Here is a 119,650-nt window from a genome sequence, read left to right as displayed (position 1 = left end):
GCAGCTACCATTTAATGGGACTGCTGCCAAGACCCTGCCTGACAGGGTGTTGAGTTGTACTCTGACTTTGTCAGGGTTTGGAGTTTGTTTCTTTGTAGTACAGTAATTTCACGATTACAAGCTGCAATGAATATAAGCCGCATCTCCGGGTGTTGGCAAACATTTCGTTCTTTGTCCATACATAAGCCGCACCCAATTACAAGCCGCTCTGCCTTTCGCAGCGAGGACCTGCATGCTACAAAGCTGCCAAATAGTAACAGAATCGCGGGATGGCGGGGTTTACTGGCTCGGCTCGGGCCGTGAGGGTTTGGGGCTGCCGACAGGGCCAGGTGGCCCAGCTTGGCGTTGCCACTCGGCGGGGCTGCTCAGGGCCGGCCATCACCGCCACTGGGCTCACTCACCCCGGCCCAGCACTGCAACGTGGTGGCAGGGGGGCACCGAGCCTGTCAGCACCCGCGGCAGTGGTGGGAGGCGGGGATGGAGCCCGCTGGCACCACGGCGGCAGCGGCAGTGGGAGGGGACGGGAGCTCCCCGCCTCCCCCCAGGCTGCAGGGCCAGCAGGAGAGAACCCCCTCTCCTCTCCCCACCAGCGCTGCCTGCATAGAGCCCGGCTCCACCCGCCGTGCAACAGGGTAACCAATTTGTTACAATTGCGTAAAGCCAGGTTTTACTGGCAGATGCTCGACTCGGCACCTCGGGTTGCACTTCCAGGGTTGGAAATGTCAGAAAATCATTCACATATTAGCCGCTCCTGAGTGTAAGCCGCATTTCCGGTGTGGGAACAAAATTTTAGTCAAAACGGTGCGGCTTGTAATCGTAAAATTACTGTTCTGTATTTCTATTTTAATTTCCCTAGAAAAGAACTGTTATTCCTAATTCCCATATTTTTGCCTGAAAGCCCCTTGACTTCAAAATTATAATAATTTGGAGGGAGGGGGTTTACATTCTCCATTTCAAAGAGAAGCTCCTGCCTTTTTCAGCAGACACCTGTCCTCCAAACTAAAACAGCAACTTTTTGTTCTTTGTCCATATATAAGCTGCATCTGATTATAAGCTGCACTTTGGGTTCGGATCAAAATTTTAGTCCAAATGGTGTGGCTTATAATCGTGAAATTACTGTAACTATATCTAGTAAACTCTGATACATATTGTGTTTAATGGAAGGAAATAGAGCAGAGATATTGGAATATTGATTCTATTTATAAGAAATCATATAATCAGAAAGAATTATTTACCTGACAATGTGCTTTTATGTATCGGAAATCACATTCTCTGGTTTATAACTCAACAGAGCTTTTGCTGTACAGATAAAATCTGGAAAGACTATTTCTTCTGGCTAAGAATGAATTACTTATAATAAATATCTATATGTGGTCAATGCAATTTTTTTTAGTATAACTTACAGGCACTTTGGCCTCTTTTGCTAGCAAGTTCTGTTTCAAATGAGAAGAGATTAAAATCTCAGTCTCTTAGTCTCTCTTAGGTTTAAGAGACTAGATTTACTGTTTCATGACTATTACCTAGGGAAGAGCTGTGAAGGTCACCTACCTTAGGAAATCACCTTGGAATTAGTTCAACCTTAACAGAAGCAATTTTTTAAATAGCATTGAGTGAAATTTTTTACATACTTGGTTTCATCTCATTATGTTTAGCTGTTGGGCCCTGAAATAATGAGATAATTACCACTGTGGATCAGTCTTCTATCATGAACATTTGATTTTGGTTATGTGGGAAATTCTACTTCATTTATTTATTTTTATTAGAAATAACTTGACAACCACTCCATTAAGAAAAATCTTCATCCGTCTTTACTATTACTTTTATTTACCTATGATCCCTGCTCTTTAGGGTGTCATTTAGGTTCCATCCAGCTTAAAAATATTAATTAATTCATAAATAAATGTACAGAAAATGGATTAGAATTTGCAGCAAAACTGTTAGTTAAGTTTAGTAAAATAGCAGCTAGAACCTTGGTGATACTCAATAATTTAGAAATCAAAAAAAGTAAGATACTAGTTGTTGAATCAGGTACTTCTTATGGGCTCTGACATGGGATAGTTTATTGATACTTTCAAATTATTTTTAAGTTTTGTAGATCTTGCAAATTCTGCAGATATGTACTACATAACATATATCTTCCCTGTGTTATTGTCTATAAAACTGTGGATTTACTGATTCAAGCACAAAAAGATGGTAGATCTGATTTGCCTGAAGTTTCATAATTAAGTACCTTCTTTCTCTGAAGACTGTGAATTGATAACACTAGATAATTTTTATAGTAAACATGAGGTTTATCTTTCAACATCTCTAAGATATATAATGCCTTATACAATACTGACTCTTCCTGAACTTTTCCCTCATGCTGATTCCATACTACATACCTTAGAAATGAGGATCAAGACTGCTGTAGTGTTATTCAAACTTTCATGTGCCAGTTATGGGAGGAAATAATATGACTGTGTATACAGTATCTAACTCTAGACATGCTTAAGAAATTTGGAATTTCTGAAATTTCTTTATATTTAGCACTTCAGATAGTGTAAATTTACTTTTTGAAGGTGAACTGTTAATAGGTTCTTAAATAATACATGAAGTAGCGGGTTTTTTTTAAATATATCAGTGATTATCAACAGACAGCTATGTTTGTTAGATTAATATTATTAACTTTATGTAAAATATGATTATTAAATTAAGCTTTTATTTTCAAAAATGTAATAAACCAAGAATTTTCAAGCATAAGGTCTCTACAAGAATTAATCCTTTTAAATAAAAATTAATAACTTGGACATTATTCCAAGATGAACTTAATATTCACTTGCAGCATTGTTTTAGGCAGTAATTTAATGTTAATGAAATTTTCTTAAAAATTAGATATTCCAGAAACATTTTTGAATTTCATTGAAACTTCATTGTTAATATCTTATTTTGAAAATATATTAAAATATTTAATATTTGGAATGTTAAAATAAATCAATGTTATTTATGTTGCCCTTCTATTTTATCTCTACATAAAAAAAACCCACATTATAAATTTCTTAAAAATTCAATTTTGCAATCATTATTCAGCCTGTCAAATATAAAATCCAGCAGGCTATATTTGAGAAGAATGATGAAAATCTCCAGAAGGCAACTAAACATTAATCAGACAGTGGCTACAAAATGAGAATTTGGCTTTAAAGGTTACTAATAATATTTGGGAAAAGCCTAAATAAATAGCTCTCAAAAGTATGTACTTGTCTATTCTTTGATAAGGTGGTACTTTTTAATCTCAAAACCTGGTAGATTATTTCCATGCAGGAATGAAGGAACTGCTATTGCACCTCTTCTGCTTATTTAACCCAAGTTAAATAATATATTTATAGAATCATAGAAAGTCTTGGATAGAAGGAACATTAAGCTCTTCTGGTTGCTACCAACCTCACTAGACCAGGTTGCTCGTCCAACCTGGCCGTATAGACTTCCAGGGATGAGACAGTCACAACTTCTACAATTTCTCTGGACAAAATACTTCAGTGCCTCACTACACTCTTACTTTAAAAAATAAAATAAAAAAAAATTATAACATCTAATCTATTTATATAGAAGGTGTGGTGTAAATGACATCAACCCAAACACTTTTAAAGTTTAGAGTAAAATCATGGAGACTGGAACTGTCTCCAAAAATGTAACCTATATAAAAGGAATCATAACAACTGAATAATTAAAAATCATTGAAAAGAGATGAGGACATTATTTCAGATGGGTTCTAATACTTCATCTTTGTGTTCAGATCTCAGGACATGCATTTATCTTCCTTAATTTTATGACAGGCATAGGAAAGCATTTTGAAAATATAAATAACATTTCTAATCTGACTGCATATACACAATTAATGTAACTTTTTTTTATCAGGTAAAGAATGTTCTGTTTTAACAAATAGATTTAGAAATATCCACTTTTAAAGCAGATATGTTTCTCAGTAAGTTAAGTTAAAAATAACAAACAAAATTTATGGCAGCAAATGACCAAGTTTTGGGATTTTATTACGCAGGACTTCCAGATTCTCCTGTTTATTATTATGCTTCAGATGCAACTAAAAAGTTCTGAAATAGTTTTTGGACTTAATAGAATATAAAAATTTTAAAAAACAAAATAAATTTTTAGATTCTTTTTAATTGAAAGCTGGAAATTAATGAGTGCCTTGCATACTGCTTGTCATGTTCGTTCTTTCTTTTTCCCTTTTTTTTCTTTTCTTATAGGCTTCTAATCACAATTTGGAACCTCTTATTGGTAGAAGTTTTTTGTTTTGGTATTTTTTTATGTTTGGCTGGGCTTGTTGTTTTGTTTTGGGTTTTGTTTGGTTGGTTGGTTTTGGCTTTTCTTGGTTTTGTTTTGTTTGGGTTTTGTTTGTTTGTTTTTTCTTAAATTCTGTACTAGCAACCTTCTGTCTTTGCACAGTTTCCCAATTTGCTTCTCTAATACCCCAGTATCTTTCACTTCACTCCTAATCATTGACTATCAGTGCACTATGAAATAACAGCCTACAGTTTAAAAAAAATTTGTGTGCCTTTTGTCCCATTTCAAGATTTTTTTCCCCATTCCTCTGCTTTCTGTTTTTATCATATTCTGGCAGACTTTCAGGTGTCTAAACATACCCTTTCAGAAATTCTGGGGTATCTGAGTTATCTACATGAGACTGGCAGATAAAATGAAGGATCTACAGGAGACATACCCTTCTGAAATCATAGCTGAACACCAAGTGCATCTGAATAGAACTTCATAGTATCTACAGCAGCAATAGACTCTTCAGATATCTCTATCATTCCTTCTGTGTTCTAACTAAGGCTTATCTTTCTGTAATCTTGCTTTACTTGTCAATTACAGGTAAAGAAAATATATAGACTATTCCTATGTTTTATTTCAATCTCCACAGACTTGGACCAATTGGTGCAGGACACTTCAAGGCTGTTCTTCCAGCTTTGGGCTGGAAATGGAGTCAGTCATTTTAAAAGAAGTCCCATGTGGTTTAGTGATTTTCTTTGTTAAGCTCTGAAAAGCATCTGCTGAGCATGAAGGGTTTATATGCTGATCGAATTCATAGGTTTTTTCAAAGGGATGTGAAGATACATGTTTCTCACAGGAATATGTGGGTATGTTTGAGAAATGTCCCAAATTCCAGGGTCCTGTTGCAAAGCAGAATTTTATAGCTGTGGTCAGAAAAGATTTTCCGTTTATTTTACACATACATGCTCCCATCCATGTATTTCCTTGAATTTTTTCTCATATAGTATTTAAATGTGTAAATATTATTTATTTAAACATTTTAGTATTTAAATTTTTATAATAGATCTGCTTGAGATACATGAAGACTTCACCCTAAGTCTAAACTTAGTTTTCAGCAAATGGTAACAAAATCTCCAATGTAAAATACCTTAAATATTCATAAGAGATAGTGTTATTGAACCATCTATTTTAAAACTTTTCAATTTGGTCTGAAAATGACAAATTTGAAATAGTAGTTTTAAAAGTTTATTTAAAAAATCAAGTTTCTTTAATTTTTTTTATCCTTACATGCATGTTTTCTAATAAAAATTATTTTGTGTTTCTGATAGATGACTCCATTATTTATCTTCTAGCAAAAAAGATATGTTTAAAAAAATACAGTCTGAGGAAGTGTTTTAGTTTAAGTGTTTTGTGGGTTTTTTTTAAATTGGTGTAGTTTGGTGCTTTGGTTGTTTGTTTTTTTTTTCTCCATTCTACCATTTCTTTTGCAGGGATAGTTTTAGAAATAATGGTAAGTTATATATTCGGTTTGTTAAATATTTTGAAATTAATAATCTATATATGCATCTATTATCTATGATAATGGTAATCAATATCTGAATCACTCTTGAAATGGTTTTCTTTATCCCATTACATCGCACATTTATGTGTATCATTAGAAATACCCCAGGATTTTCATTCCAAGATTTTGATAACTTCTCAGAAGATTGAAAACTACATCATTGACACTAAAGGTAGTCTCATACTTGACCAAAATGAGTCTTTTCTATTTTTCATACATTTTTACTTGGATTGGTTTCTGTTACTCCATGTATATTTGAAAGTATGGAACTTCCGTATAGGAAGTAGCATATTATATTTAATTGAAAGATGTCTGTATAAAATAATGGTTGGGGCACATGAGTCCCTCTCTGCATAACTTGCACCACTGCTTCCAAGGAATGTCCAGGCTCCATGTGCCAACAGAATCCAATCCCACCAGTCTTAAGTACACTGAAAAAAACAAGGACATTCTTTCATGGAATGCATACATTTAGCACTGTGGCAAGATGGTAGCCAACCATCTAAAGCAGAACAGTCACATTTCTATATCTATACTTCTGGGAATCCAATTTGCCTTATATTGTGAACAGTCATCTCAGAGAAACTATATAGATAAAACTAAGGCATCCTATATAAATGTATCTGGACAGGTAATCAGTGAAGAATAAAAAGCACTCAACTCCCAGGACAGGAAGTTTCTCAGAAGATAGCTCACTGTCCAATCTCTTGGTCCCGTTTCTCAAACCCAAAACCTTTTACAAAAATAAACTTTGAAATAAAATTTCATAGCTCAATTGATTACCAATCCCCAAAACTTCAGTGAAGATAATGGTTTTGTCACACATTGTCATAGTCCTCAACAAGTTGAGGACTCATTAATCTCTTTGTGTTCCACAGTTTATGAGCTACTTCTCTCTTCCCCCTAAGAGATAACTACTTATCAGGTCTCCATATTCTTCTCTCTCTATCTGTCTCTTCCATTCTCCTCCAGTCCTTTTTCTTACAGTCATAAATATATCAAGTTTATATTGTTTCAGAGATGATGACCTAAAGAACACACACTTGGTATCTAGTCTCAAAATCTGAATCTGTTTTAGAACTGAAGAAAAATTAAGGTTCCTGAAAAGTTGTCTGATTTTTCTGATTATATTTTCTGGTTTAAATAAGGTATTACCTCTGTCCTAATACCTCGTCCTTTTTTGTTTTTCCAGACTTTCTGTAAAAAAACATAGGAAGTAGTGATCAGAGAAAGATTGTCAAGTGTTGTAACCCACTACCCTACAGTTTTAAGAATGGTATGTCCCTTTAACCCTGTAACCCCTGCAAGACCAATGGACTGACCCCTGCGATGGGATTGGCCTGAAGCCAAGGCTGACCCCTCCCCTTTCCTGACCCTTAAAAACCTGTGCCCGGGTTTGGAACTTCCTCTTTATCCTGCTCTCCCGCTCGGACCACATGGAAGCCTAAGAATAAAACAGGATACCAACCCTGGGATAAAGAGCCTCTAATATCTTTCTGTTCTACATGAAACAGCATCCCAGGCCAGCTCTGCAAGGTAATTGGGGAGCAGGTGAGGCACAGGGTGCTGTTTCAGTTGACGCCCGGAACGTGGTGCTTTTTAAATTAAAACCCACGTGAGAGGCTGTGACCCTTGAAGGGTTAGGAAGCCGACGGGAAGTCAACCGCCCTGTGGGCGAAACTTGCTTTCTAGCAGGTCTAGGTTACAGGGGGGGAATCTACAACTCATCCAGCCCAAGGGTGAGCAGATTTCGGAACAGATTACAAAGTACAGTTTTTCAGCTCCTTGGTACTTTGCAGAGATTGGTAAGTATAAATTTTCCTCCGTGGGGAGGGGGATTTTGAGGTGCTTTCTCTGTAGCATTGAGGTGCCGGGAGCTGGGCTGCACAGCATCTGCCCTGGGGGTTTTGGAGCTGTGTATAGCCGGAGACGCTGGTGGGGGTAGCAAGGCCGCCTTGAAACAGTTTCTGCCATGTGTACAGTATCACGCCAGACAGCTGATTTCAAAGAGAGGCGCCGTTTTTGCTGCAGCCAGTGATTCTCTGTGGGGGGAGGTGCCAGTTTAGCTGGCAACTAGCAGCCTTCTCTTACTGTGTTTTAACTGTGCATTGTAGTGAGATATTAGAGTAACTTGCTGTGGAAATATGGGCTCCCAGCATTCTAATTTGAAAAAGAGCGTGGCTTCACAAATTAGAGAACTTTTAAAGATTGCAAATGTGAATATTACTAACAGAAAACTAGAACGCTTTGCTAAGTGGCTGTCTGTAGAAAGATCTGATCTTAATTTGGAAGATATGAATTCGGTTTTGTTTTGGAATGAAATTGGAGATTTGTTAACTTTAAAAGTCGAAAATGGGGATAAAAAAAGCCTTAATGTTCATCCCAATATTTTTGCAAATTAGAAAACTGTTACTTCAAACAGGAAATAACAGGCAGCCACAGCAAACTGCTTCAGAGACAACCAGTTCTTGTATCTGTCCCTCTGCATGTGTTATCCCCTCTTCACCTAAGATATCTGACTCCTCTGTCTCTCTAACTCATGCTGACAGCCACGTGTCTTTTACTACTGAGGCTGAAGGCAAACCCAAAATGGCTCCAGCCACATGGCATTAAACTCTTCTTCTTCCCATAATACTCCTTCTCCCTTGCTAACACCCTCAGACCTCTCTCCAAACTCATCCTCGCCTCTGGGTATTCAGGACTGTTCTCCCTCTACCCGAGCTTTGCCATCCCCTCCCCCAAGCTATCAGGCTAGCACAGAGGGGGGTGGGGGTGGGGGTGGGTGTGGAAGAACTGGTTCTACAGGTTTTACACAACCTCCCTCTGAGATAAGGCCCTCGGCACCGCCCATCGCTCAGGACACTGTCTCTGTGGAGGCACATAACCAACAGATAACACAGCCCAGAGCAGAGGGAGGAATACAGCCCATCCCTAAAACCCCGATTCTGGAAACTCAGATACCGTCTGTGGCTCCTGTCATTTATATGGGTAAGAGAAATGGCAGGAGAACATATCAGCCACTACCATACCAAGATAAAAAGGAAATTTGTAAGGTTCAAAGAGAATTTGGCAGACACAGTGAAATGTTTAAAGGATTTTTAAGAGCAACATTTAGTTCTCATGAGATGGTACCTAATGATATTAAGGATTTATTCAGATGTTTGTTATCCCCTTCTGAATTTGATTTATGGGAAAGTATTTGGAAAAGATCTTTAAGAGTGCTTTTGCAGGAACTACAACAAAGCCCAGAAAGTGCAAAAGATGAGGATAATAATGATATTACACAGGAACACCTAACAGGAGAGGGACAATTTGAAACCCCTGATAAACAGGCACGTTTATTAACTAAATTTGTTTTGGATAAGATCTCTCTAGCAGCAGAAAAAGCTTTCCATCAATTACCTACTGCTGAAGTTACAGGTAGTTATGTTAATATTAAACAGTTTCCTTCAGAAAGTTTCTTGCAGTTTCTGGATCGCCTCCGTGCACAGGTGGAGAGACAAGTCTCGGACCCAAAGGTGCAGGCAGAGCTACTAAAGGAGATGGCTCAGAAAAACGCTAATGAATCATGTCGCAGGGTCATACTTAGTCTTCCCCTCGACCCACCACCTAGCTTAGCACAGGTGATAGAAGCCTGCACCAGAAAAGCAGAACTGTTCAGTGCACCAGAGAGGAATCCAGGACCAGCACAATCAAGGTCTGCAGCAGCGATGACACCAGGACCAAGGAAGCAACCGGTACCACCACAGCAGCTGCAGCACATCACCTGCTTCCAGTGCAAGAAAACAGGACACTATGCAAGGGACTGCCCACACAGCCAGAAACAGAAGAAGACCATCAAACAAAAAAACTAGGTGTACAGGGCGTACCCGCCATAAATACCATAACGCGCAAAGATATAAATACTGCGGGTTCCACACGGGAAAAAACCTCTCTCTTTAAAACTAAGGGGGAGGACGGGACAAATGGTGTGGGGGTTAATGATAGCATTAATGTTAAATATTCAATTAGCAAGGGTTGGACGCCTTTTGGTCGTCTCAATCTTAAGACCACTAAAGGTGTTTGTTTTATGTCAACAGAGTGGACAGCAATTACAGTGGACCTGTCTAGCACTTCACTGGACCTGACGCTGTTGCATTTGGAACTGCGCTGTGAGTATTTAGTTATGGGGGACACAGCACACACACCCTTGGAGATGGAATTACTTCCATTATCCAAGAAGGAAAATGTCTCAGGTTTCGTTCTCTTAGCACACTGCTCACAACCACCTTATTACCTGAACGAGGGGCAAATCCTCGCCCAGGCCATTCCTGTTCCAAAGGAAATCACAGCAGAAGGGAAATCACCTGAAGTCTATTGGGCAGAGGTGGTGGGTGAGGAAAAACCCTCTGTGGCACGCAATCTGACCCATGGTTCAGACCATCTCTGTGTGGAGGGGGTGCTGGACACAGGGGCAGATGTGACGATCATACCCGAAAGGATGTGGCCGTCACAATGGGAATTACAACCTGTGGCAGGCAAAATCCAAGGTATAGGGGGAATCAAATTGGCTAAAATATCAAAAAGCATCGTGCAAATTGAGGGGCCGGATGGAAAAATAGCTAGTGTCCGTCCATTTGTTACAGACTATAAGTGCCCCCTGTGGGGAAGAGATACCATGTCTCAGTGGGGAATGAAAATGGTAATTCCCAAAAATTCTCAGGATTTTTAAAGGCGGCCACTGAGGAGCGCCCTGCCCACAAATTAACATGGTTAGATGATTCTCCAATCTGGACAGCTCAGTGGTCGATGAGTAAAGAAAAACTTAAGGCGCTGGAGGAGCTTGTAGCAGAACAATTGGCAAAAGGACACATAGAAGAAACTACAAGTCCTTGGAATTCCCCGGTATTTGTAATTAAGAAACCAGGGAAGGACAAATGGAGATTGTTACATGATCTCCGGGAAATAAACAAAATTATAGCAGACATGGGATCACTTCAACCAGGGATGCCCTCTCCAACGATGCTCCCTCAAAATTGGAAATTGGCGGTTTTAGATATTAAAGACTGTTTCTTTCAAATCCCTTTACACCCAGCAGATGCTCCACGGTTTGCGTTCTCTGTTCCTACCATCAACAGAGAAGCCCCAATGAAGCGCTACCACTGGAAAGTGCTCCCTCAAGGGATGAAGTGTAGTCCTTTCATATGCCAGTGGTATGTGGCCTCATTGCTGTCTCCAGTGCGTGCTCAGAGAAAGGAAGCTATCATCCTACATTATGTAGATGACTTGCTTGTGTGTGCCCCCGATGACTCTATACTCCAACACACGCTTGACCTAGTGGTTAAGGTTTTAACCTCTGCTGGATTTCAATTGCAGAAGGATAAAGTCCAAAGGATGCCACCTTGGAAGTACCTGGGCCTGGAAATCACTGCAAGGACCATTGTTCCTCAGAAATTGGACATTAATTGTAACCCAAAGACCTTAGCAGATCTCCATTCCTTGTGTGGGTCTTTAAATTGGGTTAGGCCCTGGCTAGGCCTCACTAATGAGGACCTAGAGCCCCTTTTCAATTTATTGAAGGGGGAGAGAGAGCTGATTTCTCCCAGGGAACTGACTCCAGAGGCAAAAACTGCAATCGAAAAGGTACAGAAAGCTCTAGCAGAGAGGCAGGCTCATCGCTACAAGCCTGAACTGCCCTTCAAATTCATAATTCTGGGAAAACTACCACATTTACACGGTTTGATATTCCAGTGGATCGAGGGGCAGAGAGATTCGCTCTTAATCATAGAGTGGGTCTTCCTCTCCCACCAAAGATCCAAAACCATCACAAAGCCACAAGAACTCATAGCTCAGCTGATTCGTAAGGCAAGGATGAGACTGTATGAGCTGGCAGGTTGTGACTTCACATGTATTCACCTTCCAGTCAAACTCTCCGAGGAGGGAAGGAACTCTCCTGAGAGGCTGACAAAGAAGATGTTCGAGCACTTGCTCCAGAGCAATGCCAGTCTCCAGTTGTCTCTGGAAAGCTACAGTGGACAAATATCAGTCCATGCCCTGTCTCACAAGCTGTTCAATGAGGAATTCCACCTCATTCCTCGTGAGAAAAGGAGTCGGAGACCACTCAAAGCTCTCACAGTGTTCACAGACGCTTCTGGGGCTTCCCACAAGTCGGTGATGACTTGGAGAAATCCTCAGACTCAGCATTGGGAAGCTGATGTTGAGTTTGTGGAGGGTTCGCCTCAGGTAGCTGAACTGGCTGCAGTGGTAAGAGCTTTTGAGAAGTTCTCAGAGCCAATCAACTTGGTAACAGACTCAGCTTATGTAGCGGGAGTAGTGTCCAGGGCGGAGCAGGCAGTGCTCAAAGAGGTTGACAATGAGCAGCTTTTCAGGTTGCTGTCAAAATTAATCTATCTAATTTCTCATAGAGAACATCCGTTCTATGTGATGCATGTGAGGTCACACACCGATTTGCCAGGTGAGATTGCAGAAGGGAATCGTCAGGCAGACTCCCTTGCCACCCCAGCAGAACAAGCACGCCTCCCAGACATCTTCCAACAGGCAAAGGTGAGCCACCAGCAATACCATCAGAATGTGCCAGGTCTGATCCGTCAGTTCAAGCTAACACGGAGTCAGGCTCGAGCCATTGTGGCCACCTGTCCCAGCTGCCAGCTCCAGGCCATGCCATCGCTAGGTGCAGGGGTTAACCCCTGAGGCCTTGGCAGCTGTGAGGTGTGGCAGACAGACATCACACACATTCCCAGTTTTGGTCGCCTCAAATATGTTCATGTAAGCATTGACACATATTCAGGTGCGGTTTATGCCTCTGCCCATGCAGGAGAAAGAGCTGTGCATGCCAAACAACACCTAGTGCAAACCTTTTCAGTATTGGGGATCCCTAAGGAAATCAAAACAGATAATGGCCCAGCGTATGTGTCCAAGGAGTTCCTGGAATTTGTCCAGCAGTGGGGAGTGGAACATAAGACAGGCATCCCCCATTCCCCCACAGGCCAAGCTGTGATTGAGCGTGCACATCAGACGCTCAAGCATGTTCTGGCTAGACAGAGCAATTCAACTGTGTGGATGTCTCCACAGCAGAAGCTGTGCAAAGCCCTGTTCACTATCAATTTCTTGAACTGCTCATTTGAAAACATGAATCCTCCTGTGGTTCGTCATTTTAACAGTGGCAAACAGTTCAAGCTGTCTGAGCATCCACCAGTTTTGATTAGGGATCCAGAAACCTGGGAAACCAAAGGTCCCTATGAGCTTGTTACCTGGGGACGTGGTTATGCGTGCGTATCCACTCCCTCAGGCCCTCGGTGGATTCCCCAGAAATGGGTGAAGCCTTTTGTCCCCAAACAGCCAGCTCAAGCTGAAGAGGAAGAGAAGCAAGTCGCAGTTGCTTCGAAAAGAAGATGCCACCGGAGAGGAGAGAGAACTGACACGGAAGACAACCTTCCAGCAGACTCAGAGACTTTTAACATGTTTTAAAATGTTTGTTTTCCTTTTAACAACCTAATACCCTTCTCTCTTCTTTTAAACAAAATAAGGGTGAGATGTTGTAACCCACTACCCTACTGTTTTAAGAATGGTATGTCCCTTTAACCCTATAACCCCTGCAAGACCAATGGACTGACCCCTGCGATGGGATTGGCCTGAAGCCAAGGCTGACCCCTCCCCTTTCCTGACCCTTAAAAACCTGTGCCCGGGTTTGGAACTTCCTCTTTATCCTGCTCTCCCGCTCGGACCACGTGGAAGCCTAAGAATAAAACAGGATACCAACCCTGGGATAAAGAGCCTCTAATATCTTTCTGTTCTACATGAAACAGCATCCCAGGCCAGCTCTGCAAGGTAACTGGGGAGCAGGCGAGGCCCACAGGGTGCTGTTTCAGTCAAGGTAGATATATAGTTGAAAAAGATAGATAGATGGATAGATAGCTAGATAGATAGCTAGCTAGCTAGATAGATAGATAGATAGATAGACGTATATACTCTGAAGCAACTAGAAGCTTTGTCTGTGTGTGACAAAGCTAATGACAGCTCGCTGCAAGAAGGACCTGCCACTGGCCAAAGCCAAGCCCATCAGTGACAGTGGAAGCACCTCTGGGATAACATCATTAAGAATGGATAAAAAACCTGCACAATGGCATCCTGAGAGAGGAGCGAGAATATGTTAAGAAAAGCAGCTCTACAGACACCAAGGTCAGTGTAGAAGGAGGGGGAGGACACGCTCCAGGGGTTAGAGCAGATTGCCCTGCAGCCCTTGGTGAAGACCATGATGAGGCAGTTGTGCTCCTGCAGCCCATGAGGGTCCATGGTGGTGCAATGGATGTCAAAAGGAGGCTGTCAGCCCATGGGAAGCCTGGCCTCCCAGGGAGGGGAGCCCACACTGGAGCAGGTTTGCTGTTAGGACCTATGACCTCATGTGGGATCCACTTTGGAGCAACCTCCTTGAAGGACTGCAGGTCATGGAACAGACCCATACTGAAACAGTTTGTGAAGAACTGAAGCCTGTGAGAAGGACCCATGCTGGAGAAGTTTGTGGAAGACTGTCTCCCATGGGAGGGACCCCACACTGGAGCAGGGGAAGAGTGAGGAGTCCTCTCCCTGCAGATGAAGTACCAGCAAAGACAAGGTGTGATGAATGCACCACTGCAAGGAGATGGGAGGTAGTGAATTCATGAGTGAAATTAAGCCTGGGAAGAAGAGAGGGGAGGGCGGAAAATGTTTTAAGATTTAGTCTATATTTCTCATTATCCTACTCTGATGTGGTTTATAATAAATTAAACTAATTTTGCTAAGTTAAATCTATTTTGCCCATGATGATAATTGCTAAATGATCTCTCCCTGTCCTTATTTTGACCCATGAGTTCATAATTATATTTTCTCTCCCCTGCCCAGCTGAAGTGACAAAGCAATTTCAGTGGGCACCTCTCATCCAGCCAGGGTTAATCCATCACAGAGTGGCAGGAAGACTGCAAGGAGATGAATTTATCATGAAACATTTCAGTAAATTCAGAATTCTTATTAATGTTTTAAAATAATGAAAATTGATATTACATGGTTTGAGAGAGTATTTTTGTTATGTTGTTTGGGTTTTCTTCGTTTTTTAAAAAAGTCTCTTATTTTTCATTCATGTGCTAGATCAAATGTTCTTTTAGGTTTGTGAACCTTATAAAACCTGGCACAGTTTTGGAGATAATAAATTTTCACAGGCATGTTTTTGTTCCTTGTCTATGTTATGGATTTGCATAATTGCAGTTTTAAAAAAGAGACAATTTGCTGTAATTTTCCTTGCAATACATGCATCAGTATTTATGGAACAGATTTTAAGCATTGGGCTGCATTTCACACTGGATAAGAGATCCTATATGTTAGGTCTGTGGCTGGGTTAGCAAAGATTTCCAGAGCTTAAAGTTTTTAATAGTTTTTTAATAACTTGTGCTGAACCTCATAGCATTAGAACTGGCTTATTTTGAAATAATTCTCTCCAATTTACTGATTTAAGTGGTTCAAGGCAATCAATTGATACTTGCCGAGTATAAGACTTTTCAAGAACAAAACCTACCAGGTAATATCCCGCTCCTTATTATGAGCACATATTCAAACTTTTAAGCGGATAATAAGAAGGTAGATTGCCTAGCTTTGTGTGAAGTAAATAAAATATCAGCTGTCTGGTGCTGAGTTCTGTCTTGACTGCTAAGTCTGATTTCTCAGGTTGTAAAAGAGGAGGTGGGGTAAAGAAATAATAAGAGTGCTAGGTTATAATATCTTTGGGTTTACTAATGGTCTTTTATGGAAGGGAAAATGAAGCAGATGATGACTATTTGGGATTAGTGCTCTTCAGCTACTGGGATGTATTAAAGTCTTTTATGGAGATCCATTTCCCAAATAGTCAGATGTAAAAGCATCTTATTCAACCCTGTAATAAAATCTTTCATGATACTGAATATCTTCTCTAGGTTATTAAGATATATAAACTGTAGGATTAGATTAGAAATAAATACTATTGTCTTCAAAATAATTTGAAAACTTTGAGGATCAGTATTAAAACTGGAATTGCTATTCTTTGTAAGAATACACCTTTCTCACACTAAGGCTTGTAAGAACCTAAGAAGCCAAAACTATCTCACACTAGCAGCATTAAACAAACAAACAAACACAAAACAAATAAGTAAGGAGAGCTTGTTAACACAAAAATCAGGTCATAAATAATTTAAACTGAATCATTTTCTTATGTAAAAATTGGGCAATTGCTAAGCTTAGAATGGATCTGTGGCTATTTACCCTATTTTATGTATAATAAAATGTTATTTTAATAGTTAGCATACTCACATCATGCAGACTCCCATTTTTACTGTTGAATTTACATATTCAAAGATGGTTTGGTGTGAACTCAAGAAATTTAAAGTAGGACAGACGTATTATAGGATGGGTATAACAATGAAGCAAATAATTAATTTCCCTAATATCATTAGCAAAAGGATTTAAACTGTGAAAAGAAGAAAAGAAGTTTTGTGCCTTCTAATGAAGCCTTGAAAAAAAGGTTCCTGTATATCTCCTGAAGTCCAGTAATTTTATTGGGTCTCTGGCTTATATCCCCCAGGACCTTAAACTCTTGTCCCATGTTTGTAATATCCAAGCCTGTCCTTGACTTTATCCAGTGCTTTTTCATTTTTTGTGATCAGCAGGTCCAACAGAGCACCTTCTGTAATCAGTAGATTGATCACCTGTGTAAAAAATTGACTTCAATATATTCTGGAATTCTCACAGATTGTTTGCACTAGTTTTAGCTCCCTTACAGCAGATATTAGGAAGATTTAAGCCTACCATGAGTACCAGGGCCTGTGATTGTAAGGTTTGCTCCAGCCATCTAAAGCAGGCCTCATCCACTTCCTCTTGATCCAGTGGTCTTAGCAGAGATCTGTTACATCACCTGTGCTAGTCTGTCTTCTGATCCTTATCTCCTACTCACTAGTTTTCTACTGCTTTCTCTCTGATTCCCAGGCAGCTTTGTGCATTTGAACCACTCCTTGATGTGAAACACAACCTCGTCCTTGCCTTCCCACCTTAATCCATCCGCTGCAATGCTCCACTACAGAGAGATATCACATCTTGTCTTTATAATCCCAGTGACATTCTAGCTCTGCATCTTTGCTTAGACTTCTTACTCATTATGCTTCTTCTTTATACTACATCCATTTTTATGTAGGTATTTGACTTGGGCCCCAAGTCATATCCCATGTCTCTCCAGGTGGAAGAACATCCCCTGCAATGTTGCTGCTGAGATACATTTATTTTGCCCCTTGTGCCCTCAATTCAATTTAGGAGAACACTACCCTACATATATACTTTAAAGTACTTCTCGCAACATGAGCAAGTTTGTTGGCAAAGACATTCCTGCCTCACCACCAGACATCCCATCCCTACACAGTAGTGCTTATTGTTCACAAAGCAATGTGATCACAGAAGCCAAAGCATTGCTTCTAACATCAGGCCTGTGCTGCCTTCTGAAGGAGTGACCTGTTGGAGTCTTTCCCCTCTTTACTGGAAAGGCACTCATCACCTGCCTGCCTTACCTTTCACTTCATCCCTTGGGCTCTGAAGAACCCTTGGTGCATTTTGGGTTATCCTTATATCACTCTGGAAAACAAACCAGGAGGTTAGTCCAGGGGCTAAGAAGCCTTGACTTTTCTTTTGCAATATCTCAGATCTGAGGTACTGGTAAACAAGAAAAATCCTGAAAAAATCAGACCATGTTGACAGACAGCTGCTTTCACCCCCTTAGGAAGGGGTTTCTTATAACCACCAGATGCCTTTTGAAACCTGTTTGGGCTCAGCTTGCTCTGAAAGAGCCCTCAGTGGGTCTGGTTCATTTTTAACCAACACCCAGAGCACTAGATGTATGCTCAAGTTGCAGATTTGCCGATGGAGCAGGAGGTGTTCCTGCCAGAAGTCACAACCTATTCTGTCTGAAATCTTTCTTCTTCACCTGTTTGAACCTGATTACCAGCTGCTGCTGCACTCTCCTTGCACTGTATAGATCAGCCTTTGCAGCCTTCCTGAAAATAATGTTTCAATACTTTCTTCAAACTCCCTGATGCTGGGCAGTCTCTCAGCTCTCCCCATGGCTCTTTCATCCAGCAGTTCAGTGCCTTGGTCAGAACACACCTCCCATGGAAGAGGCCCCAGGCCATACCTGCAGCATGAAATCCAAGCAGTGGCCAGAGTCTTCTCTGTGTCAGAGCAATTAGCATCAGCCAGCACTGGGACTTGTGTCTTGTGGCAAGCTCAAACCATCACTGCAGTGTCTCCCTGTGGTCCTGCACAATCCTGAGCAGCAATGCACTCCCCTGTGTACCTCTCCTCACTAACAGCATTCTCAATAGCTGTGTCTATCCACTGTCTCTCAGCTCTAGTTTCAGCCTATAGTTCCCAGCAGCAGCCTGCACATTAGGCAAAGCCCAGGAGAACTGGCAGCAGAGCCTGCAGTTTCTATCCAAACTGAGAGCAGCAACCACAAGCAGCAGCAGCCTCAAAGGCACCCTGGCTAGTTCTGCCAGCTGACCAGCACCTTGTCACCATGCTCCCAAAGCTACACAGCAAACAGCATGACCCACTCCTACTGGCCCATTCCTGCCACACTGCTTCTTTGCAAGCCCACCAGAGCCTCCCCACAGCCCTCGACCCTGCTCGTGGCTGCTGCTGTAAGTGCTGCCCTCAATGTTACAGCCTGAAGAGCTTCTCAGGGTTTAGTCTGAGACGCAGCTGTGATATCACAAATAAAAAAAACCAATCATTTATCAGTCTGTAACAAGAGGAGTCATGTTGACACGAAATGTGCAAGGTAACAGGTAGGTTTTTCAAGTTTACTGAATACTAAATTTCAATTCAGTATAACCACAAAAGCAATTTACCAGTTTATTCTTTTACAATAAAAATATTAATTCTAAGTTTTTATTATTATAAATGAAGGTGAAATTTTTTCCTGTAGACAGTTTAAAACTTTTAAATGTTGTCTACTGTTGAATCAATCCAAATATTACTGCAAGCATAAATTATAAGCATTGTAGGGTTTTGAGGACAGCTTCTTATTTAGTATGTGTGTGCATGCTCTTTTTCTCTAAATACAAGAACAATGCAATCTCTGTACATTTTTATGCATGCTGGGAAAGTTCTTTCTCTACCTTTTGTACTCACTGGAGATGCTCAACACTTTTCAACAGTGCCAAGATCTTAGAAATAGCTCTTTAATATTTTGTTAAATTGTAAAGCTGAGTAAAGGAAAAATTGCTGCTTGAGGACATGGCATTAAGAGATGAAAAAGAATCCACAAAAATTAACACCATGCTCTTTTACAAAGACTTAACCTGGGGAAGAGCTTCATTCATAGCTGAGGCCTTTCTGAGACACACAAGTTCTAGAGAGAACTAGAAACTGTTGATCTAGAGTGGCAACTAGTCTGTCTCCTCAGAATGACCGGTCCTGAGCATCTCATATTTTATCCAGGTTATATATCCTTATGTGGGCATAGTTAGAAAAAGTTATAACTTTGTGCATTACCATTTAGAACAGGGAGTAGTGAAGTAATTTGCAGCACTTGCTAATGGATAGGCCACTTAAATATTTAAATAAATGCAGCGTATCAAGACAGTAGTACTAAAACAAATGTTATTATACTGGTTTCATTTACCTAGCATATACTGGCACATTTATTGAAAAGGCCATATACCTGGATTTTGTCATCAATACACTGCTACTTACTGGATAAAATTCAACATATTTTTCAGATCAAGACCTTATTTTAGCCATGCAAAATAGTATTCCATTTCTCCTATTTAGCTAGAAATTATAAAAAGCAAAGACAAAAAGTAAATGGGAAGAGTGAAGTTTTGCTAGAGCAGGATAAACCCAGTTATCATTTAAAAAAGTAGAGCCCACCTGCAGACTGTTTGATTGAGCAGTGGAAATCATGGAAACATGCTAAAGCTTTTTGGTTTTAGGTTTTTTTAATGATTCCAGTGTAATCTCTCCTAATTCCAGATGCTGCTCTCTCCAATTCCCCTACCTCTTTTAGTCTTTCTAGTAAACAAATCAGTTCTCTCTCAGCTGGCTTTTTGCTTGATTCCTCCCTTGCCTAGATTGCACAACTAAATTGTAGAATAAATCTTAACTGGCTAGCCAGCTTACCTCTTCCTGGCAGGTTGCTGCTGTCCTTCCCCTGAACCTCAGCCTCTGACTCAGACTCATTTTCAGGCTGTCCCTCACAGTGCTCTTGACTAACTCAAGCCCTCAGCAATTCTCCTGACGAATGTGGTTTTTAAAGATGGTTCTGTTTCCACTGCCAAACTGCTTGTTATATTCCTGCTGCCTGAATACAGATTTCCCACAACACCACAGGCAAATATATGGAAAAATATGGCTCATGTCCTGCATAATCAACAATCAGATAATCCCCCTGGGACAGTATAAAGAGACAGATATCCACTCTGCAAGCAGACCTGCAGAACTGCTTCTTTGTCTGGGGTTAGTAATATTGCCAATAGATACATCAGCTATACAACTGGCCAATTCAAAAAGACATACTGGTTGGTACAACTCTGGTTTTCACTCTGTGCAACTTCTAGCAACTAACAAAAGTATTAGGTAGCTATCATTTAGTCAACCCTTTCCTATTTGTGGTATTGAAATAAAATACAAAATGAACTCACAAAACTTGTTTCGTTGTGTCTGATGTGATACAAACGTCATCAGCATTTGTTTAAAAAACAGCCAAATGAAATAGTTATAAATTTGTGCCTAAGAAGTGCAATTAAATGAATAGATATAGATATATGGCCAAGGAAAAGAGTGATAGTCTTTTAAGAATGAGAAATTATGAAGAAAAAAAAAGGTCTCATGCTGTTTCTTAGCTTAATACAGACCTTTTCCAGGAATTTATTGAATAATTCTGACTATTTTGTTGAATATAATAGCTGAAACAAATTTCCAAACCATATATGCTGGTTTCAACTGGGATAGAGTTAATTTTCTTCATAGCTGAATATGGTGCTGTGTTTTCAGTTTATGCTGAAGGCAGTGTTGATAACACAGGGATCTTCCTTTATTGCAGAGCAGGGCCTTTTCTGCCTCTCACAGCACCCCATCTGTGAGGAGGCTGGGGGTGCACAAGGGGCTGGGAGAAGAAGAAGGAAATGGGGATATCTGAAGTGATGGTGTTTTTCTCTCCCATGTAAACTGCGCATCATGGACCCCTGCTTTCTTGGAGGTGTCTGAACACCTGTCTGCCCATGGGAAGTGGTGAATGAATTCTGAGTTTTGCTTTGCTTATATATGTGCATTTTTAATTTGTTTTCTTCATCAAAGTGTCCTTATCTCAACTCACAAGTTTTCTCACTTTTACTCCTCTCTCTCTCCCTCGTCCCACTGGGAGGAAGAGAGCGAGTGCCTGTGTGGGGTGCTAGCTGAACTTAAGCCATGACAGTCCTTTTCAGTGCCTAATATGGGGCTTGAAGAGTTTGTGATAATAACATATTGACCAGAGTGTACTGGAAGGTCTCTTTATCTATTAATAATTGCAGGTCACAATATTGATTCATCTGTTCTCAATACTAGTTTATCTGATCCATGCCAAACTCTTTTTTCTTGTCATAAGAGTTAAAGACTACTGTTGGCTTTTGCATTTTTCTGTGATTACCGATATTTTACCTTGGAGGTTTGTTATAATCCTGAGCTACAACTTAAAATCAGCACACAATGTTCTCCAAATACTACACATACAAAAGCACAGAATAATTTCTCATTAAAATCCAATATAAAATTAGCCTAATTTGTGATTTACCACATAGTTGAAACTACATGATTGGTGATATTTTTATATAAATGTATTTTCATTCTGTCAACTGTAGTGCAAAAGTTGACTTTTCAGGGAGGCGAAATTCTGGCAGCATTTGAAAGAGATCTAAGCTTTTCATATCATAGGATATCATATTACAATACGTATGTTTAAAATCATATGTCAGTGGTGATATTTTCATATGACCACATCCCAAGATCATATGTACCCATTTGCACCCAGAATTTTTTACCATATTAATGAAACACACACAGGTTACACGATTTTTGTAACTTCTGGCCCATATACTAATATTTTGCATGATAATTGGAATGAAGATTTTCTTAGTTGCCCACGTGACCTTAAAATTTAAAAATGTTCCTTGGTCATACAAACATGTATACTTTGCAGATGTGTGCTCAAACACACCACATATACATTCTGTGTATATTGGAATAAATGTGTGCATCCTTCAGCCCACACCATTCCAGTCCATTCCATCCCAATCCCATTCCAATTCATATGCATACCATTTATTGTAATGATCATCCAAACTCTATCCATTGCTTTATCTAGACTAGCAAAGACATAAGAGTTGCTTTGTGCAGGATAGACAGCACTTAGGGTAGCCATGCAGATTGCCTATCTAAAGTTCTCTTAGGCTGGCACTGGAGCTCCTGTGACAATGGCATGCTGAGTTGCAATAAGGCTTTCTGCCTGCTTCACAGATGGCTCTGAACGTAAGCAGCCAAGGCACAAAATACTGTGCATTTGTACAAGCCAAAATTCCCACATGGTCTATTTGGAGTTGCTGTTTAGGCAGCTTGGATTTTGATCTGTTTTGTGTTATCAAAGCCATAGTGTCTGCAGCCATCCGTAGCATGGCTGAGGTTTTTTGTTACATTATTATTAACCTACACAGCCTTGATGGAATTTTCATTTATTACTTTCTGCATTAAAAAAATTCAAAAAATGTGGACCAATCACCTTGCATCAGCAAAGTGTTTTTTACAAATAGACTGGCTGTCTTCTCCCTTTTCTACATCCAGCTGTTTTGTTAGCAAGTTCCTGTGTAATGATAATCTTTCCTGATTTATTCAATGGCAACTCTTGAAGCTGTACTTGGATTTGTTGGTGTAATTACCCAGGTCTTTATAAGGGGTAACAGGAATGGATCAGAATCCTGGAATATATAGCTTGCATTCAAACTTTCTGATAATTTTTGTATGAAATTTTGAAAACTAAGCTTTTTTAAATGACCTGAAAAAAATACCTAAGAGGTAATTTCATGCTGTCTCCAGTTCGCTGTGGGTGGTAGATATCCGCTGTCAAATATTGAAAGACTTTTATTGTAACCTTCTGCTTTTGACTGTCATGTTCCTCATTTTATTCAGGAACAAAATACCCTAATATTGGAAAATTATTTTACAGAGAACTCTTTCAAAGTTATTTTACATATTTTTAAATATTTTACAGGGAACTTGAAGCCTGTAATTCCTATCACATTTGAAGAGAATGTTGGTACAACATTCCAAGAGAACGGCCCTAAACCCAGTGCATGTAGCTTAGTACCAACTACTAATAATTTAGGTTTAGCAAGATCTGGAAAGATTTGTCTTTGATACTGAAGAATACAATTAGTTTCTGTCAACTGATAGAAATTAGAGAATTGGAATTCAGTGACAAGATAATTTGATGTCTATGGTAGAATGGTGATTAGAGCTGATAAGACATTTGTGAGGAGCTGTTAGATCCCAGAAGGAGCTATTTCAATTAAAATAAAGTTTTAAATCATTTTCAGGTAATTTTCATCTTCAAGATACAGTAAATGTGGATTTGACAGAGCTGTTTCAGTCAGTAGACAAAGGTGCTTTAAATGTGTTATGGGATAAGTATAAAATAATTATGTAAATGTGATGATTAAATTTAAAGAGGGTTTTCAAAGTTGGCTTAATTGTTAAGCCCATTTACAAATAGTTTCTCTGCCAGCCTTGGTGTTAGAAAAGTTTGCCTTTTTAACAGTGCTTCCTTAATTACAGAAATGAAAAATGTCAATTTTTTGTCTTTTTCTTCTGCTGAAACAATTTTCTAGTTATCAATTTGACATGATTGATTTGAAGTAATGCTAGAGGGAAAGATATGATTATTATTGGTATCTGATAACCCCAATGTAGCCTGAGAGCCAACACAAAATTAGTAGTTCTTACAGGGACTTCTACTGGCATCAAAGCTCAGAAGGAATAATGACACTTCAGGTGGTGGTGTTGCAGTGTTTCAGGAGAAACTGCTCATGGATTTTGAGGAATATTAGTACTTTTTTTTTTTTAACCCCAGTTAATAAAGCTCCATAAACCTGATAAATCTCAGCTTATCAGTTTTATTATTATTTTTCTCTAAAGTCCACAGGACCAAAGGATTTTCCCAGTTAAAAACTCCCCCCATTGTTTCCTATCTACCTACCTCTAGACAAGTTTTCAGATTTATGTTTCCAAACAGAATATAAAATATGCGGCTTATACTCTGGTGCGGTTTATTTATGGAAAAAAACCGAAATGTTTGCCAACACCCGGCGATGCGGCTTATACTCAGTGTGGCTTGTATTCATGAATTTACTGTATGTGCCACACAAATATTATCCCTAGTACAGTAATTTCACAACTATAAGGTGCACCCTTTTGACTAAAATTTTCCCCCTAACCCGGAAGTGCGCCTTAGAGTCCGGTGCACCTTATATGATGTACAAAGTTGAAACATTTGCCACCCCAGAAAGTGTGAACTGCAATGGAGGGACGGTGCTGTGGGAGCACCGAGTCCCAAGGTGAGGGGGGACGGGAGTGGGCAGCCACGGCCAGTAGGCGCTGCGCGGGGAGGGAGGGAACCAGCGCTGGCCCCGGCCACTGTGGGGGGAGAGAGGGAGGGGGCACCCATCCCGGATGCGGCACAGGGAGAGAAAGAGGCGGCGCCAGTCCCGCACGAACCGCTTATGGAGAGAGGGAGGCAGCGCTGGTCCCATACAAGCCGTGCAGGTAGAGAGTGGACGGCCGCTGCACTGGCCCCGTGTGTGCCGCGCGGGTAGAAAGCGGTGCTGCCCCGGCCCCATATGTGCTGCACAGGTAGAGAGCAGCACTGCCCCAGCCCCGTACGAGCCATGCAGGGAGAGAACGGAGTGGTGCCGGCCCCGACCGCCACGCGGGGAGAGAGGGAAGCGCCAACGCTGGCCTGGCGCAAGCCACACTGGTAAAACGGGAGCAGGCAGCCACAGAAGCCGTGAGTCGCGGTCACCCTGAGCCAACCCAGACCACGGGCAGTCCCAAGCCACCCCGGACCACCATGAGCTGCGACCGCCCCAAGCCCCGCCTCGCCAACTGGCGCTGCGGGCAGGTGGGAGTGCCGAGGTTCACGGCACGGGTAGGGTGCCTGGGATTGCATTTAAAGGCTATGCCAATCTGTGAAAATTGTTTGCAAATTGAGCACATGCCAGTAAACCTGCGACGGCGTGATTCTGTTACTAATTTGTTACTTTGTTGCACGCCTCACGGTTCCTCGCTGAAAAAAAAAGTGCGCCTTATAGTCTGGTGCGCCTTATATGATCTACAAAGTTGTGAAATTCGCCGACTCCCGGGGGGTGCGCCTTATAGTCCAGTGCACCTTATGGTCGTGAAATTACTGTACATTATGACAACATTTTAAAATCTTGGTGATTAAGAGTCAAAAAATCATCTTGTAGCATGTCTGTTTGTTTTTAATTGATAGTTGCTATCAGTATGTGAATAACATTGCAACTGCACTTCTTGTGATCAAGTCCTATAGGTCATCAGTATAGGTTCAAATGGAGTAGCAACCAGCAGCTGATAGCACAATGTAAGAGTCCATTTATAAATCTGCAATTCTGTTAGACCCCCAGAACCACAGCATGTTTGCAAATGAGTGTTTATTTCTACATTTTAAATTAATGCACAACATCTGTTTGGGCTTCACAAACTCTCGTCAGATAATTATGAATTTGGATGTTATGGATTACATCATGAATTCCTGTAATAAAGTGAAGAATGACCAGATGCTAAAACTCTATGACACCACACAGTGGACTAAAACATAAAGTTTGGTATTAGGATTTTACAGTTGCAATATCATGTCTTACTAATTTATAATTCAATGACATTTAGTTGTTTCACACTTGTTTTTAATTTATCTACACCTATTCTACACATACTGCCTCATACAGCCCAGCTTAAAAAAGGCAAAGACTTTGGGTTCATGGTTTGATGTTTGTTGCTGGTGGATGGGAAATTTAGGTTACGGGGATGGATATCCCATACCTAATACCACATTATAAGTATTTATTTTCTTGCCCTTCTATCTTTCTGTTCTCCTGGTGCAATAATTCTCTCTCACACACATTTTGTTTCCCTGGTCATACACAAAATAGCTAATAAAGTCACCAGAACAGAGAACAGTTATGCTTCAAAGCAAGCAGAGACCTCTAAAAATGACCTTTTCAGTCAGTGCTCTGCATAGAAATCTTTAAAAGTACATGGCTCCTCTGCAGTTGTAAGAAAGATTCTTTTCATCATAAAACCATCCAGATTCTAATCTCATTTTTGCATGTCTAATAAAGACCTTTTTTATATTTTGCAATTGCAAACAGCTAGATGAGACAGCTGGTGCATAATGGCATACACATCCTTTTTTTGTATTGAACTGGCACTTTGCATTGGAATACAAATGTCTTGGAATTGCAGAAATAGTTTTTCATATAGGGCCAGTTATATTTTAAATTTACAGGCTGTAAAGACCAAATACCATATAAGGCACTTGATGTGTGATGGCAGCCTGTGCAGAATATGAGCATTTCATGGGTCCCAGGAGGCAACTGGTTAATAACACAGATTTCAATGTATTTGGCAATTTTTTCTTCAAGGGACACTACAAGAATATTAAGCTCAAAGATATTTTATTCATAATTTCTTTAACCTTCATTTGATGCAGTCTGATATATATTGTTAGGTATAGCTTGCTGCCTCATTAGTATTTCACTGGTTTGAGCACACTGAAAGGAAATGGGTGATATTCACGAAATTCTCAATAATGCACATAGATTCAAGGTCTCCTGTTAGTTTTGAATGGAAGAATGTAAGAATGAAGGCAAAATTACAAGCAAAAAAGCAGGCTATTTTTGTAGAGTAGATTATCTATGATGAATGTATGGTAAATTTATTTTTATTTATTTTATGGCAAAAAAATAATAATCTTCTCCACATTCAGCTTACAAATTAAATAACAACTACCTCCAAATACAGTAACAGTAATGCTTCCTATCTCTGAAAGGAGTTTTGAAGTTGCCCCTTTTTTCTTTCCAGGAAAGGTAATGAAAGGCAGAAAGAATTATAAACAATTATAATCATGGCAGTGATGAAAAACATGAGTCACTCAGCTTTTCCTGTTTAGTGGATTGCCTTTATGAATGATTGGATTGCTATAGAATCATATCTGCTTTAGAGGGCATGCCCTCTAAATGGTGACATCTGAATACATGTGCATTATAGACTCTCCTGTTTGGTAGTGCAGTTCTCTGCTCCTTTTTTTTTTTTTGGGAACTCACAAATTAATGCTGTGGGATAAAGTCTACTTGAAAGTATCCTCAGGTAAGCTAGGGTTTGGCTACATTGCATCTGCCTAGTTGAAACTCATTAGATGACTGGTATGTCCTGTGAAAATGAACCAAGTACTTTCGTGCAGGATATGTCTATGTAGCTCACCCAAAATACACAGCCTACATCAGCCCTTCTATAATGGTCTGGGTAGGCATAGAAAAGTAACAAAAAAGAAAAAACAGAAAAAAATCGTAGCTTTACACCCATGTTGCCCATTTGGGGTAGAATGGAATGTGGTACTAACACAGGTAAATTGCCTACAGAAAATCAGAGATGCCTTGGAGAGATAGGAAGGATGAGGCTATTGGCCTCTGAGGTAGAAAGCAAACCACTTCAAATAGTAACTCTTTGGTGGGGGGAAACATATCTACCTATATATCCAACCTAGTGCAGAAAGATGAGCCAAAGGCCTGCTAAATGTAAACGCCAGGCCACCAGTCAAGACGTGGACACGTCAATCAGCTGGAGCCTTGTTTTCCTGAGCCTATGGTACCCATCACAAATGGACCAGAGACCCTGGTTTTAGTGAATGTGGTCAGTACAGAGAGGGTGTCCTTCTCATAGAGCAGAAATTGATGTCCACCCGCTATCTTCCCCCAGCACAGTAAATAAAGTTGGAAAACTATGTCATTGAGTGGTGAAGTTCTGATTCTGCAGCTATCATGCTCTAAGTGCTTTTGTGGCAACACACAATGGGATGTCCTGGTTGAATATGTGGAAGAGCACTTTTGTTTCAACTTATTTCTGGTGGAAAAATTGAATCTAACAAATCTGACAATCTTTATAATTTTACGGCAACTCTAATTTACTATGCCTATTGAATCAGTGGAATTTTTTTAAAATTTTACTTGGACTGACAAGAGTCATAAATAACTCACACTGAAAATTCATTTTGAGATTTTGAACAAGATAAAGAAAATATTAACCTCCCATGTGGTAGGGTCCACTTGGTAAAAAGTCAGAACAAAGGCAAATGAGTTGCTGACTAAAATCTGTGAATGTCTGAGAAACTGCCATTAGAAAGACACAAGGTATGACTGTGATCCATCATGGACATTCCAGGGAGTTCTTCTCTCTATGTTTGGGAATTAACTATCTCTGACATACTTATTTGCCAACGACTGAGAGACAGGACTTCAATATTGGAAGGGGTGCAGAAGTAATCCAAGCAAAAAACCAAAGCCCGAGCAAAAGTCTGAGTTGAAGTTTTATTGAAGACAGAGCATCCAAACCTAGAAGTACAGGGTATTGAAACCTGGAGTGAGGGTACTGTTCATGCAGTAGAGTTTTAATACTGCTACAGTTCTAGGGCTACAGACTTCTAGCAAAAAATTCTCACTACTGATAGCCTATTGTTTATATTACTTGGCAGCCTTACAAAACCATGTACAGTAATTTTACAACCACAAGGTGCACCAGACTATAAGGCGCACCCCCTGGGAGTTGGCAAATTTCACAACTTTGTAGATCATATAAGGCGTACTGGACTATAAGGCCCACTTTTTTTTTGCAGTGAGGAGCCGTGAGGTGCGCAACAAAGTAACAAATTACTGGCAGGTGCTCAATTTGCAAACCTTTTTCAAAGATCGGTGTAGCCTTTAAACACAGCCCCAGGCGCCCTCCCCGAGCAGTGGGCCCCAGTACTCCCGCCCGCCCCCAGAGCCGGCTGGCATGACTCCCAGCTCCCACCGCGCGGCCGCGCTGCATCCCGGCTTCCCCCTGGCCGGCAGCGGCAGCGCTTCTCGCCGCTTTCCCGCGGCGGCGGCACTTCTTGCCACTTCTCGCTGCTTCCCCACGGTCGGCACCTGCTCCGCCGCTTCTCGGCCCTTTCCCGCGGTCAGTGCCTGCTCCACCGCTTCTCATCCCTTCCCTGTGGTTGGCGCCTGCGCCACCACTTCTTGCCGCTTCCCCGCGGCCGGTGGCTGTGCTTCTTCCCCCCTCTTCTCCACGGCCAGAGGCCATGCCGCGTCCCCCCGCCCGGCAGCTGCGGCTCCCGCGGTTCCTGACTCGGCTCGCAGCTTGCACTTCCGGGTTTGCAAATTTTGCAACTTTGTACATTATACAAGGCGCACTGGACTATAAGGTGCACTTCCAGGTTCGGACCAAAATTTTAGTCAAAAGGGTGTGCCTTAGAGTCATGAAATTACTGTAGTTTCAAAGACCTTTCTAGCTGAATGTGCTGCACTTTACCCTATCTACCTGTTCCTGTTACAGGGCTTATATATTTTATCAAGGTAATGATATCTTGTTCTGCTGTGCTCTCTGTTCCATCTCCCATTTGTTTTCCCACAGTTTTGCTGCTTATCTATTTATTATAACCAAGACAATGACCCAGAAGAGCTGATGATCATACATATAAACACAAAACTCTACAGTTACAGATGAACCACCCGTTTTCTTGGCTGATTATAGCTAAAAATGAAACAAATGTGATTTTTATTTTAAGGAGATTGTTTTGTAAAACATCTGATGGCTTAATGCAGAAGTTTATGTAGAACAGCTACCTGCAGTAGCTGCAATATAATCAGTTATACATGTATTGGAATTTTGGTGGGAAAAGGGGATGAAAAGATATTTACACCAAATCCCTGTACTTTTTCTTCATAGTCTGTGAGAATACAGCAATTGAGAAGGCATGTTAGCTACCCTGTATCCATTCATTATTAAGACTGGGAACTGTATGAATTCTGCATTCAGAAGTCATTATCTATCAAAAATATTATCTGGTTCTTGAGGTATTTGAGAAAATCAAGACACATAGCTCCATTGAGAGAATATATATGAGTATTTTTGGAAAGTGTTAAGAACAGTTGGTGTTTCTCTGTGAATGCAGTTGAGACAATGATGCACAAGCAAAACACGAACATGTCACAGTTTGTGTTTAGAACTCCTTTTTTAATATATCCAGTTCTCTGATAATCAGAAACTGGAAGTAGGTGAGAGAAGTCAATGTTTAAATAAATTAGACAATATTGATTCCTATGGTGGGAATTGTCAGATGAAGATGTTAGTTGTCCACATTTGAACTGATCACTAGAGGCTCCTTTTGGAGTCTGTGGAAAAAATAGTCCTGCTAATCCTTCTGATTTCAGCAACAGAAACTCCTCTTCATAAATCTGAAGGAATAAATTGTAGCTGTATACACTTCAGACACAGAAATGCCAAACCAAAGACAATGTTAGTCATTCCACAAGCATTTACAGTTTAGGAAGAAAGGCTCACTTCCACAGGGGGATTTATTGCCCAAGAGTTACTAAGATCAGTTAAGTCAGAGAGCAACACACCTAGTTCTCATTCATTGTATGTAAATTGTCTTAACTTTTCTCAGATAATTGAACATTTCCCACATTAGAACTGTAAGAACAGATCCTCCAGGCAGACTAAATTTCATACCAGTTCCCAGAAGTTCATGGGGTGACATCAGTATGAGACAGAAATTCCAGGCAATGCTAATGCCATTATCTGACTTCAGAGTAAGGTGAGGACTGTCACTCAGGTATTCTCCTCACCTTGCATGTGCCACTAGTTTACCTCAGCCACAAGACCATTAATCCACTCAGATGCTACTGTAAACATTTCTTTGCCTCCAAGGGAACTGTTGGAAATAGTCATTGTTTCTTTCCCTTCTTCAAATTAGTTTTTCCTTCACTATGAAGCAAGACTGAGTAGAAAATATTGAATTTAAATAGCTGAGAAAATTAGTACAGACATTTTTACTAAACATGGAGAAAAATAGCATTTCCAGATATAGTTGTTTATTCTTTTCTAGTACAGCAAATGCTGAAAATTAATGAGAAAGGGTAATTATTCATTTTTATGTTGCATATAGTGAATACTGTATTGTGATCTCCATATTTTTCCCTTTTAAATATGCAAGTTGGATTTACAATGGTAAATGAGTAGGGAATATGACTTGAACTAGTAAATGTGAAAATATGTCTCTCATAAATTATGAGAGAAGGATAGCAGTGCATTTTAGCACTTTGCCTCCCAAATGATCCTAATGCTGTTACAGGCAAATACCATTTCATTTACCTCTGCAGGACAGCTGTCTCTAACAATACAGTGGAGCAATTGCTGACTGCAACTGTTATAAAGGCTTTTAAGAAAAGCAATGAGTGTTACATGTAATTGAAAAGCAGAGGAAAATTTATTCAAATGTAAATTAATGGAATAGAGGGAGTTTGTGCAGGGAAGTGAGGCTTTATAACTCCTGAAAGTGATGACATGGGGGTTTTAGCAACAAAAGGATATGAAAGACTTGCACTTAAATCTCATTTGAGATGCATCATCACTAATGGCATAGTGCCTTTTCATTCTTTAAGGGGATTTTATCTTACTATAAACCCCACACAGTAGAAATCTTTTAAATCTCTTGACTCTGCTGAGTTTTTGTTAGAACATCTACTTTAATGATGAGACATCAGTGAGCTTAATTTGTAAGATCTGATAATATTTTGGTCTAAGGTAAGGTGAAATATTTTCAGTGATATGTATATGTATACAATTATATCCATGAAATGCCGTAATTGCAATTACAGATAAAGTATTTGCCTGCGGCTATGGCTGGCCAAATGCCTGATTTCCCAAGTTGGTTTGTTAAATTATACTGTATGAAATCTCAAATCAGGCATCTTAAAAGTTTAGAATGGAATCTGAATAGATGTTAAACATATAGAGGAGGCAATAAGAAACATTTTTTCTTCCCTCTGTTCTCATGTTTATCAGAACTTTGACATTATCTAATGTTACTAAAATCATAATTATTTTGGAAGAAATTTGGGGCTGGCTCTGCAGAAAGTGTTTGGAGCTAACTGCCAGATTTGGATTCAGTACACATTGAAGTGGAGGCAGGTCAGCTATTTCTTCTACGATGAGTGGTTTCGGAATCAAGTAGGAAGGAAAATGGCAATATGAAGACTGCTGGCACTTTTGTTGTAACTTGCTATTGAGACGTGAAGTACTCATTGCCAAGTGGCACCTGCAGCTGAAGAGGGGCTTGTGATGAATGCTTGAATGAGAGTTGGAAGTAAGAAATAATATAGTCTGTAAGTGAGGCTCCAAAATGTCTGTAAATAAACATTTATCCATTTATCTCTAATGCAGTTAAATGCTAAAGTATTTATCCATAGGAGGGAACAACAGTCTTCTCTTGGAGCAAGGTTAGAGTACTCCCAAAGATTTCAGTGTAACACTATGATTTTTCCTAATAGTCAGGACCCTACCTGTAGTGGAGCCACATCGTTCTTTGCCCCTACCTGGGATGGGATCTTTTTACAGAAACCTGACATTTAACATGAAGAATGTTTTTTTAAAATAATACAAGCCTGTAAAGACCTCATTGTGATGCTTTTCATATAGATTACCTTGAGTCTATCCTTGAGATGAGCTGACTTCCTGCAAGGGTGTTTTCAGGATCTTTCTTAACTGCTGGTAGAATAAACTCTGAAGAGGAGTTGAACAAAGGAGTAGCTTCTGGAAACTCCTAGCTTGACATGTCATGTAATTGATGATATAAACTGGATAGTACTGGATGTGTATATATATATATATATATATACAGAATTCATTGTAACAGCCATGTTGCCCTATTTCATAAGAAAGCCTGTCTGTTATAACATTTTTGTTCCTTGTCTGTTTTTACCATTCTCTATTAGATTATCTACTGCATTTTAGGAGATCGGGAATTAAATCTTTTCATTAATAGAATTCCAGAGACTTTAAAACCTCTGACCTTTAAATCTTGAAAATAGGAGTCAAAGTAGAAGCCAGGTTGCATAAGCACGTAGTGAAATTTGAGAGGAGAAACTGCATTGTTTTGACTTAGTAACAATAAAAGAGCAAGGATATCAGATTCCGGATATAGTATCTAATACTGAGGTTAAGCACTTAGGCCATTCACTCTAGGCCTTACAAATGACTGGTGGATCTGTAGGTGTAGATCTACTTCTAGGTTGTATGTTGTGTGTTAACTCATTAGTGGGGCACATAGCCTCCCTGCCAAGAGTTCAGTCTGCAGAGCAGGCATTGCCATAAGCAAATGCAGAAAATGCAGAAGAAAACAATTTTTAATAAACTTTTCCATTCTCTGAAACAAATTATTTTAAATTATAGTCATGTGCTTAATTTTTCTTGACTTTTACAGGTTCATGGAGGTTTTTGAAATTCTACCAAAAACATATTTGCTTCTTAAGTCCTGAAGAATCTGCTTCTAGATATGCTCTGAAGCAGGATTTTATGGGTAAAGTTTTATCAGCAAAGACTTTTATGATCACGGCCTTCAGTTTTAGAGTTAGAGGGTGCTTGGGGATAAATTTCTCATATCTGTGTGGTTTCCAATGTTCTTTTGTGTTCCACTTCATATTTTTAATCCTTTTTTTTGGTGGAATCTGTCCTTCAGTAGGGACAAGAGCATGCATAGTTGAAGAATTCCATTACCTTCCTCTGTCTACTAAATAGGTTTAATCTTTACCTCATCTTATTTGTTTACCTCCTGAAAACAGTTAAAGAATTCATGCTCTTATTAACCAATACAAAAAAGGGTTTGGAAAACAGCTGTAGAAACTCCAGGTCCCCTTGGCTTAGATACTGGAATGGAAAAGCTGCTCTGCTGTTCTGCATTAAGAATAACTTGTTAAGGATTTAAGGTTGCAATATGGGAGTGACAAGCATGAGCCTAAAACATCTGTGCAAGAAGCTCTCTATTTCAAACTGAGGATAATTTTTCAGAGTTTGAGTAAGCACAGGTTTTTCCTGTAATGGTCCAATGACCTTTTCTGGATATCAAATTTTTTGAGGGATGTATTTTAATTGTAGGAGTATTAGGACATTAAGTACAACACTGTGTAGCACTAGACATTTTCAGGAAAACTGAGCGACAATTCAAAGACAGAAACAAGATTAGTGATTGCTTAAAATGCTTTTCTCACAAGAAAAAGTAAGCGAGAATCTGTCAGGATCATCTGTGAGCCAACACACAGATGAAACCTGACATGAAATACCAAGTATCATAATGTACTTGCTGGGAAAATGTGAAAACAAAGCACAGCTCTTCCAGAAAAAAAAAAAAAAAAAAAAAAGAATTTGTGACTGAGACAAAGCTTCTCTGCTTTGTGACTTACAAGAAATGCAGGAAGACCTTGAAAGACTTCTGATGGTGAATTAATTTGAGTTTGGATTCAAAAGTTAAAGTGTAAAACACTTTGATTACTACCATCCTGATTCTTTACAGGAAAAACGTATTCTACACTATTCACAGTTTCAACCTTGTCATTACTGTATGATGATAGGTAGAGGCTTTTCATATTATGACTCACTTTACTCTATGATGCCACCATAGTAGAAGAATTTTTACTTTTTTTGTTTTAACCTCTGATATTTTTAAGAAATAAAGTCATTAATTGATGTGGGGATGAAAGAAATAAAACACTTATCTTCCTTATCTCTTATCCCTAAATAACATAACTTCAGAGATCCTTGATGTTGCTCAAACTTGACAGAAAATCAAAAGCACTCTTCTGAATGTGGTCAAATTTTCTTCACATTTTTGAGTCATGTCATGAGTTTTTATTTCCAGTAGCACTAATTCTTTTTCATTATTATTTTTCTTCTTCTAGATATCTGAGAAGTATTTCACAGTGTGAACTGAAATATAAATGGTTAAAGCCATTGAGATGTCTTTGACAAGAGTATATTGGAGTTTGAAGAGCATTGTTATTGAAGAAGATGTTTTTGAAATTCCCTGACATATGAGCAGTGATACCTTATTGCAGGAAATACAGACCTTCTTCTAGCACTATGATAGCTCTCCAAGTAATTTCTAATTCAATGCCAAAAGCAACTTTATTAGTGAGTGGAAAGCTAATGAGGAAGGCACTTCTCGCTACATTTAACAGGAAATTTTTGGGAGTCCTCTTAAGAAACTTGTGCTTTTGTGTACAAACTGCATGAACTCCTTCCTTCCTTTATTCAACATTAGTTTCAGTTGATGGTTCTCTTAGATGGCATAGGGTTTAGAAGGAAAAAGGATCTTGTTTTCTTCCTAGACTGTGGATTGTTAGCATATTTATATGAAAGAACTATCGGACAGAGGTATCAAATAAAATACAGCATTGGCAAAGGAAGTAAGTTGCCACACAGTGGGATATTATGCCTTTTCAAGATTTTGTACATCTTGTACTCCATTGCACAGCTTGAGGGATAGACAGTTCTTTGGATAGACTACCAAATCATATAAAACCCCCATGTTATTTGATCCTCAGGCTTTCAAAACCATAGAAACTGGATGAATCACTTCCTAGCCATGGAACTTTTTTTTCTATTTCAAAAAAAAGGGACTAATCAGTCAGATTACACACACCAAAGAACTATTTATAGGAAGAGATTAGGACTGTAATTCCCAGATTCAAGAAGTCACGCAATTCAGATTACATGCATATCTGAAATAAAGATGAAATTTCAGATAGAACTTCTTTTTAATGTGTTCCATTTTTTTTTTTATTTTAACCATTTTATTCAACTTTATTTTACGCCATTCTCTCTCTCTCTCTCCTTCTCCAAATATTTTGACTGATAAACCTACGTGAATTTGTTATTTTTTATTTTTCAGAAAGCATTTGGGGCTGTTCCTATATTGTTTCTAAGAACACACATGCACACGCATGCAGATACACACACAAAAGAAAAAACACCAAAAATGTGTATGTAATTTAATTTTTGAACTATTAAAATGGAATCAAAAGACAATTGAATAATTGAATGGGAGTGTTTTTCAGTTCTTCATCTCTCTGTCCAAGTGTTTTTATACAACACTCTTCTTTTTTTAGAGATAGAATATTTAAGATCTTTTGAATGCTCCAAACATCAGATATAAGCTAGCAATATTTTATCAATAAAATATTGAAAATATGAATTTCCCCTTATTTCTCAGAGTCCCCATCTAATTTTTAATAAATTTATAGCAAATGGAAAGTTCATTTCTCAGAACCTTTAAACTGCTTTACCTAATGAAAATCAAATACATATTAAAATTTTGTAGCACTTTATCATTTTGAAATTAAGCTGTGTGAATAAGACTTGTTTCCCATGGAATATAATACAAATGTTACTGAACTAGAATAATTTTCTCCTGAAATTGAGTTTAATGAAATTATTCCAATTTAATTTTAGTATTCTAGATATGTCTACTGTGACCCCACTGGTCTATTTTGACATATGTACTCTTCTTCACGGTTATCCTTGGAGATTAAACTTCTGCTGAACAAAAGAATTTACTATTATATCTTGCAGGTCAAATTGTATAAGTCATGGATTAAAACAAACAGGCAAACAAAGAGCACTTTTTGTATCACAGCCACAATACACAAACTTTCTCTTTTTCTCATCTTTGCTTGCAATTCACTTTAGAAAACAATAATATAAAACTAAAAAACTTTGATAAGCCTGTGTTGAGAAGTTTGTCCCTCAGGTTATCTAAAATTCAGCAGAACAGACTCACAGTTTTCCTTCTACTGTGTTTTTCTCATCACAAGGAATTTTCTATTGCAGATGTATTTTGCTAGACACCCAAGTCTCTTATGCTGCCTTTTCTCTAATGGAATCTGCAATTTAAGGGTGGGGGTGAAGGGGAGTGAAAGGGTTTGCAAGAAACAATTGAAGTGAAAAAAATAAATTTGATTGTCTGTGAATGAAAAGGTTGAAAAATATGCTCTTATTCAATCATTCGTAGGTTGAGGGAAGACTAAAAAGTAATAGTGTTTATTTTTTAAAACTTTTATAAGATACTGTAACACTGTTTGGGAGGCATAGGTGTGATACCATTCTAAAAAACAAAACAGCAATATATTAACAATATGCTGTTTTAAATTAGTTCTGACATGGAAGAATAAGATTTTGGACATTTTCTTAGCACTATTTGTGCAAGAGGTATTATATATAACTAATTAAGTATCAAGGAAGGAGGTTTTTCTTACTTGATATACTTTTGGATTTATTTACAATCACAGCTTTTTCTAAATACAAAAATAATTGCTGTTTTCAAGCTTAGTAAGCTGCATAGGAACATTTTAATGTACTGGATTCACAGAAGACCTTTAAGCATATTTCTTAGGTAAGATATGGTTGCAAATCCCCTGAGTTTTTAACACGGATAATTCAATATTGTAGCATTCAAAACTAAACATTTATTTTAACAGGATGGCTGTGATGAGAAACCCTGATTCAAATATGGCAATATAGAACAAATAGAGCAATGGAGGCTGCATAAAAGGAGGCTGATAATGTTTGAGAGGGAGTTATCACCTTGGTAAGGAAGCAGATAAAAGGGTATATTGGAGTATTTGGAGGAGTATTTATCTCCATGAGGATGAGTTCTAATGCACAGCTACATTATCAATCTTAATTAAGCCAATATTACAAAACTGCTTCATCCCCTGTTCTGCATGTCTTGACCTTTGTGGAAGTATACCTGTCACAAAATGCTTACTCAGCAGTTTTCATTGTTAAGAACCATTTCGCTCAAAATCATCTTATGGTCAAAAGGATAGACCCAATGCAGAGCAGAGCCAATAATTTATAGTTAGTTGTTTGTTTAACAGTCCAATAGTCCAAATCATCTATTTAATACAGAAAAGACTAGGTAGTAATACACGGGGGTTTCATTTTTTTGTTTCTTTGTTGCTGTTATATTCAACCTGCTAGTGCCCCTCTGGGTTTTTTTTCCATGCAGGTCATTCACAGTATCTTGAGGAGAAGCATGAAGGAATACCACAAGTCCTTGCCAGAACGCATGTAATGTTCACAGTAGAACTTTCTTCCTTTCCTCTTCCAGTAAAAGCATGATCTTAGTTTCTTGACTTTGTTTCTTCTCAGCTTGGAGGTCTATTTTGGTCTATTATGGCAATTCACCTCTTTTTCTGACTGACCTGGGAAGCAGGACCAGCATCCAACAAACTGTATAACAGTCCTGGTTCAGGTTGGAGAAAGTCTAGTCAGAAAGTCTAGGATTTTTTTCCAGGCTGCTGAGTTCTCCCAGCACAGATCACTATGAAGGGTAAACATTCAAGTCAAGGTGTGTCTACATGGGCATCAAACATCTGGGTAAATAAATCGTATCAGGATACAATCCCTGTACTTAATGTCATACATTATGTCAGATGGAAGCATGTATTTGCTGATGCAGAGTATGAGAACTCTTACTCTAAAAGTGAATGTATGGATCTGTATTTTCCATCTGTTGTAATTCTTGACCTTAGTAAAGGTAATAGAATTTCAAAGAAAAAGAGATCATCTGAGTAATTGAAATTCTGTCTTTTCAGAAGAGAAAAAGCTTAGTTGTTTGGAGGGCTTTTAGAAGTGGATTATGATGTGTTTTAAATTTTACACAAGAAAACTTTCTTTGTGACATCTGCTATCGAATTTGACTCTGAATGAAATCTCTGAGGGGAAATAATGCATTGCCTTAAGAATAGTACCTGAAATGTGCAAATGAGCACTTAAGCTCCATTTAGCAAGTGAAAAAGATGCAGTATAACCTTCTCTATATTTTAATTTCTGTTTTCTTTTATTGGGAGACTTTCAGAAATGTACTGGAAGATTAAGTGGTGGAACTAGCATGACAGTAAGAAAAGCAAAACATAAAGGACAGATATTTTCATTGTCTAGTCAGCCTTTACACAAGTTTAATCTCTGCTACTGGCAACTGAATGCTCTCATTCATTTTTCAGGAGACTTATTCAGAGAGTTCCTTGGGAAGCAGCCCTTAAAAACAAAGTACAGTAAATTCACGAATACAAGCCACACTGAGTATAAGCCGTATCTCTGGGTGTTGGCAAACATTTTGGTTTTTGTCCATAAATAAGCCGCACCCGAGTATAAGCCGCTCTGTGTTCACAGCGAGGACCCACGTGCAACAAAGTTGCCAATTAGTAAGAGAACTGCGGCAGGGCGGGGTTTACTGGCTCGGCTCGGGCCATGAGGGCTCGGGGCTGCCGACAGGGCTGGGTGGCCCAGCTCGGCGCTGCCGCTCGGCGGGGATGCTCGGGGCCGGCCGCTGCCACGGATGGGCTTGGTCACCCCGGCCCAGCGCTGCCCCACGGCGACAGGGGGGACACAGAGCCCGCCGGCACCTGCGGCGGCCATGGGAGCCGGGGATGTAGCCTGCCTGCTCCTGCGGAGGCGGCACACAGGGACGGGAGCCCCCCAAGCCGTTGGGACAGGCAGGAGAGAGCTGCCCACCTTCCCCCGAGCCGCGGGGCCAAGTGGAGAGAGCTGCCTGCCTTTCCCCGAGCCACGGGGCCAAGCAGGAGAGAGCCCCTGCCTCCTTCGAGCCGCGGGGCCAAGTGGAGAGAGCTGCCCGCCTTCCCCCGAGCCGCGGGGCCAAGCAGGAGAGAGCCCCTGCCTCCTCTGAGCTGCGGGGCCAGCGGGAGAGAGCTGCCCCGCCTTCCCCCGAGCCACGGGCCAAGCAGGAGAGAGCCTCTGCCTCCTCCAAGCCGTGGGGCCAGCAGGAGGGAGCTGCCCCGCCTTCCCCACCCCCTGTGTTGCCTGCACAGAGCAGCTACATCTGCTGTGCAACAGAGTATCAATTTGTAACAACCGCGTAAATGCAGGGCTTTACTGGCAGGAGCTGGACTTTGCAGTTTGCACTGACTTGGTTTGCACTCCCAGGGTTGAAAATGTCAGAAAATTATTCACATATTGGCCGCACCTGAATATTAGCCGCATTCCCGGTATGGGAGCAAAATTTTGGTCAAAACAGTGCGGTTTGTATTCGTGAAATTACTGTAGTTCAGGAAAGGTGGGAGTGCTTCAAAACAGAGATATTGAGGGTACAGGAACAAACTGTGCCTGTGTGTTGAAAGGCGCGTTGACGAGGCAAACGTCCAGCCTGGCTGGGTAAGGAGGTTTTGGAGGAACTTAGGAATAAAAAGAGGATGTATCATCTTTGGACGGAGGGTCAGGTCTCTCAAGAAGTATTTAAGGGAGCTGCTAGAGTATGTAGGAAAAGAGAGAGGCCAAAGCTCTGTTTGAACTAAAAATGGCGACTTCTGTAAAAGGCAATAAGAAATATTTCTACAAATATGTTAATGGTAAAAGGAAGAGTAGGTCCAGCCTTTGTTCCTTAATGGATGAGGGAGGAAAATTAGCAACTGCAGACGAGGAAGAGGCAGAAGTGCTTAACACCTTCTTTGCCTCAGTCTTTAGCGAGAAGGTGGCCCGTCCTGAGCACAGCTGTCCTCCTGGAATGGTAGATGATGTCAAGCAGCAGAATGGTCCCCCTGTTATCCAGGAGGAGGCAGTCAGAGAACTGATGAGAAGCCTAGATGTTCATAAATCTATGGGCCCAGATGGGATCCATCCCAGGGTGATGAGGAGGCTGGCAGATTAGTTTGCTGTGGAGCTGCTCTCCATCATTTACCAGCAGTCCTTGCTCACTGGTGAGGTACTAGATGACTGGAAGCTGGCCAATGTGACACCCATTCATAAAAAGGGTGGCAAGGAGGATCCTGATAACTATAGGCCAGTTAGCCTGACCTCAGGTAAGATTATGGAACAGTTCATACTGAGTGGCATCACACAGCACTTAAAGGATGGTCAGAGTATCAGACCCAGCCAGCATGGGTTTAGGAGGGGAAGGTCATGTTTGACCAACCTGGTCTCCTTTTATGACCAAGTGACCTGCTTGGTGGATGCAGGAAAGGCTGTGGATGTTGTATACCTGGATTTCAGCAAGGCCTTTGACACTGTCTTCCACAGAATACTCCTGGAAAAGTTGGCAGCCCATGGTTTGGACAGGAGCACTCTTTTCTGGGTCAAGATCTGCTTGGATGGACAGACCAGAGAGTGGTGGTGAACGGTGCTGCATCCAGCTGGGGACCAGTCACCAGTGGTGTCCCTCAGGGGTCTGTGCTGGGGCACAGACAAGGATGACATGTTGTTGATGATATGGAAGACGGTATTGAGTCCTTCATTAGTAAATTTGCAGATGACACTAATCTGCGAGCATGTGTCAATAGGTTGGAAGGTAGCAAGGCTCTGCAGAGAGACTTGGAATGGTTGGATGGATAGGTAGAATCCAATAGGATGAAGTTTAGCAAGTCAAAGTCCTGCTTTTTGGCCACAATAACCCCCTGCAATGTTACAGGCTGGGGATGGTGTGGCTGGACAGTGCCCAGGAAGAAAGGGACCTGGGGGTGCTGGTACAGCCGACTGAACATGAGCCAGCAGTGTGCCCTGGTGGCCAAGAAGGCCAATGGTCCCTGGCCTGTGTAAGGAATAGTGTGGCCAGCAGGACCATGGAGGTCATTCTTCCCCTCTGCTCAGCATTGGTGAGGCTGCACCTTGAGTGCTGTGTCCAGTTCTGTCCCCTCAGTTTGGGAAGGACGTTGAGATGCTTGAGCTCGTCCAGAGGAGGCAACAAGGCTGGGGAGGGGCTTGGAACACAAACCCTGTGAGGAACAGCTGAGGGAGCTGGGGTTGTTTAGCCTGGAGAAAAAGAGACTCAGGGGTGACCTTATCACTCCCTACAGCTCCCTGAAAGGTGTTTGCGGTCAGGTGGGGTTGGTCTCTTTCTCCAGGCAGCACTGACAGAACCAGAGGACACAATCTGAAGCTGTGCCAGGGGAGATACAGGTTGGATATTAGGAAAATGTTTTTCACAGAAAGAGTGATAAAGTACTGGAATTGTCTACCCACGGAGGTGGTGGAATCACCATCCCTGGATGTGTGTAAGAAAAGACTGGATGTAGCACTTGGTGCCAGGGCCCAGTGGAGACGTTAGGGCATGGGTTGGAATTGATGATCTTGAAGATCTTTTCCAACCTAGTCATTCTGTGATTCTGTGACTCTCTGATTCTGTGATTTTTGCTCTCCTATTTGATTATATAGCTTCCATCTGAGAGGTCCATTATTAGAATTTATTTACTAAACATGGCATAAAAAGAGCAAGATGAAGTTTATGTGGAAATCTAGGTCAAGGATAATAAATATTTATTAAAAGAAAATACTGTCATACTGGTGAGGTGCTGACTGTCTTCAGCCAAAAGATTTCTGGAAACAGCAATTCTTTGCAGAGAGACTCCCAGGGGGATTCAGTACTTGCTATAGCTGAACTTTACAACAACTGTTAGATGTCCTCAGCATCCTTTCTTAAGGCTGCTGCTTGACAACCCTTTCCATGAAGATTTTTTTACTTGTATCCAATCTAAACCTTCTCTGGCACAACTTGAGGCCATTTTGTCTTGTTCTATCACTTGTTGCCTGGGAGAAGAGATTTACACCTCACCTGGCTACAATCTGTTTTTCAGACAGAGTGTGATAAAGTCTCCTGAGTCTCCTTTTCTCCACCCCAGTTCCCTCAACTGCTCCTCATAGGACTTGTGCTCCAGATCTCTACCCTGCTCCATTGCCCTTCTCTGGACATGCTCCAGATGCTTGGTGTGTTTCTTGGAGTGAGGAGCCCAAAACACAGGACTTTAGTTGCAGCCCCACTAGAGCCAAGCACAGGGGAACAATTACTGCCCTCATCCTGCTGGCCACATTATTTCTGATAGGCCAGGATGCCATTGGCTTTCTTGGGCACCTGGGCACATGCTAGATCATGTTCAGCTGGCTGTCAACCAGCACATTTTCTACCAGGCAGCTTGCCAGCTACTCTTTTCCAAGCTTGTAGTACCGCATGGGATGTTTGCAACCCAAGTACAGGATCTGGCACTTTGTTCAACCATATACAGTGTGACTTAAGCCATCAATCCAGCTTGTCCTGATCCCTCTGTAGAGCCTTCCTACCTTCCAGTAGATCAACATTCCCACCTAACTTGATGTCCTCTGCAAACTGACTGAGTGTGCCCTTGATCTTCCCTGTCCAGACCATCAATGATGTTGATCAGGACTGGCTTCAGTACTCAGTCTTGGGGAACCCCACCAGTTGTCAGCTGGATATAATTCCATTCACCACCACTCTCTGGGCTTGGCCATCCAGCTATTTTTTTTCCCAATCAAGAGTACACCCATCCACACCATGGGAAGTCAGTTTTTCCAGAAGAATGCTGTGTGAAACAGTGTCAAAAGCTTTACTAAAGTCCAGGCTGACAACAGCCACCGCCTTTCCTTCATCCACTAGGCAGGTCACCTTGTCATAGAAGGAGATCATCTTGGTCAAGCAGGAACTTCTTTTCCTAAACTCATGCTGGCTGGGCTTGAACACCTGATTGTCCTGTACATATTGCATAATGGCAATCAAGATGATCTGCTCCATGCTCAGGCGAATCCATCCAGCTCCATGGACTTGTGTAGGTTTAAGGTGTTTAGCAGGTTGCTGGCCATTGTCTCCTGTATGATGGTGGTTTCATGCTACTCCCAGTGACAGGATACCTTAAAGACAATTGTTCTGGCTCTTAAAGACTGAGATAAAGAAGGTATTAACTACCTCAGCCTTCCCCTCATCCCTTGTAATTATATTTCACTCCATATCAAGTAAAAGATAGAGATTTTCCTTCATCCTGTTGCTGATGTATTTGCAAAAAAATTTCTTCTTGTCTTTTACAGCAGTGACCAAGATTAAATTCCAGAGTCTTTGGCCCTTCTACTTTCCTCCCTGCATAACCTCACAATATCCTTGTAGTCTGACTGATTTGCCTGCCCCTTCTTCCAGAGGTGACACATTCTTTTTCTCACTGAGTCCCAGACAAAGTTGGAAGTTCAGCCATGGGGAAGGCCTGCTCCTGTACCTTTAAGATTTCCATCTTAAAGCACCTGACAACTCGGCAAGCTGGTCTCTCAAAGTTGTAGACAGCTTTTGGGTGGATTTCATTTTACCTTGAATTTATTAATCAAATTATCTGACTTTTTAAACTTTTTCTATTGCAAAATAGAAAAAACTTTCTTTTAAGGTTTTTTACACTGTGTGGCAGTACTGAAGTAAATTCAGAGCTAAATCAAGTATCAAAATAACTGTATAATAATTTGGGAATGTTCAGTTGCCTAACACAGGCCTTTACTTTGGGTTTGTAGTATAGCTGACAAATAAGGACAAATCTGTCCTCTAAATAATTCTTTAATGTCAGGAATAAATTACATGGAGTGTGTGGAGGGAAAATAAATCTACACTATTCTGAACTAGAAGTCTTGGTGGAGCTGTTCTAAATTAGTGGCCTGATTCTCATTGCTTCGGCATAACACCATGACTGTGAGCGAGATGTCTGCAAGCATCATGCAAAAAGGCTGTTTGGTGCAATCCCAGGGATATAGACAGCAGCCAGTGAATAAACAGTAAGCTATGTGTGTTGTAGGGCTTCCGTGTGGGGAGATGAAGATTCTGTTTCTTCTTCAGCACTGGATAAGTCTGAAGAACTTAAAGATGGAGGCAACTCAGCAAAGACTTTCACAAAATTAGGTCTCAGTAGATGTCAGAAGACAGCAAGTCATTAGTTCTGGCATGCAGAATCAAACAATATTTAAGAAACATCCACTATGAATTATATCTTTGTGCTTTTCTACTCAAAGTAAAAAAATAGAGATACCAAGAATGTGGCTTGTTCAAGTGTAATTACTGAGGGAAAATAAATAAATAAATAAATAGATAAATTGATAAATAAATTTCTTTGCTTTGTCTCAGATTTTTTTTTTTAATTTTATTTATCTGGAAAATATCTAAACATTCATGAAAGTGAAAAAAGTCCTTCCTTTAATCTTAAATTTTCAGCAGGGAGAAGTGATAGGAGAAGGTGAAGATTAGAACTGTAAGAAGCCTTCATTTACTCTGGTAAGATTAAATAAAATAGGAATAGTCTGTCTAGTCCTATTCAGAAACTTAATCTAGATGTTAGTTTCTCAGACTTGTTGGCAAATTTCTTTAATTATAATATGCTTGCACTTTGCAGTAGCAAATATGCAAATATAACTTGTTATATTTTACAGAGGCTTAAAGAGATTAAATTTGATTCTATAAGTATTTTGATATCTAATATCGTCTTTTATAATTTCCTCTTGAATCTTAATGTAAATACTTTTACTGCTTTGTAGCAATTATTCCAAACATAATTTTCAAGATAGAAAATCAAATACATGCAAGTGATTAATTAAAATGGGAAAATGATGGCTTGACTTGTTCAAGATCAGAAGTAAATACCAGCCTTTTTCCTCTGGAGATTAGTCTAAATATCACTGCTGAAGTATGTCTCAACAACTCAAACGTGCATTTTTAATCACTACTTTTCTTTATACTCATTACAAAATTAGAAATAGGCCACTACAAAATTAGTGGCTGTTTATAGACTTAAAATCTTTGGATTTGTTTCTGTTTGTGACATATTTTTTACGACCAATAAACTATAGGTTCTTTGCTAAATTATCTCCCATGCATGTGAGATACTAAAACTTGAAAGTGCCTGACAGAGTTCCATACTAGCTGCCTTCAGCATTTTCTTCCTCTTTTGAAGATATAGTCTTTTCTTAAGTCCCTTCCTTGCAGTGTTTTCAAATCAGGAGGAATAGATGTGGATTATATAATTTAGGAATTCATTTTGATGAATTCCCATCAGCAGTCTTCAAAACCTCTTTTCATTTACAGTAATTTCACGAATACAAGCCGCACCAATTTGACCAAAATTTTGGTGGAAACCCGGAAGTGCGGCTAATATTCCGGGGCGGCTAATACATTAACAAAATTCTAAAAGCTGCCAACACGGAAGTGAGAGCCCGCGGCAGCCCCAAGCCAAGCTGGAGCCCGGCCGGCCCCGGCTGAGGTGGGAAAGCCTGGCAGAGGCGGGGCCAGCAGTGTGGGGGCGGGCGGCAGAGCCTGAGCCAGCAGGGCGGGGCAGGGGGGCGGCAGAGCCGGGTCAGTAGGGCGGGGGAGCCTGGGAGAACTGGGGCTAGCAGTGCAGGGGAGCATGGCAGAAGCAGGAAGGCCGGCGGGTGGGGCTGCCTGGCAGCGGGGGAAGCCCAGCAGAATCGGGGCCAGCAGCATGGGGGAGCCCGGCGGTGCGGGGGCCTGCAGTGCCGGCCAGGGCGAGGAAACGCGGCGGCGGTGCAGACGGGAGGGGGCGGCCGGCGAGCCCGGCGGCGGCAGCCCGCCGGCAGGGCTAGGGAACGCGGCGCGGCCGGCGAGCCGGGCGGCGGCGGCGGCAGCCCGCCGGCAGGGCTAGGGAACGCGGCGCGGCCGGCGAGCCGGGCGGCGGCGGGCAGGGCTAGGGAACGCGGCGCGGCGCGGCCGGCGAGCCGGGCGGCGGCAGCCCACCGGCAGGGCTAGGGAACGCGGCGCGGCCGGCGAGCCGGGCGGCGGCGGCGGCAGCCCGCCGGCAGGGCTAGGGAACGCGGCGCGGCTGGCGAGCCGGGCGGCGGCGGGCAGGGCTAGGGAACGCGGCGCGGCCGGCGAGCCGGGCGGCGGCAGCCCGCCGGCAGGGCTAGGGAACGCGGCGCGGCCGGCTAGCCGGGCGGCGGCGGCGGCAGCCCGCCGGCAGGGCTAGGGAACGCGGCGCGGCCGGCGAGCCGGGCGGCGGCGGGCAGGGCTAGGGAACGCGGCGTGGCCGGCGAGCCGGGCGGCGGCAGCCCGCCGGCAGGGCTAGGGAACGTGGCAGCGGGGCGGTGCTGATGGGAGAGGGGGACCAGCGAGCCCGGCAGCGGCGGCAGTGGCTGGCCCGCCGATAGGGCGAGTACATAAACAGCGCAGCGGCGAGGCGGCCGGTATGCCTGCCAGCGGCGGCAGTGGCTGGTCCGCCGGCAGGGCGAGTATGTAAACAACGCAGCGGCGAGGCGGCCGGCATGCCTGCCAGCAGCGGCAGTGGCTGGTCCGCCGGCAGGGCGAGTACGTAAACAACGCAGCGGCGAGGCGGCCGGCATGCCTGCCAGCGGCGGCAGTGGCTGGTCCGCCGGCAGGGCGAGTACGTAAACGCAGCGGCGAGGCGGTGCTGACAGGAGAGGGGGGCCAGTGAGCCCGGCGGCGGCTGCAGCACCACCCGGCCGGCCCCTTCAGCAACCATGAGCGGGCCGAGCCTTCCTGGCCCCGCCCCGAGCCAGTAAAGCCCTCTATGCCGCGATCCTGTTACTAATTGGCCAATTTGTGAAAGCTGCGCACGGATTCTCGCGACGAACGAAAGTGCGGCTAATATTCGGGGTGCGGCTTATCTATTGACAAAGACAGCAACATTGTTGAGGCACCGGAAGTACGCCTTATAATCCGTGCGGCTTGTATTCGTGAAACTACTGTACTATTCCAAGTGTTTATAAATATTCTAAAATTATCATTTGTTTCACAAGTCACTGGCAGTGATCTTTGTGATATTTCTTTTTCAACATTTCAACATCCAATATAACTGATTTTTGTTCTTTTTTAAAATCTTCCCTTTGGCACCAGTGATAGGACAATTTTGCAAAGAAGTACATGTAGAAAATTATAATTGACTCTGTTTCCTAGTGACATTGTAAGCTATCCAACACTCCAGTCTACGACTATTTATTGTTCCAGTTTTTCTGGGGGGCTAAGGTTTTATTCTTTGTTTTGGTTTGGTTTTGGGGTTTTTTTTGTTTTTTTTTTTTGAGAGGGGATTTTTGTGATATGATTTCTTTTCTTTTTTTTTTTGAGGAAAAAAAATATCTATTTCCTGCATCATGTTCAGTGTCTCATTTTATTAAAAGAACAGCTATTAATATGAGTTATATAAGTGATTTTTTTTCTCTTACTCTGGCACATGGAAGTTTTTTTAAGGTAGAAAGCAAAAGGCCTGTAAAGTCAAAAGGGCTATAAGTAAGTAAACTGACACATGTATTTCTCTCCTTTTTAAGAATGGAACTAACATAACTAATAGCATAAAATTATTGTTAAGCCAGTGAATAAAATTGTGACTGCTGTATTGTCCACAGAAAAAGTTAATTAAAAACCATTATAATCCATTATAGAACTCTGAATATTGACAAACTGTGATTCAAACTCAAGTTAATCTATAGATTATGGCAGCCAAATATCTCAATTCACTGAAAATTTTAAAATTCCTTTGGAAAGGTGCATCTTATGAAGCCCAGTGTTGATCCTTAAAAAATTCCAAGCCAATTAAAAGGCTAGAGTGGTTCCAGCCTATCCAGGCTTTTATTATTAAGAAAATAGGTAAGTTATCTTTTGGAGATGTGTTTCAACTATTCTATGTATAGCTGTATATGCATCATATAGCATAATTTACACCTTGCACTCTTCTTCCTCTGTTCTGTCTTTAGATATTTACTAATTTACTGCTGCATAGCTTTACTTCTAATATTTATTTCAAGAAGAAAGGAAAATTACTTCTCTGATGATTTTCTAAGCCTTATAGTGCCACAGATGATAAAGGATTTTCATTCCTTTTGCTTGGACACAACTTACCCTACTCTTTCTTCAGGTTGTGTTGTTGCTGCTTGGTTTTACTTGAATAAATGATTCATTAAAATCAAAGCAGTTTCTCTTAAGGTGTTAAATTCCCTAGAAATAGCCTCTTGGAAATTGCTTGCTAATGCAGAGAACACTTGAAGGTTTCCAGTCCTTTAGCCCTTAAGCCATTGCCTTATAGAGTACCTGAATTAGATATGCTATACATCAGCTTTGAGTTATTACAAATGCTAAATTTTTTTGTGACATCAGAGAGGGAAAAAGGTCAGAGCTCATATTACCTAGCTTTATATAATTTCTGTGTGAATGTGGCAGCCCAGACTATGAGAATGGACTGTAATGCATTGTTTAGTGTAAAAATATTTCTGCCTTGTAGTCAGCTTTATTGATGGGGTGGGTTGACCTTGGCCATCAGTAGGATCCCACCCAACAGCTCCCTCAGTCTCCCCCTCCTCTACCAGAGGACTGAAAAGGTGATATGCCAAGATAAACACGGGAAACTCATCACTTACCACCACTGATAAAACAGAATCAAATAGAAAAAAGAAAAAAAAATTATTGCCCATTAAAATAAGAGCTGGATCATGTGAAACAAAGACCAAAAAAAAACCCATCTTAGCCCACTGTACTCTCGTCTTTTTAAACTCAACTTTATTCATACATTTCTGACTCCTCTATCTTCTGCCCTCCAATGAACACGGCAGAGGGGTGGGAAACTGGAAGCAGTGGTCCGTCCATAGCAGCTCTCCTCTGCTATTTCTTCTCACACTTTTCCCTGCTCCAGCGTGGAACACTGGCGGTGCCCGCAGGGATTTCCCTGTCCCGCCGGGGTCTCTCCTGGCCCAGGCCCATCCCTGCCGGGTCTCTCCTGCCCCGTCCCTGCTCCCGCTGTCCCCTCGGGGCTCACAGGGCTGTTTCTCGCTCGGTTCCCTGGCTCAGCCCTGCCTGCCGGGCAGCGTTTTGCCCGCCCTTGCCCAGGCTTTCCCCGGGGCTGAGGGGCTCGGCCGGGCCCTGCGCTGGGGCCGCTGCAGCCGCAGGCACCGCCTGGGGCCGGGCCGGGCACTGACCCGGTACTGACCCGGTACTGCCTCGGTACAGTCCCGGTACAGCCCCAGTAATGCCCCGGTACTGACCCAGCAATGACCCAGTACTGCCCCGGTACTGCCCCGGTACTGACCTGATACAGCTCCATTACTGCCCCGGTACTGCCCTGATACTGACCCAGCACGGACCCGGTACTGACTCGGTGCCAGCGCCTTGCCATGTACTACACTGAAAAGTAATTAAAAAATTCTGGTCAGTATATGTTAAACATTCAGTGTTAGCGACCTGTTTTGTAAAATGCTTATTGTAGCCTTTTAGACGTTTTCTATTACAGTAATTTCACGAATACAAGCCGCACCAATTTGACCAAAATTTTGGTGGAAACCCGGAAGTGCGGCTAATATTCCGGGGCGGCTAATCTATTAACAAAATTCTAAAAGCTGCCCACACGGAAGTGAGAGCCCGCGGCAGCCCCAAGCCAAGCTGGAGCCCGGCCGGCCCCGGCAGAGGTGGGAAAGCCTGGCAGAGGCGGGGCCAGCAGTGTCGGGGGCGGGCGGCAGAGCCTGAGCCAGCAGGGCGGGGGAGCCCGGGAGAACTGGGGCTAGCAGTGCAGGGGAGCATGGCAGAAGCAGGAAGGCCGGCGGGTGGGGCTGCCTGGCAGCGGGGGAAGCCCAGCAGAATCGGGGCCAGCAGCGTGGGGGAGCCCGGCGGTGCGGGGGCCTGCAGTGCCGGCCAGGGCGAGGAAACGCGGCGGCGGTGCAGACGGGAGGGGGCGGCCGGCGAGCCTGGTGGCGGCGGCGGCAGCCCTGCCGGCGGGGCGAGCGAAAGCGGCCCTCGCGAAAGCGCCGCCGCGAGCCGCGAACCGCGAGCCGCGAAAGCGCCGCCGCGAGCCGCGAAACGCGAGCCGCGAAAGCGCCGGCGCGAGCCGCGAACCGCGAACCGCGAGCGCGCCGCCGCGAACCGCGAGCCGCGAGCCGCGAGCCGCGAACCGCGAGCCGCGAAAGCGCCGCCGCGAACCGCGAGCCGCGAACCGCGAACCGCGAAAGCGCCGCCGCGAACCGCGAGCCGCGAGCCGCGAACCGCGAGCCGCGAACCGCGAGCCGCGAACCGCGAGCCACGAGCCGCGAAAGCGCCGCCGCGAACCGCGAGCCGCGAGCCGCGAGCCGCGAAAGCGCCGCCGCGAACCGCGAGCCGCGAACCGCGAGCCGCGAACCGCGAGCCGCGAGCCGCGAACCGCGAGCCGCGAAAGCGCCGCCGTGAGCCGCGAGCCGCGAGCCGCGAGCCGCGAGCCGCGAGCCGCGAAAGCGCCGCCGCGAACCGCGAGCCGCGAACCGCGAGCCGCGAAAGCGCCGCCGCGAGCCGCGAGCCGCGAGCCGCGAGCCGCGAACCGCGAGCCGCGAGCCGCGAGCCTCGAACCGCGAGCCTCGAACCGCGAGCCGCGAACCGCGAGCCGCGAACCGCGAACCGCGAGCCGCGAAAGCGCCGCCGCGAGCCGCGAAAGCGCCGCGGGGCGGGCGCGGCGCGGGGCGGGCGCGGCGCTCGCGAGGCGCGGCGCGGGGCGAGCGAAAGCGGCAGCGGGGCGGACGGCGAGCCCAGCGGCGGCGGCGACGGCAGCCCTGCCAGCCGGGCGAGCGAACGCGGCAGCGGGGCGGTGCTGACGGGAGAGGGGGGCCAGCGAGCCCGGCGGCGGCGGCAGCACCACCCGGCCACCCCGCCGAGCCGTGGCGCTGAGCAGCACCACCCGGCCCCGTCGGCAACCATGAGCGGGCCGAGCCTGCCTGGCCCCGCCCCGAGCCAGTAAAGCCCGCTATGCCGCGATCCTCTTACTAATTGGCCAATTTGTGAAAGCTGCGCACGGATTCTCGCGACGAACGAAAGTGCGGCTAATATTCGGGGTGCGGCTTATCTATTGACAAAGACAGCAACATTGTCGAGGCACCGGGGGTGCGGCTTATAATCCGTGCGGCTTGTATTCGTGAAACTACTGTAAACTGATTACAAAGATGTTTGTAAACAAAGTATCTTTGAAACATCTAAAATTCTTCACTTATCACCTCCGTAGTACTAAGAGTTTCTATGTTGCTTACTGTGGGCTGTTTGTTTATTTGTTGATATATCTATTAAATTGTAGTTAGAGAATTGTTGAAAATAAGTTTCAAAGTTGGTTTTTGGTGATGTTTGTTTAGAGAGCTTGTTAGAGGTACTGAAGTCATAGATGAATTTTCAACAAGCTCCCCAGAGATAAAAGGGTATTGCATTTAGTGTAAGGTCAGAGAACATTGGTTTGAAGTCCTAGCAATATATTTTGTACCTGATACTAGCACCAAAAAGCAGCTTTGAGTCTCTAAAGTTGTCAAAAACTGTATTCAGTGACACTTGGGTTTTTTTTTTAATGCCGTCCAGTACTAAAATAGTCTCTTAAAACACTTGAAAATACTAGTTACGCTATATAAATCCATTTGTGTTAGCACACTCAACTATAAAAAAGAAATACTTCTTAAATAGCTCTTGAAGGTGTTGAAAATGCTAGAAATTACACAAGAACAATGGTCCTGACACATTTCAGGATATCTTGTACCTCATGTAGGAGCTACATTCCTACAAATTCACTTCTGCTTTGTCTGCCTCCAAAGAGAATACTTAATTTCCTCTTTCCTTCCACAAAGCTTCTGTAAATGTGATAAGTGCAGGAATTTTGTTTTGGTGAAAAGGCTTAGTAAGAAATAAGCTTTAAAACACAGTTTAAAAATGTGCTGGCTGTGATGCCACTCAGAAAATGGCTGCAGACAGTGCTCTTGTCAAATTATGACACTGAGATTGCAGAAAATCTGTAATGATTCTGAAGAGCAAATTGGAAGTGTGGGATCTGCAGGCAGAGGAGAGTCAATGTTAATTTTTTTGCCATCACTAGCATAATCCTCCTAATTCCCCAGTAGCCTGGTTGGCAGGGTCTGGAGCTTGTGGGTCCTCAGCCCTGTAAGGGAGGCATTGGCTCTCCTGGTTGTTGGGAGGTGACTCTCATGTCTGTGGGGAGAGCGGGGCTGTGCAATACCAGCTGTGCTGCTGCTGTGGCAGTGGTGGTCATTGCTGCCTGATCCACTCAGCCTGGGTTTTCCCTGAGGCTGTAGGTGACCAGCAGGCACTAGCCATGCTGTCCAGGGTACCTGCAGAAAGTTGCTAAGGAAAGGTATGAAAATAAACCTACACAGGCTTAGGGCTGAGGAGGAGGAAATCCCTTTCATAAATAGTAAACACAGTATCTTTACTGGGAGAGACCTGAGGAGGGTGATGCCTTTTCACAACTACTTTGGTTGCTTGGAACTGGAATGTTCCACTTTTGGATTCAGAGGAACACTGAAGGGTGAGAAAAACACCAAAACAGAGGGGTAGAGACACAGCTGGTTTTTTTAAAGAAAAAAAAATAATTCTGTCACTGAGGCTATATGGTCGTAATTTGAACTAGTTGTGTTGTACATAGACTAATAATTTCTGTCATTGTTCTCTTTAAACTTGTACCAGACTATCAATTCTTAGCTCCATAGCATGCATTACATTCAACATCCCATCATAAGACATTTCCTTGGAAGGTGCTTGGATCTCTTTGAGACCTGCTCTTTTACATACTGTGAAATGAGGTAGCATAAAATTTGAATGGACTATTTTCTTTGTGATGTGCTTCTCCCATGCTCAGAGAATTGGGACCTGTGAGCTGGAGAGAAGTTTTCAACTTCAGAATCTGCATCAAAAATTCAAATTAGAATCTCTTGGGAATGCCTGTTTAGAAGACTTGGTAGGTGTGCAAAACTAGTTAAACAATAATGTTTTGTGATTATTAACTCATTAGTTTAGGAAAATAATAGGAAACTCTTAAAGTATGACTCCATATATATGGAGTCCTACATATAGTGATTTTTATCTATATGTTTAAGAGAACAAGAATCAGGGCACCTTCTTGTCTTGCTACTTAATACAGATACCTGTCTATTAGCAGAATTTTATTGCGGTTCTTGTCTTGACATATTCCGACAAATGTAAGCATTGAATGACCAAATTTACTTGCTGTATTGAGTTTCCTTAAAATTATTTCTTTCTTTTGTTTCTGGAAATTAGCATGCATCATAATGCCACCGGTATCTTATACACATCTATTTACATATGCTGTTTTGATCTGCCCAAGTCTGAAACTTTGGGCTTGTTAATACTCTTCACTATTGATTTTTTAGGAAAGTGGAATTGAGAACTGAGGGACCAGAAGTGTGTATGTGTTAATTGGGAAAAGAGAGTTGAGAGGGATGGAGGTAATACAAGTAATTTCTTGGCAATTTCTCTGTTTGTCTCTTTGTGCACTGTTCCAGTGTTCCCATGCTGATATTTACCCTGTTTAGATTTATCTTATTCACTCCCTTACAGCAATGGAAACTTATTTTTTAAATTATTTTGTTCATTTATTCAGCAATTCATTTATTCTGCAAGGGGCAGGAGCTTATTGCTGTTCCCCGCTGTTCCTTAAGCCACCATGTCCAGCTGGGGGGAGAGAGAATTGGGAATCCTCCACATATATCATATATCATATATCATATATCATATATCATATATCATATATCATATATCATATATCATATATCATATATCATATATCATATATCCCATGTCCCTGCTCAGCTTGTCCCAGGGAGTGTGATTCCAGTAGTCTGTCTCTTGAACCCCTCAAACTACTCACCTTCTCCTGAAGCTCTAATCAAAGAAGTTCCTCTGCCTGGGCATTACTCTCATAGCGATGCTTGCTGCTGCTCTGAGGTAATGGCATGAGAACAAGGCACACCCCAAACTGGTATAATGGTGCCACCATGTCCCTAACAAGGTCTGTCTGGGCATCTGCATCACTTGTGGGAGCAGAGCTTAGAAGGACTTTTTATGTAGGTTTGTCTTTGCCCACTGTTGCTCTGGCCCAGGTTAATAAGCTATTTGGTCAAGCATTTCTCTGTTCACCACCAGGAGTAGGTTATCTAAAGAAGTTTTATTGCATGCATTTGTTTGGATTGGAAGTCTGTCTCCAGAGTCCTCAACATTTCTGAGTTGCTGTCTGCCACTAGGTGTGATGGTGAAGACTTGACCGGATGTTTCCCAACTAGCCTCCCTATTTATTTTAATTATTTTATACCATAACCTGATTTTGTTTTTCCTCTTTCATCTTTTAGCTACTAATGATCCCATCTCAGTCACTTTAGCCTCTGTCTGGAGTTTTAACTTACTTGTCTACTGTTGTAACCCACTACCCTACTGCTTTAAGGATGGTATGTCCCTTTAACCCTGTAACCCCCGCAAGACCAATGGACTGACCCCTGCGATGGGATTGACCTGAAGCCAAGGCTGACCCCTCCCCTTTCCTGACCCATAGAAAACCCTGAGCCCACGTGTGGACACTCTCTCTTTATCCCCATCTCCCGCTCTGACCACATGGAAGCCTAAGAATAAAACAGGATACCAACCCTGGGATAAAGAGCCTCTAATATCTTTCTGTTTTACATGTAACAGCATCCAAGGCCAGCTCTGCAGGTATTTGGGGAGCAGGCCAGGCCCCAGGGTGCTGTTTCAGTTGGCGCCCGGAACGTGGTCTTTTTTTAATTAAAATCCACGTGAGAGGCTGTGCCCTTAGAGGGTTAAAAAGCCGACGGGAAGCCCAACTACCCTGCGGGCGAAACTTGCTTTCTAGCAGGTCTAGCTTAAGGGGACGAAGCCGGTAAACCATCCAGCCCAAGGGAGGTCAGTTTCAGGAACAGTTACAAAGTACAGTTCTTCAGCTCCTCGGTACTTCGCACAGAGTGGTAAGTATAAATTTTCCTCCATGGGGAGGGGGATTTTGAGGTGCTTCCTCTGTAAAATCGAGGTACGGGGGGCTGGGCTGCACAGCGTCCTCCCTGGGGGTTTTGGAGCTGTATGCAGCTGGAGACGCTGGTGGGGGTAGCAAGGCTGCCTTGAAACAGTTTCTGCTGTGTGTACAGTATCACGCCAGACAGCTGATTTCAAAGAGAGGCGCAGTTTTTGCTGCAGCCTGTGATTCTCTGTGGGGGGAGGTGCCAGCTTTGCCGGCAGCTAGCAGCCTTCTCTTACTGTGTTTTAACTGTGCTTTGTAGTGAGATATTAGAGTAAATTGCTGTGAAAAATATGGGTACACAGCAATCTACTTTGCAACAGAGCGTGGCTTCACAAATTAGAGAACTTTTAAAAATTGCAAATGTGATTATTACTAACAGAGAACTTGATAGGTTTGCTAGGTGGCTGTCTGTAGAAAGATCTGATCTTAATTTGGAAGATATGAATTCGGTTTTATTTTGGAATGAAATTGGAGATTTATTAACTTTAAAAGTCGAAAATGGGGATAAAAAAAGCCTTAATGTTCATCCCAATATTTTTGCAAATTAGAAAACTGTTACTCCGAACAGAAAATAACAGCCAGCCACAGCAAACTGCTTCAGAGACAACCAGTTCTTGTATCTGTCCCTCTACATGTGTTGTTCCCTCTTCACCTAAGAAATCTGACTCCTCTGTCTCTCTAACTCATGCTGACAGCCACGTGTCTTTTACTACTGAGGCTGAAGGTAAACCCCAAAATGGCTCCAGCCACATGGCATTAAACTCTTCTTCTTCCCATAATACTCCTTCTCCCTTGATAACACCCTCAGACCCCTCTCCAAACTCATCCTCGCCTCTGGGTATTCAGGACTGTTCTCCCTCTACCCGAGCTTTGCCATCCCCTCCCCCAAGCTATCAGGCTAGCACAGAGGGGGGTGGGGGTGGGTGTGCAAGAACTGGTTCTACAGGTTTTACACAACCTCCCTCTGAGATAAGGCCCTCGGCACCGCCCATTGATCAGGACACTGTCTCTGTGGAGGCACTTAACCAACAGATAACACAGCCCAGAGCAGAGGGAGGAATACAGCCCATCCCTAAAACCCCGATTCTGGAAACTCAGATACCGTCTGTGGCTCCTGTCATTTATATGGGTAAGAGAAATGGCAGGAGAACATATCAACCACTACCATACCAAGATAAAAAGGAAATTTGTAAGGTTCAAAGAGAATTTGGCAGACATAGTGAAATGTTTAAAGGATTTTTAAGAGCAACATTTAGTTCTCATGAGATGGTACCTAATGATATTAAGGATTTATTCAGATGTTTACTTTCAGCTTCAGAATTCGAATTGTGGGAAAGCATTTGGAAAAGATCTTTAAAAGTACTTTTGCAGGAACTACAACAAAGCCCAGAAAGTGCAAAAGATGAGGATGATAATGATATTACACAGGAACACCTAACAGGAGAGGGACAATTTGAGAACCCTGATAAACAGGCACGTTTATTAACTAAATTTGTTTTGGATAAGATCTCTCTAGCAGCAGAAAAAGCTTTCCATCAATTACATACTGTTGAAGTTACAGGTAGTTATGTTAATATTAAACAGTTTCCTTCAGAAAGTTTCTTGCAGTTTCTGGATCGCCTCCGTGCACAGGTGGAGAGACTAGTCTCAGACCCAAAGGTGCAGGCAGAGCTACTAAAGGAGATGGCTCAGAAAAACGCTAATGAATCATGTCGCAGGGTCATACCTAGTCTTCCCCTTGACCCACCACCTAGCTTAGCACAGATGATAGAAGCCTGCACCAGAAAAGCAGAACTGTTCAGTGCACCAGAGAGGAATCCAGGACCAGCACACTCACGATCTGCAGCAGCTATGACACCAGGACCAAGGAAGCAACCGGTACCACCACAGCAGCTGCAGCACATCACCTGCTTCCAGTGCAAGAAAACAGGACACTATGCAAGGGACTGCCCACACAGCCAGAAACAGAAGAAGACCAAACAAAAAAACTAGGTATACAGCGTGTACCCGCCATAAATATCATAATGCGCAAAGATATAAATACTGCGGGTTCCACACGGGAAGAAACCTCTCTCTTTAAAACTAAGGGGGAGGACGGGACAAATGGTGTGGGAGTTAATGATAGCATTAATGTTAAACATTCAATTAGCAAAGGTTGGACGCCTTTTGGTCGTCTCAATCTTAAGACCACTAAAGGTGTTTGTTTTATGTCAACAGAGTGGACAACAATTACAGTGGAACTGTCTAGCACTTCACTGGACCTGACGCTGTTGCATTTGGAACTGCACTGTGAGTATTTAGTTATGGGGGACACAGCACACACACCCTTGGAGATGGAATTACTTCCATTATCCAAGAAGGAAAATGTCTCAGGTTTCGTTCTCTTAGCACGCTGCTCACAACCACCTTATTACCTGAACGAGGGGCAAATCCTCGCCCAAGCCATTCCTGTTCCAAAGGAAATCACAGCAGAAGGAAAATCACCTGAAGTCTATTGGGCAGAGGTGGTGGGTGAGGAAAAACCCTCTGTAGCATGCAATCTGACCCATGGTTCAGACCATCTCCATGTGGAGGGGGTGCTGGACACAGGAGCAGATGTGACGATCATACCCGAAAGGATGTGGCCGTCACAATGGGAATTGCAACCCGTGGCAGGCAAAATCCAAGGTATAGGGGGAATCAAATTGGCAAAAATATCAAAAAGCATCGTGCAAATTGAGGAACCGGATGGAAAAATAGCTAGTGTCCGTCCATTTCTTACAGACTATAAGTGCCCCCTGTGGGGAAGAGATACCATGTCTCAGTGGGGAATGAAAATGGTGATCCCCAAAAATTCTCAGCATTTTTAAAGGCGGCCACTGAGGAGCACCCTGCCCACAAATTGACATGGTTTGATGATTCTCCAATCTGGACAGCTCAGTGGTCGATGAGTAAAGAAAAACTCAAGGCGCTGGAGGAACTTGTAGCAGAGCAATTGGCAAAAGGACACATAGAAGAAACTACAAGTCCTTGGAATTCCCCGGTATTTGTAATTAAGAAACCAGGGAAGGACAAATGGAGATTGTTACATATCTCCGGGAAATAAACAAAATTATAGCAGACATGGGATCACTTCAACCAGGGATGCCCTCTCCAACGATGCTCCCTAAAAATTGGAAATTGGCAGTTTTAGATATTAAGGACTGTTTCTTTCAAATCCCTTTACACCCAGCAGATGCTCCACGGTTTGCCTTCTCTGTTCCTACCATCAACAGAGAAGCCCCAATGAAGCGCTATCACTGGAAGGTGCTCCCTCAAGAGATGAAGTGTAGTCCTTTCATATGCCAGTGGTATGTGGCTTCATTGCTGTCTCCTGTGCGTGCTCAGAGAAAGGAAGCTATCATCCTACATTATGTAGATGACTTGCTTGTGTGTGCCCCCGATGACTCTATACTCCAACACACGCTTGACCTAGTGGTTAAGGTTTTAACCTCTGCTGGATTTCAATTGCAGGAGGAAAAAGTCCAAAGGATGCCACCTTGGAAGTACCTGGGCCTGGAAATCACTGCAAGGACCATTGTTCCTCAGAAATTGGACATTAATTGTAACCCAAAGACCTTAGCAGATCTCCATTCCTTGTGTGAGTCTTTGAATTGGGTTAGGCCCTGGCTAGGCCTCACTAATGAGGACCTAGAGCCCCTTTTCAATTTATTGAAGGGGGAGAGAGAGCTGATTTCTCCCAGGGAACTGACTCCAGAGGCAAAAACTGCAATCGAAAAGGTACAGAAAGCTCTAGCAGAGAGACAGGCTCATCGCTACAAGCCTGAACTGCCTTTCAAATTCATAATTCTGGGAAAACTGCCACACTTACACGGTTTGATATTCCAGTGGATCGAGGGGCAGAGAGATTTGCTCTTAATCATAGAGTGGGTCTTCCTCTCCCACCAAAGATCCAAAACCATCACTAAGCCACAAGAACTCATAGCTCAGCTGATTCGTAAGGCAAGGATGAGACTGTATGAGCTGGCAGGTTGTGACTTCACATGTATTCACCTTCCAGTCAAACTCTCCGAGGAGGGAAGGAACTCTCCTGAGAGGCTGACAAAGGAGATGTTAGAGCACTTGCTCCAGAGCAATGCCAGTCTCCAGTTGTCTCTGGACAGATACAGTGGACAAATATCAGTCCATGCCCCGTCTCACAAGCTGTTCAATGAGGAATTCCACCTCATTCCTCGTGAGGAGAGGAGTCGGAAACCACTCAAAGCTCTCACAGTGTTCACAGACGCTTCTGGGGCTTCCCACAAGTCGGTGATGACTTGGAGAAATTCTCAGACTCAGCATTGGGAAGCTGATGTTGAGTTTGTGGAGGGTTCGCCTCAGGTAGCTGAACTGGCTGCAGTGGTAAGAGCTTTTGAGAAGTTCTCAGAGCCAATCAACTTGGTAACAGACTCAGCTTATGTAGCGGGAGTAGTGTCCAGGGCAGAGCAGGCAGTGCTCAAAGAGGTTGACAATGAGCAGCTTTTCAGGTTACTGTCAAAACTAATCTATCTGATTTCTCATAGAGAACATCCGTTCTATGTGATGCATGTGAGGTCACACACCGATTTGCCAGGTGAGATCGCAGAAGGGAATCGTCAGGCAGACTCCCTTGCCACCCCAGCAGAACAAGCACGCCCCCCAGACATCTTCCAACAGGCAAAGCTGAGCCACCAGCAATACCATCAGAATGTGCCAGGTCTGATCCATCAGTTCAAGCTAACACGGAGTCAGGCTCGAGCCATTGTGGCCACCTGTCCCAGCTGCCAGCTCCAGGCCATGCCATCGCTAGGTGCAGGGGTTAACCCCCGAGGCCTTGGCAGCTGTGAGGTGTGGCAGACAGACATCACACACATTCCCAGTTTTGGTCGCCTCAAATATGTTCATGTAAGCATTGACACATATTCAGGTGCAGTTTATGCCTCTGCCCGTGCAGGAGAAAGAGCTGTGCATGCCAAACAACACCTAGTGCAAGCTTTTTCCGTATTGGGGATCCCTAAGGAAATCAAAACAGATAATGGCCCAGCGTATGTGTCCAAGGAGTTCCTGGAATTTGTCCAGCAGTGGGGAGTGGAACATAAGACAGGCATCCCCCACTCCCCCACAGGCCAAGCTGTGATTGAGCGTGCACATCAGACGCTCAAGCATGTTCTGGCTAGACAGAGTAGTTCAACTGTGTGGATGTCTCCACAGCAGAAGCTGTGTAAAGCCCTGTTCACTATCAATTTCTTGAACTGTTCATTTGAAAACATGAATCCTCCTGTGGTTCATCATTTTAACAGTGGCAAACAGTTCAAGCTGTCTGAGCATCCACCAGTTTTGATTAGGGATCCAGAAACCTGGGAAACCAAAGGTCCCTATGAACTTGTTACCTGGGGACGTGGTTATGCGTGTGTATCCACTCCCTCAGGCCCTCGGTGGATTCCCCAGAAATGGGTGAAGCCTTATGTCCCCAAACAACCAGCTCCAGCTGAAGAGGAAGAGAAGCAAGTCGCAGTTGCTTCGAAAAGAAGACGCCGCCGGAGAGGAGAGAGAACTGACACAGAAAACGACCTCCCGGCAGACTCAGAGACTTTTAACATGTTTTAAAATGTTTGTTTTCTTTTTAGAGAATACCTCCCTTCCACTCAACTCGTGATGAACCCCATCCAAGTTGTCATCCTGTTAACACTGAACAGTCAGGCAGCTGCATGGATCGTCCCTCAGCCACGTCAAAACGTCTGGGTGACCCTGGCAAAGACACTCCAACAGGAAAACATATGCCTGTCCTCGGCAGCAGCAGAAAATCCTATGTCCACCTGCCTGGTAGGAGTTCCCTTGAAGGCTGGAGAATATTCAGCCAGCTTTGCAATGGAGATGCACAATGAAATTCCCGGGATACACGCAATTTCAGTATACAAAACTAATAGGCAGCAAACAGAAGAGAACCCTATGGAGGAACTGCTGCCCAATTTGCCAAAAGCAGCTCAGGAACCTCAGGAATTAGAGCTGTTAGGTTCCTATCCGGCACAATACTGCATTCAGCTTGTAATTTATCAAAACCTTCTGACACCAAAGAATTCCACAATGTAATACAATATAGAGAGGAATTCACGGCCAAAAAGTGGTGCGGGGTTTTAAGTCACCTTGCAGAAAACTCCCCATCTCTCACAAGTCCCAAAAGCCTCCCTAAGGGGTTGTTCTTGATTTGTGGAGATCGGGCATGGGCAGGAATTCCCTCTAAGCTTTTAGGAGGACCATGTACCTTTGGGCGGTTGTCCCTGTTGGCACCCAATGAAACCTTAATTAAAGATTGGACTCATAAAAACAAATCAGTAAATAAAATCCAAAAGAGAAGTGCGAACAATGTGGACAAAGATTGTGACTCTGAAATTTTCCATTGGGCCAAATCTAAAAGAGTTGCTGTATCCCTATTTCTTCCATGGGCTGCAGCAGCCAAGGCTCTGGGTGAATTGGGCCACCTAGAGTGTTGGGTAGTCAAACAGGCAAATTTGACATCCACTGCCATCAGCTCCCTCCTAGAAGATGAACAAATTACCAGGCAGGCCACACTCCAAAATCGTGCTGCCATAGATTTTCTCCTGCTGCTACATGGACATGAGTGCCAGGAATTTGAAGGACTTTGCTGCATGAACCTGACCTCGAAAACTCCTAATGTCCATGCTGCCCTCCGAGACATGAAAACCTTGATCGGACAAGTGAAGCAAGAATCTGAAGATTGGTTCAACGAACTGTTCAAGGGCTGGGGATGCACGGGGTGGTGGACTTCAATAGTCAAAACTATTTTGTTACTCTTTGTTATTCTTTTCCTTGTAATACTGGCATTTGGAATCCTTCGTCACTTGGTTCTCAAGGCTATTAGTGGTCTCATGCCCTCTGTCGCCATGGTAAATCACATAGAGATGAAAACCCTGAAACAATCTAAAGCCCCTACTAACCCCAAGTGGTGGGAAAGATCTTAAGTTGTATCCAGAATAACCTTCTCTCTTCTTTTAAACAAAAAAAGGGTAAGATGTTGTAACCCACTACCCTACTGCTTTAACCCTGTAACCCCCGCAAGACCAATGGACTGACCCCTGCGATGGGATTGGCCTGAAGCCAAGGCTGACCCCTCCCCTTTCCTGACCCATAGAAAACCCTGAGCCCACGTGTGGACACTCTCTCTTTATCCCCATCTCCCGCTCTGACCACATGGAAGCCTAAGAATAAAACAGGATACCAACCCTGGGATAAAGAGCCTCTAATATCTTTCTGTTTTACATGTAACAGCATCCAAGGCCAGCTCTGCAGGTATTTGGGGAGCAGGCCAGGCCCCAGGGTGCTGTTTCAGTCTACAAACATTTTGACTTTTTTTTTTTTATCACTATTTAAAATTTTAATGAAACCTGAGCTAGGGTAATGCAGTTCTACATCAGAACTTTGTCTAGGTTGGGTTTCTTGATACACAAGTAGCTAAACCTCTGTGTAGGCAGCAGAAAGTTTTAAGCAGGGATCTGAAGAGAAAGTTACACCTCCAGGTCTCAAGGACCATGGTAACGTTTGAAAGGCTGTGCTTGGCAATAGGGTCTGAAATGAGGCTGAACCTCTGTTTGCTTTTCTGTCTAAAGGGAATTAGCCACCATCAGAGTAAAGGATCTTCTTATTAGCAACAATCCAGTTGGTAATGATAGATTCTGGTTGTTTCTACCTACTGAAAAAGACTCCAAACTTCTATTAAAAAAACCCAAAACAACAACAACAAAACAAAACAAAACAAAAAAAACAAACAAACCCAACAAAAACCCTTTCCAAATGAGTTGGGAAATGAGATGAAATGACATTCCTTCACAGGATTGCTTGCATATATTAGTAACATGAATGAATTCTCAAGACAGAAAAATATTCTTTGAATTATTTCTGTATATGACATTGAAATGTGTGACTGTTCAGACAACGGAACGTAATCTAATGCAGTTAAGACTACTGTGATAAAATTGTAAGAGATGTTTGTGTGTTTAGAATTAGTGGATCGGTTCCTATGTTAGGAAATATTTAAATTGCTAACAGACTTGACATTGGTAGGAGTGACAGTAAAAAGCTGGTAAATACCTACCAATTATTTTTGCTGCTAATTTTTTGGCAAGTTCCACTCAGGGATGAATTTTGGCTTGTGTGACAAAATTGCCTTCTCCCAAATTAGTTCCTCTCTCACTTAACTGAAAAGAATAATTTGGAAGGAAATATTTTAAAATTTCAGATGGTGTATTTTTACTGATTTTAAAGGCCTTGTATTTCACTTCAGCGTAGTTAGTGATCTCTGTTTCATAGTTATAACACTGGAAATGGTAACTTTTCCACTGTCAATTTGATTTAAAACCAGTTTTTCAAGTAGGTTAATGAGCAATATTTTCCTCTGTAAATGAATAATTTTCCTCTACTTTTGCTAGTGTGTTATTTCCCCTTCACTTTTTTAAAACTGCTTTTTTGTCTAAAGCATAATTTTTAAACTTCTTGTTTCGGAAGATCAAAGTGAATTATTACAATGAGAGATTAATGCAAATGAAATAACAATATTAAAGGATTTCCTAAATTACACTAATTTTGCCCCCTTAATGTGTTATGTGCTCTTATTCCACCATTGCTGGAAGCAGTAAACAAAATATTTTTTATATATGATATATGGTGGTACTTCATGATATATGAAACTGTCATGTGTTTTACACTTTGATGCCATGTCTTCTCCTCCCCCAGAAGTATTCTTTCCTCCTCAAACTATTTCTTGTCAAGGTCAGTTGTAGTTTATTCACATCCTATCAGACAGCACATCCTTTAAAATTTTCCTATTTTAATATTTCTTCTGAGTATGTGTTCTATATATTCTAGGATTTCTTGCTTCTCTTCTTTGAATCTTAGCTGTTCCTCAGAATTGTAACATCTACCATCAGAAAGAGGACAAGAATGGCTTAGCCTCTGTAGATCAGCATGTCCTTATGGGCAATGTCTGTTGACAAACAATGTGTGATAACTGCGTTCTTTTTGCATTTCCCACTGCAGAGATTTGCTCTGTCTCTACAAAGCCAGTGGGAATTTGATTCTCATTTGTGGTCTTTATTGCTATGTCAAGGTTGGATGAAATAGTCCCATTGGTCAAAAGTTTACTAAGATTGCGCTGAGTAGGTGTAACAAACTGAAGCAGGAATAGGCAAACAATCTAAGGAAACCTTAGAAAATTCTGCAATTTATTTTGTTTATCTGAACTCATCCAATAATGTTGAATAAGCAATGAAATTTCAGACATATCTCTAACAGTTTAATAGAAGACACTATTTTCCCTGTCACATTTACTATTAGCCATGTATTAGGTTCCAGTTCAACAGCTCTTATAATTTAGTTTTGACAAATTGATATCTTACTTATTGTTGAAGTATTTTTCTTATCACCTTGTGGTTAACAAAGGCCCTTTTTTGCACCATTTCATCACATTTTCTTCCTAAACTATCGCTTCATCTTATATACAGTGATTGGCTCTGCTTTACTACCTTTTAAAATGAGTACTAAACACAAGCCATAGATCTTACTGGTTCTCATAAAAACAAGTATATTGTTCAGCATTGCAGAGCATGATTGAGCAAGTCTGTGATAATTCTTGATGTGCACAAAGACACTTCAGGGGCTGTCATTTTTGTGATCACTTAAATGAAAAAATTCTTATCTGTGCAGATGGCTTTTCCTATGTACATTTTAGTGGCTTGACTAATTTCCTTTGGAGAATAAATTGCATATGTTGTAGATAAAAAAGGCTGACTTTCATGTGTAATGATTACATTTTAAAGGAATAGTAGTATCAATCTTAATGTTTTCCTGAGCAATAGCTACTTTTAAAAGTTCAATATGTTTTTAACTACTTGATCAAATGATGAGTCAGATCTTTGTTTAGAATTATCTTGCCTTGATATAACTTGGAAAACAAAGTGTTTGTGAGTGAAGTGAGCTAAAAAAGTGTTAGCATCTCTATAAAATTCCACACAATTTCAGAACTATCCATATGATGATTTTTATGCTGTTTAAAATAGGCAAAATGGGAACTAATAGACAGGGCAGAAAATCTAATTTGGTTATTCAGATCAAATGTACTGTATGTTGCAAGAATATTAAATTGTCAGAAAATAGCCCTTTGAATTACTGCAGATACAGATGTCTCCTCATTTTGTCATCCTTAGACTATTCTCATCAGTTTTAGCTTCAGTTAAACTGGGTTTACAGAATGGTTTGGGTTGGAAGGGATCTCAGAGATCAACCCTCCTGCTGTGGGCAGGGGCATCTTTCACTAGATTAAATTGCTCAGAGATGTATCCAGGCTGGCCTTGGAACACTTGCAGGGAGGGGATAGCCATAATTTCTCTGGGCAAGCTGTTCCATTTTTTCATTACCCTCACAGTAAAGAATTTGTTACTAATATCTAATCCACACCTACCTTCTTTCAGTTTGAAACCCTTCCCCCTTGGTCCCCCACTACTTTCTCATAAAGAGCTCTCTCTTAGGCTGCCCTTCAGGTACTGGAAGACTGGCATCTCTTCTTCAGGCTGAACAACCCCAATTCTCTCAGCCTGAGCCTGCTTTAAAGCAGAGATGCTCAAGTCCTCTGATCATCTTGGTGTCCCTTCACTGGACTTATTCCAACAGATCCATGTCCTTCCTATGCTGGGGCCCCCAGAGCTGGATGCAGCACTGCAGGTGGAGTCTCACCAGAGCCCAGCAGAGGGGCAGAATTACTTCCCTCACCCTGCTGTCCATGCTGTTTTGGATGCAGCCCAGGACACCTATGGCTTTGTGGACTGGGAGTGCACATGTCTGGGTCGTGTCAAGCTTTTTGTCCACGAGAACCCCTTTCAGGCCTCCTTTCAGTGAGTTCTCTTAATCTGTACCCATGCCTGGGATTACCCTTGTCCAGGTTCAGGATTTTGCACTTGACCTTGAAGTTGAACTTGACCATGAAGTCAAACTTCATGAGTGTGCAAATCTCAAGCCTTTGGCAGAAGTTGTACAAATCAATGTTGAGGTGTTTGTGAAGCATTTGTTATCATCTAAACAGGAAATAGATTTCTTCAGTCAGATTTTTATGTGGTGTTTTAAGACGAGGAGATTTTAATGTTCTCATTTTAAAAATTCCCGTGTTGTAATAAAACAATTTCTGAAATAATCTTTCCCTTGCACCTTAATTTTAAAGTAAATTATATTTGGCCTTTTTATATATGTAAATACATACTTAGAGTGCAAATATGCATTTTGCTAGTTCACTTCTGGTTGTGTTTATGTATCACAATTACTACAATCTAAAAGTAATTTTTCTGGGTTTTTATCCTTCAAATTATCTTTTCTTTGAACTTTTATGCAAAAAGTCATTTGAATACCTATAGTACTTTAGAATTTGTGTGGGAATATTGATTGTGCTTTAAATTATTTGACTTCAAAGAATGCCTCTTGGGAGACAACTTGTTCAAGGTATATCTTTTAATCAGAGCTGATCTAACTTTGATACTGCTGATGTGCAATAAGTATTAAAATATTTCCACAGAGAAACTGTATTTTTATCATTTTTACAAATAATCATGTTAGTCCAAATTTCCTCATGCACCTCAAAAAATTTGATTTCTGTTCACAAAATTTTTGATTGATAGTGAATTTCCATATGCCTTTTACTACTTTTTCTTCACTAAGTCTATCAAGGCCATACTCCTAGAAATTATTTTTCTTCCCTCTTAATATTTTATGGCACTCTCAAACCTTCAATCATTTATGAAAGTACAATAGTAATAATGATTATGTAATAGAGATCATCTTAAAGTCTCTTTAGCAAAGATCAACTGGCAAAACAATTAAAAATAATTCAGCAAAAGAGTAAGCCTCAAGTTATCTCATTAATGACAATTTTTAGGGAATAACACAACAATTTATTTGTTCAGTTTTAAGAGTTCACTAGTACTAAAAACATGGACATGTTGTATAAATGGCCAGTTTAAGTACAACAGAATTTCTGTGTTGGAGTTCTTAATTCAAGTACTTCTTGCCTTGCATTTGCCATGTTTCTGTTTTCCTAGCAAGGACTAGTGCAACAGTGTGCTGTCATTCACAAATCAAAGTGTTCTGTCCAGACACACATTCTCTTTGGTTAGCCTAAGTGCCTGCTGCAATCCACCTTGGTCCCCAGTTTGGGTGCTACTGTTGCTGAATTTCTGTGGTTTTCATGAGCAGTCCCTTATTTTAAAAGATGTTGAATAGCAAGGTTCATCATGCCAATTCTGCATGAGCCATTTTGTATTGGCATTTGACATTAAAGGTGACAGGAGCAGTGCAGGTGGAAGAACAAAGAGTTGAAATGACAGAAGATGGTAATGTTTTTTATGAGGATCATAAATCTTTAAATGTGACATGAATTGAGTACAGAAAAAAATGAGGAGCAAATAGCCTTATTCTTATTTAGAATGTTTCTGTTAAAGTCAAATCAGAGAGACTTATGTCATGACATTTCTCTTAAGAAAAAAGAGATTAGGACAACACAAACAATTTCAACTGTTGTGTCAAGGTTTATGAAATTGCTCCAAGAAGTTGATGTTGTCTTCTCAGGATGTTTTGCAGGGTAGAAGATCATTTAATGAACTCTTGTTCATGATTTTGCCATCTCAGTATTCTGTATTTCCTGAACTATGTGTTCTCTATGACACCATTGGGACATATTTGGTTGTATTCTGATATCTGACATACGCTTTCACTAAGTACTCAAGGACAAAGTGCAGCATGACCAGATAATTGGATTAAAATCAACTATGAACCAAAATTGTTAAATAAATATATTAATAGATAACGTCCTTATTCAAATTCCACTTGGAATGCCAGTGAAATGACTGGGAATGACTGCTGTTGGACCACTGTTGCAAAGAAATAAACTTGGAGATTGACTTTAAATGGAAAGATGACCTTTTCATAAAGGTAATTTTGCATTAATGGCATCATCTACTTCTCACTGGCATCTTCAGGGCAACAACCACAACAACCACAGCAATAACAAAAATAAAACAACTGAAAAGGAACTATTTGAGAAGTGGCAGTGTTTCTCAGTATTATATGGTAATGACACTTTCAGTAGCAGGTCCATTGTGTTTGTGTTATTAAAGTCCCTGACCTCAGTATCATGTTTGTCAGCTGCTCCTTCTCACTGAGCAGTCCAACATGATGATTACATGTAGCATCTAATCTATGTCCCTTTAAAACATCCAGTCTGGTGTGTTCATTAGGACTGCTGGTCCATTATAAAAGATATGGATTGCTAGTTATCCTCCCAAACCTTGACACCCTCCTTTGCAAGAGTGGTGTGCTAGGCTGCAAAGGCATGAAGTATGGTGTTCTGTTCAATTCCCCATGTTACATATTCCTTCCCTATTCTTTCAAAGGGATACATTAGTGTAACATTTTCAATCCTGAGAAGTTCTGTATTTTTATTGGACCCAACTCAGCCCATCTGACATACCCATGACTAAGTGGAAAATCCTTGGACTTTTAGATCCCGTGCCAATATCCAAAACCTGCTTTGCTGTCTTTCAATTAGAGTATGTCAGTCCATCAGCCATCAGTGGAAGAAGTGTAGGTCCCTCTGGAAAGCCACAGTTTTACCTTTAGATTTGTGGCAAAATCTGACAAATTTAGGTGTCCTGAGGATATTATTCTTCCATTACCATCCAGCATTTCAGCAGAAGGCTCATCTGGCTTGCAGGTTCATCCAGACACAGATTTCTTACTCTTCTTCCAGTATTGTCTGAATGCCTCAAAACCTGAACTAAACTACTAACAATGATCAAATCATAAATTTGCTGCTCCTTTTTGAATTTCTGTTGCTTGTATTTGTAATTAATAAATGCACCACTAGGCATTGGGAAATGGCTCCTAATAGGTAATAATCTTATGTGTATGATTTGAATTATAGTCTTACAAGAAAGACAAATGTGCCATTCAATAGGTATTATATCAGTAAAGCTTTTTTGATGAAAAGGTCAATTCCAAGGTCTTCTGGAGCAGCTTGGTCTGGAAGGTTATTGTCCACCCAAAGTCACTGCAACCACCTCTTAGTCCAAGGCCAAGAGCATTGAGTAGTTCCGCTGTGAAGCATGCATACAAAACCCTAAGAGCATGCTCCTCTGTGCTGGATAGTCACATCTGGGAGCATTTTCTTCTCTAGTATTTTCAAGTTATTCTTTTCACTCCCTAAACATTCTAGGAATTAGGCTCTCCAAGGTGTTTTTGACATTGCCTCTAAGCATCATTTTGAACTTCTTGTAGCCTGAGGTAACTGTTCAGTTTGTACTTAATGTGTAAGTATACTTCAGAAATTCCTGACTTAGAGTACTAATAAAAAAACAGCTATAATCTCCTATTCCAGCAGCAATGTTTCTGGAGCTCTAAAGCAGTGATCTCTTTTACACAGATAGTTCAGAACTTAGCTGATTATATAAGGAAAGAACTGACTTTGGAAATGCATCCTATCTTGGCCACAACAAACTCCTGAAACTCCAGTCATGAGCTCAAAGACTCTCTTAATTTGAAGGCCTTCCCCCTTGTCCTATCACTATATGCTTGTAAAAAGATCCTCCCCAGCTCTCTTGTAGGCCGCCTTCAGGTTCTGGAAGGCTGCCATCTCTTCTTCAGGCTAAACAATCTCACTCCTCACAGCCTTGCCTCACAGGAGATGTGCTCTATCCCTATGATAACGTCATGACCCTATGAGACAAGGGACAAAATAATCAATCTTGTCCCTTCCACGTAGTCATTGTTTAATTTGTCATGGTAGTTTGGCTTATTGATTCTAAAGAAGTTCAAAGGATTTGTTCCTCATATGTAACACTCAACTGCAGGATCCTTAAAAGAAATTTCTCCCCCTATATATGGGGTATTGTCATGGACATACATAAATATAACTTCACGAATGTAACACACTTGAACAAACATAAATTTGCAACCAAAAAACAATGGCTAAAACTAATAAACAGAAGGGTAACTATGATTACTCTCCATAGCAGTAACAAGTTCAATGTTACCAGTCAGAGTTATAGTTCCTGCAAGGACAAGAACAATGACCCAAAGTGCATCTGTGCTCTTACATGCATGGGAGTCCTCTCCCTCAGGGGGAGAGAGGTGGGTTCACTTCACCAGAAAGGTCAAAGGATAACTCACATTAGAAACAATCACTCACCTGGCAAAGGGATGAAGGCATTCAGTCCCTGGAAGTCATCTTGAGTACACCCCAGCCCCAAGGGGACGTTTCCCCTCACAGAACTGCTGTTCCAAGGAAAACTGCATATGGATTCTGTCAGAGGCCCCATTTATAACCTGGTTGGTTTGGGGCTCATTATTGTACACAGAAGCTTCTTTGGGCCGAGGCTTCTCACTGGCAGGAGGTCCAACCTGCTGACCAAGGGGATTTGCACTTCCTATTTCCTCCACTGTGGGGGTCAGGCAGGGGTAGAAAGAGAGGTAATTGTGTACCTGCCCCAACCAGGGCCACCAAGTATTAGCCAAGGTGGGATAGGTACTCTTGCCACAGGGGTAGGACAAATATTTAAATAATTTAAAAGTATAGAACTTTATTTTTGAATTAACATTTTTGCTACCATTCTTTTTTTCTGTATGTTATATACATTTTCTGTATGTCATATGCATATATATGTCCTGTATATCTACAGGCAAACCTTCAGTCAAATCAGCTTTGCCCTTAGCCAGCAAGAGCTTCTGCAGTAGAACATTACAAACATAACCAATTATTCAGAGTAATATTCCCAATTTCTTGCTGTATCTTGATTTCTAGATTTTGATTTGCTTAGCAATCCCTTGTTAAAGTCAAACTTTTGATATCTAAATGTTTTGTTTTGTTTTCTGTTTTTTTTTTAGATCTGCTTCTTATTGTGATACAGTGATTTTCTATCAAAAAGTAGGAAATTATAAAGTTAAAAATATTCAACACCTTCCTTGAGAATAGTCTGTCAAGTGGATGACGTAGGACAGACAGGAAACACCCACAAATAACAAGGAATTCCCTAAATTCATAATAAAAATTTGCCTTAGAGGAACTAACTAAGGAGTCAAGCAAGGTTTAGGCTTATATTCACAATCATTTTCTGGCATCCCTAGGTTCCTATACTTGGAGACAGATTCTCAAGAAGAACAAATCAATCTTGTTCCCCTAAGGTTAACTAAACTAGGCATATTTGTATTCATCATGATTTTAAAATAACTTGATTAATAATCTTCCTGTAACTTAGTTTTGTGGTTATTAATATTTAATGGAATAGGGATATATTTGCTTATCTTGTGATTGACACTCTAAAATTTCACAGTTGTCAGTATTTTTCCCCACATTTTTCTGCACTGCAGAACTTTTCTGTAATTGACACAGCACAGACACTGACTTTTTACAAAGAATCTTTAATGGAAATGTACTAGGCATTGGTCTTTAAACATGTGATGGTAAGTAAAGATGTCAAAAGCAAACAAAAAAGAGTTCTTAAAAGAGAGCTGAAAACCGTATGCCTTTCAAATTGTTTGCTTTTCATTTTCTTGAACACTTTGATGCCAATTTCACAGCTGTCACACTTCTAAGTTGGCCAACTCTAAATTAATCATACAAAATCCAAGCAGCAAAAAGCCACGGTACTTTGTTGGTCTCAGAAAAAAAATCCATGCTGACCTCATGCATCATGAGGCTGTGTAAGCCACAAGTGACACCAGTAGCAATTTAGGTTCTCTAGCCATAGTGATAGAGCTCCTTCACAGACAAAGCAAGAGCTCATAAGAAAAGATAATTACCTTAAATAAAGTTTCTACCAACCCATTTCAGATGGCAATTGGTTTGTGCTTTCAGAAGAAATTTGCAAAATAAACCATAGTATCACCTGCTGTAGTTTTGAATTTTTGAATCCTTTTCTGTCCCACTATGACAGCAACATTCTTTAATATAGTCAATGCTGTGTAGAAGAACTCATTTTGATTGTGCTTCCTCATACTGTTCTTTATAAAAATAAAAATAGGTGAGTCAAATTGAGCAGTTTCATGCCTGTGTTTCTTGTTTAGTCTCTCAGTGGCAGATAAATAATGAGTAAGAGACAGTGAGACAACCTTACCCTCTTGACAACTAGTCTTTCTTGCCTTTCACCTTAAACCTATTTTTTTTTCCTGGGGCTTTTAGAAAAAGAAGGGTGAGAGGGAGCACAAGCTGGTCTTATTCTTTTAAAATAATGAGTACAAAGAATGAGGTGCGATGACTATGCAACCCAATTTTCTAAAATTTTTAACATAGGAAAAGCAAATGAAACCTCTGATTGTATGATTTTATCCTGCTGGCCTGCGAACTCAAAGTTGTCCAGCATAACTCAAATATGGGTAGTTTTTTTTTCTCTTTTACTAGTTGTGGAGTTCCCTTGTCCATGTGACTTTTTCATCAAGAGACCTATTAGAGCAAAGCAGTTGCATAACTTTATAAGATAATTTTCAGACAGCCTTAGAGGAAAAAATCACAGCCCCAAAACTGGCAGTTTGAGAAGAACTGGAATTGAAAAGAGGAATTTTTTCTATGCTGTACAAATTCTAATTTGTTGTTGTGGAAGTTTTATCAGACCTTATGCCAGTCTGAATGGCTTTTTTTGACAGACAGGTGTTTTCTGCTGATATGACTGCATTACCTTTCCATGTGATGTGCACTAAAATGTCAAAAGTTTTCTTCTTGGGAGGCTGTCTAGATCTGTTTGAGACACATTTGTTGATAGAAAGAAGCAATCAGGTGAAGAAAGAGGGAGAAATTTTTTTACTACCTTTTGGCAATCTGCCTGCAGTACTTTGTGGTTCACATCCACTGGGACCATGAATACAGGTGAAGAAAAAACCTAACTATTCTTAGTCGTATTTCTCTTACTATTCATAGCATTAAGAATACAGGATGTTTATAGACACCGTGCAGGTTAAAAGATTCAATATGCGGTTCTCGGACAGACTAGAGTAAATGCCTTGATTTTTATGAGCTTGCTTTGGATTTGTAGCAGAAATACATGTTTCTGTTTTTTTTTTTTCCCTCCCCCACACCATATATGTCATCCCATTGTTCTCCAATGCTGCATTGCTGGTACTGTGTACCATTTTGCTGATGAAAGATTTATTACCTGATGAAGCTAATTGCTAGGGATTGTGCAATGCTGTATGGCTGTTTGAGAAATCCAGCAGTTTTACATGACTATAAAATTAGCCTTTTACAATATAATTAAAATAATAATGTCTTTTTCCCAATTACTTTATGGGTTGACTGATATGCACACATGCATGCATAAAATCGTTAGCACATATAAAAATGAAAGCTGATCTGCCAGCCTTGGTCATTCAGAAATTATATACAGCAAGTGAAAAATCACATAGAGTCTAGTGATTTAGAGAGAGACAATTTAACAGCAGACAGAATTTACAGAGCTTAGTCTTTCTTACAGATGTAGCAGAGAATTTTTTAATCCACTCTGCTTTTTCCTCTGTGTGTAAACATATATAACGGAACAGTGATTTTGTCTGTGACTGGTTGAAGATGGAAATTATGCATTGGGATGCACATTTATCAACCCTGTGTAGGGTCTTTTCTCTAAGGAGATGGCTTACTGGAAAAACATATCTATAAGTATGTATATACCTATCTATATCTATATCTAATCTATATCTATATCTATATCTATCTATATCTATAAGTATGTATATACCTATCTATATCTATATCTAATCTATATCTATATCTATATCTATCTATATCTATATCTATATCTATATCTATATCTATCTATATCTATATCTATATCTATATCTATATCTATATCTATATCTATCTATATCTATATCTATCTATATCTATATCTATATCTATATCTATATCTATATCTATATCTATATCTATATCTATATCTATCTGTATCTATCTATCTATCTATATCTATATCTATATCTATCTATATCTATCTATATCTACAATACATATATATTTACAAATGTGTATGTTTGTATATCAATGGATCTTCATTTCACAGCCTTCCAGAGCTCTGACCAGCTGTATTACAATGGAAGTGTTAAGACCAATTGAATTTCAAGCCAACAAGAAGGCCCTCTTTTCTGGGTGTTATAGCTGCCTCTGAAGCAGAATCTACATTACTGACAGGTTTGCCCATCCATTTGGCAGTAATAAAAGTCTTCTTCTGGCATAGGAGTACAAATACCAGCAGGTAGGAGATGCTGATTGTTACTCTCTGTATTCATAGGATTGTCATGAAAAGATCAATGTTCTGTCGCCTTTAGAAAATACCAGCTGCTGCAATAACCACTGCTTTTCATGGCTTCTTCCTTTTTTCTTCTTCAAGTCCCTGTCATCATCTTTGAGTCTCTTAAATAGGTTCATTCTTTCTACTGTTCACTTTTAAGAGGCTTTTGGGGATGTTTGTTTCTTTTTCTTGGGTTTATTTTTAATTTTCTTTCCCTCTGTCACATTTTCCAATTTCCTATTTCCTTTTAGGGAAGGAAGTATCTTGTGCTATAATTATCAGTGTTATCTCTTTTAGAATCAATGTGTGTTCTCAGAAGCTGCTTATATATTGTTTATTGAAACCTTCACCCTCAAGGTTGCTAAAGTATATGCATTGCAGTGAGAAATTCTAAATTCGTTTACCTTGGAGATATTTTACTTCATGCTAGTGTACCTTTTTTTTTTTTTTTACAACATTTGGTACTTATAATCTTGAGGTACAATTTTCATGCAACTTCTTCTTCAGTTTTAACTGGAGAAAATCCAAAGGCTCACAAAGTGGTTTGAGCTCCTTAAAGGACACCTTGTTAGTAAATTAATTGACTGTGTTCATAACTGAGGAGGTTTCAAATTGTAGGGGTTTTTTTGTCTTAGAAATTTTAGTCCAAGCTTTCAAAATCTGATGCTTTGCATTAATTTGAAACAATTGTACATGGAAGTGTCCTCTGAATGCATATCAGTAGTATGCCAGTGCATATTATCCTGTCTTAAGGGGGGAGCAGAAAGAGTGTTTGCTTTTACTTTACCACAGATGAAATGGACCAAAGAGCAAAGACCACATAGTGTGAGCTCAGAGCAGTATAGGAGAAGAAAGTCAGTGTGGCTGTCTTTTATGTTATGATTATCATAGCAAAAATAACTTTGGACTTTCAGATTACTGAATACTGTTGGGTTCTATGGAGCAAATTGAGATTTTAAAAGCTATAGTAGATGAGTGAGACTTATCTTGTTTAAAACCTCGCCAACAATTATTATGATAGAAGAAAACAAACTGATTGCTCATTAGATTTGAAGTAATTTTGTTGTTTTGTTTCTTCTGGGTTATGGGATATTTTTTCCTGATATTTGCCCTAGAGTTGTGAGGATTCTTCCATATTTGCAGGTGTTGCTGGCTCCAAAGAAATCTTATTAATCAGAATAGTTGCTGAAACAACTCAGGAAAGCAAGAGAGGAGTTTCCTCTGAGGTGTACTCATCTGAAGTTCATCTGATATCATATCTCACTATTCCAAAATCCATAAAGAAAGAAATCTTTGATATCCATATTTTCATTCATTCTTCGAAAGTTTCATATGTGCTTTTGTTTACACAGCCTATCATTCTTAGTTGTCTTTAAAAATTGAGGACTAAGCTCTTTGAAAGTAAATGTAAAGCATGAATATGTTAATATTTTCACAACTAAAAGAAAGCATAATATACCATGAAATTTTTGAACTAAATTGATAGCCTCTAGACAATTTGGATCCCAGGGTTTCTACTCAGTTTTTCTTTGAAACAGCTGTGGTATGAATACTTGGTTGACTATCAGAATCATAATGCCCGTTTTAGAAGTATTACAAAATTCTTATATGTCTTCTATTTAGTAACATCATGGTTAAAAGTGGCTATAAAAATACTAAGAATTTTAGATAGAAAAATCTGCCAGTCTTTAATTCAATCTGTTATAGGATAGAATAATTTTGTTCATAATCTCCATGATTTAAAAGGATGTCATCAAAAAGTGGAGGGAGATAAGACAGATACTGGGTAGTCTTTGTGTCCTCCTTATTTTAGTTAATAAACACTTGTGGCATCTGTTAACATCAGGTAGATCTGGAGTGGTTTGTTATGACTTAAATAGGTGCAGCTGTGAGTGAGAGACTGTCATCAGAGTATTTGCTTATCTTGATATTTAGGCCAATGAACTTCAAAGAGAAAAAGGGTCATTAATTTTCTACTTCTCAGCAGTGTGAGTTTGAGCCTCTCTTTTACTGTCAGAATGAAAGAATGCTCTGCTTTTTAAATTTTTTTCTTCTTATGGGGAAAATTCTATTTATTTTCCTCCCAGTTTCCCTGATTAGCACAGAAGTAAAAATACACTTCATCCCTTTCTCTCAGAGACACACAAATGTGTCATAAAGAAGCAAGGTGCCCAAGAAAGAGAGCATGGAAATTGAAAGTGTCCATTTGCATACACTATGTAGGTCACAGCAAATCTCTTCTCAATGACTTTTATTGTATAAAATTGCACAGATCTTAAAGTAGGAAGAGAAAGAATTATTCAAGCCTTTTCCCAGTTGAATGTGAGTATGGTGTATGGTTCACTAGCTATCCAGGCAAGGAAGATCAGCTTCTTTTGACATCTTCTGGAAGCTTAGACGATACCTCAAAAATTATATTTGCAACATGATTAGCTACATGTGACTTTGTGAACTTGGAAGTGTGGATGTGTGTGGATTATTACCATTCTGCCACTACATTAAGTAGATTGGATTTTGGACTGGATTGGATTGCATTTTATATGGAGCAAGTAGTATACATTTACGTCAGCATACATCAATAAAAATGTGTGTAACAAAGACAGCTTCAAGTCTATTGCTTTGCACCTCATTTAAAAGCTAAACTTAGATATTGTTAGGCTTTGTTGACATCTAGTGGCCACTGGATCACTAGCAAGCTGTTTAACTTTACAGAAATAAAATTTGTGGGTAGAGAAAAATATTTTCCTACTCTGTAATTTTTATTTCTTTTTTCCCCACTCCATAATAGACTTGAAAGTACTTATTCTATTTTAACACTCCTTGTGATTGCTTGGGACCTTCTATTACATGTTGAAGAGTTCTAGTCCTCAGACTTGTTACCCTTTGAGAACTGAATGATGAATCTTTATTAACCAAAGCCTCTCTCAAACCAAATGCCCAGTAGTATTTCATCCTTCGCTGTGTTTAGCTTTAGTCAAATTTTTCATTGATATATTTTTCGCTTCAGAGAAGATGGCATTAAAGCTCAGTTTTACTTTTACCCCATTTCATTTTAATCATTCAACAAAAAGGATTATCCAGAATTTCCATTAGATTACCTGTAAGGCCGTTAGTAGGTGTCTGAAAGGATGTTCAGAGAAAATACAGTTTATTAGATGGCAGTCAGAGACGTTGATGTGGTTTCTGTCTGTACGTCTGAAACCATACCAAACATTTTTAACATTGGGCGTGATGTAATTTTTCTCAAAAAATAACTGTTGAAAAATCCATATTGCCTCTTTTTTTACTTTGTTTTTGTGGTTTTAGCTACAGAAAGAACAGTTGGCTTCCTATTTCTCCTATCTACAACTTACACTGTTAAGCTTTTAATGATTTCTAACCTTTAACAGTTTTAAGCAGTTTAAAAACTACCCCTGAATTATCATCTCAATATCAATATTTACTGTAGTGTTAGAAGAGATTTATATCAAGAACCCCTTTCAAAAATTTAGCTTTCTGTATCATGTGGGCTCTCCATTCACTCTTTCATGCTTTCATTTTAAATTGACTTCAAAAGAATAAAGGTTATGCTTCCATATTCTTCAATGTAACAGCCATGGTAGAAAAGAAGAAAATTGTAAGTTGTTTCTTGTTATCCAACTGTCTTTGAAAAGTTGGGCAAAAACCCCAGTTTGGTTTATGTCTTGCTGTCTTCCATCAAAATGAGAATTTATTTTATAATTAATTATTTTTTTTCAGTTAAGACTACAGGGAAAATTCAGCTTCTATAGGACATAGCAGATAGTAACCATGTGTGAGTTATGTGTGCTTTCTACTTGAGCAAACAGTTTGATTATTCTGGCACTTCATATATTCATGTAGAACTTAGTGATGAAGTGTTGCCCTCTTTACAGAAATAGAAACCGAGAAACATCTGTTTATACCATCATTTAACATCTTTTATCTGTTGTACCTCAACCTTTTTTATTTGTGTAACTTGCATTTATTTTACTTCCTATGCTTAGCTGGGTATTTTACAGTTCCTGTTTGCCTTATATTTAAATATTAGTCAAGCAGATAGGTAATACCTGTTTAGTACTGGAAAGGGAGTGATAACACCACTGTATCGAATATTTTGGGCCAGAAGAGGTACTATATAGTTTTATAAGAAACAGTGCTTAAGCAGTTAATTGATAAAGGTTTAATAGTTTTTGTTAGAATAAGTTCAGCTGTGGTTTCTAGAGGGCTGTTTAGGGGAGTCAGTGTTAAGAGTTCAATGACAAAACCACAGAGCTAATAAGAGAATTGCCAGTCTCAGGAATGTTATGTTTATTTATAAGCAATGTGAGGAATATTTTTTGTTATTTTCATTATATATTAAATAGTGGTGGTTGTGGGCTGTTTCAAAAGGGCAAGTCAGGTTAGTACAATGAAGTCCTCAAAGGTCTATGCAAGCTGTTATTGAAAATTCACCAGTGTACAGAACCTTTGAACTCTGATTTTTAATACACACTGCAAACTCCAGTTTTTCTGTGCTTAGTTTCTATCTATCTTCACCTGTTTTCTGTTTTGTCTTATCATATAACCTAAATATGGAGTACAGCAGTACTTTATACTTATTCGTACTAAGGAGATCAACACTCAATACACAAACAAACAACAAACAAAATGCTTTATTATGTTTTTTTATGTATAACAAAATGTTATGCTATGGCTCATAGACAATACTGCATGCTCCCAATCATTCAGAATAGAAACCCTTCCCACATGTGTCATAGGCTTGAAGAAAGATGAAAGCAGTCTTGTTCTCTGGATGAATATAAGTACAGTAATTTCACGGCTATAAGGTGCACTTTTTGACTAAAATTTTGATCAAAACCCAGAAGTGTGCCTTATAATCCGGTGAGCCTTATATATGGACAAAGTTTGGAAATTTGCCAACCTGGATGTGCGAGCCATGGCAGCTGAGCTGCGAGCCACGCCGCGAGCCAAACTGCGAGCTGAGCCATGAGCCGAGCCGTGCCAGCTGCGCCAGCCACGAGAGCCACGCCAGCCAGCGCTGGGGGCGGGCGGGAGTGCCGGGGCTGGAGTCACGGGGAGGGCGCCTGGGGCTGCGTTTAAAGGCTACACCAATCTGTGAAAAATGTTTGTAAATTGAGCACCTGCCAGTAAACACCGTGATTGCGCAATTCCATTACTAATTCGTTACTTTGTTGAGTGCAGATCCTCACTGCAAAAAAAAGTGCACCTTATAATCCAGTGCGCCTTATAGTCGTGAAATTTCTGTAATTTGTATATAATGGGCAAGTTAGGATTTTTTTTTTAATGCATTTGAATAACTTCACCTTTGTAGGTACCAATGAATCGTTTAATGACAGAACTCCACTACTTCAGAAATTTAGAGGTTAGTTCTTAGCTTGAAACTATCAAGATATATTATTTCTGAAGACTACTTAAATAAATCCCTTCTTGCCTAAATAACAACTAAAAAATCACATCTTTAGAGGAAATTTAGTAAACCACAGGAATAAATACTCAGGTGCTTGACATTTATTTTCCTATCCTTTTGGAGCCTTTTTTGGTCAAGGTTTTCTGAATCCTTAGATGTCTTTTGCAGCCTATCATCTCTGAACTGGAAGGGAAATACTTGAATCTGCTTACATTGTTCCTCTATTTTTTTCTAATTCAGATCATTTTGTGCCTTGGATGTGCACCCATAGGCAACTAGGATCCTTCCCATAAGACAATGAAAGTGATCTAGAGTGTTGTCTATATTTGTATAATGTTGGTTTGTTTTTTTTTTTTAAGTGCATCAATGGACAGAATCCTTTCACCTCATCAAGTAAGCATTCTGCCAGACATTACCTTTTTATCCTCTAAGGACTACTCTCAAGCATTCTCTGTAAGAGAGTGGGCTGTGTGTTCTGAATCCAAAGTATTTCAAAATTCTTAAAACTCAGCATAAACTTCTTTCTGTTACTATTTCAGTTGCTGGGCGTAATTTTTCTATGACCCTCCAGTATAAATATGTTTCATGTGTGGATCACAAGTGGCTTTCTGCTTGTTACCTGCAATCATGCTGTTAGAGCTTCCAGAAATTTGCTGCTGTGCTGTCCTGGAAATTCAGATCTGTCTGAATTTCAGACTTCTGTCAGATAGTCTTCCTCATAACAATTCTCAGTACTTTTTATTCCTTGGGTTTTTTTATATATATTACCAGTTTAATGTGGATCAGTAAGCTGGTCTGCTGAACTTGATACATTTGAAATTATTTAACAGCATATCCTTTACCATAAAATCATACTTCTTGGTTATTGGGTTTTGGTGGTAAAATCTGATCTGTTTTTTTTCTGACTCCTACATTTCTGACTTGTCAGGCCAGCTCTGTTTACCTTCTTTCGGCTTACCAGACACTTGGTATATTTAGGATATAAATTCTATTTTGATGAGTGTTCTGATATTGTTTGATGTTGCTACAAGCTGAATGATATTTCAGCACAAACTTAGCTTGTTATCTTCATATTTTTAGTTACAGCAGTTATCTGTGTCATTCATCTGTGACTATTCTAAAGCTTCATTAACAAAATAACATGATTTAACACAAGATAAAATCACAAAGTTTGTCTAGTATTGCTCTGAATCTCAGTGTTCCAGAGATTTTGGAGCAAAGAAGCATATGGTATCTAACATAAATACTTCACACCTCTGTTAAGAGATAAAGTAGGAGGATTCATAATCTCTGAAACTTCACACAGGGTCTTAATCTATGAAGAAATAAATATAAATTATAAAGAGGCACATATAAGAAAAACGTGCAGTGGAGGACCTGAGTATGATATGACAGCAAGGTATTTCATTAAATTAACTGTTTTGCTGTATCTCTGATAGTATTTCAATAAGCACTTGATCACTAACTCCTGCAGAGAGTGCAGTAAAGGAATACATTGAAATTAACCAGTAGGTACAGTTAAGATGTGTGTTGTCCAACCATGCCTGATACTTGTACTAAACTAATCAACAGGCCAAACAATTTGTAAAACAATACATTTCATTTTGGAAGCAAGACATAACAGCATTCTTCTTGAGAATTAACGGAACTTTCAGTGCAGGAAAGTACAGTCATTTTATTTATTGGATGTTAAATATAATAATAAAGTTATAAAAGAAATGTAATTTTTCCTATATTCATCCCAGCAGTGCAAAGAAAGGAGTAATGAGTAGGTTGAGACAAGAAAACTCTAAGGCAAAATAGGATAAAGCTATCCTCAAAAAAATCCTTTGCAGTCTTGTCTGTGGCAAAGACACTTCATTTCAAATACTTGGGGGCTGGTAGCATGTGGTGTGAAATTTTAACTTTAGAGTAATTTTTAATGGAGTTAGAGATTTAAACTTTTTAATGTTAGCTTATTTTAAGGTGTAATTCCCCTTTATTTTTAGTAATGAAGACAAAACCATACAGAAGTATAGTACTATTTTATTTCTTCCTCTTAACTTTTATGAGTGAAGACTTTTTTTTATATGCTTCATACTCTAACCAGTAGACAGTGATTATTCTTCCAAGTTAAGGGCAAACTTCTGCATCTATCAGGCAGTTTCATGTTAGGCACCCTACTTAGTTTTCTTTGTACTCGTTCTCTTACCTTTTAGTCAGTGTTTGTTCAGTTTAGTGTTTCACACTTCCTTTCTGGCACCATCGTCGTCTTTGTGCTCATCAGCTAGTAACTAGTTTGTACTTACCTTACAAAGACTGCCAGCTGACACATCAGATTGTGCTGTAAAAGAAATATTAGCCACCCTAGGATCAGTAAAGCCACTTGGAAAACTGGTGGGCTAATTAGCATCAGACAAAGTAGTCTTATCCTTGTATACGGTGGTAATTTATAAGAACTTCTCTGGCTTTGGGGGGTGTTTTTATATGTTTTCTGTGCTTCTGAGTTTTGGGGGGTAGAGTTTGTGGAGTTTTTTGGTGGGGAAGGGGATGTACAGTAATTTCACGATTATAAGCCACACTGAGTATAAGCCGCACTTCCGGGTGTTGGCAACTTTTTGTTCTTTGTCCATATATAATACGCACCTGATTATAAGCCGCACCTTACAATACAGGATGTGATAAAAGGTATCTATTCTATCACCATCTGTTGAGGGTGGGGACAGTGATCCTTATCTCAATGGTAGATATTCTGCTAATGGGCCATCCACTGAAACCAGGCAGGGCATTGTTTTTTATCTTTTCACAACCCATCCTTCCTCCAGAGAGTCATTTTCTGCTAATGGCCCATTGAGTCCCACTGTGGGACTGATAAAATTACTTCATCCCATTGGAAGTTGCTCCAGCCAGGGGGAAAGAGCCCAACATTTCTTACCAAGATAAAAACAGACGTTTTGGGACACTAAGGGAGCCTCTTTCTCCACTGGACTCCAGAGGAAAACCGGATTTCTCCACATCACCACTGGACCTCTGGAGGGAAACTGCACCTTCTACAGGGGCACTGCTTCAACTGAATCACATCTGTCACTGCAGGAGGATGCAGCCACCATTTAATGGGACTGCTACCAACACCCTGCCTGATGGGGTGTCAGGTTGTACTCTGACTTTGTCGGGGTTTGGAGTTTGTTTCTTTGTAGTACTGTATTTCTATTTTAATTTCCCTAGTAAAGAACTGTTATTCCTAATTCCCATATTTTTGCCTGAAAGCCCCTTGATTTCAAAATTATAATAATTTGGAGGGAGGGGGTTTACATTCTCCATTTCAAAGAGAAGTTCCTGCCTTTCTTAGCAGACACCTGTCCTCCAAACTAAAGCAGTGACTTTTTGTTCTTTGTCCGTATATAAGCCGCACCTGATTATAAGCCGCACTTTGGGTTCAGACCAAAATTTTAGTCAAAATGGTGCAGCTTATAATCGTGAAATTACTGTAATTGATATAAGGCAGCTGCACTGCCTAATGACATCTCTGATTAGATGGTTGATGGCAGATGAGGAAGAAGCATAAGAGCTGCTGCATATAGAAAAAAGGTACATCAGTACTTCCTAGTCTTTGCTATTACAAGAATGTATACATATCTATTGAATAGTAGTACAGATATCTTACATAATATTATATCCTAAATATTTCAGCATTATTCTGGTTTTTGGATTTAGCTAGGATTTCCATAAATATTGGCCAATTTCTTCAATAATATGGCATTATCTGTGATAACATCACTACCACAAAAAAATATAGATCCTCTATTTCTCTTAAATAAAACCGCTGTAGCATTTCTGTACCCATATACCTTGTTCATGTTTAAGAATGGAAGACATTTTTACCTTAAATTTAAGGGCTAGCTTGATCTTCTGCAAATAAAAACCTGATGGTGTAACCCCATCTTGCAGTGTAGCCAAGCCCCAATCAGCCACTCACTCACTGCCTCACCAGTAGAACTCGGAGAGAATCAGAAAGGCAAAAACTAGAGAACTCCTGGGTGGAGGTCAAAATGGTTTAAGAAGGAAAACAAAAGCCATGCACACAAGCAAAGCAAAGCAAGGAGTTAATTAACTTATCCCATGGGCAGGCAGGTGTTCAGCCATCTCCAGGAGAGCAGGGGCCCCTCATGCAAAACAGTGTTTTAGGAAGACAAACATCATCACTCCAACTGTTCCCCCTTTCCTGCTTCTTCCCCAGACGTTATATACTGAGCATAATATATGATACAGAATATCCTTCTGGTCAGTTTGGGTCACTGGTCCCAGCAGTGTTTCTTGCCAACCTCCCAAGCATCCCCAACTTCCTCAGCAGTGTGGCAGTACCAAAAGCAGAAAAGGCCTTGGCTCTGTGCAAGCTCTCTTCAAGCAACAACAAAAACATCTCTCTATTATCTACCCTGTGTTCAGCACAAGTACAAAACATGAGCCACGGTGAATGAAATTACCTCTGGCCCAGCGAAAACCAGCACACTGACTTTTAGTCCCTGTTCAGCAAATACTGACATGGTACCTGTCCTTTATCTAACTTTAATATGTCAGATGGAAGACAGTTATTTAAAATTCCCATCTGAGAATGAGGTAGTGCTCAAAAGGATAAAATAGAGGACTTTTTTTTTGTTAATAACTATGTCTCTGACCATTCATCTAGTGCATCAGGATCTGTGGTACAGCTCTAGTAAAGATCATAAATGGTGTTAGACTATGAGTAATTGTAAAGAGGGACTGCAATTGAAAAACTCTGCTTGGATTGAAGTATTCAGTAAAATGAGTGGCACATCCTGTTCCCTACAGAAGGGACCTCCTCATGCTCTCAAATAAATGAATTTCAATAGAGTATCATTTTTTCCCGATATAACATGTTCTAAAACCTCAATGAGATTTGCTTGTGAAAGAAGTAGAGCACACAGTGCATGTTTAATGTTAAGAGAAAAGATATATTGTATTCCTTGTAGCATGTTTGCTCTATTACAGGATAATATTACACATCTTCTTTTCTTTTCAGATACTTTTTCACTGTATCTGATGCTCAGGAACCAAGGAACTCCATCACCAAAACACAAGCAGCTATTAGAGAGCTACAACAGAAATAAGGATATTTTCCCAACAGTATACACTTCATAGGAGCAGCTAGATGGCATGCTGAAACCTGGAGACCAGTTATTGCTATTAGTACTGCTAATTAATGCTATTAATACTGCTAATAATTAGTTCATATGCAGTATCCATTATTGCCACTCCATATAGAACACAATTAGTCCTTTAAGGCTTTGTCCACAATGACATAGGAGTACACTATTTCAGGGAGTTGTTGCCATGAATTAACTGTGATGGCTGTGGTCGTTGGTGGGTTTAGCTGTGGAGATAAAAGTAATGAGGCTTGAGAGCTCTCAATGAGGGAGCTGTTGTGGGCTATTACTTTAGCCCCCACCCTTCCAGCTTAATTGGTTTATGTTACTCAGTTTCCTACAGATAAATATGAGGAGAATCTATCTCCTTCTGACACAGCTTGTCTTAATCTATTTGAAGCAGTACTTATTCTGGAGTAATTTGTCAATCATTTTCCACCTCTGTTCTGCAGGATCATTCTGGTGGCCCCAGACAACCCTCTGCAGAATGTTTTACCACCTATCTTTTCAATCATCCTTGGTTCTGATCTTGCAGATTTTAATATGTGCATACTTTCCTGTACCTTGTTTGCATAACTATCCCACAAGTCCCTATTTGTTTTTGGGATTGCCTACTGTTTATACTTAGTGGCATTGCAGTGTTAATGAAAGCTTGTGTACTGTCACCAAGATGTCTATGTCTTAGTTTGAAGTAAACTGTGGTGGGTTAATCTTGGTTGCCTGCAGATGCCCACCAACTGCTCGTTTAATGCCTCCTCCCCAACAGGGGGAGAAAATAGTGAAAAAGTTCATGGATTTTCAGAAGGACAGGGAGATTTTGTGTTGTTTTGGGTTAAAAAGATTCAGCTTGGGGAAATTAATTTAATATATTGCCAGTTAATAATAGAGTAATGAAAAACAAAAACACAACCAAAACCACCTCTTCCTCCTTCTTCCCAGACTCAACTTCACTCCTGATTATCCTACCTTCTCCCCCTCCCCAGGAAGCACAGGGAAGGGCAGGAGGTGGTGGTCAATTCTTAACACGTTGTCTCCATCACTCGTTGCTCCTCACTGTTTCCCTGCTCCATGTGGTGTCCCTCACACAGAACACAGGGCAGATATCTGCTCCAACATGGGCCCTCATGGGCTGCAGAGGGACAACTCAACACTGCTTTGTTCTCTGAGAGCTGCAGACTAATCCGTGCTCCACTGAGTAGACTTTCTTCTCCCCCTCTTTTTCCACTCACCCCAGAGTCTGCCTGGTTGTTTCTGTCTTGTTTTTCTCACTCTTCTTTAGTAGCAGCTGTTTTACAGATATTTTTACTGTTTCTTAAAAATATTTTTCTTGTAGAAAAAAAATTAGCCACCACCATTGCTGATTAGCTCAGCTTTAGATGTCCTCCTCTCATAAAAGTCGCCCTTGCAGTGCTCTTTGCTGTGAAAACCTTGCCGCATAAACCTAATACAGAAGAAAATGTCGAATATATTGTGCTTAATCTGCTTCTGCTTCAGGAGTGCACAATACTTAACTGAGAATGTAGTCAGGACTCAAGACAGAAAGTCACTGTTAAGTAGCTACTAAACATTACGTCAGAGAGCAGTGAGCTGACAGACCTGATTGATTTTCATTGCCCTGAACACAGACAAGATATGTGAAGAAGTGTGGAAGCATACACAAATACTGTGGCCTGCACCTAGTCTTCCTTTTATTTCTATTGAGGGTCACTAAACTTGGCTTCTATCTGTGGAAGAACAGTAGTCAGTCTGTACAATATTAAAAAAAAAAAAAAAAAAAAAGAAGCTAACCCAGACAAATTGGATTGTAGAGGATAAAGGGATTTTATCATCATTTTAATTATGGGACAGAACACATATGCGATTTCCTATAGAGTAACCAGCAAGATAAGAACTACATGTACAATTTGTTTGTATTTCTTCAAAGATCTAAAAATAAGAATGAATTGTAGTAGCCTTTTCTGGGCTATTCATTTTTATTCTATTGGGTATTTCTGGCTAACATTGCTTGAAGTCTTCAAATTATTTGAAAATAAATTGCATTGGGAATCATTCATTTAAGAACAGAAAAAACATACTAAATGAGTTATTGGACTGTGTGTTACAAATTATGTGCTTGTATTTTATCATTAGGTGTCCAGTCTTTAACTGGTATCAATACACACGAGTCAAATGTGACCGCATTCACTTTAAAGTGCTTTAATCACTATCATAATTACGTATGTTATCTTATTTATTCACTAGTCTTTATATGGTATTCCTGATTTCACTTGTACTGAATTGAAATAATTGCATTTCTTTTATAGAACTTGGGAAAACAAGAGTTTGCATAATCAGGTGTCATACAGCACTCTTTCCTCTTTGATGGCCCAGTGCCTGTACAATCTGTGAGGAATTTGTACCTGTAGGAACTTGTCCTTTTTGACGCAGCTGTTCTTTATTCAACCTTGAATTTATAACAGATATGCATCCAGGAGCTATATTTTCATGCCACAGATAGAAACAAACCCCTCTAAATTTTTCCTCTGATACACTAGTATTTCAACTCTTTTCCCTTCGGATATTTTCAGACTCAGATTACATCGTAGTAGATAATTCAGTAATATTTTCTGATCCTTGTTAACTTTTTTAACATCTTAGTGGAACTTGTAGGGAAGAAAACCTTTTCTATTTGTTTCCTTTAAAGGAAAACAAGTAAGGATCTCAGATGCTTTTACAATTCATTCAGAAGGTAAATGATGTATGTCTACTTTTTATGGCGTGCTCTTAAATTTTCTTATTTTTATCTACCTTGTAGTAAAACAAGCATGCATACCCAAGGAAAAAAAAATTACTGTGCATTAGAAACATTTTGTGAGACCTTCATTTAAAATTTAGAGTTGGGTAGGAGTTACTGTAGGTAACCTAGTTTTTCTGAATAAATTGAGTTTGAGCTTCATGCTCAAATAGAAATATTTGCATCTGCAAATGAGTATAATCCATTTACTGATGAGTATAGCCAGCTGTTCTCTGAAATCTCAGTGTCCCATATGCAAATGTGAAATTTACTTGCTTTCCTTTGATGTTGCTATTGGAATCTAGGAGGTGTGATAAACTGGAATCAAAATGCTATGGACTGTGGAAAACACAAAGTAGCCAAAGCTGTTCTGGAACAGAATAATTAAAGGTAGTGCTTCAAAATGAAGGGTAGAAGAGAAATGTTTGAATTTCCTTCCATCTCTGGAGGGAGGGGGATTGTCTTTAGTTACTGGGATAAAAGATAGCTGTCTGTCATGGCTTTCTGAGTGCTGAATGTACTCAGGTAGATAGTTAAGCCTTTGGGAGATAGAAGAGGGTAATCTTTAGAGGTTCAAGTTTTTCTCTTCACATGACAGCCTGGGTAAAATGTCTTAACATAACTTTTTTGGAGTATAATAGTCATCTTTACAAACTCCCCCAGAAAGTTTTATAAAAAAATATGCAGGAATATGTTATTTGGCTCACTAAGAGTAATAATGATATAGAAGAATATTATTATTTCTCTTAGTGAGCCAAATAGAAGAATATATTAGAAGAATATTATTATCTACACACAGAATAACTCTTTAGGTCTTTCCTCAGGATGCATCTTTCAGGGAACAGCACCTGCTCCAGCCTGGGGTTCTCCACAGGCCACAGCACAGACACTTGCCCCACCAGGGGCTGCAGGGACATCCCTGCCAGGGATTTAGTCCAGCTGTTCCACACAGGGCCTGCCTTGGCAGAACCCCAGTGCTGCTACTGACACCTGGGCACTAACACATGATACAAATGCGTTTTTAATATAGAAACCTTTAAAATCCATCTGAAGTTGCAAACTATGTTTTTAATCAATTTTTAGAAAAAGTTGGACATAGACATCTTGTCATTTCTTCTTCTCTCTTTTCCCTGTTTTTGCATACAGATACCTACACTTTCAAGGTCTATTTCAGAACTTTCCAGAGATGATTTTGGATGTTTTTGCCTAGCATAATACATTGCTACAGCTTATGTCAGTCTTTGTAGACTCACAGACTTTGGAGTCCAGTGAAAATACTTCTCCCTGTGTAGTGGCTACTCCAAGCCAGATCATTCTTGTTGTGCTGTCCCTCATTCAAGAGGAACACTGCTTACCAGGGCTGTCACTTAGCCCATGTCACTCACAAGAGAGTTTCCATGTTTCTCAGTGTTATGGGTAGTGTAGAGTGATAAATGTATTGAAATATTCATCAGAAGACATGGGGAGATGGCAGGAGGGGGAATTTGCGAGAACACAGACAACAAATATTTTCTAGCACTGCTATTTTTTGCATGCTATTTACAGTGATTTCACGATTATAAGCCGCACCTGATTATAAACCACACTTCCAGATGTTGGCAACTGTCTTGGGTTACAATACAGAGTATGATAAAAGGTATCTATTCTATCACCATCTGTTGAGGGTGCGGGCAATGATCCTTATCTCAATGGCAGATATTCTGTTAATGGGCCATCCATTGAATCCAGGTGAGGCATTGTTCTTTATCTTTTCACAACCCATCTTTCCTCCAGCGAGTCATTTTCTGCTAATAGCCCATTGAGTCCCACTGTGTGACTGATAAAATTACTTCATCCCATTGGAAGTTGCTCCAGCCAGGGGGAAGAGCCCAACATTTCTTACCAAGATAAAAACAGTGGTTTTGGGACACTAAGGGAGCCCCTTTCTCCACTGGATTCCAGAGGAAAACCGGATTTCTCCACATCACCACTGGACCTCCGGAGGGAAACTGCACCTTCTGCAGGAGCACTGCTTCAACTGAATCACATCTGTCACTGCAAGAGGACTGCAGCCACCATTTAATGGGACTGCTACCAATACCCTGCCTGATGGGGTGTCAGGTTGTACTCTGACTTTGTCAGTGTTTGGGGTTTGTTCCTTTGTAGTACTGTATTTCTAGTTTAATTTCCCTAGTACAGAACTGTTATTACTAATTCCCATATCTTTACCTGAAAGCCCCTTGATTTCAAAATTATAATAATTTGGAAGGAGGGGGTTTACATTCTCCATTTCAAAGAGAAGCTCCTGCCTTTCTTAGTAGACACCTGTCCTCCAAACTAAAACAGTGACTTTTTGTTCTTTGTCCATATATAAGCTGCACCTGATTATAAGCCGCACTTTGGGTTCAGACCAAAATTTTAGTCAAAATGGTGCAGCTTATAATCATGAAATTACTGTAAGTTCAAATGAAACCTTCTTAGGCCTTCTTTAGTCAAATACTTTGTTGTTCAGTGTCATAGCTTAATGGATGAAGAGAAAAAAAAATATCAGGTCTGTTTTGTTTATTAGTTCCGCATCAAATTCAGCTAGATTTAAAAAGTTGAATATATTTTATATTAACCTGCCTCTTCATTAGCATGTCTTTGTCACATTATTCAGTGTGTGCATGAAATACTTCTGGGTTTTATCTGTCATTATCAATGCTGAGAGCTCATACAAATTCCTGAGTACTGCCATTTTAAATAAACATCAATGCTTCATGTTGAGTGATGGCATGACTGTGACAAAACATTTTCTTGACATGGTAGTAGAGAACATATAGTGCTCAACATTTCTAATGATTGCTATAAACTAAATTTTGGTGTTCAGAAACCTGAATCTGCAGGGAGCTCTTAAGGAACTCAGACATTCACTGTATTTTTCTTTTAGTTAAAAAAAGCATCGTTTTGGAGTTAATGTATTTAAATCAAAAGTAGACTTGAACTAATAAAAAAATTAAGGTACCTAACTATTTTTGACTGAGAATTTGAAACTATACATGTTAATGTCTCACTGTCAATTCTGAAACCTGTCATGCTAAAATAGATAGCTTTTGTTGACTACTGTTCCTACTTTAAAAAGTGGATTGAATACTCATTATTTTTGTGACTTTTTTAACCAAAATGATGAAATCTACTTTTCACAAGTATTTTTTATAATCACAATTTACCTTTCTGTGCTCTTCTGTTCTTATTATAGCCATAGAATATATGTCTATATGGCTATAAAGCAAGACCATCATCCTGCTAGTAAATATGAAAACTTCTCAGCTACTTTCAAAACACTTTTTATATTAACATGTTAATGCATCATTTGAATTAATATTTGTAAAGAACTACAAGAGAAAATAACACTAAAAAGCATTGGTTTGAAGTTCTAATCTTCATGAAACAATGCAATGGCAAACTGCTTGCCTTTGAAAAATATACTTATGAAACAAAAAAAGTCTGTTTCTAAATTGAACTATTTGAGCTTCAGAAAAAAAGTGCAGAGGGCTTTGGTATCAAATCAAGACAGCAAAATGTCTTTTCTGTCCTTGCATCACAGCAATTGCTTTCTGACTGTCTCGATTTTATCTGTGAAATAGAGGGAGAAAACTGGTTGCCGCATCAGTAACCATCAGTTGATTTGATATGGTGGAATAAAAGACTTTCTGAGGATAAAGAACGAGACAGATAAATTGAGGAGGAAAGCAATATCAGCATCTAGAAGAGCAAGCATAAAGTTAACACAGAAATTTGGAAGTAAGGAAAACTGAAGAGTACTACTGATACCATGATAAAAAGTGAAGAGCATAACTGCCTACTTCTGCTTCTTGAATCACTGAAGAATGTTTTTATGCATTATGTCTTCCTTCTGCTCTCTAGTGCCACTGTTTTTTCTGTGAAAAACTGTTAATAATTTGGGGAGAATATCAACTTTCTTAAGGAAAAAAAATCTATATGTGCATGCAAAAATGCAAGATAATATTACAGAATTATTTTCTTTTTAATTTTTCTGTCTTAAAACTATGTGAAGCCTGTAAGAAAATTTGTTACTCGTTTTGCATATCTCCTTACTGTTTATATGACCCTACAACTTATTGCCCCTCATGAAAAGTCTGACCACATCTTCACAGTAAGTCCTCCTAGATACTAAAAGCTGCTCATAATTTCTGGTAAGCCAAGCTGATCATGTCCCAGAGGCTCGACCACTCCTCATATGACTAGTGTTTCAGTTATAAAATGCTTGGAGGCCCACTGCTGAACCCAGTCCAGGTTGTCAGTCCTTGTCAGCTGGGCATAGTATCCAGATGTGCTCTCAAAAGTGCTGAAGTGAGGGGGGTAATCTGTTTTTGTGATGTCCTAGCTGCACACTGATGGATGGTTTCCAGAGGGCTACTGGCCATCTTGTCAGGCCTCACTGCTTGCTCACACTCAGCTTGTGTCTGCCGAGGCCCCCAGGTCCTTTTCCTCAGATGTGCTCCAGGCAGGCACACATTGCCCTGTCCCTTTGCACCACTGCTACCTGCCCAGGGGCAGCATCTGGCATTTGATTGTGAAGTTCATGAGATTCCTGTTGGTACATTTCTCTAGCCTGTCTACATTCTTCTACATGGCCTTAAGAGCATTGACTACTCTCTCTAATTCTATGTAATTTCAAACCTGGTGGTTCATTCTGTCTTTACTGTGAGTTTTATAAATATATTAAATACATCGTTCTAATGTTGCATTTCACCAAAGTAGGTCACAAGTGATTGCTTCTTCATTGTCAATGGTACATATCAATATGACATAGGAATCCGAGCTATAGAATGGGAATATTTTCTTCAGATGTTTTACAAATGGGCAACCCACAATTTAGGTCTTCTGCTAAATTTACTTTGTGTTTGTTTTAATTCTGTGCCCTATGGTTAAGGTGTCCCAATTTACTTACAGTATATCTGTAATGATTTTTACCACTCTTAAAGATCTCTAAATACAATTCTACATCTCTCCTTTGAAGTACTGAGTATATATATTTTCTCATGCACAACTCAGCTTTATTGTATGATTAGCGTCTAGTAGTAATACTTCGAATTTTACACTTTCAGGATGACTATGACAAGAAACATTCTTTCAGTCAAGGAAATTTTAAATTTAGACCCAGTTGTGACTACCCTTTTTCTGTGTTATTAGGGATTCTAATAATAGTAGGTATAGGACAAAGGAACTTCTCAAGGCCAAGAAATGTTTTCTTTATTTACTTAAACACCTTGAGCATGTTTCTTTAAACATGAACATATTTAGTGCTTTGAGTATGAAAGAAAATATGACTTAAGATTTTTCAACATCTCTATGACAAGTGATATTAGTCAATCTTCTGAAAGATTAGATGTGAGGTTCTCTCTTTCTTTCCCTCTTGCTTTTCTGATGCCATCTTATTTCTCATTGCATTTTCAAATAGTGTCTTTAACTTAGAGATCCATTTCCACTGCAGAATCGGTGGCCAGTTAAAATGCAAATATTATTTTAATACTTCGCAAAGTCTGGGAAGGTGTTAGTATTTTTGAAGAGGTTATTAGGTTCTAAAAATGTTAATAATTTCTATTGCCAGTTTTCCAATATTTTTTTGTTTATAGAAATGTGGAGTTAGAATTCTTGACAGGAACAAGGTCATTGTTATTTATCTGTAGAAGGATGTCTTATATGCTTTGCTAATTTGCCTTGAAATTCTGTGCCCAATTATTCAAACTTTTAAATTGCCACTTGTGACTTAATTGCAATTAGCAGAACACTATCACCGTAACAACTTACTGTTATCCATATTATTCATTCTTTCCCCAGATGCAGTACCTTTACCTGACTACCTTTTACCAAGGATTACTTTTTTTAGTTATATAATTATGAGTACGAAGGTAATTTTACAAATTTACTTCTAGTTTTTCTTTGTGGCATAATGATTACTGATATCAGAGAGATTGTGCAAGCTCCTGATTACTGAGCATCCCTCAAATACTTAAAAGCATAGGTTTTTCTCCTTTCAAGTTCCTGTGAAATTACCATTGTTCATCTTTGGATTTGCTGACTCTTCTTTACTAATGCATCCCTCCAGATTATGGGAAAAAATGTTGTGGAGGTTTTTTGGGGGTTTTTTTTTGTTTTGTTTTTGGGTTTTTTGTGGTTTTTTGTTTGTTTTTTGGGTTTTTCTTTTTTTTTTTTTTGCATATCTTCTCTTTAGTTAGCACATTGCACAACTAAAAGCATTCAAAAGATGACCATTGTACCTTCTTTTATAGTTGTTACCTTTATAATGATTGCTGTGACTTCAGCTCTTTTATATCAACACTCTTGTGGTGGACGCTGCTTGTGCCACAAACTGCTTATTACTGGGCGTGGCATTTATCAGTTCTCATCAGGCTGAACAAAGACATCAGTCCATGTGTCAGGAAACACTTATGCTTTTTTTGTACACTTTTATTCCAGCGACCAGCCCATTGTTTTAAACTCAAGTGTGCTTTCTAACTGGCTCTTGAATTTTACAACTTAATTCTCAAAAGTGGTGGCTTACAAGCCCTTAATTTTTATACTACAATGCAATAAGCTCTCAAGTCCCACAATAAACTTCTCAAAGGTGCCTGCTCACAATACCATTTCTCAAAGGTGCTGGCTAATGAGCCACAACACACTTCCAAATGTTCCCATCTTCAACAAATTTCAGTACCAAATATAGGAATATTGTACTCACACTTCACCAAGACAAAGGGAGAGAGAGAAATAATGGTGGAAAAGAAAGAAAGAGGGCAAAGAAGATCATGAATCCTTAGATCCCACGATGGTCCTACTGCATGAATGGTCTGGAGCTGTGGTAGCAAGACAAGGAGAGAGAGAGGGAAAAGAGGGAAAATAGAGGAAGTTACCCTGGTACATGCCTCTTACATAAACTAGAGTTTTCATGCCATTTATTTCATGCATGCACAGCCAGCCATTTTGAGCCTTTCAGGAAGTGAGTCAGGGTGGGGAGGAACACACATGACCACAAGTCCCAAGGCAGAAAAGGAAATTGGCTCAGAACAGCACTGCCCCACATTTGTGGGACCCTCTCTTCCAATCACAACTTTCCTATCACAACAGTCAGAATGTTTGAGACAAAGTACAGTCATACCTGTCCTCCACAACTTGACTTTCAGCTTCTGTTAAAGGCTTGGAAATTTCTCCTGTGATGGGAAATGAACCCTAAGTACCATCTAATTTTTTATTTCAAGAAGCATTGACATTGATACCAAAGAGTGAGAGGAGAATTTTGAGAATACATTAGGTACTTATTTACAGTAGAAGAGGATACCAATGAGAAACAGAATTGTTGAGATTATTGGCATTTTACCACTTAAAAAGTATCTTAAATTTTAACTCCAAAATACCAGCTGACAGAGCTACTTCAAAAATTACCTGATTGTTATACTGATTTGTGTATTGAATTAAGGAAGTGTATTTGGGTCTGGCTGAGCCAGAGTTCATTTCCCCATAGCTTCCCTCACAGTGCTGCATTGGTGGCTGGAAAGGTGTTGATAACACAGCAGAGTTCTGGGTACTGCTGAGCAGCCCTGGCACAGCAAGAGCATGGTCTCAGCATTGCCCACATCAAGTGGCTGGGGGTGAGCAAGATGCTTGGAGGGGGCACAACCAGGTCAGATGACCCAAAATAACTGAAGGGGTGTTCCATACCATATGACATCATCTCAGATATAAAGCTAAGGAAAGTAGAAGGAAGTGAGGGCATTCGCTATTTACAACACTTGCCTCCAGAGCAATTGCTGTGCTTGCAGGAGCCCTGCTTCCCGGGGGATGGCCAGACTTAGCTTGTTGATGAGAAGTGGAGAGTAAAACCTTTCATCTCTCTTTCTTTGCTTGTGCATATGCCATCTTTCATTTTTTTTAGTAAATTTCCTTATTCTAAACCAAGGTTTGTTTCTTTTCCATCTCAATTTCTCTCCCATGTCCAGCTGAGAAGATGATGTAGTAGAGCAGCTTGGGGCACATCTGGTTTTCAAGTATGGTCAACCCATCACAGGAAGTATAGATGATATCAATATAAGTCTCAAATCTGTATCTTCCATGGCTTTATGCAATTCAGGATTGGTCATATGGCTCTTTTGAAGACAACAATATATTTGAAGACAGCATCAAAGGAAGTGTGATTGATATATTTAAGAATTCTTCTAGCTGGTACAAATTTCAGCATGCATTTGTTTGATTAAAATGTGGCCTCATTCTTGAATGTTATAAAATTTTAAAAATTTTAATTAGAAGTGCATAAATTCCAGCACTTTTTCTCTTTATTGGAAGATCTTTTTCTCTTTATTGGAAGTCCATTATGGAGTGTAGCATGGATCACTGATATCTCTGCACAAGGCATATTTGCAAAATAAGGATTTAAGTAATGGATAAAGTAAGGGGAGTTTTCAAAAAGTACTTGACAGATTAAATGCCTATTTGCAATTACTTATACATTTTCTTCTTTAAAATAGAGTAAATCAAAGTGACAGCTAGATGTTTAAACTATGAAGCCCTCAGGTTTACCCATGGAGGGAAAGAAATATCTGTGTGGTGTTAGAAGAAGGGAGTAGTCTGGATTCACTTTTCTTGTGTTGTCTATATTAATATTAGAAAAAAAACCACAACACTATAGTGATATATGACTGTCTACACACATATTTTTACTTTATACAAAAATGTTTATAAGATTAATTCATAAATATCTGCTTTATTTTGTGAGCACTGCTTGAAGCACTTTCATTCAGTTTGTTTCTGTTTTAAGCCTTGTATTGAGAAGTGAGCACACTGGCCTAAAAGAAGGGAAGTTCTGGTTTCTGCAGGTCTCAGGGTAGTAGTAGCCTGCCTAACCTTCAGAGAGGCATGAAAACTAGGAGAAATAGTAAAATGTATTTTTATCTCTGTATCAGGCAAAAGAAGTATTTCCCTTTAGATCTGAAAAAGAAATCATATTTTACTGATCAATTAGTTTCAAAAATGTAGTGATAATTTATTATCTTAGAAAGCCTGCAGCACCATTTGTGGTCTGCTCATTCCAGGCATCCCTGAACACTCCCAATTTGGAGTCAAAAGAAGGATCAGAAAGGTATATGAAATAAAAAGTGTTCCCATCTTTTTTTTTTCTTCTTATATATGTACACGAAGTGTAATTACTGTTCACTGAAACACCTAATAAGGGACATAAAAACAAACAAAAAATAATGGCAGCACTTAAATGATACATTAAACACAATGTTGTATAAAATATACACCATTTAAAAATTTTAAAATCCATGCTGATAGAGGAAGTTTGTGCTTTTGTTTTTTGTGCTTTTGGAGTTTTGAATTTTTGAGGGTTTTTTTTGGTTTATGTAAGATTGCTTTCTGTTAATTGTATTCAGGTTTCAGAAGTATCTTACAGGTCAAGCTTAGAATCTAATGCTGTGAAGTTGTCACTTGCAGAAGAAAAGTCAGTTTCAGGAATATCTAGGAAGAAGTTTGTATCTACAGCCTTCTTCAGTAATCCTTCCAGAATTCTAGAGCGATCTAGGACATCATTAATCTTACAACTTCAGGAGAAGTAGGCTGATGAAAAGGGTCCAATGGTTTCTAGAAAAGCTTCAATACCACAAAACGAATAATGCCAGGTGCCTGCAGAAACAGTGTCCCCTCTTCATAAGTGAAGAAAATTCTTTTGTTCTGGGATGAGAGCAGAGGTGCTGAGAGAACCAGAGCATTTAGGTTGCTACTTTTAAAATTTACATTTAGTTTTTCATGGTAGATTCCTGTATGACCAGTTAAAGGTTGCTGAGTCCACATAAAAGATGAAGTTCCATTCGGGAAGTATGATGTTTTCAGCAATTTCAGTCTTCATGGTATACAGAACTGCCATGACAGACAAGCTGAATTAATGAAAAGCAGGTTAAGTAGAGCAAGCAATATCAAAAATCCTCCTTTTGGATGCTGGCGCTAGTGCTGGCACAATCTGCAGAAGAGTGCTCTAGCATAGTGTTCAGGGGAGTTTCATTAATCAGAGAAAACTGGGAGAAATAGAGACACCCCGCCCCTCCCCCACTGGAAGCCTTCAACTTCCATAAAGAAACTACATGCTGTCAGTCTGAGCTCAGTCAGAATGTCAGAGAAGGTCATAGAGCATTTTCTCTTGAGTGCCACTACATGACATGCACAGTAAACTAGGGGCACAGGCACAACCAGCATGAATTTAGGAAAGGCAGGTCCTGCTTGACCGACCTGTCTTCCTTCTACGACAAGGTGACCATCTTAGTGAATGAAAGGCTTTGGATGTTGTCTACCTGGACTTTAGTAAAGCCTTTGACACTGTTTACCTCAGCATTTTTCTGAAGAAATTGGCTGCTCATGGCTTGTGCACTGGGGAAAAAAAATGGCAGAATGATAGATTCCAAAGAATAATGGTAAATGGACCAGTTGGTGGATGGTCATAAGTGGTGCTCCCCAGGTCTCAGTATTTGGGCCAATCCTGTTTAATAGTTTTACTGATGACCTGAATGAAGGGATTGAGTGCATCCTGGGTAAGCTTGCAGATGACACCAAGCTGGCTGGGAGTTTTGGTCTGCTGGAGGGTAGGGAGGCTTTGCAGAGGGATCTGGACAGGATGGATCATCGAGGTCTGTTTTTCAACAAGGCAAAGTATGTTTATCACTCTCTACCTGAAAGGAGGTCGTAGCAAGGTGGGGGTCAGTCTCTTTTCCCAAGTAACAAGCAAGGACATGGCCTCACGTTGCACTGGGAAGATTTAGACTGGATAGTAGGAAAAAAATTTCTTCACCAAATGGATTTCCAAGCATTGGGATAGACTGCCTAGGGAAGTGATTGACATACCATGTCAAACTGTTCAAAGGATATGTAGATGTGGCACTCAGTGATACATGGTTTAGTGGTGGATTTGGTAGTTTTGAGTCAATGGTTGGACTTTGATGATTTTACGGGTCTTTTTCAACCTAAATGCTTCTATGATGTCACTAGATTAACAGTTCTGGATACCACAAATACATGGTTACCGATGGAATAATCATGCTGCATATATGATTGCAGAATCTTATACTCTGCTCTTCTGTAGTGTGTTATTACTCATAAAGATTCTCAGGATTATAGTCTCTGTCCTAAAACAGCTGAGATGTGTAATGAGACACTGACACTGACCTAAAACTCTGTTTCCCACACAATGCAGCTCAGTTCCTTCTTAAGGTTAATATATTTGTACTAAACATGTCAGCCTCTGCCATATTCCATGCTTTCATTTTATTTAAAAAATCTAAAGTATCTAGTTAATTGTTGATTAGAAGTTTTGCTGGATTTTCTACTGATACATAATTTATGTATCAGTATGTGTATGTGTTAACACTGTATGCAAAGGATGTGACCTTACCCAAAGAGAACTGCAAGATTATGCTGCAGGTTAGCACTTTGAGAAAGCTGTTTTAAATGAATGATGCTTGTTATTTTATCTTGCAAACACTTTTCCTGAAAGGATGAGATAATAGAGAATGGCAGTGTAAAACTGTTCTATGAAACATGATGGTATGCTGTAAATGTTTGACCTTTTCATCATTTAAACAATAAGACAGTTCAGGGTGTGATGTTGAAGCATAATATTAACACAACTCACCTACACAGTTTAGCATGCATGCTGATATCATACAGTAAAGGGCACCCTGGAGCATTCTATGGAAGTATAAAATGCCAGATAAACTGTTAAAGGGGATTTCTTATGCCTATATTTTTAAAAAATGATCAGCACAAAGCTGTATTTAAAAACAAAAGAAACAAAAAAAGCCCACTTAACCATAAATAGCTCTTAAACAAATCCAAAGGTTTTCTAATTATTATTATTTATACCTATTTGTTGGTATTCAAAGCTGAATTAGACTAGGAAATGTTGCCATAATCTCTAATAAAAATATATAATAGTACAGAATGACTGTCTCAGAGAGACTAATTGGAATCATCAAACTAGTTAGTTTTGTAAATAAATCTAATTTCAAATGAGGATTAAAGACCTATGGAATCACTTTGCTTCCAAGTTTGAGTATTCTCAAACTACTCAGTAGCTCAGTAACAACAACTTCTTACTTCCCAGTGCTTTGACACAAATGTATATTTTTATCTCTTCCTTGTGTTTTACTATATCCCTTGACACATCACTTGATGGTCTTTTTTCATTTTACCTCTTTTGCATGTTCCTCTTGTGTAGGAATTTCCCTTGCATATTTATATTCAGTAAATGCCTTGATAAGATTTAAAAACAAGAAAAATATATAACCCACACACACACCTAATTATTGAATATTAAATACTTCCATGCAGGAGTGAAATTGTCTTGTACTTTTATACTGAAGCCATTATCTTATTTGCAGACCTGGTTTCTTTGAGAGTACTGTGTACTGAATTACAAAGATACCTCGTGTCTTATAAAGGAAGGTACATATATGCTTAAAAGAAGAGAAGGACAGTAGGACACCTGTTGTGAGGCTGTCATAGCAGTTTGTATATGCTCCTGTGTGCTGCAACAATCTTCCTCACCCATGGGATTTCTGATAGTCTATACATGAAAATCAACTTCTCTGAGCAAACATTATTGGTTTGGAAGAAGCTTTGTCTTTAATATTTGAAAGTTTATTTTTAATTGATTTTTTAGTTGACTTAGTTGATTTTCTGAACTATACTGCTTGAACTATAATTCCAAAATTTTTACACTTTCTAACCATTCCTTGGGATTTTAATATTAATGATGCCAAAGGATGCACAGAGAGAATTGCCATGTAGGCATGGTATAACAAAACATACTATTGAGCAGCTTCTGAAAAGGACAAAGATACAGGAAATGTCATGTGTAAAACTGGGTAAGGAACCCAAGGCTGACTTAGGGATCATTGACCACTGTACCAAAGCAGTCTACATACAGATTTTAGAGCATCTAACCACCTTTCTACAATGCTGTAGAAAGATCAGATCAGATCAGAAGGAAAATGCATGTGCGGTAGAGGTGAGGGATGTTCTTGTGGTGCAAAAGGCAGGTTCAATAAGTATGCCTTGCAATTGTAGCAGAAGGGACCTCAGACTGCTATTACTGATTCTTAGACTCAGTCAGTAGTTTAAGACTGGCACTTCAACTGAAATGAAAATAAACTGGGTTTACTGTCGCATGAAAACTTCAAAGTAAATTTTCTTCCCAGTAAGAGCATTACCATTAACAATAAGAGAATATCCATCCCAGAATAACCTAACAGTCAATAACTTACAGTAATTTCACGAATACAAGCCGCAGCAATTTGACCAAAATTTTGGTGGAAACCCGGAAGTGCGGCTAATACTCGGGGGCGGCTAATATGTGAATAATTTTCTGACATTTACAACCCCAGATGTGCCAACCAGGGCACCGAGCCAAGCACTTGCTAGTAAAAGCCGGCATTTCGCAATTGTTACAAAGTGTTACTCTGTTGCCCTGGCTCCCTGCAGGCAGCACGGGGGGCGGGGAGAGAGGCAGGAGAGCTCTCCCCTCCTCTGCCGCAGCCGGGAGAGAGACGGGGGGACCCTGCGCCGCCATTGCCGCGGCTCGGGGAGGAGGGGGGGGGGGCTCTGCCCCTGCCCTCCGCTGCCGTGGCGGGAACAGGGGGTACTCCGTGCCCGACCAGCGCCACGGCGTGAGCGGGGTGCGGTCTCCGTGCCCAGCCGGCGCCGCGGCGGGAGTGGGGCCAGGGCGAGCGAACCCAGAGGCGGCGGCCAGCCCCGAGCGGCACCACCGAGCTGGGCCACCTGGCCCCGTCAGCAACCCCTAGTGGGCCGAGCCTGCACAGCCTTAGTTGAGCCAGTAAACCCCACCATGCCGCGGTTCTGTTAGTATTTGGCAACTTTGTTGCACACGGGTCCTTGCTGTGAACGACAGAGCGGCTTATATTCAGGTGCGGCTTATTTATGGACAAAGAACAAAATATTTGCCAACAACCAGAGATGCGGCTTACACTCAGTGCGGCTTGTATTCGTGAATTTACTGTATTTCCATTCTGAGCAGAAATTCTGGTCATTCAAACACTCAAACATTAATGTGAAATCTGGTATATTGTCTGAGGGAAATGCATAAGATTCTCCTATATTTTTGGGTTTTAACTTTCTAAAACCTTTGTAATTGTTTCGTATGATTTCTACTTGACAAAATAGAAATGTATTTCCTTTGTTGATGAGCAATACCTTCATGGAAGGCACATTCTTACCTTAAGAAAATAAGCTTGACCACAGGATGCATTTATTTTAAATTCCTGGCACCAGCCAAAACTATGCAGTGATGATCTTGTTTACTGCTGGAAAGATTAGTAACATAGCGCTTCTGCATTTAAGGCCCCTTCCTGCCCAAACCATTCTGTGATTCTCTGATACACATTTTCCTTTGTGGAAGCAAAGGAAGAAAGGTCTCATGGGTCTTTGCAGATTTCACTAGTTAAGAAACATTTGCAGCTAATGATCTTGCTAGCAAGAGCAGCACAACTTTCTTAAGAAAGAAGTTGATTATGCCTGTCAGGCGGTTCTCTGTACTCCTTATCACGAGGATTTCAGTCCTGCTGATATTTATCATGTACTGCTTGTCTGACACAGTATTGGTGCAGAATAGATTGTACAACCTAAAGGTGTGTATGAACTCTGACCCACATGGGGAGAATTCATATCAACAGTGTGACACATTGCTGCTGCTGCTCTGTGTTTTCTCCTATAGCTGCAGTAACAAACACGCTGTTGCTGTCCTCACCCCATCTGAGTTGTGTTCTGGGTTTTTTTCCACATAACCACTACCTTTGATGAAAAGGCAGTTTGCTGAAACATTAAAATTGTTGTTCCCTTCAGAAGGATTTGTGAGACAAACCTTTGCAAAATGCATGCCCTGAAGAAGATATCATATTTAATAATATGTTTAATCAAGAATATGCATACATGCATACATGTATACAAATTTCCTGAGTTAGCAGAGAACAGTTTCTGATCAACAGTAAAGATTAATTTTGTTTATACAGACATAATTTTTCCTATTAATACAGTATATGGACACAACCTTTAAATTCCTGATCATTTGGTTGTATGTTTTGTATTCCCCCTTTTTTTGTTTTTTTTGTTTTTTTTGTTTTTTGGGGTTTTTTTGGTGGGGAACGATGGGGACAAGGAAATTATTTCTGTGCAAAATTTTAAATTTATTTCTGTACAAAAACAATATAAAATTATTGAATATTATATTATTGAAGTATAACTCTAAGACATTTGTGCAGGTAATGTGGATGCATAATGCATAAGTGAAATTAATACAAGTTGGGAAACTTCAAACAACATAGAAAGAGAACACTGCATTAGAAAACGTGTAGTACACAGAATGTATTCACTTTTGTTCTGATTTAAGCAATGCTCCAAAGCAAAAGTCCAAGCAGGAAGAACATTTAGATTGGGACTGTGAAGCTGGAGACCACAATTTTTTTGACTGGTTACCTAAAATGGTTGCAAAGTATAAACCTATTGCAAAAGATGTAGCAAATGGGCCAAGTGTTGTGGAACTAAATAAAAATACTGTGATATATAAATTGCTGAAACTGGGTTATTAATTTTATTAAAACATATTTTTATCATAGAAGACCAGATCCCTATCCATGTCAGATGTAATCAAGGAAAACAACAATCTTATGGAAAAAGTAGGATGGTCTGACTCAAAGCATTCAATTACAGCAAGGTTTTTTAAAATAAGAATGAGAAGGAAGACAAATATTAAATTTCATTACTAAGTGATAAATAACTTATGATTGATTTAATTTTCAGTATTCATACAGTTGAAAAAGTCACATTTACACTCAAACAACCTTTTCAGGAAGAATCTGTGTGGCATATATAAATATTTTCCTAAATGGTCTCATGCTTCATAAAGTTCTCTCCATTTGGAATTTATTATTTTGTTCATTTAAATGACTAGTAGTGCACTGGTTTTTTAAATAAAAACAAACAAAAATCCTTAGTATTTTAAGATATGAAAATAAATTCTTACTCTAATATAATGCAAACTATAATTAAATAAGGATTAAAAAAATTCAGAATTTTGAGTATGAAATCGTATTCAGATGGATTTTTTAAAATTTGTTATTCAGACCTCCTAACAAAGGTTGTATTGGGTTTTTATTGTTCTATGCTTCTGTGTTTTGGGTTTTATTTTAAAATGAAAGACAACGAAGAATTCTTTAAAGGAAATGGTAGATTCAAATATGAAACTATGTTACATAAATACATTTGAGTAATTTTTACAAAGCCTTTCAGCTTGCATGCAAATTTCTCACCATCTTGTGGTGTCATGTCACTGAAAGGTCATAGAATCGTTTAGTTCTACATTCTCTGACAATTTTTCAACATTATGTTCCATCAACCTACAATATTCAGCACCACAGGGCACTAAATATTAATGTAGATTTAGGTACTGCACAGGGAGTGGGGAAGCAGGAGGAAAACATACAAGATACTGAACTGTTTTTGTTTCTTCCTGCAATGCTCATTTGCTGGTTACCAGCAAATCTACCACTATGCTTGCAAAGAATTTTTAGTGAGAAGTTTTAAAAACAGCATTATCTTAAAGCAAGCTCCATATTTGCAACTATGACAGAAATAAACCCCTAGATTTTTAGAGAGAGAGAAAGGCAAGTTAGGCAAAATGTTCTGCCTGCTCTTCAGGTACTTACCAGAGACGTGGTGAAACACTGCATTCTTTAAGGCCTATAAACTTTATATTTCAGTATAGAGGTTATGAAGCAACACATGCTTAGCTGTTCCTGGTGAGCACCTTAAAGTATTTTAAGTAAGGAATCAAGTTCCCAGAGGAAAAAACACACATACCTGAATTAATCACATGCATTTGTCCTACAGTCATGGAAGAGTAAGGTACTTCCTCAGTGTTATTGATTGCATCATGGAGTAAAGAAGCAAATGAAAGCTGATGAAACATGTCCGAGAGATGTGGTTTTGATACACTAACTGTAACAGAAGACTGGATGATTGGCTCAGGTGCATAACCAAAAATAAGAAAAGATAATCTATAGTCCTTTACCTTATAACCTTATAATTAACTACCAAAAAAAAAAATTAAACAAAATAAACAAAACAAACAAACAAACAAAACCCCCCAAATAAATGAAAGAACACCAAAAACAAAACAAAACAAAAAATAGCCAAATACCACCAACAAATAAATCTCTAATCCACAAACACCAAGCACCATTTGTTACACTCAGAATCCTTAGAGAAAAGACAATTCTAAGATTAAGAAGTTTCTATTGTAATAGCAATTTCTTCTCTATTTTCAGCTAAGATAATAAAGTTATTTGGGTTAGGTAATGTTGATAAGCAAAATGTCCAAAATAGGCTAGATTCTACAATCAGGTGTAGAAACAGAGCAATGTAGATTTTATGATAAGAAGAAGACTCTTACAATTAATAGAAATCTACCAAAACATGAGTATTGGGAAAAAAACATCAGCTACTGTTCCCTTTTAAATCCGGAAGGCAGCGACCTGTTCTGTACCCCTAAGCATGCAATATTTCTTGTTTGAGCTGAAAGGTGAAGAAACATTGTTGACCTAAAATGATTTATTTTTATAAAGAACATCTCTGTCAGGTCAGAATTTGGACCTATGTTAGACTGATTGCTCAGGGTAATATTATCTATTTATTTGCCAAATTATTACACTGAAAGAAGAATAATTGGTTATTAGAATTTTGATAACATCACTGATTGAGAGATACCATTAAAAGTATCTGAAACAAAGAAAAGTATCCACTTATTGCAGAGCTAAGAACCTGAAACAGAAAAAAGGGAACTATTTTACCCTGTCTGAAGGTTACGGTTCTTCAAGAAAAAATACATGCATATCACATCATGAACAATTCCTGTCCTTTCCTTTGAACTCTTCTTATCTAAGATCAAATTACAAATTCCTGCAAAATATATTTAAAAACATGTATAGAAATCATCCTGTAATCAGTACATTAAAAAATCAGTATTTGGTTATCATATAACAACTGGATATTTCTAAAATTCTAAGACACTGAAAATTATTGTTGTCATATTTTCTGTTATTTTTTTGGTATAGAATCATGACGTAAATCATTGCTTTAGTTTGTTGCATACTGTTACTTATATTTTTATAAGTTTTATACATAAAATACAAAGTTTTAAACCATATTAAACACCTCTGAATATCAACACACAAATCAAAACTTCAGCTTTTATTCTGTTTTCAGTATATACAAGGCACTAAGATTTTTAATGCACAAGGGTAGTTCAGGAACATTCTCAGCCTTGAGCGTTCTTGCCTCTTGTGCTTCTAAACCATTACATACTGATTTCACATTTGGTAGATAGATGGAAATTAATAGTAACTTTACTTGATAGAGTGCGTAGGTTAAGCAAACAGAATTTTGCTTTGAATTTTGGTTTGATCAGGTTAGAGAACTGTGGTGGTATTCTGTTCTGAGAAGGAGTTGCCCATGATTTACCTAAACAAAAGCCCAAATTCTGTAGTTCAGATGCACTCAGCTGTGAAAATCAAAAATATTCTATCTCCAATGACTAAATGTGCATTGCTTCTCACCATTTAGAGGAGTAATGCAGTATGTTTTAAAATCAGTAATATGATGAGTAATTTCCAGATCCTCCACCTGTTACTTTAGACAGTGACATGATATATTTTGAGCTATTTTCTAGTCTGTATTGATGTCCTGAATAGTAGTAGACATGGTCATTAAGAATTTCTGTCCTTAATAGAAAGGACATGCTAACATGCATTATAAATGCCCAGCCCTGTGTTTTCTCTCTCCCATTACCCTTAGCTCTGTTCCTTCCTATCCCACCAGATGTATTTGGCTTTCTTAAACTCTTTCACAGGGACTCAAATACATCCTTCTCCTGCAGTCAATGTGAATTTCTGCTGGTTTTGAGTCTTCGTGAAGGCTGGGGAAGTTAGAAGGTCATTTCTCTTTAGAGGTATGAATCAGTTTTAGGTTTGCACTGAAGAGTTAGAAATAAAATTCTAAACGAGTTATATAATCTGTATTTTTTGTGCATAACAGGAATGTAAAAGATAGGAATTTTAATGTTTGTTCAGAAATATCTAAGAAAAAATAAGTTTTATGGACAAGGGAGTAGTCAAGACACAGCCACCTAAGTCAAACAATCACAGAGTGAGTTGGAAGGGACTGCAGTGGGCCATCTGATCCAACCTCCCTGTTCAAGCAGGGTCATCCTAGAACACTTTGCACAGGATTGTGGGCAGATGGTTCTTGAATATCTCCAGCAGTGAGGGAGACTCCACAACCTCTGCTCCAGCGTTCAGCCGCCCACACAGTAAAGAACTTCTTCCTCATGTTCAGGGGGAACTTCCTGTGCATCAGTTCCTGTCCATTGCTTCTTTTTCTATGGCTTGGCCCTCCAAGGAGAGCCTGACTCCATCCTTTTGACATCCTCCCTTCAGACACTTATACACTTAAATGTCACTTGATGACCTCTCAGTCATCTCTTCTTGAGGCTGAACCAGCCCATCTCTCTGCAGGTATGGCATAGAATGTTATCCTCTATCCTGGGAAAAGGAATGAAAAATATGAGAGAGCTGTGGATGAATGACGATACTTATTACAGTAACTTCACGACTATAAGGCGCACCTTTTGACTAAAATTTTTCCCCAAACCCGGAAGCGCGCCTTATAGTCCGGTGCACCTTATCTGATGTACAAAGTTGTGACATTTGCCACCCAGGAAGTGCGAGCCCGCACCAGTCCCCAGCCGAGTAGAGCCTACCTGGCGGCAGCATCAGGCCAGAGCCGCGCCAGGGCGAGCCGGTGGCATTGAGGTGGCGGCTGCACTGGGGGGGGGGAAAGAGCAGCGGCGCAGCCCGGGGTTGGGGGGGGCAAAACCGCCTGCATCGGGGCGGCCCACGCGCAGGGCAGGCCCGTCAGCATCGGGGCGGCACCTGCGCGGGGGGGAAAAAGCCACTGGAATTGGGGCAGCAGCGGCGCAGGGCGAGCCTGCCAGCATTGGGTCACCCAGAGCGCCAGGGGACTCCCAGAGCAGTGGGGCCCCGGGGACGCTGCACGAAGCGGCAGTAGACATAGCCCAGCCCCAGGGACGCTCCGTGGAGCAGCAGCATGCATGCTCCGGCCCCGGGGACACTGCATGCAGCGGCAGCAGGCATAGCCCGGCCCCACCAGGTACAGGCTGGCCCAGGGACCAATGACTGCCGGGTTACCAGCAACCACACGGGAGGAGCTGGGGGCAGAGCGTCGCTGCCAAAAAAAAGGTGTGCCTTATAGTCTGGTGCGCCTTATATGATCTACAAAGTTGCGAAATTTGCTGACTCCTGGGGGGTGCGCCTTATAGTCTGGTGTGCCTTATGGTCGTGAAATTACTGTAATTTCACTGTAGCCATAAGTCTAACAGAAATAAGGAACTAGCCAGAACTTACAAATCAATCATTCTAGAGCTTTCGGTAGTACTGAGTTCTTCAATAGACACTCATATTTTGAGACACAATATCTGGAATTTTTCAGCTTATAATCCACCACATTTGCAATTTCTAGGAGGATGATTACGTAACATATTAGAACAAAAGGTCTATCTATATACACAGCTCCCTGCCTGCTCTGAAAGGTGGACTGTGCTTATAGACCTAATTTCAGTCTGTGCAGTATGTGTCTGGCTTACTGAAATTTCTGCACAATCCTTTCTTTATTTGTTTTTCCTGTCCCTGCAGCACCTGCCTATGCCTTTGCATGAACTGCAGTCTGGCCCCCTGTGCAATGACTGCTTGCTGTAATTGGCAACGTGGAAACTTCTCCTCTGGTGCATATTCATTAACCCCAGGACCATCACTGCCCTCTTTTCACATCTACCTTGTCTGGTCAGTGAGAGATTAATGCAAGCAGACAGACCCATATAACTTGGGCTAATATACACAATAATGATTATTTAGCATGTTGTACTTTTGCTGTAATTACTTGGTAGTAGTACTGTGTTGTATCAGACCAAGTTTGAAAAACTTCTCTTTTTATTTGATTTTTTAATTGAGGTTAAAATAAATTTTTCATAGGTATGTAGTAATGTTGCTTTACACATTTTGGATTCCAAAAATATAAATATTGGGATTTGTAATTTGCAGTTTACTCTTTGGCATATAGTGTTTATTTAGCCATGGGGAAAGGTCATGGAGAAGAAAGAGAAAAGACACAATGGCAGCAATTGTAAAGCAACTTATTGTTGTGTCAAAAAATAGTAATTGTTATAGGGGTCTGTCTAATCACTGATGTTAGTGCATTCATGCACACTGTTTTTATTTTCTGTGAGTGCTGCAAAAGCAGTATAGCCCTCTAATGATTTTATGGGCTTTTCAAAAATACCAGGTTTTCTGGTAAATATATGAAATTACTTTAGATGTCTACCTTTATTCTTGATGTGATTTTGATAGTTTGTTTGGGGTATTTTCCCTTCCCCCCCATTTGATGGGTTGCAATGGAAATTATATGGAGGGAGTTGTTTGTTTTCTTACTTCTTTCTATTCCAAGTATTTTAGCAGCATTCAAGTCAGACTAAGACTAGAAATATGGGAGGATGATAGAATGCAATCTACCATAGAACAATACTAAACAAATATTTCACATGTTTCACAAAATAAATGAAATGGATATAAAAAGCAATTATCTTTCATCTACAATTTCACAAACAGAGCAATTACAGCCTCATATTTGCCTCATGAAACACATGATGCTTTCCACCATGGATCTCAGTCTGTGTTAATCAGGCTACAGTTTTGCCTTCAGTTTTTCCTATGTTTTTTGCAATTATTTTTCTTAGAAGAGGAATTTGTTGTAAATTTATTTCTTCACTGGAAATAATCTGCTGACCATAAAAAGATGGCAAGTAATCATAGTCCCTTTTGCCTCCAGAAGAGAAGTTACTTGATCAATTGATGTCTGTGTCTGTGTGTCCTAGTTTGGAGGACAGGTATCTACTGAGAAAGGCAGGAGCCTCTCTTTGAAATGGAGAATATAAACCCCCTCCCTCTAAATTATTATAATTTTGAAATCAAGAGGCTTTCAGGCAAAGATATGGGAATTAGGAATAACAGTTCTTTACTGGGGAAATTAAAATAGAAATATAGTACTACAAAGAAACAAACTCCAAACCCTGACAAAGTCAGAGTACAGCCTGACACCCCGTCAGGCAGGGTGTTGGTAGCAGTCCCATTAAATGGTGGCTGCATCCTCCTGCAGTGACAGATGTGATTCAGTTGAAGCAGTGCTCCTGTAGAAGGTGCAGTTTCCCTCCGGAGGTCCAGTGGTGTTGTGGAGAAATCCAGTTTTCCTCTGGAGTCAGTGTCCCAAAACCTCTGTTTTACCTTGGTAAGAAATGTTGGGCTCTTTCCCCTGGCTGGAGCAACTTCCAATGGGATGCAGTAATTTTATCAGTCCCACAGTGGGACTCAATGGGCCATTAGCAGAAGATACCTCCCTGGAGGTAGGATGGGTTGTGAAAAGATAAAGAACAATGCCCCACCTGGTTTCAATGCATGGCCCATTAGTAGAACATCTCCCACGGAGATAAGGATCACTGTCCCCACCCTCAACAGATGGTGATAGAAACCTTTAACACATCCTGTATTGTAACCCCAGACACTGTGACTCTGTAAAACCCCTTTTTTTTGACCTGAGAAAGACTGAAAAAATGACAATCAAAATATATTTACTGAAATATCTCTCTCTGCTTCATTGTGTGGTTTGTTTACTTTTTTTCCTGGGGAGATCTGTGTTTTGTGGTTTAATTGCATTGCTTTTGCAACAGGTATACACTTTGCTCTAAAGTTAAATCCTCAGGATTTCTTTCTCTGAGGTCTTCAGGAGCCAATGCTAAACACTCAGAATAACTGGCAGAAGTAGACTTAAGCAAAACATGTGTGAGATGCCCTCATGAACCTCTAATAGTAAGTATTTGAGAGCAGGGCTCTTGTCAAGGTAAGGCACCACAGGGAATTGTGGTTGTAGTGGTGTCCCTCAAGAGCAGAGTGGCAACGTGGGATCTGCATGCATATAATTTTGTCATTAATAGCAGAAGGTGTGTGCTGCCCTGGCACCTCTGGGACCAGAGTCTGACCCTGGTCTGGGTGGTGCTGGCCAGCCTAACTGCTGGGGGTGGGTGACTCTCACCTCCCCAGTGTGAGCGGCCTCTGCGCAGAACCAGCAGTGGTGTGGGCTGTGCTGAGAAGTGCAGCTGTAAACCCAAACAAGCCCAAGGCTGAGCAGGAAGAAATCACTGACACTCTGCCACACAAGAGGAGGAAGAAACCCTTAACTATGAACCTATTCTGATAAAGGCTTTGAGTGTCATTTCCTTTGCTTCCCACAGGGCTCTAGTTTGAGTAAGATTGAAGCTGCTCACAGGAGGATCCAGAAGGGCATTGCAAAGGTGATCTTAGTACCAACAATAAGAGGTCAGCATTAGCAATTGCTCTGGTATCTATAAAGAGGGTATTATTAATGAGGATTTAATGTGTCAGCTGGACTGTGAAAAATAGTATTACTGGACTAATCATAACTGCTGTGGTTTTGTTAATTTATTAATACTTTAAATAGGAGGATAATGGTCTGGTATTTTCTCACTTGTATATGGTATTTTCACTTTTTGTCAGCAACGAGATTCTGAATGTGCCATTATCAAGCCTAGCTACTTTGGGTTTAACTAAAAAGCTGAGTATACTGGTTTATATTCTAATGAAATCTGATCTTTGAGTTTGAAAGTGCTTTCTGTGCTCATTATACAAAACAAGTGTCAGGGATATTTTTCAGGCTCCTGAGTGCCATTGCTGTAATCACGGAAAGATCCAGTGAAACTTGTTCCATGTTGCTATGTCCCCTCTTGAAGTGTGATGTCATTTAGAAGAAGAGAAAAAAATTATCTCCTATTAGGCTATTTCAGAGAGATTTTACGGTTTAGTATACTTTTATATTCTTCTGTCTGGAAATTACATTAGGGCATTCTGAAAAGCTGTGAACACGCCTTTAAGTGTTCTTTAACTGTTCTGAGGAAGAGAACTGCTTTCAGGACTCTGAAACAAGGAATGGCAGTTACTCTTTCCTCTCCCACAACATCTAGCAAACTTTGTTTGTTTGTTTGTTTTGGTAGGTTTTTTGGTTTATTTTTTGTTGATGTTTTTCTGTTGTTTTTGTTGTTGTTTGGGGGAGTTGTTTGGTTTTGTTTTTTGGGTTTTTTTGGTTGAGTTTTTTTGGGTTTTGTTTTGTTTTGTTTTGTTTTGGGTTTTTTTTGGTCCTGCAGCTCTAAGAGACCACATTTCCAAGCTGCTCAGACCTTTATCTTATTTCTCTTTGACTTTGCATTTATGAAATCTTAGAGTATATTAACATTCAGGGTACAACTGAAGTTGCTTTCTGTGGAAAGGTTTTTTTTGTCTTTCCAATTTTATATATATTGGCTTAATCTTGAAAATGGAGTTCAGGAGGAGTTTTTAGTAATCACATCCAATGCAATTTTATCACAAATTTAATGATCAGTTAGTTTATTTTTTATTCATTTATCATCATTATTTATACAATATGTTTTTATGCATATATAGAGAGAAGGAAGCTACCTACTGTGCTTAAGCAAGCAAAGAAATAACTCACCAAAAGCTGGCATGCAACATTTCATGTGAAGATGATGATTTTTATATTAGAATGTATTAAAGGAAGAAAGGAAAATAACTTTGAAATTTAGTTTCTGGAAATGATAAAATCTTTTGGGGAATCGCCTGGATATTACTCTTTTTCTAGTAATTATGACCTCAACCTCTTGAAGCAGTCTGACAATTCTCAAAAGCATTTTCTTTTCTCAGACTAGGAAATTCCATTCTAGATTATTTTCACTAGAGAACCTCTGCTTAATACTCTTCAAAAATAAACTTTGTTTGAGAATCTGCTACTGGGAAAATTTCACGTAGGAGATATAGATAAGTCTACTTTTGATGAAAAAATACATGAGGTAAGAAAAAAAATAGATTTGAAGCAAGGGGAAATGTTTTGGTTCTATATCATCATATTTCAGTTAATTATTTCGTTTCAGTATTGTCACTTTTTTCTCAAGTGACGTATTTTTCAGATACTATTAGGGTTTTTTTTTTTTTCAAGAAATGCTTCTCTGTGTGCATTCCCGAACCCACTAGTCAGAACATTTTTCAGTCTTGATTGTTGGTGATTTCATGGTAATGTGACCTTTGGCAGAACAGTTTACTGTGAGGAAATAATACAGTATTTATAACAACTTTATGTATACGTGTGCACCATTCATTCACAAATTCTTGTCAGAATAATTACAGAAGTATTCCTCACTTCTGACCAAAACAGTTACTAAGCTTAAGTTTGGGAATGAAAACATGCTACAGTTCCCATGACAGCAGCTAAATTAAAAAAAAACCTTTACTCCTAAATGTTTGCTTATTGGACACCTAAGAAAATTTCTTAGTGACTGTCTGAAGGTCATTGCAAACTTCAGACTTGGAGAAGCCTTGGCATTATAGAAACTCTTCCATGCAAAATGAAGTGAAATGCTCTCTTTATACAAGGATACTTAAAAAAAAGGTAGAAGAGGAATCTTCTGATAGAGGTGGTCTCTTAAGTAAAGGTGACTGTTCAGTGGTACTGAAAATGTGAGGAGAGACAATAAAACTGTGAGTTTTCAATGCAGTTTGTCTTCACAAGAAGGATCTTACAGGCATGTCTACTGTACATTAATCTCTGTGTTCGTGTTGCCATTCATTTTCAGGGCATTCCACATTTTAAGGTGGCCTAAATTTGCCTGCAATGATTATACAAAGAAACTATTCCACATGGAACAGGCAATAGCTATTGTGAACTTTAAGCCTTAACTTTTTCTGACCCACAGTGTCAAATTCAATTTTTTTGGGTGACTGGTTTAATGGCTTAATGACCTCGAATTTCAAGAGGAAATGGGAACTATTCAGATCCTGTATCAATAAATGGTCTTCTGCTGACCTCTAATGGAGAAGATAAATCTAAAACTAACTTGTAACCAATTGCATGTTCATAGCTCAACAGAGCAAGAAGACACAGTAGTAACACTGTGATAATGGTCATCCAGTTAAAAGCAACTATGCTGTATGATAGAACGTGAAGAAAATTATGCTGGAAAATACAGTAATTTCACGAATACAAGCCGCACAGTTTGGACCAAAATTTTGCTCCCATACCAGAAATGCGGCTAATATTCAGGTGCGGCCAATATGTGAATAATTTTCTGACATTTTCAACCCCGGGAGTGCAAACCAAGTCAGTGCAAACTGCAAAGTCGAGCTCCTGCCAGTAAAACCCTGCATTTACGCGGTTGTTACAAATTGGTTACTCTGTTGCGCAGCGGGTGGAGCTGCTCTGTGCAGGCAGCACAGGGGGTGGGGAAGGTGGGGCAGCTCTCTCCTGCTGGCCCCACGACTCAGAGGAGGCAGGGGCTCTCTCCTGCTTAGCTCTGCAGCTCGGGGGAAGCAGGGGCTCTCTCCTGCTTGGCCCCGCGGCTCGGGGGGCTCCCGTCCCCGCGTGCTGCCACTGCTGCAGGAGCAGGCAGGCTACATCCCTGCCTCCCATCGCCGCTGCAGGTTCCGGTGGGCTCTGTGCTCCTCCTGCCACCGCAGGGCAGCACCGGGCCTGGGCGAGCGATCTCAGAGGCAGCAGCGGCTGGCCCCGAGCGGCCCCGCCGAATGGCAGCGCCGAGCTGGGCCATCCAGCCCTGTTGGCAGCCCCGAGCCCTCATGGCCCGAACCAAGCCAGTAAACCCCGACCTGCTGCAGTTTTGTTACTATTTGGCAACTTTGTTGCACGTGGGTCCTCGCTGCGAACGACAGAGTGGCTTATACTCAGGTGCGGCTTATTTATGGACAAAAACCAAAATGTTTGTCAACATCCGGTGATGCGGCTTATACTCAGTGCGGCTTGTATTCGTAAATTTACTGTAGTTGTCCAAGAATTGTCTTGTTTTGCAAATTTAAATCTACTTCAGATGGAAAAATCTGTTCATCCTTTTAAAACTTAGGAATTTTAGACAGAAACAGAGAATTTATGGGCTTGTGTACCTGACTGTTGGGCTAGAAAATGCTGCACTTTGTGAACTGTTGCTAGTGAGGAGTTAAGGACAAAACAATGTACGAGTTAGACTGACAGATTAAGTAAGAGATTGTTCATATGGGGTATTCAACATTTGGTGTAAGGGAATAATGTTCACCTTTGTCATTAATTCATAGGTGTAAAACATGATGGACAAGATAAAGAACATGTAAGGAATACCAATTTTCACTTTTAAATAGTTTTTTTTCAAGATCGGAAAGGAATATAATATTATAGAGAGTAATCCTGTGGCAAGTCAGCTCCATGTGTAGGTGTTTTAGAAACGCAGAATAGCTGAGGCAGATTATCTAGCTGAGGGAGTTTAACCTTGCTGGCAGCTAAGCCCCCATTCCTTTTCTCATTCATCCACCCCAAGCAGAGTGGAAGAAATAATTGAAAGAGTAAAAAAGGAGAAAAATTGTATGTTGAGAAGAAGATAGTTTAACAGGTGAAGAAACGAAATTAAAAATAAAAATTATACAAAGGCAATCAATCATCAGCATACTGATACCCAGTCATCCAGAGTGATGGCTACCTTGAAAAAAGTAACCCCACCCCCATAATTTTATTGCTGAATGAGATATTATACTGTATGGAATACTCCTTTGGTCTGTTCAAGTCTGCTGTTCTGATGTGTTCCCTTCCAGTCTTTTATTCACCCCCAGGCTACCTGCTGGAGCAGGGGGAGGGGGAGGGAAACAGAGTGAGAAACAGAAAAAGCCTCATTACTGTGCAAGCAGTGCTCAGCAACAGCTAAAACACTCATGTGTTATCAGCGCTGTGTTGACCCCAGATGCAAACCTAGCACTGTACAGACTGTTGTGAAGAAATGTAATTCTGTCCCAATCAGTACACTAGCCACAACCCCATGTTCACAGCAAGGGAGGCCAGTTCTATGCATAGCACTGCAAATGTGTCTCACCAAGGCTACGCAGAGGGGAGGAATCACCTCCTCTGACCCACTGGCAGCCATGCTCCTGCAGTAGTCCAGGATGCTTTTGGCTACTTTTGCTGCAAGGTCATATTGCTGACCCATGATCAGCTTTTTGCTGGGACCCCAGGTCCTTTCCTGTGAAATTGCTAGTTGATATACAGTAATTTCACGATTATAAGCCGCACCATTTTGACTAAAATTTTGGTCCGAACCCAAAGTGCGGCTTATAATCAGGTGCGGCTTATATACGGACAAAGAACAAAAAGTTGCTGTTTTAGGAGGACAGGTGTCTGCTGAGAAAGGCAGGAACTTCTCTTTGAAATGGAGAATGTAAACCCCCTCTCTCCAAATTATTATAATTTTGAAATCAAGAGGCTTTCAGGCAAAGATATGGGAATTAGGAATAACAGTTCTTTTCTAGGGAAATCAAAATAGGAATACAGTATTATAAAGAAACAAACTCCAAACCCTGAAAAAGTCAGAGTACAACCTGACACCCCATCAGGCAGGGTGTTGGCAACAGTCCCATTAAATGGTGGCTGCATCCTCCTGCAGTGACAGATGTGATTCAGTTGAAGCAGTGCTCCTGCAGAAGGTGCAGTTTCCCTCTGGAGGTCCAGTGGTGATGTGGAGAAATCCAGTTTTCCTCTGGAGTCCAGTGGAGAAAGGGGCTCCCTTAGTGTCCCAAAACCTCTGTTTTTATCTTGGTAAGAAATGTTGGGCTCTTCCCCCTGGCTGGAGCAACTTCCAATGGGATGAAGTAATTTTATCAGTCACACAGTGGGACTCAATGGGCCATTAGCAGACAATGACTCCCTGGAGGAAGGATGGGGTGTGAAAAGATAAAGAACAATGCCCCACCTGGTTTCAATGGATGGTCCATTAGCAGATTATCTGCCATTGAGATAAGGATCACTGCCCCCACCCTCAACAGATGGTGATAGAACAGATACCTTTTATCACACTCTGTATTGTAACATGCGGCTTATAATCAGGTGTGACTTACGTATGGACAAAAAACCAAAAAGTTGCTGAAACCCAGAAGTGCGGCTTATACTCGGTGCGGCTTATAATCGTGAAATTACTGTATCAGTTTTCCTTTTTTTTTGGGTACAGCTAACCTGCTTTATGCCAACTGATTTTGGACTAATAGCCTAATATAACTCCATCAGCCTAAATGTCTCGTTAAACTCCCAGTAGCCTTTTAATTTCTTAGATAGTTCCAGAAAAAAAATCAGTCTTTTAAGTGCTCCAAGAAACAGCCAACATTTTGCCTAACAGCACATGTACCAGTTGACTTCACACATAGCTCTGAGCTAACCAGAGTGTAAGTAGCAACTTACAGTGGAAAAAAACCCTTATATGAAGGAGCTTCTGTGAAGAGACCTGTGTATCATGCTGCAGAGAAAGGTGGGCTCTAGTGATGCAGAGGAAGCTGGCAAGGACAGGAAGATTTTCTGCTGTGAGACACAGAACGGGAGTCTATTTGAAACCATACTCCATTTGTTACTCTGCTCACAGAACAATTTACTAAGCTTGTTGCATATATAAACATTTATTTAACCAAAACTCAGTGCCGTACTTTCACTGTAAAGAGTGTCAATGCTTCATTGACTCCAGAAGATGGTGCTCTCTGCATTTATTTTAGAATTTATTATGCCAGAAACAACTTCTATCCAATTCAGCCTTTGTTGGTTTGTTAATTATTGAGGATACCTTTTCAAAAAGATCTGCTAACGCAGCCCTGCTCCTGAGGCTTTCACATTTACAAATAATATGCATAAAATTTCCATATGGGAGGTTAGAAGATGCACAACTTCTTGAGCAATCTTGCATTAATATAACCTGATGTGCTAAACCAATCTCAGAACATAAATATTAGATTTTAAAAAGGCAACTAATATTTGATTCAATCAGTAACTTCAAAACTGAGTTTTTAACAAAAATATTGCTAAATTCCACTGTTGTGATGATCCTTTATGGAAGATGTAGGGTTTTTGCTATAAATATTTTTGCATGGTTATAGGACAGTGTACAAAATATACATATTTTCTGATGCATTGTATGAACTGTAATATTAAAATAGATATGAAAAATTATGTTTATCAGTTCTGAAGTAAATCCTCAAATTTATTTCAAACTTCATATTGCTGGGGTATGTTTTTGCATTTGTAATTTTTTTTCTACTTCTGTACAATTAAAAGCAGTAACATTTTCTAGTTTTTCGTCATTCTTTTCATCCTGTTTCCAGGGAAGACACTAATACAGCCTTGAAAAAAATATAAGTCATGTACACATTTTACATGCATATTCAATCTCTGAAATACTGCAGGAAATTCACTTTGTGCAGAGTGTCAGAACAGATGACAAACTCAATCTGAAAAATGCATTGGATTGCTGTCTGCCTGTAGCCAGTAATCACAACTATTTCTGATCAGCCTCTCAGGAACAGGTATCACAGGTTTAGTAGTTTGAACTGCTTTGGTTTCCTGAGGTAACCCAAAAAGTCACCGTATTCCATATACATCGGGGCCCAAAAGTTGCTACTGTGTTTTTAAGGCCTGCAGTGCGCTAGGAAACAGAACGGCAAGGCTGGGGACTGTGTTGTGGCCTTGTTAAAGTCTGCTCTGTCAGGCAGCTTCAGCTCTTATGCTGCATGAATTTTGCTTCGCTTGTTTTCGTCTTTGCCTCAGGCAGAGCTCTCTCTGGCCACTTGGTTTGGCTCTTGGTTTCCTGCTATGGAGTCGAAGCAGTGCAGGCAGAGGCTTTTCCTTTTTGGGTTCTCTTTTGTTTTCTTTTCATCTCACACAGACTGCCTTAGGGCAAACCCAGCAGTTTTGTATCGGGTGGTTATTTGCTGTTATTTCTTGACAGTTGCTGTTTCACTTGTTAGTAAACTGTAATTTTTTCACTTACATCTGCTTGTATTCATTCCTTGTTGGTGGGAAGGGATTGGTTGAACCTATGAAGAGAGGTAATTCATTCCAGAGTGTTCTCCTTTAAACTGTCTCAAACCAAGACATTAGGCCATTTTGACACAGTTGGTGCTGTGGCTTCATGTCTGTGGTTTCTGTGAGAAAACAGAAAGATGCGGGAGTAGTATTCACAAAATTTGAGTAAGGAAGCAAAAAGTGGAAAGAGAGATGTGTGTATTATAGACTGGAATTAGAGAGTAGATGAAATTGGAAGGAATCTCCCTAAATCATGTAGTCAGACCCATTGCTCAAAATAAGGTTGACTTTGACACTGGATATTGCTTTTTAGTTCATTCAGGTGGCTCAGGTTTCT

The 119,650-nt window shown here is 40.3% G+C and overlaps 1 pseudogene; it reads left to right on the top strand.

Annotated features, from left to right (window-relative positions):
• The first annotated feature begins 24,568 nt into the window (after nucleotides 1-24,568).
• Nucleotides 24,569-98,935, top strand: LOC116995085 (annotated as a pseudogene).
• Nucleotides 98,936-119,650: the final 20,715 nt, after the last annotated feature.

This window comes from Catharus ustulatus, chromosome 1 (genome assembly GCF_009819885.2).
Source record: "Catharus ustulatus isolate bCatUst1 chromosome 1, bCatUst1.pri.v2, whole genome shotgun sequence".
In the NCBI taxonomy this organism is placed as follows: domain Eukaryota; kingdom Metazoa; phylum Chordata; class Aves; order Passeriformes; family Turdidae; genus Catharus; species Catharus ustulatus.
This window is presented reverse-complemented; position numbering and strand designations above follow the sequence as displayed.